At 58.4% G+C, this 133,557-nt stretch overlaps 11 protein-coding genes and 1 long non-coding RNA gene across 21 annotated transcripts; 7 read left to right on the forward strand and 5 right to left on the reverse strand.

The window, feature by feature from the left end:
* Positions 1-14,101: 14,101 nt before the first annotated feature.
* LOC102056054 (zinc finger protein 777-like) lies at positions 14,102-22,739 on the forward strand. 2 transcript variants are annotated; one of them, XM_055706831.1, is made up of 7 exons: positions 14,102-14,239; positions 14,516-14,797; positions 14,985-15,111; positions 16,175-16,363; positions 17,419-17,772; positions 18,517-18,630; positions 19,618-22,739. In XM_055706831.1, the coding sequence occupies exons 1-7, from the start codon at positions 14,216-14,218 to the stop codon at positions 20,718-20,720; spliced, it is 2,193 nt and encodes a 730-aa protein (XP_055562806.1). In that variant the 5' UTR covers positions 14,102-14,215; the 3' UTR covers positions 20,721-22,739. The 2 variants fall into 2 exon arrangements, with proteins under 2 accessions (XP_055562806.1, XP_055562807.1); XM_055706832.1 differs by lacking the exon at positions 14,516-14,797 and having other exon boundaries at positions 14,181-14,239.
* Positions 22,740-23,814: 1,075 nt separating this feature from the next.
* Positions 23,815-29,100, reverse strand: LOC129735829 (zinc finger protein 777-like). 3 transcript variants are annotated; one of them, XM_055706846.1, is made up of 5 exons: positions 28,965-29,100; positions 28,386-28,772; positions 27,013-27,139; positions 26,159-26,221; positions 23,815-25,308 (listed from the first exon to the last, which is right to left on the reverse strand). In XM_055706846.1, exons 1-5 carry the CDS (start codon positions 29,094-29,096, stop codon positions 24,251-24,253), a joined length of 1,767 nt encoding a protein of 588 aa, XP_055562821.1. In that variant the 5' UTR covers positions 29,097-29,100; the 3' UTR covers positions 23,815-24,250. The 3 variants fall into 3 exon arrangements, with proteins under 3 accessions (XP_055562821.1, XP_055562820.1, XP_055562819.1); XM_055706845.1 differs by having other exon boundaries at positions 23,815-25,305; positions 28,386-28,775; XM_055706844.1 differs by having other exon boundaries at positions 28,386-28,775.
* A 436-nt stretch (positions 29,101-29,536) lies between these two features.
* Positions 29,537-34,110, reverse strand: LOC102055997 (zinc finger protein 398-like). Its single transcript, XM_055706854.1, has 6 exons — positions 33,969-34,110; positions 33,202-33,328; positions 31,871-31,984; positions 31,449-31,568; positions 31,217-31,351; positions 29,537-30,691 (listed from the first exon to the last, which is right to left on the reverse strand). Exons 1-6 carry the CDS (start codon positions 34,056-34,058, stop codon positions 30,009-30,011), a joined length of 1,269 nt encoding a protein of 422 aa, XP_055562829.1. The 5' UTR covers positions 34,059-34,110; the 3' UTR covers positions 29,537-30,008.
* Positions 34,111-34,486: 376 nt separating this feature from the next.
* LOC102055831 (uncharacterized) lies at positions 34,487-52,941 on the forward strand. Its single transcript, XM_055706797.1, is given in 13 exon segments — positions 34,487-35,070; positions 35,582-35,708; positions 36,147-36,248; positions 36,449-36,547; positions 36,787-36,897; positions 39,028-39,647; positions 39,650-39,915; positions 45,462-46,018; positions 46,112-46,225; positions 47,220-47,315; positions 48,294-48,410; positions 48,587-48,703; positions 50,801-52,941. Coding segments are annotated over 13 exon segments (3,738 nt in total). The 5' UTR covers positions 34,487-34,704; the 3' UTR covers positions 51,847-52,941.
* Positions 52,942-53,742: 801 nt separating this feature from the next.
* On the forward strand, positions 53,743-59,179 carry LOC114016693 (uncharacterized). Of its 5 annotated transcripts, XR_008731683.1 has the most exons (5): positions 53,893-54,581; positions 54,662-55,261; positions 56,504-56,624; positions 58,287-58,388; positions 58,616-59,179. It is a non-coding gene; the product is annotated as an uncharacterized LOC114016693 (long non-coding RNA). The 5 variants fall into 5 exon arrangements; XR_008731686.1 differs by lacking the exon at positions 53,893-54,581 and adding an exon at positions 53,743-53,813 and having other exon boundaries at positions 56,504-58,388; XR_008731684.1 differs by lacking the exon at positions 53,893-54,581 and adding an exon at positions 53,743-53,813 and having other exon boundaries at positions 54,662-54,751; positions 56,504-58,388.
* Positions 59,180-67,101: 7,922 nt separating this feature from the next.
* On the forward strand, positions 67,102-107,073 carry LOC102055667 (uncharacterized). The gene is made up of 26 exons (XM_055706798.1): positions 67,102-67,365; positions 68,814-69,215; positions 69,312-69,438; positions 69,871-69,984; positions 70,614-70,724; positions 70,870-70,989; positions 71,116-71,843; positions 75,599-75,721; positions 78,842-79,356; positions 83,183-83,767; positions 84,438-84,713; positions 85,559-85,838; positions 86,615-86,761; positions 86,843-87,013; positions 87,674-87,800; positions 89,242-89,306; positions 89,573-89,687; positions 89,930-90,040; positions 92,245-93,163; positions 93,652-93,775; positions 98,943-99,299; positions 100,081-100,473; positions 101,705-101,831; positions 102,637-102,750; positions 103,755-104,009; positions 105,980-107,073. The coding sequence occupies exons 1-26, from the start codon at positions 67,138-67,140 to the stop codon at positions 107,071-107,073; spliced, it is 7,728 nt and encodes a 2,575-aa protein (XP_055562773.1). The 5' UTR covers positions 67,102-67,137.
* LOC102055095 (uncharacterized) lies at positions 74,686-80,997 on the reverse strand. Of its 3 annotated transcripts, none has more exons than XM_055706849.1 (4): positions 80,816-80,997; positions 78,516-78,914; positions 76,966-77,169; positions 74,686-76,374 (listed from the first exon to the last, which is right to left on the reverse strand). In XM_055706849.1, exons 2-4 carry the CDS (start codon positions 78,901-78,903, stop codon positions 75,347-75,349), a joined length of 1,620 nt encoding a protein of 539 aa, XP_055562824.1. In that variant the 5' UTR covers positions 78,904-78,914; positions 80,816-80,997; the 3' UTR covers positions 74,686-75,346. The 3 variants fall into 3 exon arrangements, with proteins under 3 accessions (XP_055562824.1, XP_055562823.1, XP_005442394.2); XM_055706848.1 differs by having other exon boundaries at positions 78,516-79,150; XM_005442337.4 differs by lacking the exon at positions 80,816-80,997 and having other exon boundaries at positions 78,516-80,412.
* Positions 82,669-85,978, reverse strand: LOC129735828 (tigger transposable element-derived protein 3-like). The gene is given in 7 exon segments (XM_055706833.1): positions 82,669-83,719; positions 83,722-84,127; positions 84,129-85,030; positions 85,167-85,194; positions 85,196-85,235; positions 85,237-85,288; positions 85,555-85,978. Coding segments are annotated over 7 exon segments (2,013 nt in total). The 5' UTR covers positions 85,589-85,978; the 3' UTR covers positions 82,669-83,168.
* LOC114016692 (zinc finger protein 783-like) lies at positions 86,249-89,256 on the forward strand. The gene is made up of 4 exons (XM_055706863.1): positions 86,249-86,386; positions 86,615-87,013; positions 87,674-87,800; positions 88,780-89,256. Exons 2-4 carry the CDS (start codon positions 86,939-86,941, stop codon positions 88,842-88,844), a joined length of 267 nt encoding a protein of 88 aa, XP_055562838.1. The 5' UTR covers positions 86,249-86,386; positions 86,615-86,938; the 3' UTR covers positions 88,845-89,256.
* On the reverse strand, positions 93,580-96,648 carry LOC129735831 (uncharacterized). The gene has a single exon (XM_055706855.1). The coding sequence runs from the start codon at positions 96,040-96,042 to the stop codon at positions 95,005-95,007; it is 1,038 nt and encodes a 345-aa protein (XP_055562830.1). The 5' UTR covers positions 96,043-96,648; the 3' UTR covers positions 93,580-95,004.
* A 4,551-nt stretch (positions 107,074-111,624) lies between the features above and the next one.
* Positions 111,625-116,939, forward strand: LOC102055504 (E3 ubiquitin-protein ligase TRIM7-like). Its single transcript, XM_055706852.1, has 7 exons — positions 111,625-112,073; positions 113,299-113,385; positions 113,767-113,997; positions 114,346-114,368; positions 114,680-114,795; positions 115,094-115,126; positions 116,243-116,939. Exons 1-7 carry the CDS (start codon positions 111,666-111,668, stop codon positions 116,752-116,754), a joined length of 1,410 nt encoding a protein of 469 aa, XP_055562827.1. The 5' UTR covers positions 111,625-111,665; the 3' UTR covers positions 116,755-116,939.
* Positions 116,940-118,416: 1,477 nt separating this feature from the next.
* On the forward strand, positions 118,417-133,431 carry CDC25A (cell division cycle 25A). The gene is made up of 16 exons (XM_005442336.4): positions 118,417-118,803; positions 120,911-120,996; positions 123,040-123,094; positions 124,042-124,077; positions 124,226-124,262; positions 124,647-124,748; positions 125,529-125,645; positions 126,201-126,335; positions 126,987-127,061; positions 127,734-127,886; positions 128,223-128,315; positions 128,725-128,787; positions 128,893-128,991; positions 129,694-129,824; positions 130,198-130,309; positions 131,687-133,431. Exons 1-16 carry the CDS (start codon positions 118,646-118,648, stop codon positions 131,825-131,827), a joined length of 1,593 nt encoding a protein of 530 aa, XP_005442393.1. The 5' UTR covers positions 118,417-118,645; the 3' UTR covers positions 131,828-133,431.
* The last annotated feature ends 126 nt before the right edge of the window (positions 133,432-133,557 follow it).

A 133,557-nucleotide genomic window follows, 5' to 3' on the forward strand; every position in this document is an offset into this window, starting at 1 on the left:
ATTATTGTCAGTGTTGTCACAGCCCCTGGCGGGTCCATCTGTGTGCTAACTGTGCTCACAATGGAGCAGCTGCTTGCTGGGCCCTGGCGGGGAGGAATCCCCGGGGTGTTCGCGCCCTCTGTGTTTTCTCGGGATTGACTGATGCAGCGTGAGGGGAGTGGAGCTCGTGGGGTGGCGTGTTTTGTCCACGCCTTTGTGGCCACGGCTCTCAAAGCAGGGGTTGCACTCGCGGCAGGATGAGGAATGGCCCCGGTGCCCCCTGCGGGCCAGACTCGGCCCCCGCCGCGGCAGGCCTGTCCCGGTGGGGGTCACAGGGCCGCCGCCATGGCCGGGCCCCGCAGGGGCGCCACAAAATGGCGCCGCCGGTGAGAGCGGCCAATCGCGCAGGCGGGTGGTGACACGTGGGGCGGTGTGGCGCAGGGGGTTCTGGGGCAGCCGTACGACTTCCGGGTCACGGGAGGGAAGGCCCCCTTCGGGCGGGACTCACCACCTGAAGTACGTGATCCGGATGTTTGCACACGTCCCTTCTGCCGCCGTTGCCGTGGTAACGCGGGAGCCACTTGCTGCTTCCGCTAGAAGCGGGGGGCGGGGCCCCATGCGGCTGCTGGGGCCGGGGCCAGGGCCGCTGCTCCGTTTCGGGCCTGGGAGCGCTCAGCCCTGCCGGACCGCTGGTACCGGCTGCGGGCCCCACCCGGGCAGAGGCAGGCCGCGGGCAGGCGCAGGGCCCGACGGCGGGTGTTACCCAGCACCGTAACCGGGGACACCCCCCCTCAGAGGCTCACCAGGCCACCCAGCTGTGGTGCTCAGCGGTGCTGGGCGCCTCCTCCCGTGGCAGGCCCCGGGCCAGGTGGGCACTCGCTGTTTGCAGGGGGGATTTGCAAATCGGCAGTGTGTTGCGTGCCCGTTCCTGTTCACGGATGGGGTTGCTCACAGGTGTCCTGCTTCCAGTGCGTACCCTCGGGCAGCACCACGGATGCTTCTCATGGACCCCACATGCTCCCCGGTGGGGCTCACCCGCTTTGGGGGCGGCGGTTTGAGCCAGTGGTTGCGATCTCCCACTGCCACAATTATCTTTGTCCTATTTGTGGCTAGTTTTTGTTGACATCAGTGGATTGCAACACCTTATCAGCCTGTCTCCTCCCGTGGCCAAAGCTCCTGCTTTCCTCCCTCAGGAGCATCTTTCTGCGTAGCTCAGATAATGGTGTTCCTGACACTGTCTTTGTTCCCTGCCCTTCCCAAGGCTGCCTCCCTTGAGCAGAAGTCCCATCGTTCTTCACTTTTAACAGCTTTAAAGAGTCACCTCGGCCTAAACCTTGGGCACAGATTTGTTTAACATACAGTTAAACACTACACTGGAGAATCAGAGTTTGGTGACTGGGGAGTTCAGATGACCCAGGGAGTGGTGCCTTGCTGGGAGTGGGTTGTGTGGGGCCGTGGCTGCAGCCGGTGCCCAGATTGCCCGTGGTCTCTCAGCCAGAGCCAAGAGTCAGTCCCAGGGTGATGGGCAGATCCAGTTCCCCAGCACAGGATGTGGTGGGGGCTTCCTTCATGTTGGAATCCATCGGGGCCACGCTGCCTCAGCCCAAAGGGGCTGATGAGCATGTTGGGAACGGTGAATGGCTGTGGTGTTGGGGTGACTGCTCTCAGCGCCCTGGGGGAGCCCTGTGCTGGGGAAACGTGGGGACTGGGTCTCTGTGAGCTGGTGGCTGCCACTGCCACTGACAGTGTGATGCAGAGCAGCTTCCTGCCCTGAGGCCAGGCAGGGACCTGGTGCGGGTCCTGGCCCCATCTCACCTGGGTGCTCAGGCAGTGATGCTGCTCTGTGGTGCAAGAGGCACTTGTGTCCAGGGGCTTGGGGGGTTTTCTCCCTCCACCTTCATTAAAAATGGAAGAAGTAAATGTGTAACAGTGCAGCGAAAGTGATTAGTGTGGAAAAGGGGAAACTAGCAGAAGCACAGGTGTAAATCCTGCTGTTCTTTGCGCACGTAACAGGAAGATGGGTGCAAACAGAAACACACAAAGGTGTCAACCTGACCTGTTTGCACTTCACCAACCCATTTCATACTCTTTACCTCCTCTTCCCTCTTGTTTTCCTGTCCTTCTTTCCCTTGGGCCATGGGGTGTGTGGGTGTGTCTCAACGTGCCGTCTAACCACTTTAAACTGGCATCTTGTCTTCTCCTTTTGCTGCCAAGCTCAAATTGCACCAGACTCCCAGAATTATGAGCTTGACTGAAAAGATACTAGTTCAAAAACTAAAAGCTTTTTTTGTTTCGTTTCTGTGCCATTTGGTTTTGAGCCATTGTGGTGCACTTCACTCATGTTTTTAGACATTCTACCATGGTTGTAAAGAGTAATTTTTTTAGTAAGGCTTCTGCACAGAGCAGGGAGTTGGACTTGATCCTTACAAGTCCACTCTGAGATCTTTTATGATTCCATGATCCCCTGCTTCTGCACCTTCCCCTAAACATCCCCTGATAAATTCCATGCGGTCTCCAAATGCCCTGTGCCCTGGTAGCCAGTAACCCCTGCCGGTACCATCTCAGCTGGGTGCCCCTGGCGGCAGCCATGTTCCCTTAGAGCGACTGGGTTCCTCCACCTGTCTTTGTTCCTCTGCCCCATTGTGATTGTGGAGATTAGCCTTTAACCACTCAACCTACCTGATGATATTTCTGGAATTCAGGAAATCTGGGTGATTAGGAGTACAATCGCCCAGCTGCAGCCGTAGACCTCTGTGTGACCCAAACCTCAAAGTAATAAATTCAAGTGAGTTCAGGAGAGATGAGCCCAGGGTCCCAGCCCTCCCCGGGGCTGCAGCGTGTGGATGAAGCACCCTTGGCACCAAGAAGGGCTTGATCGATAGGGTAGGCACAAGTGATGTAGGACAACATCCCAGATCAAGACATGCTGTCCTTGAGTTTAGGGAGTGGAGAGGTGATTGACAGGTGTCAGCACTCTGTGTATTTATCTGAATAAACAATGATACCCAAGGACTTTGCTGGCAGAAAATACAGCGCGGCAGGAGCAGGGCAGGGCCTGGAAGCTGGAGCAGGATGTGAAGCTTTGGTGGGTTTGCAGTGGGGGAGGAGCTGCCTGTGGGGGACATGTTCTGGGGCAGTGGTGGTTTCTCCATGTGTTGAAGCACCCAGCCTCAGGCTACAGACCCGCCTGTGGCCAGGCCCCAGCCGCTGCGCTTGCTTCTCCAGCAGGATGGAATATGTGGGTTGATGTTAGACTAGAACTTGGATCCGATGGATTGACTAATTGCTCTGGCGTTGGCCTGCAAATCTGAGCGCTGGTCCTCGACTACAAGGACCCAAGAATAATTCTGGAGATGACTGCCTGAGTAAATGCTCTAACATCTCCCAGTTTTTGATGAAAATGGTGCATGAGCAATAAAATCTCCTTTTCTGAGGCGACCAAACATGCTGTAGCCTCCTTTCTGTCTAAAAGGTGGTTGATTCTCCTGATAATCACAAGATCCATGGGTTCTTGCTACAAATAATCTTGGATCTAATCCAATGAGACCTCCAGGGTTTTTTCCGACTTACTTCCACAGTTCCACAGTGTTGTGCACTGAGGCTGTTGCTCATGTTTTCCAGCCAGTCTCTCGGCAGCCCTCTTTACACCCGCCTCTGTGTAACAACCGCATCTCTGTATCTCTTTGTTTTCCTTCGTAAAGACAAATGTCCTAAAGATACCCTATCTCCCATGCACGGTTCCTCCTCAATTCTCTTTTCCATGATGTTGTGTGAGTTGTTCTCTTAGTTTATCCTTTGTCTTTTCTTCCCCTTGCTTTGTGCAAGGTGGCACCCTTTGTTCTGCCTGTAGCATTCACATCCCAGCACCAGCAAGTGCAGAGTAGTTTTTTTGGGAGCTCAGGGCTCCCCAGCACCTGGAGCTCTTCCAAGACCCCAGTTGTTTGATGCCTGGGATTGCAGAGGCGATGAAGAAGTGGGTAGAGGCAGAGGAGGTGCCCCAGCACACCAGTTTTGGGGAGATGTTTCCTCCAACCCAACCTTCGGGGTAGCAGAGGTGGATCTGCCCCATCCCTTGCCCAGAAGTGGCAGCGTTGCCCGCTCCTGCCCGTCCCTCCAGCCCCGCCGAGGTCCCCCGCTCTCCCTGGCATCCTGTGGCAACAGCTTGCGCCAATCGACCGCAGTGGAGCAGCACTGACATCAGGGGCCAAGGTCCAGGCAGGCAAGCGTGCAGCAGCACCGAGACAGCCCAGCTGGGCGGCCGTGCCCCACGCAGCGCCATGAGGCTGTGGCTGCTCTGCATCTTGGCTGCTGCCGTGGCCCTCATGGCCGTGGCTGGAGCCGACCATGGTGACTTGAAGAAAGTGGCACGGGGGAGAGAGGTTGGTCGCATGCAGAGGGGGGTTAAAGCTGGGGAATAATGGGGCCAGGCGCAGGGGAGACCATGGGGAGGGGAAACCTCCCCTGGCACAGCGGGCATGGCATGAAGCAAAGCTTGCACCCCTGGCCCCGTCCCCAGGGACACCGGGTGCTCCGGCACCAGCACCCTGTGCCAAGCCCCTGCACAGGGGCCAGGGGAGCAGCTCTTGCAGCGCCCCCGTTCCCTGCGCTGCGCCAGCTGCCAGTGGGGCTGGGGACAAGCTCAGCGCACGGGGGTCCGGCCGAGCCCTTCACCCCTGAGGGTCACTGCCATGGTGGGGCTGCACTCTGCCTGTGGGCTGTGTGCTCTGCCAGCCACAGCATTGCACAACTGGCAAATATTTCATCATGGAGGTGGTGAGGGGCTGTGCAGGGGAGCAGGGAGGTGGCAGCAGGTGGTCTGGCGCTGCATGGGGGGACAGGGGCTGTGGCACAGGGTGGTGGCTCAAGGCACAGGTGGAAGGCAGGGGAAGGACGTTGTTTGCAAACACAGCCCAAATCACAGCTGCGGATTGTGTGTCCGAGCAGGGATGGACCAGGAGAAGCTGGGGGTGACCTGGGCACGGCAGCAATCCTGTCCCCATCCTGGAGCAGTGGCAAAGGGGGCTGGCCGACTATTTGCCCATCGGATCCTGCTCACTGGGGTGCTCCCTGCCTGCACCTCCCTGCCCACACTCCTACCACCCGGCCAGACCTGGGGGCACTTACGCAGCCGCCAAAGCAACCCTGGGCAGCAGCGGGCTTGGGCAGAACCGGTAACAGATCTTCCCTCCACAGGTGATGAGCAGCGGGCGCCGGCACCGGCCCCACCGACCCTGCTCAGGGTGCTTCTCCGTCCTGAGCGAGGTGAGCCACAGCCATGCCGCACCACCGAGGTGGCTGCCATGGGGGCCAGGGGAAGCAGCGTGTGGGAAGAGGAGGGAAATTGGTGCCACCACTTATCGGTGTCACCCTGACAATATCCGACGGCCCTGCAGCACCAGCCACTGCTGCAGCCACATCTCTCCCCGCAGGAGTCGCGGTCAGTGTCCTGGCGTGCCAGCGAGGATGATGAGGCTCAGCCAGGCAGGCGGGTGCGTACAGAGCTGGTGGTGGAAGGTGAAAGGTCCGGAGGTGCCGCAATGCACCAGGAAGTGCCAGCCCTGGGCCTGGAGCTGCCCGGGGGGTCACTGTACCCAGCCCTGCCCACGGCCAGCCCCTGGTCATGTCCCCCTGCCAGCACAGGCTGGCCTCAGGTGTCTCTCTCGCCTGGGGCTTGGGGTGATGCTGTGCCCACTCCCGCAGGTGAGAGCCAGGAGGGAGGACAAGGAACCAGCATGGCCTGCAAGACACCCTGGCAGCGTCCCACTGCTGCGGCAGGTAATGGCAAAGCCCCCCCAATCCAGTCTGCTGAAAGCAGCGAGACCCAGTGCTGGGGACCCCTGCCACAGCAGGGACCTCCCAGCAAACCCCACTGTGTCTTGCAGGCGGTGCTGAAGCCCTGGCTGGCGCGGCGAGGAGCGGTGCTGCTGGCTGGGCGCAGCCCCATACCAGGAGAGAGCCAGGGACCCAGCCGCCCCCAGGCTGTGCCATGGGGCACATCCACCCACTCCCAGCTCTGAGGCAGCCAGGGGGGCCTGTGCCCCCCCCTCGGGCACAAATGAGCCTGTGCCTCTGCAAGCTGAGCCCTGCTGACTGCCATGTGTGCCCCCAAAGTGCTTCGCGGAGTGGCCCCCCCTGCCCCCCTTTGCCAAGCCACCAAATAAAACTGGTGAGCCAGAGGGAGTGAGTGTGCCTGGGGGGGGACATGGTGGGTGACCCTCTAACAGGGCAGCCCCAGCGCTGAGGATGCTGCTTCCACAGCGGCCCAGCTCCCACACCACCAGGGTGGGGTGCCCACCCCAGGGGCACCTCTCGTCCCCAGGGATCCCCTCGTCAGTGTGGCCGGGACCCAGCCCGAGGTCGTGCCCCACTGGTGCCGGCACAAGTGGCTGCAGACACAGACACAGACGCACCCACACACGGCACAAGTGGCTGCAGACACAGACACAGACACACCCACACACGGTGCCCTGGGGACCCTCTCGGCAGGGGGACAGGGTGGCAGCAGGATGATCCCATCCTGTTCGGCCCCTGCTCACATCCCTCCTTCCCCCAGCTGGTGCTGCCTGCCCCAGCCCACGGAGGGACCTGCCCCAGCAAGCACTGCCCCTCGCCCCCAGCGCCTGCCCCAGCACCCCCAAAACCAGGGCCCCAACCCCTGCCTAATTAGCATAAATGAAGACAATAACCAGAAGCAAATGGGTGCAGCCACATGGCTCAATGGGCTACCAGGCAATGGCAGTAACTGGGACATCACAGGCGATCGGGCTGTAACCGGGGCGGGAGGATCTGCAGGGGGGCGTGCAGGGGCAGGGGAGCGCTGACCGTGCATCCTGTCTGTGTGTCCTGTCCCCATGTCCTGTCTGCATGTTCTGACCTGGCCGTGTGTCCTGTCCACGTGTCCTGTCCGTGTGTCCCTGGCACACAAGCTCAGCTTTGCTGCTGGCTGACTCTCTGGTGGGGAAGGTGGCAGCCACATCCCCCAGCTTGGGCAGAGACCCCGGGCACTGGGCTGCAGCAGCTGGCCAGGGAGGTCCTGGCTGGGGCAACTGGGGACAGCGGCTCCTGATGTCCCGTAGGAGCAGCCATGGGGCTGTTGACTCTGACCAGTCCCATCCCTATCCCTGTCCCCATCCCCGTCCCCACCACGGGCCAGGGGGCTCCCGCCAGCAGCCATGGGCTGCAGAGTGGTGGCAGTGGTGGTGGTGGTGGTGGGATGGTGACACACCACCAGCCCAAGAGCACACATGGGAAAGGTCACCACATCACTCAGCAGTGAGGGCTTGGCAGTGACATGCCAGCAGTGCTACGGACCCATGGTGGGCTTGGTGCCAGCACGGGGCCGGGGTGGGGGCAGCAGCTCTGCAGCACTTGCAGCCCCTCTCCTGCCTTCGCCCCTTGGGCACCCACTTCACAGCACAGTGGCGATGGGCTGCCTGAGCCAAGAAGCTGCCTGGTGCAGGAGGTGGAACACGTGTCATCCATCCGCTCCAGTGAGCACAGTGTGCCCGGGGTGGGAGCACAGCATGGGCAGGGTTGCTGCTGGTTGGGACCCCCATGGTTGCAGGCAGCAGCCTGCCCAGCCCACCCCCTGCCCACCTCCTGCCCTGTGCCTGGCGGAGCTGTGTGGCACTTCCTAGCCCTCCATGGCGCTCACTGGGGCCACCAGCCGCAGGAGCCATGGAGCAGGCAGCAGCAGTGTTACCATCACTGTTTGAACGCAGGGAGCGGGATGGGGAGACACCACAGACACCCACGGGGCCTGGGGGGCAGCGGGGGCAGAGCCCACAGCAGTGAGGGGGCAGGAGGGGTCTCCCTGGGGAAGTTGGGCTCTGCCTGGAGGCCAGGACTGGGGCTGGCCCCTCCACCATGGCCGCAAGGCGGCTTGGCCACCCCCCTCAGCCGGGGCCGGATCCTGCTGCAGGCAGCCCCTCCACCTGGGCTCAGGACAGCGCTGCAGGGATGCTGCGGTGTGACACTAGGGCTCAGCGGTGGCTGGGACCGGCCACGGTGGGGGGAAGGATCCAGCACCACTGGGCTGGGCTCGGTCATGGCACCACGTGGCCACAGCTGGGGCCGGCAGCGAGGGGGATCTGGTGGTGGAGGGCACAGGCAATGGGGATGATGGCGAAGCGGGTGCCAGCCCAGCCGGGGGGCTCGGGGCACCACCGAGCTGCCTGTAGCAGCCTGGCTTATCAGCAAAGCCAGGCAGGCTGAGGAGCAGCGGCCATGGCAGGGCGGCAGGGCCATGCACGCTCCGGCAGCAAGGTCTGCAGGAAGGCGATGGTGTCGGTGTGGGTGCGCTCCACCCCTCGCGCAGCCCCAGCAGCCAGGAGCAGCTCTGCAGTGCCCGGCACCGTCCCTGGTGGAGATGCCAGCGGCCGCAGGCCAGCACAGCCAGCCCTGGTGCCCGGCCCCGCTCCAGGCGGCTCCACATGCCCCACACCAGCTGCACACCGAGCCCAGGTCCCAGCACAGCTGCTCCAGCTCCTTTGCCAGGACAGTGCAGACCTGGCCAACCTCAGCCTGCAGGTCCTGGGCCTGACCGGGGGGCTCCCGCGGGGCTGGGGGCCTCAGCCCAGGGCAGCCCTTCTTGGGGGAGCTCGTCTAGCCACGGCCGCCAGGACACGTGCTGGAGCCCGGGGGGATGCAGCACCCGCCGGCCCTGCTGCAAGGCAGAGGGTGGGAGCTCACTCCATGCCCCGGTGTCATCAGCCCCCCACCACGTTGCAGCCCAGCCCCAGCCCCCCGGTACCTTCAGCAAAGGGCCTCTTGGTTGCCGCCCCAGGATGGGCAGGCAGCTGTGTGCTGCTGGCAGGGCCTGTGCCCCCAGCGTTTGGGTGTTGGTGGGGTTCCGGGGGGACACTGCTGGTGCTGTCACCCCTGGGAAGTGGCACAGACATGCCATGAGTGGGGGCAGCCCCCTGAAAACTCCCCAGCCTGCAGTGCTGCCCAGGGCCCAGCCTTGCGGGACAAGGGGCCGCCATGCCCACCGGGTCAGGGCAACACCAGGGCCTGGCTATGGCTCTGCTCTGCACCATGGGGCACATGGCACGTGTGGCCACAGGGTCACCCCTGCCTGGTGCCACAGCCCAGAGCCACCGGCACTGCGCTCCCAGGCAGGGCCATTCCCTCCACCCTGGGAAGTTCAGCCCCTTCTCTCACCCTGAGCATCTTTTCCCCCCACACTGACCCTGCAGCAGGAGAGGAGCTACAAGTGCCACCAAGCCCCTGCCAGCACCCCTCATGCCACCCACCTGCTGCAGAGGGGCTACAGCCTCCAGCGCCCAGCCCCCCAGCCCCCCGTGTGCCACCAGCAGGCACCGGCCAGGCCAGGCTGGGCTTGGGAGTGCCAATGTCCCACAGGCAGCCAAGCAGCCCTTGCAGGGGGCTCTGCCCCATGCTCCCAGCTGATGAGACCCCACAGTGTCACTCCGAGGCGTGATGGGCAGAGGGAGCCTTCAGCCCCCCTCGGGCAGCACAAGGGGGATCTGGCCCCACAGGGGTGCCCTGGCGGACTGGACTCCCCAAGGGTGCTCCCCCAAAGCCCAGACCCCCACAAGGATTTCCCCTCCACTGAAAATCAGACCTGCCCCCACTCCCCCTCCCCAGGATTCCCCAGGGACCAGACCCTGCAGGGATGCCGCCCAAATCCCAGACCTCACAGGGATGCCCATAAAAGCCCAGACCCCCCAGGGATGCCCCCATGGACTATATACCACAGGGATGCCCTGCCCCAAAGCCCAGAGCCCCCAGGGAAGCCCCTGCTCCCCAGGGGCAGCACTCCCCACGCAAGACTCGGGCTCAGCACTCCCAAGCACATCCTCGCACAACCCTGGACCTTGCAGGGGGGGTCTGAATTCCCAGCAATGAAACACGTGCCCCCCAGGGACAGCGTGTCAGGCTGTGAGAGGGGAGACACTCCCCCCCCCGCAGGACCGAGTCCCACCACAGCATCCTGCTGCGTGACCCCAGCCCCATCACTGTATTCCCCAGGGTTGCCCAGGATCCCCCAAGACCCCCCAGGACCCCCTGAGACCTCACCAGCCAGCAGTGTGGGGCTGTGGCAGAGCCCACTAGCCCAGCCCCAGCCCGCGGCGCTGCTGGTGAAGGAGATGCCGCCCAGGGAGCCAGCACGCCCAGCACCATCCCCAGCTTGTGGGCAGCAGTGAGCAGTGGCTGCCAGTGACTCAGGTCGCGAGGGGCCACAGAGGGCGGCCAGGCCTGGGAGGCACACTCAGGGTGAGAGCCAACAGGACCTGGAGCATCCCACCCCCACACCGGAGAAACCTCCGGAACAGGTCAGGAGCTGCAGGGAGTGCCGAGCACCATGTGCCCAGCACCCACCCTGGCTGGGCAGGATTGGCACCAGCACCAAGTCCTGCTGCCACCCCAGGGTGCAGAGGACATCCCTGGCACCTGCCCGCGAGGGACACAGGGGGGTACAGGAACCCCAGTGCCAGAGAGCGCAGGGTCCAGGCAGCTGCCTCTGCCAAGACTGGAGATTGGCACCCAGCCCTGTCATGCCATGCTGTGCCGTGCCATACTGTGCCATGCTATGCCTTGCTGCAAGGTCCCGTGCCATGTTGTGCCGTGCTGTGCCACACCATGCCATGTTGCATGGTCCACATCATGCTGTGCCATGCCATGCCATGCTGTGCCCTGGTGTGTGCACAGTACTGTGCCATGCTGTAGACTGAAGGCAGGTTAATTAATATTGATAACATACAGCTGTGGGCTGGCTTCAGGGGCGGTGGGTTGGCTGGTGTAGGTAAGGTGCAGCTGTGGCTGGTTCTATGAAGAGGTTGGGCAGTCAGTGAAGAGAGAGGAGAGAGAACATGTGTCCTGAATGAGGAGAGACTAGGAGAAGGCAGCAGAGGGACTGGCATGAAGAGTATGTTGGTATGAGATGGTAAAAGACCTTGTTGCAGCTTGATAGTTTGGAGAGTGCTGTGACACCATGGCATGTGCTCAATGCCGTGTCAGGCTATGCCTTGCTGTGCTGTGGTGTGTGCATAGTGCTGTGCTGTGCCTTGCCAGGCTGCATGGTGCAATGCCATGCTGTGCCAAGATGTGGGCATGATGCCGTGCTGTGCTGCACCTCTGAGTGAGCATCTCCCCGGCAGAGGCTTGTGGCCACCGGGCTCTCCCTAGGGGTGTGGGAGCTGCTCACTGGGGGGCCAGACCCCCTCACCACCAGCTCCTCCAGGCACTTCTCCAGGCTGTGGAGCGGGCAGCTCTCCACTGGCAGTCTCCGTTATAACTGCAAAAGCAAATTCCAGTCCCTGCCCCCAGAGCAGCCTGGCATCCCCAGATGTGGCTGGGGCCAGGGGGCCACCCAGATCTGCAATACTGGACACTCGCACCCCCTCACCCCTGTGCCAGGGTCCCCAGCCCTGTGGCTCACCTGCTGCACCCACCATCACTGGCTGTACCATGAGGCCCTGCCAGCCACTGGCTCTCAGCTGGGGCTGGGGTCTGCTGGGGGTGTCTTCCTGAGGGCGGGTGGGCTGCTCCCAGGGAGACTCTAGCTCTGCAGGGGCACCTGTGCCGGCATTAGAAGAGACCCCTGCTCAGGGCAGGGTGCTCCCAGGGTGCCAATGCCAGGACCCCCTGCCCAGCCCTTCCTGGGCACAGCCAGGGGGTGTGCCCCCCACCCACCATGGCTCAGCACTCAGCTCCCCTGACCCCCACACACCGCCAGGACGTACCCAGGTCCCTGATGGCAGTGCCGGGGCTGGCGGGGGCTGCAAGGCGGCTTTGCCTCCAGCATAGCCACGCCCCTGCCGTCACCCACGGCTGGCCACCAAGGCAGAGCCCCCCATGCCGGTGCCCAGCAGGGCAGGACCAGGCTCTCACCCACTTAGTACAGCCCTGGTGCTCACCGCCTGCATCCATCTGCTCAGACCCTGCTGCCGTGTCCCTGCTGCCGGCAGCACACGGCTCTGTGCTGGCCTTTGGGCCACCGAAGAGAAACTCGGGGATCTCCACCAGCCGCACCAGGGTGCCGAGGGCTGGGCTACCGGGGGGCCCTGTGGGACCGGGGAGGTGGATGCCAAGTGCTCCCTGGCTAGAGGAGTGGATCCCCGTGCTGCCCCTGCTCTGGCTGGGACAAGCACCAGGGCAGGGTCCTACCAAGGGAGGCCAGCAGCCAGCATGTCCCCTCTGTCATCTCCTGGTGCAGGTCCCACTGCCGTTTCTCCAGCAGCTCCCACTCCTCCATTGAGAACTGGACCGTCATGTCCTCGAACGTCACCGGTGCCTGCAGGGACATAACTGGGAGTTCCTGCCCACCTCCTGCCAGGGCAGGGGGCCGGAGATGAGCCACGTGTGTCTGTGGGGCATGGGGACGCGCTTGCTGGCTGCGGGGCAATGCTGTGGGGCTGGGGAGCAGAGCCAGGCAGGTGGGGGAAGGGGAGCAGGTGCCAGGGACAGGATGAAGGCACTCGTGTCCCCAGGAACGCCCAGAGCACCCCAGCCCCTCACAGAGTTGTGCCAGCTGGCAGCAGGACCCCTGGCCGGGCCCAAGGTGTGCGGGGACAGCAGGTGCAACCAGCTGCGCCAGGCGCCGGGCTGGCACATGGCTGGGTAAGGTGTGCTGCTGCACCCATCCTGCATGGGCAGGGGGGTGAAAGGTGTCCCGGCACGCTTCCCGGCACGCTTCCTGTCAGGTCCCTGCATGCTTCATGCTCTGTCAGGGAGGAGATGAGATAACCCACCCTGACATGCTGGTATTTGCAGCAGGAGTCGCTTTGTCCAGTCTTTCCCCCTGCCGGCACTGGATGGGCCGGGGTCCAACGTCACCACCACACGATGGTCATGACCAGCCCGGTGCCACCAAACGCATCCCGCTGACATCAGCCGTGCAGGGTTCTGCCAAGACAAGGCTGTGCTGAGTGGTGCCGGGGGAAGCGGGCCGCAGTGTCTGGCCCTGTCCTGCCACCAGCCCCTGTCCTGGGGGATGGGGACACCCCCTCCCCACGTCCTCCGAGCAGGAGGCGTGAGTGGCCATGGGCGAAGCCAGGCTTTGCCACCAATGCCCACAGCAGCTTGCCCCCGAGAGCGGCAGAACCGGGCTCAGCGCATGCACAGACTGTTCACATGGGGGTGCTTAATCCCCCCTCCCCGCCCAGGGAGGGCACCCCTGGGGGGTCGAGGCCCCTCTGGAGCTCCTTGTGTGTGTGTGGGGGGGACGCAGACCAGACCCCGAGCAGCTCCGGTGGATGCACCAGTCGGCACTTGCCCTGCGCCAAGCTGGGGGGGTGAGGACCAGCCCCCCGACCAGAGTGCCGTGCCCCCCCCAAGTCCGGGGCTTCCCCCCCTGCTTTGCTTGCCCAAGCCCACGGCCAGCCCGGCAGCACCCGTGTCTCGTGGGAGTATTTGGTCCCTGCTCCTGGGGGGGCCCGCTCCCGCCGTGCCCTCGGCCACCCGCAGGGACAGGGACCCCCCGGACGGGCAGCCACGGGCAGAACTGGCAGCGACCCCGCCCCACACTGCCGGCGGGACCCTCTCCCAAAACTGCCCCAGAGGTGCTCCCCATCCCGGGGCGCTCCCGCTCCTACCTGCCGAGGCGCGGCCATGGCTCGGCGGCGCGGGGCCGGTACCCGCTCCGGGCCGGGGGGCAGCGGCGGAGCAGTCCCGCTCCGGCTCCCCGCTCCCGGTTCCGGGCGGAACGCGGCTGGAGCTGCCGCCCGTCCCCCCGCGCGGCTCGGAGCGCGACCGCAGTCCCGCCCCGGTGCCCCCGCTCCGCCCCGCGGTGGGCAGTGCCGCTGCCGGTGCGGGGGTTCCCCCCACCCCCGGAGCAAAGCCCCCGGCCCGGTCCCGCGGGGCTGGGTGGCGCGAAGGGACCGGGGGGTTCCGCGGGGGGACAGCGGGGGGCGGCGGGGCTGGGCTCGGGGGCACCGGGAGGCCCGGTCGGTCGGTGGACTGCGAGGTCTGGGGCACCGAGGCACTGGGGAAGTTGACGGGGTCCGGTGGTCGGTGGCACCAGGGCACCGGGTGTCGGTGGCACCGGCGGATCCGTGGGAGTCTGGGGCGTCCGGCGGTCGGTGGCACCGGGGAACTGGGGCGGGGGACTGGGGCAGCCGACGGGGCGCGGGGGTCGGTGGCCCCGGCACAGCCGCTGGGGTCCGTGGCCCCGGCCCGCCGCGCCTCCTCCCGGCCGCCAGGGGGCGCCGCAGCGCGGGCGAGGCTCCGCCCCTGCAGGCGGTGCTGCTGCAGGGCGCGCGGGCAGGCCGCCATGTCCCGCCGGGATCCAGCGCAGGTTCGGGTCGCGCCGGGGGCCGGGGCCGGGGCTGTCTGCGCCCGGGGCCGCGGCGGGCCCTGGCCCGGGGGGGTGGCGGCGGGGGGGCTCCGGGGGCCCCCTAGGGGCGGGGGAGAGCGGGCCCGGGGGGCCAGCCGCGGCGATGGGAGGCGGGGGGCCGGGGGCCGGGGAAGGCCCTTGGGGGGCCGGGGGCGCCGCGGGCGCGTTCCCGGGCCGCGGCCGCGCTTGGGCCGGGTCGGGGCCTGCCCCTGCCGCGCTTGACCGCTGCCTCCCCAGGCCCCGCGCCCCCCCACGCAGAAGGCGCCGGCCATGGGCCCGCAGGCGGCCGCGGGGCAGGAGCTGCGGGAGCTGCGCAGCCGCACGGAGCGGGCCGAGCGGCGGCTGGTGGCCTGCGAGACCCTGCTGGGGGAGCTGGGTAGCAGCCTGGCGGCGCTGGGCGGCCTCCTGCCGCGCTGCGGGCAGCTCCAGCAGCGCCTGGACAACGTGGAGAACCTCCTGAAGAACAGGAACTTTTGGATCCTGCGGCTGCCCCCCAGCTCCCGGGGCGAGGTGCCCAAGGTAAGGGCGCCCGGCCGGCCTGCCCTCCCGGCGAGCACCCCCGAGCCCCAGGCTTGGCCAGGCCTGCCTTGCTCTGTACCTGCCCTGAGCTCCAGCAGCCAAAGACAAGCACTGGCATCCAGGCCCGTGGTTTCCCGTTATCTAGCTGCATCGTAAGTCACCAAGCACGTAATATTTGTGATTCTAGGTACCGCTCACATTCGATGATATTTCAGTTTACTTCAACGAGCAGGAGTGGGAGAGACTGGACCGCTGGCAGAAGGATCTGTACAAGGCTGTGATGCGGGGAAACTACGAGACGCTCATCTCCCTGGGTGAGGCACAGAGTTTGTGTCTCTGGATGAGCTCTTGTGGGTAGGCTGGATGCTTCCCATCGTGGCCCCGCTGATGGTCTGGTTTGGTGGGGCAGGACACCCATAGCTAGCAGAACCTCTCCCAGGCAGTCGGACCCATGCATTTTCCCTCCTTCCTGCTTGTAAGCAACGAACAATATCTGTAGTAAATAACGGGAGTGATAATAATACAAACTGTATTTATTGTTAAAAAAAAAATCCACGTTAGGTGCTGTTCCTAGTGAGCAGCAGTGAATCCTGAGTGAATTCCAGGGTCAGGGAAGCATCGTGATCTTCCAGCACAGTTCAGGAATTACCTGGGTGAAGTCTGATAACTGCACCTTGAACTAGTTCTTGTTATCTGTGTATTTAGCCCCCATACAAGGTCACAGGGATGTTTCCATCTGCCTTGGTTAAACAACTAGTCTAACTAACAGAACTAACCTAACTAAGAACTTACAAGCATGACCATACTCAGTCTTTCAAAGGACACCCAACACATTCTTGGATGATTTGGGCTGTAAGATGTTCCCCACCAGAAGCTGTTTCTTGGGCATGACTAGTAACGTGCTGCGCTGTGCAGCTGCTGAAGTTGAGGCTTCACTTTTCTCAATAACATTCTGTAGAAACAGAATAAACTTGTTCCTTTTGTCCATCTGACACAGACATTTCTACAGAGCAGAAAGTTTTCTGTCCCTACACCAGAATGACAGCTCCAAAGAATTGCTCTTCAGGTCACTGCTAAAGTTTAAATGGGAGGAAAATGTTACAGCCTTTCCCATTCCTGTAAGAATTTAGTTCATGCTCTGCTATTTAGATTTGGTCTGTGCTTGAGCCACAGCTGTGCTTGGTGGATCCTGCCACAGGGCCAAGAAAGAGGCACCACCTTTCTGGTTAGAGCGTGGGTAACATATTTGTGTCTGTCTGTGCTGCCTGCTAGCTCTGGGGTCAGGGGGAGAAGGGTCGCTTGAAGACGTGTAAGTTTGACAGAATGAAGGCGTAGCCAGTTCCTAATAAAGCATGCTGTCCTCTGCCTCATGAATAGACTATGCTGTGTCCAAGCCTGACATCCTCTGCCGGATCGAGAGGGATGAAGAGCTCTGCGTCAAAGATGGTCACACATCCCCACAGACACATAGTGGAGATGGTCAGGAGCCCCCAAAGACACCAGAAGAGATGGACCAGGTGGAAGAGGCTTTGGGAGAAGATGAAGTCCCCATGGAAGATGACACAGGTAAATTCTGTGGGTGCCAGGAGGAGGTGGCAGTTCCTGTCTCAGCTTTGTCAGGAGATGTCCCAGCCATGTCTTTGTTAGAAATGAATTCTGAGGGTCTGTTGACTGAATTGACTAAACCACCACACCACAGAGGAACGTATATGCTTGGACAGGTGAATCCTGTGGATAAAAACAGACAAAGCTTGTCAGGAGGGACTGGGATGGAGTGTGGAGTGGTGGGACAGACGACTTGTGATGCCTTTTAGTCCTGTGTCCATGCAGTTTGGCAGTCCTTCACCAGATTGCATGCATGAGCCCTAGGGCTTCCAGAGACACTCCTGCTTGCCTTGGTGAGAGGAGACATGGTGGGAAGTGAGGAACCTGGGAGCCTGCAGCGGGAGGAGGAGGCGGGAGCAGCTCTGCTACTGCTGGGGGGCAGAAGCGGTCGGGAGAGCCGTGGGGCATGCCGTGGGAGAGTTGGAAAAAATAATGTTAAGAGTGTAAAGGCTGGGCAAGAAGGTAGGAGATGCTGGAAGGGGACTGGCAGACCCCGACAGAGCCAGGAGAAAAAGAAATGTGTGGGCAGAGCTGTGATCAGGAGCTCTTTTCTGTAGGACTGAGGGGCTGGGGGTTGAAGGAGCCCCAGGAGAGGCTGGGTGAGCACTGGTGGAGGGGAGAAGGCAGGGCGGGCTCCGTCCTTTGGGGAATGTTACCCAGAAATAACACAAACCCCAGGTGCGTGTTCGGGAGCTTGTTTGTCAAGTGCTCCCGGTAAGAGAGGGAAGGGATGTTACATAGAGGCTGTCACTCACTTTTGAGATTTTAGTTCATGTTCTGTTACTTAGATCTTCTCTGTGCTTGAGCTACAGCTGTGCTCATGGGTGAATCCTGCTGCAGGGCCAACAGCACCACCTTTCTGGTTAGAGCGTGGGTAACGTATTTGTGTCTGTCTGTGCTGCCTGCTAGCTCTGGGGTCAGGGAGAGAAGGGTCGCTTGAAAATGTTTGAGAGTTTGACAGAATGAAGGCTTAGCCAGTTCCTAATAAAGCATACGGTCCTCTGCCCCGTGAGCAGACAACGCTGTGTCCAAGCCTGACGTCCTCTGCCAGATCAAGAGGGATGAAGAGCTCTGCGTCAAAGATGGTCAGACATCACCGCAGATGCATATTGGAGACGGTCAGAAGCCCCCACAGACACGTACTGGAGCTGGTCAGAAGTCCCTGCAGGCAACCATCCAGGATGGTCAGGAGAAGCCACAGACATGTATCAGAGGTGGTCAGAAGTCCCCACAGACGAGCATCCAAGATGGTCAGGAGAAGCCACAGACACATGCTGGAGACGGTCAGGAGCCTCCGCAGACACCAGAACAGATGGACCAGAAGGAAAAGGCTTTAGGACAAGATAAAGTCTCCATCAAAGCTCGCACAGGTAAGTTACATGGGTGCGAGGAGGACTTGCTTTCCCAGGCCATTCCTGTCCCAGCTCTCTCAGGAGCTCTCCTAGCAGTGTCCGTGGGAGAGGGCATGGCAGGTCACTGTGCTTAAGAGGAGCGTCACCAGGGAAAAGCAGAAGCCTTGGGGTGCATGGTCAAGGTGCTGTCAGGGAAAATGGAAGGAGTTCAAGGGCCTGAACACAAGGCAATATGGGAACACTACCTGTAGAGTTGACGGAGAGGGTTTAGGAGGGATGAGGTTGCTCTGCAATGGCAACAGCACCTTGGTGTCCTTCCACCCAGCCCTCCCTCTGCTTTTGGTACTTGCGTTTGGCTTTGCTCCAGCTCCTTTTAACGCCTCACATGCTTTCCATAGAATCCTAGAGTTGTTTGGGTTGGAAAAGACCTTTATGATCGAGTCCAACTGCTAACCCAGCACTGCCAAGCCCACCACTAAACCACATCCCTAAGCACCACGTCTGCATCTGTTTTAAGTACCCCCAGGGATGGTGACTCCACCATCTCCCTGGGCAGCCTGTTCCAGTGCTTGTCTACCCTTTCGGGGAAGAAATTTTTCCTAATACCCAGTCTAAACCTCCCCTGGTACAACATGTTGTGGCTTCTCAAGCCACAGCTCTCTCTGACTCCTACATGCCCCCGGTTTATCTCCAGTCAGCGTCATACCAAAGCAGGAAAATGTGAGCTCTCCACAGGTCTTTAACATTGTTCTCTGCAAACAGAACTCCCCATCCTGGTGATGAACATCATGTCCCTGAATGCACAGAAAGAGCAGCTGCACAGTGAAAATCAGCCCGAGACGGAGATGGAAGAGGACCCAGCTGAGTCCAACACCAGTAAGTAATGCTGTGCAGGAGAGGCACAGGCACCTGCAGGCAGGAGGCAGCTCCCAGCTCCCCAGTGTGCTTGAAATGGGGAGGGAGATGGGAGCGTTGGGCCTCTTTCTTATCACTGAGTAAGGGAGGGGGCTGGTGTCAGGCGTTTCAGCCCTATCATCCCTGCAGAAAGGAAAGCAGTCCAGTGAGGTTCCTTCTATCAGGAACTGGGGGAGAGCTGGTAGCAGTAGCGTGCTTTCTTCCTCCAGCTCTGCTGCGTTATGGCAGAGCTGGCCTTGAGCTCAGGGTGGCCTAATGCTTCCAGGGGCACAGTCCTCTTCTCCATGCCAGAAGCAGAGAGCAGGGAGTGTGGGAAGGGGGTGGCAGCTGTCTGCAGACACCCTCTGTTCTGGTCCTGAAGCTTTGCCAAGCTAACGCACCGAGCACTGTCCTCTTCCAGGGACTCTGAGCCTGTGTCTGGCACTGGTGTGCAAGTGGCACTGGTTCTGGGCATGGTGCGTGCCAGCTGAATGGTCTGGTGGCGGCAGGGGGTGGAGAGTTCCCCACAGCTCTCAGTGCTGCACAGCACTCAAGTGAGCCAGTTTGCCTGCAACATTTGGCATTTGCTGGCAGTCCCAAACTTGACAGAAGCGAAGAGCCTGAGGTACTGCAGGCAGTCGCTTTTCAGTGATCTTTTTTCCTGCTACACCTTGTGGCCGTCATTGGTGTCATCATTTTAGATGTGGATCCCTTTGTGCTGTTGGCACTGCAGCAGGCCACAGCCTGGCTCTTCTTGGGAGCAAGAGAACTGTCCCCTGAGACCATGCTGGGGTTGCTGAGGGCACGTGGGCAGAACACTGGTGGCATTTGCATCTTTCCAAACTGTGTTCTTAGATTTGTTGGTAGCTCCTTTATTGCTAAAAGCCTGCTTGGTGCTTTGCGGCTTAACCACAACCTGGGTTTGTCCTGGGAGCAGGAATGACTGATGCCCATGTTGTTCTGTTTCAGAGAAAGGCTTTTTAACGAAAAATGAAATGGCATGTGAAGGGGATGCTTCTGAAAACGCCAAGGTGAAGGAAGAGAAGCCTGAGGCATCTTCTCCCAGCCCAGAGGCCCAGAAGTGTCCCAAAGATGAGCAGACTAAGGCCAAGAGCAAGAAGAAGCCAAGCAGGTGCACAAGCAGCAGCCTGCTGATGGGCAGCTGTCGGCGTGGCTACGTGCGTGAGTGGTCGCACCCCTGCACTGAGTGCGGGAAGCGTTTCCGTCTGAAGATCAACCTCATCATCCACCAGCGGAACCACGCCAAAGAGGGGCCCTACGAATGCACCATGTGCGAGATCAGCTTCGCGGACAAGCGCCACCTGGACCTTCACCAGAGCATCCACATAAAAGACAGGGCCTTTGGGGCCAAGGTCTGGGGGAATGTCCACCCGGAGCTGAGGATCCGGCCGAGGGGGAAGTTCTGCGGGGCTTTCTTTGGAGGCACCCACAGCCTGGGCAATGGGACACACGCTAGGGGGCCCTGGCTGGGCCAGGCCAAGGCGGAGCTGGACAGAGGGAGCCTGTCCAGTGCATGTCTCCCCCGACAGCAGAGCCCTAAGTCTCACAGGAAGTCTGTGGTGAAATGCAATCTTTGCAAAAAGTTTTTCTCTTGCACCTTCAGCCTTCAGCGGCACCTGCAGACCCACTCGGTGGACAGGCCGTATTGCTGCGCCACTTGCAAGAAGGGCTTCACCCGTAGGACTCACCTCTCACGCCATGAGAAAATACACGACCGCCAGAGAGCCCTGGCTGCGCTCCAGCAGCCCACGGTGGCACAGCCCGCAACCGTGGTGCTAGCACCCCAGCAGCCCCAACCGCAAGCGGCGCCGAAGGTGTCTGCGAGCGGGCGCGTTCCTCGCTCACCAGCCCCGGCATCCGAGAAAAATGTTAGTCCTGCAGCCAAAGCAGTTCCAGCAAATGTGCTCCTGGTTGCTCCTGCAGAACTCAAGCTGCAGGACAAGAACTGCCACATCCCCAGCTTGGGTGGGAGACCCATCCGACCTGTGGTTAGGCAAGGAAGTAGGGCAGCAGTTTCAGGGGTGACAGAAATGACTAGAGGAAAGATCTGAACTGTCTCTGTCCCTGGAGAGAAACTGTGAGTGTTGATCTTGCACGTGGTGGGGCGCTGGAGTTCTGAACTGTCCACTGGATTTTAGGAGCTTTCCTGAACTGGAGGAGGAATCAAAAGGTTGGATACCACACCACAGTGAGCAAATTACAGAAGCCTCCAGTGATCCAAAATGCTTTACCATTCCACTGACTCTCGTGTCTGCTGGCTGATGCACAAAATCTTCCCAAGCTGACCTTCCTGGGAGATTAACAGGTACATCTCCTGCAGCCCAGTGAGAGGAACTGCAAACAGCAGCTGAGTTCACCCATTACTTGATGCTGCAGCTGACCCCTCATCTTCGGAAATAAAATTACACGGTGAAGATGATGGAGAGGAGGGAATCAAGCTGGTGAGCCAAGCTCCCGAAGAGCTCTTCGCTGACAAAGTTTCTTGGCCAAGACACCAGATGAAGACAGCGTGGCATCTCCAAGGCCCCATTGCATCCTGGCCATGCTTTTGTGTAATAACCTGCCCTGGTGAGGAACTCCTGCTAACTTCTTGATCAAGTTGGGAGTGCTTGAGCTTTGCACTGGAAGATCTGTAGAACAAATCAAACCACAATATTTTCTCTTGTGAGGGTGCTTGCGGGTGTTTCTGAGCTCCCAGCAGCACTCCTTCCTCCAACAAGACCAGCCTGCGAGAGCCAGAAACACCCTGTGAGAGTCAGTTCCTCAGGACCAGGCTGCACAGATGGAGTCACTTTAGAAATACTTCACGGGTAAGACTAGCCCTGCACTGCAGCAGCAGTCTGCGTGGATCCCTCCCTGGGGCTCAGGCATGCCGGCTGCTGCGTGCCGATGCTGGCTCTTGCACAGGAACAGCAGCTCTGCTTGGCCCCGCTGCGGAAGGAAGCCCCCACTCTCCAAACTGCAGGTCATCTCCTTTAGTCGTGTGCAGAATCCACCAAACCTAATCCTATGGAAGTAGTTCTGCTAGCTACCTCAAACATCTTGTGGTGTGAGACCTGCCCAGAGGCAGATGGGTACCTGGAACCTGGTAAGTGTCAAGAGCTGGGCCAGGTGTGGCTCCCGTGTTCCCCGAATCACTTGAACCATGCGTATCCATGGCCAGAGCCCTGCATGCGTCATGTGCACTGCTGGGAAGCACAGACTCTACAGAGAGAGGACACTGGTCCTGGTGGTGTCGCCGTGCAGACCAAATGGAGCAGTTGTTGGGACTCTTGAATTTAGTTTTCCAGTTGTGTTGTTTTGTTCTTTCCACTGATGTAATTATTTGATATCACTAAGTCTCTATCCCTCTCTGGGCAGGGAGCTTGGGAACAAGTTTGCTTATCGCATTTTTTATTCCTGGTCACTCACAAGGTCTGATGGGGCGCTGCTGCGGGTGGTGCACTTTGGGTACTGAGGAAATGCCTGTGCTGGGTCCTGGCTTAATCCTCGGCACTGAGCGAGCAGTGCCTGGCCACCTCCCTGCCCTGCGGGAGGGGCAGCAGTGTCATTGCTGCTCCTCCTTGGGGACATGAAGATCATGCCACTGCTCCTCTGGGCCAGTTTCTCACTCGATTTCTGTCCCCTGTGATTGTGGTGCAGAGCGTGTGGGCACTGTAGCGTTAGCCATGAGGGGGTGACTGGGGCAGACAGGTCAGCGCTGTCTCCCCAAAAGGATGGTACTGGTAGGGTACAGGGACGGTTGATGCCTTATGGTTGTGCAGCGATGGTGGCTCTGGCACGGCACAGCAGCGTGGGCTGTAGTGACCGAGCTGGTTTTCCCTGCCCCAGTAGGGTAGATCCCAGAGACCCCTAGTTGATCCCAGTGACGTGAGTTGGCTGGTGTGGCAGTAGTGCTGGTGGGCAGCACTCTAAGGGCAGTGTGGGGGGCGTGGAGGGGCCGGCCTCTCCCAGGCTGACTGCCCCAGCCGGGGCATCTCTCCCAAAGCTGTTGTAACTGGGACTGGCCTTTCCTGTGAAATCCCAGGCCCTGTTCTCAGGCTATGGAATCAATAAAGTATTTGTCTGTACATCTGCCTGTTCTGGAGAGGGGGCTGAGCTGGCCCTGTCGTGCGTTGCTGCTGCAGGAGTAACCTCGGTCAGCCTGGGCAGAGCGAGGCAAAGGGCATCTCTAGCCTGGGGGTGCCGTGGGGGTCACTGCTGGCAGCTCTGTTACCCCCTTCTGCTGGTCAGGACCCTGGGGAATGTCCCAAGGGTGAATGTGGGTAAGGTGTGGGACTGCCATCTGCCATTGCTGGGGGGCTCGGGGAGCCCCCACAGCAGGGCTGTGCCTGGGGCAGCTGGACCACAAGGCCCCATAGCCTCCCACAGAGCCTGGGCCTGTCGTCTGTGCTGCCTCCGCTCTGAGCAGCCCCTGAGCCGCTGCAGGGGGACGCTGGCACTTTGCCACCATCCTCATCCTCACTGGAGACCCCCAGCATGTCCCAGTCTTCTGCACTGGGGACAGCACCCTGGTGGATGCCCTGGGGCTGGGCAGAGGGGCAGGATGCTCCCACCAGCTCCCGCACCTGCTGGATGGTCCTGCCAGTGCCCAGCATGGCTGCCGAAGCCGCAGGGGTGCCCTCAGTGGATATGGCCACCACCACCCCAGCCTACCCCCACACGAGGGCCGAAGCAGGGGGCATGAGCACTGCTTGGGGACACCCCACAGGGACCACGGCTGGGAAGGTTGGGCTCTCCCCAGCTGGGAGGACAAGTGGCCAAAGGGACCATGGGAAGGCGGGTGATGGAGTGGTGCTGAGCGCCAGGGGCAGGGCTGTACACGGGAGGCAGCACTCTGTCCTGCCAGCGCTGCACCCTGAACACTGCTGGGGGGTCCCACGGTGTAGGGGTTGCACTCCAGCTCCTGGCTTGCGTTAACGGTGAGGACTCGGGGAGGGGGGGCACAGACGGTTGGGCTCCTTCCCCACACCCGAGAGCAAAGGGCCTCGCACCCTTTGGGAAGGTGGTAGGAAGCAGTGGGTGATGGCTCCAAGCCGGAGCTGCGCATGGGACTGCACCCACAGGAGAGGCTCCTTCGCAAGGCAGCGGTGGTGCGGCGCCAGCCCCCCTCGCCAACGCCCCTGAGCACAAGAGGAGACCATGTCAGCCCAGTCCTTTATCTGAGTCTCTTCCCGGCTCATCCGACGACCCTGGCTGTTGCCCAGCCACGACAGCCCCTACCTGGGCCACCGAACGCCCCCACGCCACCTCCACACCGGTAGTGTTTAAATAACCCTGAGTTCAACCGCTCCGTGGTACCTGACAGCTGCCCCTCAGCCAGACCTCCCTCCCGCAGGGCAGTGGCACAACCCGGCTCAGCTCCGGCTGCCGGACCCCCGGGCCAGTCCCTGCCCCCCCTGCCCACTCCCCTGCCGCACACCGCAGCAGCCTGCCCCCATCCTGCTCCTCTCAGGCCAGGCGGTGCAGAGCCCCACGGCGTTGCGGCCAGCCCCACGGCATGTGGCACCAGCTGCCTGGCGCTGCACCTCTGCGGAACAGCCTGGAGAAATGCTGCCCCTCCCCTTCTCGGGCCTGCACGCTACCGGTTATCTTGGGTCACAGCCTTGCAGGGGCTGGTCTCCAGCTCCCGGCCATGGCTCGGCAAGCTGATGGCAGGAGAGCTGGCCACAGCGTGGACCTTCTGGTGGTGGTTCAGAGACTGCCGGTGCCGGAAGCTCTTGGTGCAGCTGTTGCATTGGAAGGGCCGCTGCTGGGTGTGCCGGCGCTGGTGCTCCTCCAGTGACGCTTTCTGGGGAAAGCTCTCCGCGCACTCGATGCAGCGGTAAAGCCGCTCCCCGGCGGCGCTGGCCCGCGTAGGCCGGCCGGCCCACCCACCCCGCAGCTGCACCCCATGGATGCGCTGGTGCTTCTGGAGGTGGTGCTTCTGGATGAAGCCCTTGCCGCAGGCCGGGCAGCGGTAGGGACGCTCCCCGGTGTGGATACGGTAGTGCTTGTTGAGGTTGGACTTCTCGTTGAAGCTCTTCCCGCAGGCAGGGCACTGGAAAGGACGCTCGCCCGTGTGCAGGCGCTGGTGCCGCAGCAGCGCAGCGTGGTGAGCCAGGCTCTTCCCACAGGCTGTGCAGATGAAGGAGCCATTGCTCTTCCTCGCCTGGCTCTGCTGCCGCACCAGGAGGTTGCGCTTCAGCCGGACGCTCTTCCAGCCCAGCGGGAGGGCACGAGGTTCTTCCCCTGCGTCACAGGGACGATGCTGCTCTGAGCTGGGCTGCTCCGAGGCCACCTCTGCGGTGGTGTCTTCCCCCAGAGGCATTCCTTGGGGCAGCGCAAACAGCTGGTCAGTCCCCACACCAAGCACATGCTCTGTTGGGAAGGGCAAGCCTGGGGCCGGGTGAGCTTCCACTGGCACCACCACAGGCTTAAATTCCGGCTGGGCGGTCCCATCCTTGCAGAACTCGCCTAAGCCCTCTCCTGCCTTCTGCCCGTCCAAGCCAGCGTGGCTCTCCCAGGGCATCGGCTGCACCTGGCCCAGGGGAACCTCCTCTTCCAGTCTCACTGAGGGTGCCGGCGGCAGAGCCAGGATTTCAGATCCTTCCTCCAGGGGCTGCTGCTCTTCTGTCTTGATCACGACCTTCTCACCTGCTGAAAGACAGCAATTCGTTCCCAGCAGAGGAAGCTTGCCCGTGCCCGCACCCCCAGCGCAGGAGCGGAGGCTGAGCTTCCCCAGCAGCACACTGGCGAGACGAACCAGCAAACACACTACTAGAAATGGAGCAGGAAGGTTTTATCGAGAGCAAAGCAGGAAAGGGGCACGTGGGGTGGAGTGTTGGCACCTTTTGGGGGTTATCTGGGTATCTTGTTGGACCTTGGGGACATTTGATGGACTGACAACGCAATACGCATAAAGAAACCAAAACAGAGGAAATGTGAAGGCAAAGTTGAGGCTGCAGATTCCTCTGTCCAGGAATGGCAGAGTTTAGGTGGGTGAATCTGGGGAAAAGGATCAAAGCAAAACCTTCCAGGAGCAGGAGGAAGCATCTGCCTGCAGGCATACAGCCACAGAGCCACCCCCATGCTAAGCCTTGCCTCAAGTCTCCCTATTTTGGGCTCTTTCTGGCAAGGGGGCTCTTCTGGGCTTAAAGATTTGGTCTTAAAAGTTTTAAGGAGGCCCTAATCACATGGCTTAAATCCCAACAGCTTCCAACCCCGTGCAAGACTGGAGGCACTCCCTGTGTGGACGCGATGGGCTTGGCTGGTCCTGTCTCCAGTAGGAGTGGCAGGGGCAGTGCTGCAGACGCACAGGCTCCTGCCCCGCTGCTTTGTGGGCAGGCAGCAGCGGTGTGTGGGCAGCAGGAGAGCAGCACACCAGCACAGACCCTGCCAAGCCCAGGTGTGTCGTTAGTGGTCGTTCTCAGCCTTCACTGCCCTGACTCACGGCCACCGAGGTGCCCTGACACCGCTCCCTTCCCCAGCAGCCCGTGGGTTGTCGTACCTGAATCCTCCCCGTCCTCGGCTGGCTGCAGCAGTGCAGGTTTGGAGCTGGCATCCCCGGGTCCTGGGAAGGAAGAACTGGCAGTAGCAGCTGCTGATGTTTGGGACCAGCACCAGCTCTCCTCGATAAAGGACTGCTGCGGGACACCCAGAGGGGTTCTGGGGTCCCAGAGCAGTGGCTTGCTCAGGTGTCCCAGGACCGTCCCAGCAAGCAGGCTGGTGTTGGCCAAACCATGCAAATGATTTCAATTACCCCAAGAAGCAACTGTCAGCCACTTGGCCTTCAAAATTTCAGCCAAAAATAATTAGTGCTAAAATTTAGGCCTGTCTACAGCAAAGCCCTACAGGGTGGTATATGTATGGTCCACATCCTGGCAAAAAATGGCACACAAACACAGGCTGCAGAACACAGCATGGACACGTCTCCTGAAATCCCCACCACACGCTGTCCTGACCGCATGGGAAAGGTCTCCTCTGCTCCTGCAGACACTGTGCTGAGTCCCGGGACTCCAGTGGACACTGGCTCCTCTGGCAGTGCTCCTGCCCACGGGGGAAAAGCCTCACAGGGCAAGTCAGGAGTGACAGAGGGCCAAATCCTGGCAGTGTCCGAGTGCCCCGACTGAAAGCACCGTGATGTTGGTGAGACAAGGTGTTCTTCAGATGCACAGGGTGAGCATGAAGCACAGCTGTCACCCACAACCAAAGGGCACCAAACCTTAAAGGTGTAACGATTTCACCTCTCACTACCCGTTCTCCAATCGCCCAGACGACACCGCAGCCTACAAGCAGCCATAAGCTGGATTCAGCCCAAGGGACGCTAACGCATCTGACACGTGAGCCGAGACTGATCCTCACCCAGAGAGACCGCAGCCTCGTAATTCCCCTTCATCGCAACCCTGTAGAGCTCCTTCTGCTGGCTGTCCAAGCTCCCCCACTCCTGCTCCGGCAAAGTGGCTGCATCATCCTCACACGCTGCTGGCACCTGAAACCGCAGGAGGCACTGCCTTGGCGCTGCCCCACCACATCCATCCCCCAAGCTCCACCGCTCCCCCAGGAAAGCGGACTGGGGGGTAAGGCAGTGCGGGCCCAGCACTTCTGTGGAAGGAGTCGTGTCACAGCCTGAACACAGGGAACAATGTCAAGGCAGCCCAGTGAGGCTCAGCTGTGTCCCCCCACACAACCGGGACAGGGTCACGAGCACCTCTCGTTCCCTTGAGCCGCATGGGCAGCCTGGAACAGCTGGGTGAGCAGTAACCCCCTCAAAGTGGGAAGGCACCGCCCCACTGGTAGGTGACCAGTAGGACCCAACAAGGCTGAAAATGCTCAGGGGGGTCATGTTCTGCTCCCCCTCTTCAGCGGGGACAGGGAAGAGCAGGAGGTCCCCAGGTGCTGCCTTGGCTCTCGACGCGGAGCACTGGCAGGGCCGCATCCATGCTGCTGTGGGCAGCTCTCCACAAAACCCCATGCCACATCTCACTGGCCACATGGGTGCCCAGGGCACATCCCCGTTAGCTGGGGCTTGTCCCTGTTACCTGAGCCTTGTCCCTGTTACCCTGGGCACATGCCCATTAGCTGGGGTTTGTCCTCATTAGCTTGGGCACATTTCTGTTAGCTGGGGCTTGTCCCTGTTTGTCACCTTGGGCACATCCCTATTATCTGGGGCTCCTCCCCATCACCTTGGGCACATTCCTGTTAGCTGGGACTAGTCCCCATTAGCAGGGGCTTGTCCCTGTCACTGTGGGCATGTTACTGTTAGTGGGGGCTCATGCCTGCCACCACGGGCACATCCCTGTTACTGAAGGCTTACCTCTGTCACCCTTGGCTCATCCCTGTCTGCCTTGGCTCATCCTCGTCACCGTGGGCATGTCCCCATCACCCAGGCCTCGTTCCCATCACCCAGGCCTCGTCCCCATCACCCAGGGCTCGTCCCCATCACCATGGGCATGTCCCTGTCACCCGGGGCTCGTCCCCATCCCTGTGGGCACATCCCCGTGGGCTCATCCCTGTGGGCATGTCCCTGTCACCTGGGGCTTGTCTCCGTGGGCTCACCCCCATCCCCGTGGGCTCATCCCTGTGCCTGTGAGCACGTCCCCGTGGGCTCGTCCCCGTCCCCGTGGGCATGTCCCCGTGGGCATGTCCCCGTGGGCACGCCCCTGTCACCTGGGGCTTGTCCCCGTGGGCTCGTCCCTGCCGCCCGAGGGACGCCCCCGCGGGCTCGCCACTGTTACCTTGGGCTGGTGGCCGCCGGGGCCGGGGCCGGGGCCGGGGCCGGGGCGGGCCGCCCAGCCGCTGCGGTGCTGCAGCTGCCGCTCGACGTGCTCCAGGCGCCGCGCGTTGTCCCGCAGCAGCGCGGCCAGCGCCGCCCACTTGCGCTCCAGCCGCCCGCCGAAGTCCCGCACGGCCGCCTCCAGCCCCGACACCTTCTGCTCCGCCGTCTCCGCCCGCCCCTCCAGGCTGAGCAGCCGCAGCGCCTGCGACTCCACCTTCCGCTCCACCGCCTGCACGGCCGCCACCACCGTCCACAGCGAGATCTCGGCCGCGGCCGGCTTGGCCGCCTCGGGGCCGGGCGCGGGGGGCGGCGGCGGCTGCCAGGCCTCGGGCGCCCACTCGGGCTCCTGCTGCGGAGAGGAGACGGGCCGTGAGGGGCCGCCATACCGGCGGGCCGGGCCCCTCGCCGCGGCCCAGGGCCCGCCCGGGCCCGCCGCCCCCGCGGGCTGACGCCGGGGTGGGGACGGGCGAGGGACAGGGCCGGGACCGGCCGCCCGGAGCCGGGGGGCGGGGGGCGAGGGGGTGAGGGGAGCCGGTACCTGCGCGGGGCCCCAGCGGGCCATGGCCGCCCGCACCGCCGCCTCTGCCGCGCCACAGCGCCCCCTGCCGGCCCGCCCGCGGCGCCGCCACGCCACGCACCCCCCGCCCATCCCCACCCCGGCCCGGCCCATCGTGTCCCCATCCCGTCATCCCATTCCAATCCCATCCCATCGTGTCCCCATCCCGTCATCCCATTCCAATCCCATCCCATCGTGTCCCCATCCCGTCATCCCATTCCAATCCCATCCCATCGTGTCCCCATCCCCTCCCATCCTATCCCCGTCCCATCCCTGTCCCCACCCCATCCTATCCCATCCCATTCCGTCCGCATCCCACGCTATCCTCACCTCCATCCCATCCTCACCCCTGCCCTGACACTGCAGCTCCCACCTGCCACTATTCCAGCCCACAAGACCCCCACCACCAGCTGACCCACACACACCAGTGCTCCCCTGGCATCACTCCCCCATCACATCCCACCAGGAGGAACCCACCGGCATTCCCGGTACCCCACCCCAGCCAGGCACAGCAAGGCCCCCCCAGAGCCGAAGGAAGCCACATGGAGCCATGGGAGACATCCTGGTGACTACAGCATCTATTGGTGCCCTCCAGAAACAGAGTCCCACTCGCGCTGTCCCACCATCCCGGGGTCAAGGAACAAGGAACAACTGGCGCATGAAGGGTCTGCGTGGACAGGGCCAGGCACCATCCATCCCGGTGGTGGGCAGGAGCTGGGTGACGCTGCCGGTGCTCCAGCCTTCCTCGGTCAGCTCACACCCACAGCTGAAGGGAGTGAGGAGATGGCAGGAGCACAGCCCATCACCAGCACACCCGCTGGCCTCCCACCTGCGCTTTTGCTGTGCCTCCCGCCTCCACCTCAATGGGTGACGGGGAGCTGGTCCCTGCAGGGGCACGTTGCCACACGTGGACCCTCTGATGTGCTATGGAAGTCTTTTGGTTTGTGCCGGCGCCTGCTAGGGTCTGCCAGCAGCAGACAAAGTCAGCAGGCTGAGTGAGGCACCTGACACAGCAGGGCCAGAGGATCAGGCGGTGGTTAGCCTGTGCTGGCGCAGCACCAGGAAGCGCTGGCTGGAGTAGTTCTCCGCGCACAGGTTGCACGTGTACATCACCCCAGGCGACAGCGGGTACTGGTTGGGGTTGGGCACCTGCCACATGGTACTGCTCTGGGTGCAGGGCTGGGAGGCAGGGCCCACCGCCCGGCCGGGGCACTGCTCCCCCTCCAAGGGCTGGCAGAACCCCTTGGACGCCCAGAACCGCAGGTGACGTCGGATCTTCTTTTTGGACATGAAGTTGCAGCCGCAGTGGGTGCAGACGTAAGGCACGCTGTTCCTGTGGTTCCGCTGGTGGATGATCAGGTTGATCTTCAGCAGAAAGTTTTTCCTGCACACAGGGCAGGAGTAGGATTTCTCCCGGGTGGAATTTCGCTGGCAGGTTGCAGTCCGGCCCACGCAGGGGCTCTCTATGGGCTTTCTTGGGGAGGTGATGGTGCAGCTGGGATCTGCCTGTGGCATCGTTCTGCGGACATCTGGTATTGCCTCCTTAACCAGTTCATTGGGAACATCTGCCACCAGACCTTGGCCACCATTCCCTGAATCTTTTGTGTCCTCCTCTTCCAGACCCTTCGAGGGTGTTACAGGCACTGCCTGCTTCTCCGCAACAACCTCCTCCTGCGGTACCTCCATCGGGACCCCCACATTGGCATCAGCTGGAAATTTTTCAGAACCCAAGTATTACTTTTCCATGCAGTTCTGAGAAGGCATAAACAGCAAAGGGCTTTCCTCCCAACCCTCCCCTCGCCTCCCACAACCTCCCCAGCCAGCACACATCTTGGCCCTGCTCTCCTCTTCCAACTCCGCATCTTCACACCTGGACCGCGTAAAAGATGAGCACAGCTACAGCTCATCCCCACAGACACCGCAAGGGCAGTCTGAAGTGGCAAATGTCACCTAGGTAGGATCGAGGGCGTTTAACAGAAACATCGGGGGTCATCCTTCAAAGCAAATCAACTGGGTGGGCTGGCTGACACCACACCACGCCTCATCCTTTATGGCTTCGAGGCCAGCAACAGGATTTACTGTCAGAACCTTTTCTTGGCCTGAATTGTGTAAAAACCCTTCCTGAAAGTCCCAGAGTGAGCCCTGTGCAAACCTCCCGCCACTCTCTGAGCCAGCCGGTGTTCCTTGAGGCTGCCAGCCCTGCCAAGGAGGGATGCGGGGCTCTGCCCCAGTACCTGCTGCAGGAGGCGGCGCTGGAGACCAGCTCGGATTCACCTCTTCGTGACAACGTGTAGGGACCGGGCAGGAAGGTAACAGGGTTGGCTGGCTGAGATCTGCTGGGATAGCGGTGGCTTCGTGAGGGATGTGTGCTGTAAAGGCAAGAGGAGCGACGATGATGCTGGGTGAGAAACAGGCAGGCAGGGGGCCTAGGACCCCTCGCATATACCGGGTTCACCAGCCACTCACGGGCAATGCAGTCTGCCGTCATCGCCAGGCTCCTGCTTTCCTTCAGGTCCCTACAATTCTCCTCGCAAGACTCCTTTGTCACCTGCTCCAGCAGACTGTCATTGCTCAGGCAGCCCGGCTCTGCAGAGGAGAAGGGCACATGGCTTTACCAGCAGCCAGCTGGGAGCTCAGAGCAGGGAGTGCAGAGGCGGGGGTCCCCCCTCCTGGGCCCACCGGGCACCAGGATCTCTGCAGCACACCGCAGCTGCTGGGTCAGGGGAGCGTTGCCTATTTATGTGTCCCAGCACACATTCCCGGTGTCCTCTCTCAGCACACTGTCCACAGCGATCACAGGAGACACCTCAGTCCCTGTGGTTGGGGACAATCGTCCCGGCCAGCAGCCAGGTGCCAGGAGTCTGACATGAAGAAACAGCATCACACACCTGCGGCTGGCTCCGGGGACACGTCTGCTGCCTTCAGGTCTGACTCTGCTGGCACGCACAGCTCTTCTCCTCTTTCGAGCCGAAATAGGAGTTCAGGCTTGAACAGGGCACAGTCTGTTCAAGAGCAAGACAGACATCAGAGGCAAGGTGCGACAGCGTCTTTGTGGGTGCACCCACAGCCTGTCAACAGAGAGTCAGTCCTAGCCTGGAGAAACTTCATCTCTAACCGCGGCAGTAGCAGCGCTGGCACACAGGGAGTTATGGACGCGAAAAGGGACCGTCAGGCAGTGCTTCTAGGGGGAATATGAAAAGACCCCTCTAGCATGTCCCCCAGCAACAACGGCAAGAAAATCCATCCTTGCTCCATGCGGGGAAAATCCCTGCTACAGAGGCCCCCCTGTTCTCCCAGAAATTCACCTTGCAGACAGGAAAATACCCTGAAGCACGGGAAGAGAACTGTAAGGCTCCTGACCGAACATTAGCCTGAGTGCACCTCCCCACAGTCTGCCCCACTGCCTGTACTGGCTCCAACCACCACATACTGGTACTGCTGCTCCGCCCCAGCAGGCAGCACTGGCTGAGGGTGAAGGGCTGGCTCACCCCACTGCAACAAGCGGCACGGCCATGGGAAGGCAGGAGTGCCCTGCCCTGCCTTGGGACACACTCGCCCCTCACCTCCTTCCTCAGAGCTTTTGCTCTGCCTCCTCGGGCTGCGCTTGCAGGGATGTCCCACGGCAAGAGGGGACAGCCCTGGCTGGGAGTTCCAGGCCCCTGCTCCATCACCTGAGCACTGGAGAGAATTAATTACAAGCACAAGGCCCTGGCAGGCTAAGCGGGGTGTCACAGAATCATTTAGAATGGAAAAGACCTTTAAGATTGAGTCCAACTGGACCTTTTGGGAAGTCCATTCCCAGCTGTGAGGGCCATGCATTTGAAAATCCACCCAGAAGCACGCCAGCCACTGCCCCAGATCTGCTCCCCTGCCTAGCTGCCCCCCTGCACCGAGGGAGCACAGCCAGCCTCATGCCCCACGCTGGGACAAACACACGGCACATCTGCTGGGCCAACAGCAGGTCACACCAGGATCTAGACAGGTGTGGAAGAAGGAATTTCTGTGATGAGAACCCAGGGAGATCACTGTTCTCCAAGTGAAGGAGACACTGAGTGCTTACTACCCCCTCCTGTGACCACTGCCAGAGGGGACAGGGAATTCAGGGGGTCCTTTGAGGGCTGGAGAGCCTAGTGACATGCAGAGAGGCAGTAAAGTAACCCCAAGAGAGAGCTCTCTGGGCAGCGATGGCAGCTGCCAAACCAGCACAAACGGAGCCTACACAAGGACACCAGCATCTCGTAGTTGCCCTCCATCACAGTCCTGTACAGCTCCTTCTGCCCATCGTCCAGGCTCGCCCACTCCTGCTTGCTGAAGTGCACCGTGATGTCCTCGAAACTCACTGGCACCTGGGAATACAGGAGGGGCTGGGCTTTAGGAGGGGGCAGCTCCCACCCAAACAGCTCCCAGCCCCTCAATGGTCCCATAAGCGTGCCTCAGGCTCCCTCTCAGCCTCTTCAACCTCCCACCAGCTCCCTAAGTGAGCCCCCAGGTCCACTTCCAGCCCCCATCATACCCCCCCCAGCCCCCTATGTTGCCCCATAGCTCATCACTGGCCCCCAGCCACCCCTCAGCCCCACAATGGCCCCCTATGTGACGCCCCAGGCCTCTTTCCATCCCTGTAAGTGGGCCCCCACCTCAGCCCCACAAAAGCCTATGTGACCCCCCAGGTCCGCTTCCAGCCCCACTGCCCCACCCCCAGCCCCCTAAGTGCCCCCCCCACTCATTACCAGCCCACCCACCCCCCTCAGCCCCACAATACACCCCTACGTGACCCCTCCCAGGCCTGCTTCCAACCCCCTAAGTAGCCCCCATGGCCCATCACCAGCCCCTCCTCAGACGCACAGCAGCCCCCCCTAAGTGACCCGCCAGGCCCACTTCCAGCCCCCACCACCCGCCCCCAGCCCCCTAAGCGGCCCCAGGGCCACAGACCCCCCCCCCAAGCCCCACAGGGACCCCCATCCCACGCCTCCCTCGGTCCGGCCGTACCGCGGGGAGCGGCAGCTCCCAGGGGAGCGCGTCCCACACCGCCGCCTCCGCCCGCTCCGGCGCCCGGAGGTGGGCGTGCAGCTCCGCCATGGCCCGGCCGCGGCCACGCAGGGGCCAGCCCGTGCCCCCGGCCCGCCTTCCCTCCGAGCCGCACAGCGCCCCCTGCCGGCCGGGCGCCACTGCACACTGCCCTCCCTTGCCGGTACCTCTGCGGGGCGGGGGCTCCCGGCGCCGGGCTCCCCCGCCGGAAAACGCCTCTGCGGGGGGATTTCGGCGGATTGCCTCCCCGCTGGCTGTCCCCCTCAGATCAGCGATTTCTCGGTGACGGACAGCTGTCCATCACGGCAGCGGCGCGGTGCTGCGGGCCGCCGGCCGGCGGGGGCGCTGCGGCGAGCGGCCGCGGGAGCGTCACCCCCAGCAGGCAAAGCGCCGCGGAGAGGCGGAGCGGCGGCAGCGGCGTGCCACGGCCGGGGCGGTGGCGGGAGCGTGCCAGGAGCGGGCGGGGGGCGGGCCGGGAGGGAGCGGGGAGGACAAGGGCCGGGCCCGGGAGCCTGGGCAGGGGGTACCCGCGGCCCCACGCAGGTACTGGGGCCGGGTGCCGGGCGGGAGGAGCGGGCGGGCCCGTCCCGGGGCGCTGCTGACCCGCAGCCCCGAAGGCGCCCGGCGGCGGCAGGAGCCGCGCTGCAGCCCCGCGGGCCCCGGGCCCGGTGTCCGGCCGGCGGGCAGAGCCGCGGCGATGGAGCCCCCGCATCCGGCCGGCCTCTGCTTGCCCGCCGCGAACAGAGCCCCGCGGCCCGGCGGCTCCAGCATCTCGCTGTGGACGGTGGTGGCGGCCGTGCAGGCAGTGGAGCGGAGCGTGGACGCCCACGCCGCGCGGCTGCTCAGCTTGGAGCGCCGGACGGTGACCACCGAGAAGAAGTACTTCGACTGCGAGAAAACGGTGGTGGAGTTCGGGAGCCAGCTGGAAAGTAAGCTGGCCGTGCTGGGCACCCTCATCCAGGAGTACAGGCAGCTCCAGCAGCGCCTGGAGAACATGGAGAACCTCCTGAAGAACAAGAATTTTAGGATCCTGCAGCTGCCCCCCGGGGATGCGGTCCCCAAGGTAACAAACAGCTCGTTAGCGGCTCTGAGGGACCCATCGGCAGCCGCAGGCGCTTTGTCCCTCGGGGCGCAGCCCCTCGACATCTCCTGAACAGTTCGGTGGGCACCGCAGGAGCAGCCCACCTTCTCATCGCCCTCATCGCCCACCATGCCGAAGCGTTGGGGCAGCGGTCGCTCACCTCCCTGCTCACATACATGTTTAGATCCAGCAGTACCCCCCTGCAAAGGGAGAGGTGGTCGAGTTTTAAGGATTAACGGCAGGTCCCGTGTGATGGGTTCGGGCTCTGCGCACAGGGAGGCGGGAATATTGTGGAATTCAGTTTGTCCTCCCAAGAATTAGCAAACTTCTGTAAACAGAATATCTGAGCCGCTACTCCATGTCCTGAGGGTGCCCCAAGGCAGGAAATTTTTTTTCCCTTCTTGATGCCTGATGGCAGTAATAAATAGAAAGGAGGGTACCCTGGCTCCAGGTCCCAGACCCGGTGCCGAGTGTGTCACTGCTACGATTGCAGGGCCCGGTGGTGTTTGAAAGCACTGCCACTTGCTTCTCTGCACAGGACTGGGAGAACCTGGAGGAATGGCAGAGGGAGCTGTACAAAAACGTGCTGAGAGGGAAGAACGAATCCCTGATCTCTCTGGGTAAGTATCGCTGTTCTAGTCAGTTACCAGTGCTTCTGGATGAGCTCCCTTGGTGTCTTTCTCCCACACCTGGGAAGCAGATCTGTAGAGGGGTAGAGAAGCTGGTGCCTGTTGTTGGGGGCAGCGCAGAGCGCAGCAGGTGTCACATCCAGTCACACTGGCACTCGCGGGGACGTGGGCGCTGGCCGCAGTCACCTCCACGCCCCCCGCATTGCCTGGTGCCAGCACAGCCCCTTCCCTGGGGCTGGCGGGGCTTTCCCCACGGGGTAGGTTGGGAGCTGTCTGCTGGCGGGCCGTGGAGGGCTCGCCGCACTGCTGAGCGGTGTGTTGTCACCCATGGAGGCAATTTTGGGAGCGCAGCTGAGCATGTTCCTTCCCGTGGATGCAGCAGCCATTTTGATGTGGCATGGAAACCTTAATATTTGTGCCCCTAAACAGATTATGTAATCTCCAAACCTGACCTCCTGTCCCAGCTTCAGAGAGGAGAAGTGCCCTGCGAGGGGGACGAGGCAGCTTCACCAGAGATTCCAGCAGAACCAGGTGCAGGCAAGAGGCGAATTACAGCTTTATTCTCAATCGTAATGTTTGGGTGTTGGTATCACCAGACAGAGGATGTCACAAGGTGATAAGTTTTTATTTGCTGTGGGGGGAACTTCTCAGATGTCCGGAGGAGCAGGTTCAGGGGGAGTAAAAGGGTGTTAGAAAAAAACCATAATGGGTTTGATTTTTCTCATTAGCAGAGCCTCTGCTGTTTAAACTTGAGGAGAGCAGGCAGGACAGCAGAGAAGGAGCGCAGGAAAGCCTGAAGGGAGGAACGATGCCGGAGGAACCTGGAGCTGGTGAGCGTTGTTTGGAAAGGGTGTGTTTGGACTCAAGGGTAGGGAGGATGCTTTCCTGAAATGGAGGTTAAGGGGAAAACCACTGCTCTGCGTGGCAGAGTAACGCTCCCAGAAGTAGGAACAGGAGGTGCTGGAGCGATGCTTGTATGTGAAAGGGTGGCTGGGAGCAAACCTGGGCACAGTGAGGCAAGAGCCGAGCAGTGCTATGATAACCAGTAGTTTCCTCTCTACCTTACCAGACCACAGCATTCCAGAGCTGAGCTTTGTGGGCTCTGTGAAGCAAGAGGAAGAGCAGTGTGCAGAGGAGCAGGGAGCCATGGAGAATGCAGAGTTTACAGAGCTCAGTGTGGGTGAGTTGCGAGCAGTTGTGCAGCATGCTGTGCAGCTGGAGATGCAGGGAGTCCCCAATGTTCCTGCTGTGGGGCAGAGTACACCAAGACATGGGGACTGAGGACAGGCAGCTTGGGCAGTGCGGAAAGAGCAAGAGCTGTGCTGAGGTTAGGAAAGCAGGCAGAAAGTGTACGGACAGTTTTACTAGTAGGTAGATGTAGAAGTGCTAGGTAGATGAGACCCTGCATGTGAGGAGGCAGGCACTTGTGAGGTAAATCAAATGGAATACAGGAATCCTTAGGAATAGAAGTCAAGAAAATTCTCAAAGTCTTCTCCAGCGATGGTGGTGTTATGCCAGATTACCTGGGGAACTGAGTGAAGCTTTGCTCACTCAGTCTTGAAAGGAATACAGTAGTTAAGGCTGCGGTCCAGAGCAGAGCAGCGAGGTGGTGAGCTGCTGTGTTGGGAGAGACTGAACGCAGTAGGACTCCTCAGCCTAAGGAAGGCATGGCAGAGAGGGTGATGCAACACAGTGCTGCCTGGCTGAGCAGTGCACAGCAGGAACTGAAGGAACGAGCCTTCGCTCTTCCTTGCCCTCTGAGAACCAGAGAGCAGGGATTTGCTTAAACCAAGCAGGGCAAAGGCTGTTATCGTTATGTGTGCAAGCTGTAGAACCTACTGTCACAGGACACAGCAAAGCAGGCTTAGAAGAGGTTTGGGCCGATTCCCAGATGGAATGTTGCCTCTGGCTTCCATCCTGCAGCAAGAGGCTGTCCCCCATCCCCAGCAGGACCCTGGCTGGTGCAGAGCTTGCCTCTTCCCTGCGGCCCCTGGGCTTCTCAGCACCTGGCCTAGAATGCTCAGCTCCCTTGTGTGGGTCTTGTCTCATATCCTCTAGAGTATATCTGCTTTTCTCCTGGAATTTCTTCTGCTTGGTGGCTACATCCTCAGAAGAGGGAGCTGCGCTCCAGAGCAGTGCCTCAGTAGCTACCTAGGGCTAGGGAAGTCACCGGTCAGCTGGGGTGGCTCTGTTTTTCCCAATAATTGAGTAAACATGCCATTATTAACAGACTGTCCCCAGCTCACCAGTCACCTCTTTTCCCTCAGTCCTGGTTTCTGTTTGTTCTTCTTGTGTCACGTCAGAGGTGTCAGCGGGGCTTGCTCAGTTTTTGATGGCATTTGCCCTGCCGTGACTAAATCTTAGCTGCTTTTTCTCAGGCCCCTTGTGTCACGTTGTCATCTCTCCGCTGTCAGTCACTGCAAAGCGCTGGTGAACTGGGGAGCAATGCTTTCCAGACAGGAGGCTGATCCCTGCTTAGATTTTGCCCTCACACTGTCAACAGCGTTTAAAATGGTTGTGTTGGCAGTCTCCATCCTTGACCTTTGGTTGGTTTTCCACCTATGGGTCATATATGTACCCAGGTCAACTAAAATTGAATGTTCAGGCAGAAATGAGAGTCAAGAGAAGATCTGAGATAGGTTTAGCACGAATAGAGAACCCCAGGCACCTAGCTCAGAGATGAAAAGCAGCGAACCCTTGGAGAAAATGTATTTGTACTGCTTTAGGGAGGACTGCAGAGAAGGCTTCCTCGTTACATACATATCCTGAGCAGCAGCAGGCATGTATCTAGTCAAAACAGCCAGTGTTTGCATGTCCCCTTTCAAGAAAAGGGTTACGCAGGTGAGTCACCATGTCCTGGGAGTGGAGGGGAGGTGGATCTCGGGGAATGAGCTGGTGCTCTCTGAAGAGTGAGAAATACAGAGTCGTTGGTGTGGGGAGGGAGGCAGACGTGTTGATGAGAGAAGCAAAGGTCCATCCCTGGTCCATGGGGTCTTGGCACTTAGGGGAAGTAAGACGGCTGGGGATGATTTTGGAAACTGCCAGACTCTGTTGTCTTGGAAGGCAGCACTTCCCTCTGCCTCCTCCCTCACTTCTGCTTGCACTCTGGCCCACTGAAAGGGAAGCATTCCTGTGCTTTTCACTTGTATTCTCTCTTTTGGCCTTTCAGCTGGCTGTTGTTCTGTGAGCACAGCTGCCTTTCACACTCCCTGTGTGAGATGGGCCTTTCTGGTGGGGGAAGGAGTGGGAAGCATTTCGGAAACATCTTGCGTCTCATGTCAGTGAATGTCCCTTTTGTTGTTCTTGTCAGTTCCAGCAGATAACATGGTAACATTCCAAACAGAGCAGCTGGACTCTGAGGAACACCCCCAAAGCTCAGAGCCCCCTGCAATAAAGTCGGAGGACCTGCTTTTCCAAGGTCCCAGCAAGGCGCTGCCTCTTGATAGTCAGTGCAGGTCTCCTGTGCGGCAGGGAAGCCAGAGCGAGAGCAGGCTGGTACCGTCCACTCTGGGGAAAGAGGGTCCTGGCAAAAGCAACGCTGTCACCTTCTATGGACGTAGCTGTCCCAAGAAGAGACCTCACTCATGTACAGCGTGTGGGAAGGGCTTTTGTCTGAGGAAGATGGTGACGACTCACCAGGAGAGCCATGGCATGCAGTGCAGAAGTGCACACGCTGGAGAGGAGGGCTTCCTCCGTCAGCAGCGCCAGCGGACCCGTGCAGAAGACAGGACCCATGTGGCCAAGGAGAGATTCAAGCAGAACCAGAATGCAAAAGCCCACACCAGTGTCCCAGCCATGGACGAGGTGTACAGCAATCCCAGGCACATGAAAAGCATTGACGCCAACGGCAGCTGCAAGCCAAGTCAGAGGGACTGCCCACAGGGGAGGCCTTACAAGTGTGAAAAGTGTCAGGAATACTTCTCCCAAAAGAAAACTCTCTCATCGTCCACCGGCGCGTACACTTGGGCCGGAGCGGAAGGATCTTCTGGTGCTCATACTGTGGGAAGACCTTCACCCACCCCTCTGAGCTGCTCCAGCATCAGAGGGTCCACACAGGGGAGAGGCCGTACCAATGCAACGAGTGCCCAAAGCACCTCAACCAGAAGCAGCACCTCCTCCAGCATGAGAAGAACCACCTGCGCAAGAGGAACTGTGTGGTCACGCAGAGTGTGAGGAAGGCACCACTACCCAGCTGCTAGGTTGCACAGGCTCAGGCAGCCCCTTGAGGAGGTAGGAGAGGAGACAGTCTCCATTGCTCAGTATTAAAGGCTCTTTAACATTTTATCCTAAAGATCCAAGCAAAGTAGAATTAGGATCCACCTTGGCACCACTACCCTTTTCTTCGTTGTGGTGGTATGCCACAGTACCTCATAGTCCACCCCAAAAGCTCTCCAGAATAAAGTGTTTTGGGCCTCTCTGAGTTTTAGTCTGTCTGAACTGGTTCCAGCAAGGCTGAGGGTTTGGTTGGTTGGTTGGGGTTTTTTTTGAAACAATTCATCTGGAGTTTCCCAGGCTTCCCTGGACAAAGTTCTGCTCTGCTCCTTTTCGTGGGTGAGTTTGAGTTGCACGTTCACAAAAGGCTCCTGGCAACTAAACATGTGCACAGGGTGAGGCCTCCCTGATGGCTTGCACAGTTCCCCCCTTTGCCAAAGAGAGGCAGGCAGGCAGTTCCCAGCTCTCTCCATGCTTCAGCACAGGCCATATGGTTTTCACTGCTGCTTCTATTCTGGAAGTGAGCTGGAAAAGATAGATTCAGTTCCTTCTCTAGAGCTTGAAATTGGATTTAATTTGCAGGAAATTATGATGATAGGGCCACATACTGCTTGGAGACACTGGGACGCACTCTACTGGAGACTGTGGGCTTGCACTGCAGTGACCAAGGGGAGTTTGCTCTGTTGTCTGTCGCCTCTGAGCGTGCCCAAAGGTGGCATTGCCCAAACTGCTTCTCATACCTCTGCAATGCTCCCAGTGGAACTGAACAGGGAAGCCACCCGTAAGCCAGAGGTGGGGTACACCTGTATTCACATGCTGAAGTGAATGTTGGGATGACTTCCTGCTGACTGCCTATATGTTAACACTGCTTCTTTCCTTTGTATTTCATTATGGTCTTCATCTCCCTCTCCTCCTGGTAGCTTGAGGTGCAGATGTTTTTTGTTCTTGAGGATGAGCTTTCATCGTATCCCAAACCATTAAGAAATTCCCAGCATCTGACATGTGTTTAGTAAATTGCCCAAATGTGTAGTGCAGGTTCAGGGATGGCTTTAGAAACCCTTCTGTTGCTTCCTGGTCCCAGAGTGTCAGCCACCTGCACCCCCGCCTTGGCAGGCTTGTCCCCTCAGAGAGAGATGTTCTTCTGGCTCTAGCTGGCTGCTGTGGCAGGTGTTTTAGTCTGGAAACTCCTTTGGCCCAGGAGCGAGGTCTCTTTCCAGGTTGTTGTCACCTGCCCTGCCAGCGGAGCATAAGACACGAGCACTCCTGTGTTCACCTTGGCCCAGCTCTGGCCAAGCTCTGGGCTGTTTAAGTTAATTTGATTCTTGCCCAGAGCAGATCAGGGTGAGCCTGTGTGAACCTCTGGACCCACGCTGTGGGAGCTAGCACAGAGCCACGTGTGCCAAAGCATCTTTAGCCACTGCAGCTGTTTGCCTGGTGACTAACTGCCTGCCACCTTTTCTTGTCCTAGTGCTGCTGAGGTCTGTGATTTCACAGGTTCTGCTGTGTCTGAGTAGATCTGCGTGTGGTGAGCCCTTCCCTGTGCACCTATCCGTGTTTCTACACACATCCCCACCCCCCCACCCCCCCAGATAAGAAATCTGTGAGGACAGGGTTTTATCACTTCTTGGTGTTCAGTGGCCACTTGCTACCATAAAGCAGGCAACATGGACTGGTTTTTCTCCATTGTTTGACATGCTGAAGGAGGAGGGTCTCTTCGCAGGTAGCAGTGTGGGGCATTTGATACCCAGATGAGCAGTTTGGGTCTTGTCCAATAAGCAGGTAAAAGAATGAGTTCTCCAGTGGCTTTCTACTGACTCCAGATAAACTGCTTATTTCTGTTTTACACCTTTATTACTTAGACTGTGAGCCCTCAAGGCAGGGAACTGTTTCTATCTCTTTGTAAAATGCCAATTAAATTTGCAGCAGCAGATACTTGATTTTTCATAACAATAATGTTAAACTTGAGCAAATTAAAGCTGTAAAGTTCTAAATGTTTCTTTTTTAAAAAAATCATTTTACCCATTGGTAAGGGTGGTTTGTAGTATCATGCCTTACTGATGGAGAGACAGAAACCTGCCTTGAATCAGGAAAAAGAATGGAGTGTGTTTTCATTGTTTAATCCTTTTTTAATATTGCAGTGGAACCTGAGCATGAGAACTCTTTTCCGTATGCCTATCTGAGATCCAAACAGGGCCTGAATGGTAAGAGTATCCAAAACCAGGATGTAGATAAGCTTGCTTACACAATTCTCATCCCGCAGGCAGGTCACATCAGTCCTGCTGCTGGCAAAAAGTTTTCAGCAACTGCAGTGTTGCAGTTGTCATCTGTTTAGCCTGGTTGAGTCCAGGAAGAGTGGGATGTATTCTGGGATAAAGATGCTGCCACATAAAGCAGTGGAGGGGCGCTTGTCACAGATTCCCCTGTGACCAGAACATCCTGAATCTTAGGATCACTTTGGCAGCACTCTTAGATTATTCTACAGTTACAGGTGCCTTTTCTGGGCTGTTTCAGTCTCTTAGAAAAAGGCAATAATGGGAAACATCAGAGTCCTGCTATGTTGCCATCTCTCTTCCCTGTTGCACTATTGCTTTTATGTTCCAGTGCCGGCCTCCTACCACTTTGTTGTTATTAGATATATTAAACATTAGTTAAAATGAAGAAGCTACCTGACAGCTGATGTCATGCTCACATCTGAGAGGTGTCTCTGTATCTGCAACTGTAAAAGAATCAGTGTTTGGGTGGTGAAAACATGGGCACTCCAGATGTCCCATCTCTACAGCACTCTCCTGTTTTTGACTGGGAGATTTCATATGTTAACCACCATCTGAGCATCAGAAGCACTTGATGTGCTCCATGTTTCATAACTTCTTGATGCTGCCTTTGATAATACAGATGAAGCAGTATTTTGCACGGTGAGTCATAGTTGCCCTATTCTAGCCCAGCTCCTTTGTATTTCAGAGACAAATATGTACATTTATAACAAATCTCAGAGCTATTTTGAGATACATGGCTGCTTAAATAGCGAAAATTTGACAATCCAAGAAGAAGCATCAAGTGATACAGAAATGTGCTGCTTTTCCAAGACCAAGATAAAGAAGATAAAACATCCCTGTGCACAGATAGAGTAATGCTTACAGGGAAGAGCAGAAGTGTGGGAAGGTCAGAGAAGCTGTGGTGATGGGGAGGGAGGTAGTTTTTTGAGAGCACAGGTTCTACACCCACACTGAGATGCATTGTGGAGTCTGCACCCTCCATGAACAAACGCTGAGCTTTTATCATCCTTGAGTAGCATGCCTCAGTGTGCAACTTGTTCCTGATCTTCTGTTAGTTGGGCTGCTATAGCTTAGGCTGCAGTAGGGCAGCAGCCTCCACTGCAAAACCACATATCTAGGCTGAGATACTCTTCACAAAAGAAGACAAAGTCATGCACAGAAAGGGGGGGCGCAGACGATGATGACACACAACACCCAAACTGATCAAGGTACACCCAGGGCAGCAACATCTTACTGGATTCTCAGGTTCTGGCAAATGCAAACTATTTTGGTTAAGAGCAACTAGCAACTCAAGCTTTTGTTCATTCTACAAGTGCTGTTGTTAAAGCAACTCCATGTTTTTATTGCTTTATGACTTCAGATCTTTGTTAATAAAAGCTTCTCTGTGTATCTTACCCCATAGAAGTAGGAATTCTTTACGTCCTGTGGAACGCTGTTGCTTCTGTATTTGAGAGAGGTACACCGGCTCTCCTGCATCCAGCTCCTGACATAACTATTAAATGCAAGGCAAGAAGAAAACATGTAAGTACAGAGGAGCCTTGTCGTCCCCTGGAGAGGTTCTCACCACAGGCCTGTCCCCTGCCAAAGGGACCAACAGGTGTCACCTAACACTGTTTCTAGGTTTTTAAGCCTTTCTGTCCCTTCCTGGGCTGGACCTGACATAGGCACCATCCTGAGACCTACCTGTAGCAAGAATGTCAGCCACCGAGTTGCATGTCAGCCACAGAGGTGATGTACAAGCAAACTTGTACCTTTGCAGTTCTGATCACCTCTTACCCTAAGGGAGGTCCCGTTTTTCATAGCCGATTGCCAGGCAGTTCAGTGAACTTACCAGATCAGGAGGATAAGGTGAGGTGGTGATTCCAAGCAGAGCATGGGTCACATGGTGGCTGTCAGTCACAGAGGGAAGGCCTGGGAGTGTCACCCAACCTAACTGAAGGTGTCTCTGTGGGGACACCTGCAGTGGAGATCCCAGATGCTTCTGGAAGACTTGAATTTGCAGAGTTCTCCTGTGGTGGCTGTACCCAGTGCACAAGATTCAATAAAAACTTCCAACCACCTCAGCTTCACCTTCGTTTGTGCAAGATACCCAAGGCATGAGCTCCTCCTGATGCTTGTGCAGACCAGGAGAGCTGGGGGGCTGCTGCCATCACAGATGGGACCATTCAGAGGGCTGCCACCGCAAGGGGCTCCCCCTCAGCAAGTCACGCGTGCAGCTGCACAGGCAGCGTCCTGCAAACTGCAGCCCAGGGCCAAGCTGCGCCACACAGCTTTGCCACCACCCCACCAAAGGCCATGGTAGCACCTAGAGCCACACCAAGATGCACCACAGAGACCCTGCGCTGCATGCCAGCAGGGTGGGCCTGGGGCTCAGAGGGGATCCCGAGTCCCCACGGCTCTGAGGGGATCCTGATTCCTCGGGACTGTGAGAGGAGGCTGTGTCCTCATAACTTGAGGGAATCTTGTACCCTCATGGCTCTGAGAGGACAGAAAAGCCCCATGGCTCTGAGGGGATCCTGCACCCTCGCAAGTCAGTGGTAAAGCGATCCCTCACAGCCACGAGGGGACACCACAGCCTTCATGGCTCTGGAGGGGTCCTGAGCCCCTATAGCTCTGAGGAGACACTGGGCCCTCACAGCTGAGAGGACCCCCAGGCTTCATGGTTCTGAGGGTGCCCTATTCCTTCATTGCTCTGGGGGATCTTGAAGCTTTCACAGCTGTGAGGGGATTCCAATCCCTCCCAGCTCTGTGGGGACCCTGATCCCTTCCAGCTCTGAGGATTCTGTGTGGTCACAGCAGTGTAGGGAACTTACTCCTCACAGCTCTGAGAGGATCCCCAGTCCTTCATGCCTATGAGGGAGCCCCCAGTCCCTCACAGCTTTGAGGGGATCCTCAGTCCCCCACAGCTGTGAGGGGATCCTGGTCCCTCATGGCTCCAAGGGGTCCTTGGATCCCTCATGGCTCCAAGAGGATCCCGGTCCTCCACGGCTGTGAGGGGATCCTGGTCCCTCACAGCTCTGTAGAGAACTTATGCCTCACGATTCTGAGAGGATCCCTGATCCCTCATGCCTATGAGGGAGCCCCCAGACCCTCACAGCTCTGAGGGGATCCTCAGTCCCTCACGGCTGTGAGGGGATCCTGGTCCCTCATGGCTCCGAGGGACCCCACGGCTCCGAAGGGATCCTGGTCCCTCATGGCTCCGAGGGACCCCACGGCTCCGAAGGGATCCTGGTCCCTCATGGCTCCGAGGGGATCCTAGTCCCCCACGGCTCCGAGGAGACCCCAGATCCGCCCCGTCCCTTCGGCGGTGCGGTGCCGCCCGCGCCTCGGGCCCTCCCGCCGGGGGGCGCCGCAGTGCGCGGCGCAGGGCGGCGGCAGGGGGCGCTGCGCGGCGGCCGCGGAGCACGGCGGCGTCGCGCCGGTGTCGCGCCGGCGTCGGGCCGGCGGCAGAGGCCATGGCCGGTCCCCGTGTCGGGCGAGCGGAGGCGGTGGCGGCGCGGCTGCTCCGCCTGGAGGCCCGCCTGGCGCGGGCGGAGCGGCAGCTGCGGGCCGCGCTGGCCCTGCGCGGCCGGCTGCAGGCGCTGGAACGGCGGCTGGAGAGCGGCGGCGGCGGCGGGGCCAGCCGGGTGCCGGTGAGGCGCGGGGCGGCCGGCGGCGGGCGGGAGGCGGCGCGGCGCGGCGCGCCGCGGCTGCCGCTGAGCCTGGAGGACGTGTGGCTGCAGTTCAGCGAGCGTGAGTGGCGGGCGCTGCGCGGCTGGCAGCGGGCCCTGCACCGCGCCGTCATGAGGAGCAACTACCACATGCTGCTGTCCCTCGGTAAGGGCCCGGCGGGCGGCGAGGGCCGGCGGCGGGCGGCGGGACCCCCGGCGGCGGGACCCCCGGCTGCTGCTCACCCCCCGCCCCCCGCAGAGCTGGACGGCGCCGGCCGGGACGCGCAGGCCCAGGCGGAGGACGGGAGCCAGCCATACGCTCCGGGCAGCGAGGGCGGTGATGACAGCGCCGAGCCTGCAGAGACCTGCGCCGGTGAGTGGCCTCGGGGCGGCCGGGCAGCGCCGGGGTGGCCGCGCTCCCCTGGGCACTCGCTGTGTCGAGCCTGATCTTTCAGACGTGGCTGCTGGGCATCTCATCCCTACCAGCGCTACCAGCACATGGCGTCAAACTGCTTCTTCTACCTCTCCCAGATGCTGGGTCACCTTTGTCACACCAGCCATCCCCTTGCCGTTCGGCTGTGCCTGCTTCACCCGTCGAAGTGGGATGACGTTTGGTTTTCTAGCCTGAAGGCAGGCTGTCAAGAGGACTTTCTATTCCCTGTGCAGAAACGTGCACAATGTAGTTGGTTTTACACGTGTGAAGTGTGCCTCCAATTCATTGCTTGTGTGATGGAGGTGGAATGATAATGTGCAGAGCACAGAATCTCTGAACAGTTTGGGTTGAAGGGACCTTAAGGCCCACCCAGGCCCACCCCTGCCACAGGCAGGGACGCCTTCCACTAGCCCCGGTGGCTCCAAGCCCTGTCCAGCCTGGCCTCGAATACTTGTTTATCCTCATTTATTTCATAGACTTCCCCCTCGCCCCAATAATTTTCATTGATAATTCTCACGAGTGTTTTTCTGATGGGTTAGAAGTGGTGTGCATTTTACCAATGGTGACCGTAAAGGGAACGGCATAATTCTGGCAGAGCCAAAAAAGAAACAAAACTGGAGAACAAGAACTCGGGTGGCACTGTCCTCTCCCAGGGCCATATAGAATGTGTTTTCATTTGCTAATGGGTGCCACAACAAAATGGACGTTACACTTGCATGAAAAATTTGTGTGTTTCTGAGGCTCAAACAACAGATGAAGGTTTTGTGACAAATATTTTGGATCTGTTTAACAGACATTGGTCAGCAAGAACTAGAACTGAACTGAAGTTTTCTCTGTAATGTGAGCCAGGACAGAGCTGCTGTGGCTGGGGTGGGATGAGAATCGGAATTAATTTTTTGTATGGAATTGAAATAACATTGGTTCCTATTAACAGAAGATGGCCCAATCCATATTAAGCAAGAGGAGGAGTTGTGCGTTGCAGATCAGCGGGAGAGGGGAGCTGAAGAAGTTCCTGAAGAGCCCTGCCCGGGTGAGTAACTGCATACCTTGGAGGGAAAATAAAACAGGGATTAAATTCCAAGGTGCACTTTTTTTTTCTCCACCTCTTCTCATGTATTCCAAACCTTTCACAAAGAGCTCACAAGTTTTGAATAGACTTGCCACCAGTCCTGACCAGTAAGGGCTGGTATTTCGTCTTTCCCTTCTCACAGCAGTTTTGCAGTTTGCAGAGTATGTGGCTGGTTTTCATCCAAGCAATCCAGCGCAGAATAGGAAATGTTTCGTTCCCCGTTAAAGTCCTTCCCTTGAGTTGATAGCTCTATGCCGATTAAATATCTAGTGCAGTGGGCCATTAGTGACTTTTTGGGGCCGATGGGTTAACTTGGAGGAGGCAAAAATCAGTGGTAGAATGAGGTCTGTGGCTGGTGCCATCTCCCGTGTGGGGCTGTGATTGCATGAAGGCAGGACTCCGCGCTGTTCTGGCTCAGGGGGAATCGGGGACGCTGGCAGCTCCTTAGCTCCACGTCCCCTGCAGCCTTCTCTTGCAGGGCTGCAGTGCCTCTCCTGCCTGTCCAGAGGCTTCAGATTGCCTTTTCCCTCCTCGCCTCTTCTGTGTTTTTTCTGTGTACACGAGCGAGTGCACCAACTCCTTGGAAATTCTGTTGCTGTATGGGGAGGCTACGCAGCCCGGGGACCTGTTTCTTGCCTTCTCATTTGGTGGTACCTCTTTGTATTACAAAGAAACTATTCTGCTTTGGAGCTTGGCTGTCCTTACTCTTTACAAAGGGTTAGCAGCTCTACTGGTTGACTCCGCTGTTGTTTTACTCTGCTTCCTGCCTATGTAGGAAACTGGGATTTTTAGACTTTTCCATCAGGTTTCATTAAGAAACTGGGATTGTGGGAGCTTGACTTGCGGGTCAACAAAAACCAAAACAAAAGCCAGTTTCACCCTTGTGAAATCCTGAGCTTATGCAGTTGTGACACGCTCGTCTTGAATTTTCTCCTTTAGCCAAGCAAGCGTTTTGTGAGCCTGAAGCTTCAAGTCAGACCAAGAAAGGCAAAGAAGCATGTGCCAGGGAGCTGCCAGGTGCAGAGGGTGAGGACCTCCCAGGAGGCCCTGATGCAGGTGAGGATTCCCTGGTAAAAACTCCTACTGCAGGAGTTGCCCCTCAGGTGGCTTTTGATGTCCTTTCTTCCCTGCTTTTGTCAGCGCTTTTCTTACCTTTGTGAATTCCCAAATCTTCCGTGCTTTGCGTCTTTCCCCAGTGTTTCTCAGTTGTGTAAATTCTCCCCAATGAGCAGGATTTCAGACTTATGCAACTGACGTTTTATCATGGATTAAACAAGAGGAGGAGCCACGCTGCCCTGAACGACAAGACTTGGAGAAAGAAGAAGAAATCTCTACGGATCCAAGTGCAGGTCAGTAATGGATTTCAGCTGAGAATTCTGGGACACTAAATCTAATTTAGGGCATTTTTTTTAATACTATACTAAATGTCATGACCTTATGACATAAGCCATGAAAGAACTGGAACAAACCTCAGTCTGCTGGTTAGTATTTGTTCACAAAAATTTCAGGTTCTGTCAGCGGCAGAGACTTGTTCCTCTTTCAGCTGGCTTAAAACTGTCAGAGGCTCTGTCTGGGGTGTCTGTTTAAGGCAGGCACGGTGGTGTGCTCAGGCTTTATGGATCAAGTTTGTACTTCCAGCTGGCTTGGTGGTGTCTAAACCTGTTACTGATGAACATAGAGCACTGACTTTGCATTCCCAAGTGGGAGAGCTGTCCTGCAGCAAAAGAGAAGGCAGCTTTAATGCAAAATGATTTTAGGAAGTGTTGTTCGGAGATGTAGGTGCTAGCATTCATTCGGAGTTTTTCTGCAGAGCGCACTTGAAGTATGGATCATGCCTGACGTGGAGTTAGTAGAGATTCATCTTTGGATCAAGGCTTAGCCTCAGGCAATGGGTGTGCAAATTTGGATGGGGTTATTAATTAAATACAATTTCCTGGGCCATAACCTGGGGCCAGTCAGTATAGCTGTCACTTGGATAACTGAGGAGGGGGTGCAGAGGAATATTCTGTGTAGAAATCAGTTGGTAGCCTGGAATTCCTTCACGTCATGTAAGCTATTTAAACATCCATGGCGCGTGATGAAGTTACTATAGAGTAAATCAAGGGGTAAACTCTCAGTGTGCCAGTAACTGCATGGGAGCTACCAGCATCAAAGATTTTTGCCCCACTGAAAAAGGCCATCCAGAATATTGCCCTGGTGTAAGGCTGGATCAGCTCCCACCAACTCCTTGCTGAGGAAGACCTGTTGCAGCTGCTCTGAGGGCACTCCCAGGGTGGGCTTTCCAGCCGAGTAAGCCTGTTCCAGGCCTTCCAGTTTGTGCTTACATGTAATCTGGAGTTTCTGGGGTGAGAGGACGTGCTTAGACAATTACCGTAGAGCAGCTGGTGCCTTTTACAGCACTCAAATCATGCTTGAGTTTGGCCTGTGGTAACATGTTTGTGTGCTGATGTCCCAGTACGCAGCTGGAGAAATAATTGCTCAGGATGTTTATGTAGCGCAGTTAACTTTGGACTTGGCTGGTTGACACTGCTGAGAGACCTGTGGTCCTTCATGGTGCTCGGTGGAGTCTTTTTGTAGCAACCTGCAGATGTGGGAAGGATCACAGGCCTTAGGGTGCAGAAAAATCACGGTGTTAGAAAGCTGAAGAGCATTGGTGGAAATAATCTGGAAAATGGAACACTGGAGGTTGGTCACAGGAAAGAGTAATTACAGAAAGAGGGGATTTGCTGGTCAGCAGAACAGTTTTGTTCAATGGCACATCTAGAGCTGTGTCTAAGTGGCTCAGGTGCCAGATACCTTTTTAGGTTGTATTATCAGGAATTGTAAACTTTTTCCAAGGAAAGCAGGAGAGGCGTCTGGAGGAGAGGCAGTCTGACTGACAGCTCTCAGTCTGGGCGTGCCTCTGCATCCAGCCAGAGCTGCCTCCCTGTCTGGGGATCACTTGTAAGGTGTGAGCGCTGCCACTACGCAGCACTGCTCCGAGCAGTCTGAGCAAGGACACAGCCAGAGAGTGTCTCCCTGCAGAAGTCCAGCCTGCAGACACAAGGTACAAGAAAGGGGCATCCCCACTGAGCCACTGGGCTGGCTTCAGTGCCTCGGCTCGGACCCTTTGCTTCTCTAGGTGCTCACTGGATTGTCTGGAGAGCAGCTGAGAGCACTGAGGTGCGACGGTGTCAGCTCTGTCAGGGAACTAACCTCACACTTCAGACATCTGACCAAGAGGATGAAAATAAGACATTGCATTAATGATTTTTTAATGTAGATTTTTTTAAAAAGTTGCAAAAAGATCTTCTGTTTTCTTGGAGATTTCGTTTCCATGGAACAATGGTACTTTCTCCCCTCAGTATTAAAACCTCCCATCTTATTACTTCAGCATGGCTGTTGGCTTGGAGGGATACTCTTTAAGAGGCTTCCTTAACTGAAAGACTGAAATCTATCTGTTTCAGTGCACGATGAAAACACAAAGAGGGACCCTCCAGAAGATTGCCTTGAGAGCATGGTGTGTGATGCAGAGGTACCGAGAAGACCTGGAGAGAAGTTTTCCAAGGATCCTAGTCCTGGAGTGACATGGGACAGTCAGTGGAATTCAGAAATGATGGAAACAAACACCACCAGGAATGGCCTTGGGGGTGACACTCAGTACGACCAAGGGTTTGATGAGCGCTTAGATTTCTTTAGCACTCAGGAAAATAGTGTTGGAAAGAGACCATGCACGTACAACAAATGTGAGAGAAACTCCACCCAGCAGGATCATCTTCAGACTCCCCAGGGAGCCCGAGAAGGGGAGATATTTCCGGGCCATGCATGTGAGAAGAATCTCAACGAAAGGGTGTTCCATCCACTGCACCCACAGCCGTGTGCTCTGGGTGAGAAAGGAATCGGGCAGGGGGCCGCTCCTGCCTCCTGCGAGGGGCTGCCTGCAGGGCCGCAGCTGGTGGCCCGTACCGAGTGCGGACAAAACCCTGCGGGTGGCACCAGGCTTCGTGACTACAACAGCCTCAGCGGAGAGGAGCAGCCATCTGCAGAAAGCGAGGAGAACTTCCCCACAGAAAACGCATTAGCCAGCCCCTGCTGGGATCACGGGCAAGACAGGTCGGAGTCCTGCACCCGCTGCAGGCAGCACTTCATGCCCCGGGGCAGCCCCGCAGGCCAGCAGCAGAGCCAGGGCAGGGGCAAATCCTACATCTGCAGTGACTGTGGGAAAAGCTTCATTTGCCATTCGTGGCTTGTTAGGCACCAGATGACTCACACAGGAGAGAGGCCATACAAGTGCTCTGAGTGTGATAAAAGCTACAGGAGAAAGGATTACCTTCTAAACCACCAGCGCCGGCACTCAGGAGAGGGGCTCTTCCAGTGCCCCCTCTGCAGGAAAAGATTTGTGCTCAGGAGGAGTTTGATGAAACATCAGGAAACTCACATGCAAGAAACACACCTGACATTGGCCGGTTGGCCCTGCACAGAGATCAGGGGGTCTGTGATGCACTCCATATAGAAAATTCCGTTCAGCCGGGGGTTTCGCAGACCCCCTTGGCCATCAGCCTTGCAGGGCTGTGGCAGGATCCCCCAGCTCTGTGCTGGACTGTGGCGGGAGGAGGAGGCTGTTGAACGGCCATCCTGAGCCCCCTCCCAGGCAAAGGGAGAAGGTTGGTGGGGGGGATATTTTCCACAGATCACATTGAAATGGTGTGCAGAGCTGTTTCACAGCTTTCACTGGTGCCTGTAGCTGTTTGGGATGTGTTGGAGCCGTGTAGGAAGTCTGCGATGCTTGGAGTTACTGCGAGCCGTGAATCCATGCCAGAGAGAAATGACGGTGACACACAGAACAATTTGTAATGCTTCTGGCTGGAGACTAGCTGAAATGTTACCCCTCAGCTACTGAGAGGCCACAGTCCAGGGACAGGGCTGAAAACAAGTGAGTCAGTTACTAATTGTCCACCAAACAGTGCCAGGAGACACCTACTTGTGTGAAATGCTTTGAGAAAGGAAGCGTTGATCCTGTGGCTGTTTGAAAGAAGCCTCTTCAGGAAGTGGCAATGAGACAGAGGGGAGTAGAGCCTGAGAGGCAGCTTGGTCCCACAGTTAAATCACAGAGCTCTTAGGGCTCCTTTCTGCTGAACATTAAGAGAGAGTTCCTGAAGGCTGGATCCTCACCCTGGCGTTGTAAAATGACTGGGGAGCCTGGAATATGGTTTAAATTTTGCATAGCCTTAAAGTTGTGTTGTACTTACTTTGCCACGTTGTTACAGGTCTTCTGTGTTTGTTCAATTTTCCGAATCCTGTGAAAACAGAACGTTTAGATGCTTGTTAAACATTCTCCTTCAGAAACTTTATTTTTGCTCCTCTTTAATATCTCTTGAAGAGGAGAGTGCTGCTGGCAGTCTGATGTGTTGTGACATTGCAAGGGCACAATTAATTCCTTTAGTAGTAAGAGTCTGGATGTACCATCGGTCACCTTGGTTGTCGGTGGCATTGAGCCTTGTGGGAAACAAAGCGGCAGCAGTGGCAGTCAGGCAAGAGCCCGGTTTGATTCAGGGCTCCTACACTGTCAGACAGTTGTGACAAAATTGTTAAACGGCCTTTTTTAATGTGCATGTTTCTGCTAAAGTTTGTTCTGCATTCTTGTTGGCTGGAAATGTCATGTTTTTTAAAAATAAAATTGTTAGAGAAATGCTGTGGGTTGTTCTACAGGAGGAAGAGGAAAGACGAGCGGGGCTGACACAGGAGGAGGAGCTCTGGGCCTGCTGTCCCCCAGGGCCCCGTTTTCAGGACAGGTCTTGGCTTCAGATGTGGGAGTAACCGGCAGTGGAGAAGGGGAACGGCAGGATTCTCCCCGGCGGGAGCGGGGCGAGCCCCTGGGCTCAGCCTGCCCTCGAGGAGGGGGAGCTGCGGCCGCGACCCCCTCCCCGGGCCAGGGACGCGCAGAGCCAGCCCCGCGCTGCGGGACTGCGCAGCCCGCTTCCCGCCGCCGCTCCTCCGTGAGGGGCCCCGGGCCTGCCCCCCTCCTCCCCCCAGCGGGAACGTGGCTGAGCCGCTTCCCGGGATGCTCCCGGGCGTTTACCGGCGCCTCGCCGCCCCGCTCCCGGCCGGGCCCAGCCCGGGCCGCCGCCGCTCCGCCGTTGCTATGACAACGAGAAGAAGCGGGGTCGTAATCCCTGCGTCCCTTCCCGTGAGGTCACTCTCGTTTCCTCCAATCAGGGTTTTGTTTCTTTCTGTGCTGGCCAATGGGAATATATGCACCCGCCCGCCCCTCCTCGTAGGGGAAGCCACGCCGCAAGCGCTGGTGGTGATTGGCTGGCCGGGGCACAGCGCGCCATGGGTAGGGCAGGCGGCCAATGGCGAGGGGGCGGAAAGCGTTTGACAGCCGAGACCCCACGCGATTGGCCGGTGTCCCGGCTGAGGGGCGGGGCGCGGCGCCGCGGAGGAAGATGGCGGTCCGGCGGACGGGGTTTCTGAGGGGAGGTACGTGTCCTCCACCTCGGCACCGGCGGAGCTGGTAGGAGGGGAGCGGCTGTCCTGCGGGAGAGGCCTGTGCTCTGGTGGCTGCGCGGGCCCGTTCCGGCGGGGCCCGGCGGCGCGGGGGAGCTTGGTGCGTGCTTCCCGCAACGGGGCGGCTGCTCTCTGCGCCTCGGGGCGATGGGTGCCCCGCTTTCCAGTGCCTCTCCGCAGAGCCGGGACGCCGGCCCCGGAGGGAGCAACAGCCGCCTTAGCCTCGCCGGCGCGGGGAGCCGGGAGCGGGGGGGCCTGCAGCCGGACCGGCTGGAGGGGCTGCCATGGCACGGGGGTGCCTGGCTTCCTCCGCGCCTGGTACCAGAGCGGGCCGCGACCCGCACCGGCCCCCAGAGCCGTGCGGTGGGGCGGGGAGTTGCTGGCGGGCGGTGTCTGTTTCCAGGGCCGTGCCCCGTGGGCTCTGCGGAGCCCTTTACGCCCTGATGATTTCTGTCATCGTCCTTTTCTAACGGCGCCTCTGGGTGTGCGGTTTTCTCCTCTTTCAATGCGTCTGCCCGAGCAGCTCCTCTCGAGCTGACGTCCCCCAGACTCGCCTCCTCCAGCACGCAGCTGATACGGTGGGGAAGTCCTTGTCCAGACCCCGTGGATAAACCTGTCTTCATTTTTTGGACGTTATTTGGCCGTCACCCTTCTGTTCCTGCGTTCTGTATAACATGCTTTGTTGTGGAGCATGGGCAAATTCCTCACGGATACGCAAATTAATGAAGTGTATATATATGCGTACGTAGCAGAATTTACTTTAAATGCAAATTGCACAGTAATGGTCCATTAAGTTGATTTTAAACCTTTTTGCCTTTCAGGTTGTACACTGTCGCTTTGAAGCAGGGAAGCCACATGCTGCGGAAGCGGTCCTGGTTCCTTCTGTCCCTGCACAGCGGACATCAGCTGTGGTGAGCTCCGTGTCCCTGGCAGTGAAGTTTGGCACCATGTTTCACTTCTTTGTGACCTCAGCTCTTTCTGTTTTTCAAAACCATGGTTTTTCTTGAGAAGTTTAGTTCCATTTCAATCAACTGAAGTTTATTGGAAACTCTTTAAACCATCCTCCAGGCACGTTGGTTTTTGATTTGTTCCCGTTTCTTGTTTTACGATGGTTTATTGCTCAGCACTGAATTGTCAAAATGCCACCAGCGGGGCGTACAAGAGCAGTACTGTAACTTTCTATGGCTTCCATTTACAAAATAAACCTCTCTTGAAGCAGTGGATTCACAACATGGGCCAGGACATGGGAACGCCTTTCAAGCATCAGCGACTGTGTTCAAAGCATTTTGAGGACAGTTCTTTTGAAATTGACCCCTTAAAAATTAGAAAAAACAGATGTCTGTTGAAAGAAGCTGTTCCCAAAAAAATCATTTTGGGTGAAGACGGAAACTGGCTTGTTGGCACACCTCAGGGTTTCTGTGGTAGGATAAGTAATAAAACCCAAAACCGAATCTGGAATCCTGAGCACTTGAGGGTGCACTAAGATGTTTGCTATTGTATTTACTTGCCTTAAATTAAAGTAAGATTTACACATGAAGGACTTCAAGGAAGCAACAGTAGGTGAAACATGCTACCTGGCAGTAAAAAGTTGCCAGTGATGCAGCAGGTTTTGTTTTTCTCCCTGGTACTGCAGAGTGTGGAGGTGGCACTGGGAGGCTGGTAACTGGGGGGAAATGAAAGGCATCTTCGTGCTCTTTGGGCTTGAATTCTAATTTTGTGCCTAAATGTTAGGGAGAAAATCTGTGCTATTTGTTAGAAACGCAGCCCCACTTTGTGCTGTAAAATGGATTTGCTCCCTGCAGAGCTGCATTTGTACATGACAGCCCTCATGCTTGGAAAAATTATGTTTAGAGTCACTGAGATGATTTGTTGGTGGCGGAGTTTCCATAGCGTGGGTGTTTGGGGCTAAGACAAAAGTTTAACTGCTCAACCTTCTCCCTGGTGTATTTGGTTTGGATTGCGATCCCATCTAGTGACACATTAATGAAATTTTTGGCAGCAGATTTGTACAATTGAGTTTATACCTGATGCAAGCTTATACATGATGGAAACTGCAAACATCTGAACCAGTGAGCTGGGCATTAGATTGAAAGGCAAATTAAAACATGTTCAAAGGCAAGCATGTAGAAATGTGGTACTCTGTAGATATAAAGTACAGATACAAAGTATGTACACAGAATGTATATATACATTGCAAAATAACCACAGTATTAATCTCTTTGTAGGGCTTAGTTTTTTGTTTGTGTTAACTTTTATTATTAGGGAAGAACTCTTACAGCCAGATCTGACAGACTGTGGCACTGCCTCAGGGCTTATTTAAAATACACTCTGGAGTATTTTCTGTTTTTCAGTGAAAGGAAGAGCCAAATTCCTTGATGGGGCTAGGTATTGATGTGACCACAGATTTTTTTTTTTTACGACTAATTTTTGCCACAGTCATTATAGAATCATAATTTCAGTTGAGTCACATTATTAAGTAATTTTACTCATTCTGAGTTGCATGCAGAAATAACAGCAGAGGATTTGTGTATAAAGCCCTCAGTTGGTGTGCTGGTTGTACGTAAGGTTGGCTGGTGAGCGCTTGTTTAATACTGTGTGACGAAGAGGGCTTTCAAGGATGTACAGCTTGCTAATGGTGTCAACTATTGAACACCTTGTTTTAGGTGCCCGGGACATTTAATAATGGTGCAGTGTGTGAGGGGAAGGACTTGGAAGATTGGCAGAAACAACTTTACAAGAAGGTGATAAAGGAGAATTATGAATCTTTAACCACGCTGGGTAAAGGTTAGTTTTTCCTTTCTCGCTGAAGGCTCACAGATCTATGCAGTTTCTGGCCTGGCTCTTGTCTAACAGTCACTCCTCAAATCCCTTGATTCCTCCTGAATTAATATTTAGATGCTTCGGAATCTTTGTGAGATGATAAGCTCCACAGTCTTTTCTTTAAAGATTGAAGGACAGTGGCTTTTCTAATGCCTCCGCAACTGCTGCCTCCCTGCGCTCTGTTGTTGTCAGGTACTCAGTCTGTGTGTGTAGGTGATACCTTGTCTGCGTGATACGGGTAGAACAGTGGCGAGTGGAAGGCTCTGCTGCTGGTGATGCACGTGTTGACTAAAACAAGGAACAAAGGAGAGTGGAAGAGGTTAAGAGACATGAGGTCAGGAGCAGCAGTGGCATGTGGTATCCTGAGTCCTGTGGACTTGTTATAGTTGTTAGTATTTTCATCAGCCCCAAATCCCGATGTATGTTTGTTCTTGTGATTTGCTGAAGAGTGTTGAACTACTTTTGCTGCAGAAATAGTTAGATAACATGAATGATGACCGAGAAAATGAAGAAGTCTTACTGGTTAGTTTTAAGTGCTCAACTATACATTTGTTTGAAGTAGTTGTTTTTTAATTTGAAGATGTGAGCCCTCACTGGCTCCTCAGCATTCAGGTAATTCCCTGGATTAACAGAAGAAGAACTTGCTGTATTTAGGAGCTAGAAGTGCCTTTACTTGTCCTTTAGACTGCAGGAACACAAGTGCTGTGAACCCCTAGAGCCTGAGTTGTCACATACTCTAGTTTGCACTTGGTGCCACACTTCGGTTCCATTTAAGAAACACTGATTTAGCCTTACCTCATTCTGTTACTACTTTGCACTTGCAAATTTGAAATTACATAAAGTAATGAGACAATGTGATTCCACTTTCTTTTTTATTCTTTACATACCTTCTATTTTTTATAGCAGAAAAGCTAGAGTCTGCAGACAGCTGCTCTAAAGCTCTGATCTGTTAAAAAAGTATGTGCTGTGTGTTGCATGGGGAGGGATTAGTTGGGGGAAAATAAGTTCATGTATCAGAAAGACAGTTAGGACTGAATTTGGCACCAAACAGCTGAATTAGGTTTTAAGGGTGCAATCAGTTCAAGACTTTCCACTTTTGAACATCTAACTTTCAAAAATATTCCAGAAATTATATTCAAAAGTTGAAAAATTGGAAGACAAATGCTGCTCGCCTGCTTCCCAGCCACCCTCTGCAGATGCCAGAGCAACTGCATTTGCTGTTACGCTCTTGCTGGGTCTTTCCCTGGAGGACAAGGGAGATGTGCTTTTAGACAGTGGGTTGTGCAGGGATTTGCTAGAAAACAGCATCACTAAGTCTTTTCTTACAGTTTTAGGAACAACTGGAAAAATACTGCCTTTTGCTTTCTCAAAGAACAATATTTTTGATGTAAATTAACAAAAATGACTCATGTTACAGAAGAAAGGCACAAGTAAACTACAGGGCTCAGAAGCTTAGAGTGAAGAGGCTGACAAGCTGTCCTCAGGACGGGTCTTTGTGCAACGTATCCTTTGTCTGCATCAATACAATTAAAGTAGCTTAGGAAATGTCTTTGTAATAACAGGGGGGAAAAAAAAAAATCAGAGGACAATAATAACTGTCATCTCCGTGTTCTGTTCCTTGTGCAGACTATGCTGTTCCCAAAAGCAATATCCAGGTGAGAGGAACACTGCCTGTCAAGCATCAGCAGGATTTTGAGGAAAGGCAGATTACCACAAGTCTTGGTGCAGGTGCGTGGTGGCCTGAGACTTGTCAGAAATCAAACTGGTGACACATTCAAACTGCACAAGCTTGTAGGATTAGAGGGAGGGGGGATTCTAGTGCATCCCTGCTTTTTTACCCAAGACTTGTTTTCTTTGTACGGATGTGGTCATGGTGAATCAGGAATTGTTGTTCTTTGGAGATTTATGTTCTATCACATCAGTTAAAGGGAATGTTTGGAATCTTTTTGTTCCAGGCTGCGGCAGTCCTGTGATCAGATCCGAGTTGCAGAGTCACGCGAAGAGTGCAGAAAATGCAGAACTGCAGGGATCATTCTCAGGAGGAACCTGAAACCAGAGTTGCCAAATTTTGGACAAGGGGGTAACAGGCAAGAGTCATCATAATTCAGCAACAGGTCAGGCAAATCCAATGGGAAGCAGAAGAGGCAACAGCTCTCTTGAGGAAGAACCTAATGAATTCAAAGAGATCCTCTTTTATCAGCAGACCTATGCAGGAGAGAGACTGTATCTGTGTACAGAATGTCAGAAATTTTTAATTTTTTTTTTAATTTTTAAATTGAAGATTGGACTTCTAAAATACAAACAAATTCACACTAAACATCATCGGGTATCATCTTATATATGCGCAGACTGCGGTAAAAACTTTGGTCACCACACAGTCTTGATTCGCCACCAGAGAACTCACACAGGGAGAGCGGCCTTACAAGTGTACAGAATGTGAAAAAAAGTTTTATGGAAAAACCGAGACTCACTAATCACTTGCAAACTCATAACATATACATGTAATCAGTGTGCCAGAAGCTTTCCTGGGGTAGATTTTTTTTTTTTTTCCATTTGGTTATCAAAAAATCCCTCCATCCAGAGATGATGGTTGATAGTCATATATTGATTGTAGGGGAAGCTTTAGGATAAGGGTTTTACTAAACTGAATCAAGTTCAAGCATAAAAGCTTGTTGGTGCCAGGCTAATGGTCATCGATTGGGACCTGATTTTAATTAGCAGCTAGATGATTATTAATATCTGGGAGGAGGAGTTGTGTCGAGCAGTGTTGATGGTACCAAAAACACTGTTAAAAAAAAGTCTTCTGGTGCACCAAACAGCATGTGCTGGAGAATGTATTAATGCAGGAAAATGCTCAAAGCTTTTTGAGTATGGGAAGACTGAGAAAATGTTGCCATCGGAACAGGATGGTCCACAGAGCTGTAAGCAGGAAATGGCGCTTTTAAAAGCTTAGGTTAAGGTGAGTGGTTGGGTTTGAGTTAAAAACAGTAACAACAAAAAAATTAGTTCAGCAGTTTCAGTCATAGGACAGCAGCAGTGGCAGTGAAAGCACTGTCATGTGGAAATAACGACCAGAATCAGTTGCTTCAAACATCTGTTTACTGGGGGCAAGATGCCAATTTAATTTCTGAGATTCTGGAAAAGAGCATGGATATATTCTTAATGTAAGGGCAAAGTACAGGTAACATCGCTCTGTAAACTGAAAAGAAAGCAGTGGCTTCGGCTATGGGGATGAGTTCAGCAGGCAGGAGGGGGTCCTGCGGAGACAGTGTTTGTCAGTCACATATTCTCTACGCAGGCTGGGGATATTTAGCATTTTTGCTTATTCCAGTTGAATGCAAAGAGTCAAAAAGTTGTGTTGCCTCCAGTTCAAGCACTTGCTTCGCAGTGAACCCGTGAGTGATGTCCTCAGCTTCCCATGAGGAGCAGTAGAGCAAGAGACAGCTGGTGCTGTGATGCAATTCACTAAGTTCTGAAGGGGACTGGGGGGATACACTTGGGACCAAAGGATCCCTGCCCATCCCAAGTACAGGAGTAATGTCCAGAAAGTTTTTACCACTGGCTTCTCATTATTTCCTTCTTATAATTGCCCTGGGACAGCTTTTCTTTTATTCTTCATAGAATCCCCGATTGGTGTGGTTTGGAAGGGCCCTTAAAGACCGCCCAGTCCCACCCCTGCCACGCGCAGGGCCCCCTTCCCCCAGCCCCGGTGGCTCCCAGCCCCGTCCAGCCTGGCCTTGGGCACTGCCAGGGCTGGGGCACCCACAGCTGCTCTGGGCAGCCCGTGCCGGCGCCTCGCCGCCCTCACAGGGAAGGATTTCTCCCTCAGCTCTGATCTCCATCTGCCCTCTCTCAGCGCAAAGCCGTTCCCCCTTGTCCTGGCGCTGCAGGCCCTTGGGAAAAGCCCCTCCCCAGCTTCCTCGCCGGCCCCTTTGGGTGCTGGAAGGTGCTCCAGGGTCTCCAGGAGCCTTCCCTTCTCCAGGCTCAACAGCCCCAGCGCTCCCAGCCCGGCTGCGCAGCAGAGGGGCTCCAGCCCTCTGGCCATCTCCGTGGCCTCCTCTGGCCCCGCTCCAACAGGTCCGTGCCCTCCTTATGCTGGGGGCCCCGGAGCTGGAGGCGGCGCTGCAGGGGGGTCTCAGCAGAGCGGGGCAGAGGGGCAGAGCCCCCTCCCTCGCCCCGCCGGCCACGCTGCTGGGGATGCAGCCCAGGGCACGGGGGGGTTTTCTGGGCTGCGAGCGCACGTGGCCGGGTCACATCCAGCTTCTCGCCCACCAGCATCCCCAGTCCCTCTCCTCAGGGCTGCTCCCAACCCATTCTCTGCCCAGCCTGAATTGAACTTTATAAGGTTTGCAGGGGCCCACCTCTCCAGCCTGCCCAGGTCCCTCTGGGTGGCATCCCTTCCCTCCAGCATGTCAGCTGCACCACACATCCTGCTGCTGTTGGCAAACTTGCTGAGGGCGGCTTGGTCCCAGCGTCTGTGTCGCCAACAGAGTTGTTAAACAGTGCTGGTCCCAGTACGAACCCCTGAGGAATGCCACTTGTCACTGGTCTCCACCCAGACATTGAGCCATTGACCACAGCTCTTTGAGTGCGATCATCAGCCAATTCCTTACCCACCAAGTGCTCCGTCTCTCAGATCCATGTCTCTCCAGAGACAAGGATGTCGTGTGGGACAGTGTCAAATGCTTTGCACAAGTCCAGGCAGGTGACGTCAGTCGCTCTTCCCTCCTCCACCAACACTGTAACCCCACTGTAGAAGGCCACCGAATTTGCCAGGCACAGCTTGCCCTGAGTGACACCGTGCCGGCTGTCACCCGTCACCTTGGTTTCTATGTGCCTTAGCATAGTTTCTCCCATGCAGCTTAAAGCCTTAGTGGTCCCAAGTGCGCTGTGTGCTCCTGAGGGAAGGCCCTTTGGAGCGAGGAGATTCTTTGTAGAAAAATCCTGTAAAACTCTGTCCTCCCAAGCCTCGTTCCTTTGCACAGCAGCAGCACGGCCGGGCTGGTGGGGCTGGGGGCAGTCACATGCCAGCAGCTGTAGGTTCAGGAGTGGCTGAAAGTGAGTCTGGGGTGAAAGGCCTCATGCAGGAGGCTCTGCCTCCTTCCTCACTTGCAAGCACAGGAGCATCCAACCAGCCAGACAGTTACTTAAATCTGATGCAGCGTGGTCCCCCTTGTCACTGCACTTAAATAACCGTCGCAGTGGATATACTGCTTAAATTGAAAAAACCCCACAAGAGCAGCAGCATAAGGTAAGCTTCGGAAAGCGCAGGGAGCTAAAACCGATTCCAGCCCAAAGCTCAGCCTAAGGGAGAGCAGGACAAACCTGCCTGAGATGGGGTGAAACCCGGGGAATCCTGCAGTGCGGCATCGGCCAGGTGCCCGGGCAGCTGTGGAGGGAACCAGGCAGCAAGGCTGTGGAAACTTGCCGTTCCTTGCCCGAGCCTTGTCCCAGGAGAGCACATCGGAATCATGAAATTCTCCTGATTCCTCTCTGAGAAATTGTCTTGTTTCTCCTGCAGCAGGGAGAGTAAGAGCTTTTCGCAGACCATGTCATTTAGTAAGGAACTTAAGCTGAGACTCCAGGCACTTTCCATGAGAGGTAATGTTCATGCATTGGGAAATACAAGTGGCTGCATAAATTGCGGGTCATGCAGTCAGGGGACAAAAACCTGGATCTTTAGCAAGACAGGTTTTCTTTCAAGAGTGTTTCCAATGCATTTGTTTATTTATTGATGTTTGAAAAGCTTTACGTCATGTTTAATCTGCAAATGTAAAGCTCGCCCTGCCATGTACCACCTTGTCAGGAGCAGTGGGGTCAGAAACATGTCTGAGAATAAAACATTTTTAATTTTAAGAGCCCCTACGTTCTCTAAACAGTAGCGGCAAGGTCAGGCTGTAGCATGTGGGGCTTTCCTGCCCCTTCTGGTTTAGTTGCCCTTTATGGGTTGCTGTCTGAAGTGTCCTCTCCCATTGTGTTCTCCTCGCTTTGCAAACTGAGAGCTCTGGCATTTCCTGATTAATGTTGATAAAAGATTATTTCTTTTTAAGTTTCTCTGCGCCTGTCCCTCTCGCCCCTTGCCCCTTCAGATGAAGGGTCTCACCACGTGTGTTCGGTCAGTGCCTCGTGGGCTGTGGCCACTGTCATGATGCAAATAAACACAAAACTACAGAAACTTGAGGTCTTGTACCAGCGCTTTCTGGGAAGAGGTGGTCTTCACTTCTCGATGTGGCTTTTTTAGTAAAAGCAACTGGAAAAAGAGCCCCTTTCCCAGAAAGCTCCATCTGCTTTTGTGGGAGTTAGACCTTATCATGTTTGTTGTGCATAATTTCTATTCTATCCTCACCCCATCCCGAGTGGATCTGGGCTGTGCCCATGTGTTACACACCCCAGGCGCTTCCTGTTGTCCCAGTTTAGAGGTAGAACTGGAGATGGTTTCAGAGGGAGACGTCAAGTGAAACAGGCAAGCAGCAGGTTTAAAGACACGGGGAGGCAGCGGTTCTTCACGCAATGCTTCCTCACGCTGGTGGCACCCGCGCAGCAAGGTGCTGCAGGTGCAGGGTCCTGAATCAGCCGGATAAATTCCCAGAAGGAAAAGAAAATGATAGAAACTTTTAAAATACAGAGATGCCACTTCTGGCTGAGGATGTCCCCGAGCTGCAGAGTGATGGAGGGACTTCAGCACCCTCGGAAGGGTCTTACACCCTCCTTAGGCGATGCCTTAGCTGCTCCTGGGGCAGGTCCGAGCTCAGCTGGATCTTGGATCCGACCTGCTGCTCTTGTGGAGTTGTGTCCTCGAGGGACCTTTCAGGAGGGGCGCTGGGGTGAGGACACGGGGGGCAGCAGTGTGGGGGGCTGTGTGGGTGCAGCATCCCCCTTGAGGGAGCCCTGGGTGCATGGCCACAAGCGGGCAGCTCCTGAGGCATCAGCCCCCAAATGGGCAAAACCCACCCAGCCCTGGAGATGCTCAGGATGCTCCGGCATGGGACATGGTTTCACAGCCTGGGGGTCCTGCACAGCCCACAGCCCCCCCAGAGCCCCAGCAGGAGAGCGGACGTCCTCCCGGGCCGGGGGGCAGCTCCGTCCATTCCTCTGTCTTAGCCTGCTGGATCCCATGGGATGCTCCTGAGGGGGTAAAGCCACTGCATTGGATCATGCTTTTAATTCCCCACTGCCACAAAGAGTAGGGTCTTTCGCAAATGCTGTCCTGGCGGATCAAACTTCCCCCAGGAGGACTTGACGTTCCCAGGGAAATATTGCCTGGGTGGGAAAACACATTTGAAAATCTGAGGGATAAACCCAGGAAACCCTGCCTGAGCTGACACCCGCTGAATCCATGGCTGGGAAAAAGAAATGCCCAGGTCCCAGCAGGGATTTTATGTTTCTTCCCAGTGTCCCCAGCATGGGAACTCCTGGTCCACTCCAGCAGCGGCCGAGCACCAGCTCAACGCCAGCTCCAGGATTCTCCATCCCGGGTGAGCCATCGTGGGCAGCACCGCCCGCTGCTGCCTGGCTCTTAATTTCACAGGGCACAGGAGCAGCCATAACCCCAAATCTCACCATAGCCCTGCCCACGGAGAGGTCCTGGGGAGGGGTGGCTGACATGAGGGGCTCGCTGCTGGGTCTGTGGCCTTGCCTGGCGGGTGTCCATAAACATGGCAGAGGAATCGTGGAGGAGACGTGAGGGAAACCCCGGTGCAGTGGGATGTGTGTGGCCATTTGTGTTGTTTGCAGAACCACCGGGGACAAACCCGCCAGGCACCGGGGGGATGCCAGCAGCCCCCAGGGAGCAGCAGCAGTGACACAGAGGGTCCCTCCCTCCACTCCCCATCACAGATGGGCTCGGTTTCGTACCCTGGTCTCTGCGTGACACTGAAGCTGAGCAGCCTGGAGCAGGTTTTATGGGGACGCAGGTTTGGGTGGGTTTGGTTTTATTCTGCTGCATACGGCCCACGGGCCTTGGCCTGGCAGCCGCTTGGTGACTGACACCGCTGCTGGCAACGGTGACCTCGTGGGTCCCTGTTGTCTCCCATACGTCGAGGTGTCAGTTTTGCATTCGTTCATCACTGGCTCCCGATGAGCCGTGAGCTGTGCCCTGGAGCTGTTCAGGAGGTGGCAGGGCAGCTGGTCCCCATCCCCAACTGGCAGGGACAGCCGTGCCCTTCGCCGGGAGCTGCCTCCTTCCCACCCAGAGCTGCTGGGTGTGAGGGGATGGTGGGCAGCCACAAAACCCAGTAAACTGCCATTATTTGCTGGTTTCCCAAAGGAACAGGGTCTCTGTGGCTGTGCTGTGTCTGCCTGCTGGTCCCCACCACCAAGCGCTGGCCCCTGGAGCCCTCCCGGTCCTGGCGGCTGTGCCAGAGGTGCTGCATGCTGAGGTCCCAGGGGGGTTTGCAGGTGGACCCTGGCACCAGGGTGGAGGGAGCAGCACCAGGCAGGTGCCTGAGTTGATTTTAATTTTTGTTTATTCTGCCAAAGACCATGGTTTCCCACCCCCTCCCCTTAATTGCACAGAGGGTACCAGCTGCCATGAAGCTGCTTTCAGAGGTTCCCCTTGGGGTCCCCATGGGCCACCACTTGCGGCCCAACAGCTCACACCTTGGACTGTGCTCCCAGGGGACCCCTGGGACCCTCCCTCCTGCCCAGGGCAGCAGTGGGTGCCCCCTGCCCCAGCTCGGGCTCAGGGCTGGGAGGGTGGCAGCTGCAGGGTGCTGGGCACTGGGCTGTGGGGGTTCCGGGGGGCCTCAGGTGCCCCGGCCTCGGGCCCGGTGCTGGAGGGGACGAGGGAGCAACCCCATCCCATCGTCAATTGAAATGGCTGCCCAGGCTCCCATGATGCCTGCTCAGCCCGTTAACCCTTCTTGTCCCACCACCCTCTCCGCCCGGGGCCCTGGTCCGTGTGTGGCAGAGGGGACCCCCGCCATGGCCCCCTGTCCCTGGGACCCTGGTGCCCCGGGGTGCCCTAGGAGCTTTTCCCAGCAGGTTTCTGTGAAGGCAGGGCCGTGACGCTTTTCCCTGCTCTGGCACCAGCCCTGGCCCCTGGCGCTGTCAGACCGAAGGGTCCCCAGATTGGGGTGAGTGCGTGGGGGGTCCCCAAACCCAGTACATCCCCACGCATGGGTGTCCTGCCTGCCTCTGGCCGGGGTGGGGGTCCTGGTGTGGGTGGCTGGGTGCTCCTCTCCCCACACCGGGCATTCACCCTGTGGCCCCGGCTCGTGGCACTCCGGTGTCACCAGCTGTGTGCTGGAGGGAGCAGGGGGGTCCCAGCAGCACAGCCCAAGGAGTGGGGGGGCACAGACACCCCCTGCCCCCACCGCAAACTGCCACCTGTGGGGCCAGGACCCTGGGGTAGCCCAGGAGGCTTTGGGTGCAGAGCACCCACTGGGCTCAGTGTTGGTGCTGGTGCTGGTGCTGGTGCTGGGGCTGGGCTGGGGCTTGGTGCTGATACTGGTGGTGATGCTGGTGCCAGTGTTGACGGCAGTGTCAGTGCCAACACTGGTGCTGATGCCAGTGCCAGGGTTTGGTGCTGGTGCTGATACCAGTGCTGACACTAGTGCCAGTGCTGATACTGATGCTGATATTGGTGCTGGAGCTTGGTGCTGATGCTGGTGCCAGTGCTGATACTGATGCCCATGCCGATGCCCACACTGGTGCCAATCATGATGCTGGTGCTGGAGCTTGGTACAGGTGTTGGTGCCTGGTACCAATGCCTGTGCCAACACCAGTGCCAATGCTTGTACTTGTATTGGGGCTTGGTGCCAATGCTGGTGCTTGGTACTTGTGACAATGCTGGTGCTGGAGCTGATACTGATGCCCATGCTGACACCAGTGCTGATGCTCACACTGCTGTGGGGGCTTGGTAGTGGTACTGGTGCCTGGTACTGGCACTGATGCTGGTCCTGGGGCGGATACTGGTACCCATGCTGACACCAGTGCCGTGCCAGTGCCTGTGTCTGTGCTCATGATAATGCTGGTGCTGGTGCTGGTGGTGGTGCTTGTGTTGCTAGTGGTGCCAGTGGCAGTGCTGGCCTGGTACTGGTGCCGATGCTGGTGCTGGAGCTGATATTGGTGCCTGTGCTGACACCAGTGCCAGTGCTCATCCTGGTGGTGGGGCTTGGTACCAGTGCTGGTGTCTGGTACTGGTGCTGGAGCCAGAACGGATACTGATGCCCGTGCTGCTGACACTGGTGCCAATGCCTGTGTCCGTGCTGGTGCTTGTGTCAATACTGATACTGGTGGCGGAGCCAATGCTGGTGGCTGGGTGGCCAGGGCTGCCGGTGCTGGTGCCGGGGGCAGTACCAGTGTCAGTGGCGGGGCCGGTGGCAGGGCGGCCAGGGCTGCCGGTGGCGGTGCCGGTGGCAGTGCCGGTGGCGGTGGCGGTGGAGGGCGGCCGGGGCTGCCGGTGCCGGTAGGCGGCAGTGCTCCGCGCTCGGCGCCGCTCCCCCCCGCCCGCTGCCGCGAAGCCCGGCGGAGGCGGATGCAATTCCCCGGCTGCCCCTTGCTCCTCGGCGGGGCGGCGGGGCCCGGCCCGCAGCGCGCAGGCACCGACAGCGGCCCCGGCCCCGGTACCGGCCCCGGCCCCGGCGCGGCGGCGGGCGGCAGCGCGGCCCCGCTCCGCTCCGCGCTCTCCCCGCCGCGGCCCGGCCCCAGCCGCCGGGGCCCGGCCCAGCACCGCGGGGCCATGGCCGAGTGGGCGCCCGCCCAGGTAAGAGCGGCCCGGCCCGGCCCGGCCCGGCCCGGCCCGGGGGCACCGGCACCGCCGCCGGAGCCGCCCCGCCCGCCCCGCCGGCCGCTCCCCGCCGCCGGGCCCCCTCCCCCCCGGGCCCCCCGGCACCCCCAGCCCGCCCAGCCCCAGCCCCGGGCTGCCCCCGGGGACCTGCCCCGGCATTCCCGGGATGCGCCGGTGCCCCGGGATGTGGCCGGACACCTTTGCCCTGGGATGGCCCCGGGATGCCCCGGTGCCCCCGGGATGTGGCCGGACACCTCTGCCCTGGAATGGCCCCGGGATCCCCGGGATGCTCTGGGCAGCTCTGCCCCGGGATGCCCCGATGCCCACGGGATGTGGCCAGGCACCTCTGCCCCGGGATGGCCCCGGGATCCCCGGGATGCCCCGATAACCCCGGGATGCTCCATGCAGGCTCCAGCCCCAGGATGCTCCGTGCAGGCTCCAGCCTCGGGATGCCCCGGTGTCCACGGGATATGGCTGGGCACCTCTGGCTCAGGATGTCCCCGTGATCCCTGGGGTGCCCCAGGATGTGGCTGGGCACATCTGCCCTGGGATGCCTGTTGTGGCCCCAGGATGTCCCCAGGCACCTCTGCCCTGGGATGCCCCAGTGCCCCGGAATGCTCCGTGCAGGCTGTAGGCCTGGGGTGCCCTAGGCAGCTCTGACCCAGGATGCCTGTGTGTCCCCAGGATGTCGCTGGGCACCCCTGGTCCAGGCTGCCCGTGCCCCCAGCTGCTCCCTGCCCACCCAGCCCCATCCACCTCCTGGGGGCTCCTGCCAGAGCAGGCCCAGGGCAGCCCCTGCAGTGGGTGGGGGTGTGGGGTGCCAGGGGTGGGGCTGCTGCCCTACAGGTCTGGCAGCTGCACACAGCATGGTGACCTGCCCGATGCTGGCCAGCGTCCATGGGGACAGTGATCAACACTGACCCCACAGCTGCCATGGCTGCGCTGCAGTCCCTCCCCAGCCTGCCAGCTGAGTGGGACGCATCCAGCCCAGTGGCACTGGTGAGCCTTCCTCATCTGCCCCTCACCATCCCCTCAGGCCTGCTGCATCTATCTGCCCTGTCCCCTTCTGGGGCTCAGACCCAGCCCTGGCAGCTCCTGTCTTGCTTGGGCAGCGCCAGCCACTCCAGGGGCCAGATCTTGCCCGGCTGAGTTGTTAGTGGGGGATGACATGGTGGCAGGTCCCGAGTGGTGCCCTTCCTGCAGCCCGGGCAGGCAGGGCAAGGGCAGTGCTGCTGGCTTTGGGTAGGTGGGTGACAGTGGGCATCGCGCGCAGACATCCCTGAAGCAGTGCTGCTGGTGGGCGGTGGTGGTTGAAAGCTACCAGTCTGGGGGGGAGCGGTGCCTGCCATGGGGCTGAGGCTCCAGGCATGACCCAGGGGGGTGACCAAGGGCCCCCTTCCACCTGTGCCCTCCCCACGGCCCAGGTGCAGGAATGGAATGTGGAGGCTCCCCATCTGATGCCACTGCAACCCCCACTGCTGCCGGAGCGGGCGCATGTGCGGGAGGCACAGCTCCACTCCGCTGAGGCCTCGCTCTGGACCGTGGTGGCCACGGTGCAGGCAATGGAGAGGAAGATCGACCTCCTCGCCACCCGCCTGCTCAGCCTGGAGGGTCGGTCCGGCACAGCTGAGAAGAAGCTCCTGGACTGCGAGAAGACGGCCATGGAGTTCGGGAACCAGCTGGAGAGCAAGTGGGCCGTGCTGGGCACCCTCATCCAGGAGTACGGGCTGCTCCAGCGGCGCTTGGAGAATGTGGAGAACCTCCTGAAGAACAGGAACTTCTGGGTGCTGCGGCTGCCCCCCGGCCCCCGGGGTGAGGTGCCCAAGGTAACAGCTCCAGGGGGACACTGCAGGCCAGGTGGGGGGACCCTCGGCCCCCTGGGGAGTGGATGTCACTGAGCTGCCGGGGGCTTGTCCCTGCAGGTGCCGGTGACATTTGTTGACATTGCTGTCTACTTCTCGGCGGAGGAGTGGAAGAATTTGGAGGAGTGGCAGAAGGAGCTGTACAATAACCTGGTGAAGGAGAACTACGAGTCTCTGCTCTCCCTGGGTAAATGTCCCTTTCTGCCCCTTTCCTGGCAGGCTGGGGTGATGCCTGCGCCTCCTTGGGAGTCCTGGATGTGTGTGACCTGGTCCCCTGCAAGCATTGGTGGTTGCACTCGCCATGACCGCGGAGCCTCCTGTCACAGAGGGAAACAGGGACATGTGGGGACGGGGCCATGTGCTGTGCCATGCCATGCTGGTGCTGCTATCTGGGACAGCCCGTGCCGCCTGGCTCCTCGTCTCCCAAAACCCAGGGTCGGAGCATCTGTACTGCACAGGTTTTGGGCATGGGGGTCCTGCTTTGGGCATGGGGGTCCTGCCTAATGCAGGCAGGTTCTCTGGCAGGAGGGATGCTAGGGCCTGGCAGCCCCATGTGTCCCTGGCACGGGGGGTGGGTGCAGCCCCACACCGGTGCCAGTTGCGCTGTCTCCCCATGCAGATGGTGCCCTCTCCAGAAGTGAGGCGCAGCCCCGCAGTGAGCGTGGGGAGGGACCCTGCGTCCCTGAGCAGAGGGAGCTGGAGCAGCGGGAGCTGCCGCCGGACACCTGCACAGGTGAGGCACCGGCCAGGAGAGGGGGCAGTGCCGGGTCTCCCCTCCTCGCTGCCCCCCACCTCATGTTTCCCCCACCACACTGCTTGCCCTGGGGATGTCCCTCGTCCTTCTCCGGTGGTCCCCACACCCCAGGGCCCGGTTTTCAAGCTGTGGCCAGACTCTGCTCCCTGCTGCATGACTGGGGACCACTGAGAGTAACCCTGGAAAATCCCATGACTGATGTGCCTGGGGCATTGGGCGTTCATTGCTGTGTGATCCATGTGTCCCCCACTGCCACCACATCGTGTCAGAGCCCAGGGGTTGTGTCACAGTCACCCATCCCCATCAGCTGTGCCGTTGTCACCCATTCATCCCCATGGGCTGTTCCATGGTCACCTGTTCCCAAGGGCTGTCCCATGGTCACGTCTCCCCAAGGACTGTGCCACGGCCACCCATCCCTCCCCAAGGGCTGTCCCGTGGTCACCTCTCCCCACGGCACCCCTGGGGGTGTCTGTTGCCCCATAACTGCTTTGGGACAGGGATGTCCCACACGGCTGGAGCCTGGGGGTCCTGCACTCTGAAGTGCGTTGGCTGTGGGTCGCACTGGGCGGCCACATCCTGGCACCAGCCAAGTGTTTCCTTGTGAACAGAGTCGATGATCTCCACCTCCGACATCCTGTCGCGCATCAAGCAGGAGGTGGCCTTCGTGGGGGAGCAGCAGTTCACAGAGGAGCGGGGGATGCCGCCAGACCCCTGTGCAGGTGAGCCCGGGGCGGTGCTGCACACACACCAGCTGCTCAGCACTAGCAGCAGCTGCTGCCTTCTGGAGCCATTGCCTCCCACAGCCTGCCCAGCACAGGATGCAGCCCCGCTCAGCTGAGTCCCTGTCCCCATCCTTCCTCGCAGGCGCAGACACCCTGATCACGGCACACGACTTCTTGTCATGGATCAAGCAGGAGGAAGAGCCCTGCGTCCGCGAGCCCTGGGAGCTGCCAGAGAGGGAGATGCTGACAGGTCCGGGTCCTGGTGAGTGATGCTGAGCCCAGCCCCATGGGGCTGGGAAAGGGAGCACCCACCCGGGCTGGGCTGTCGCTCAGGGACAGCCCCAGTGTCCCCAGCAGGCACTGACCAGAGCCTTTCCCTCCCCTGCAGCCAGTGAGGGGCTGCTGGTGAAGACGGAGGAGCGGTGCCCCCACACCGAGCCCCCCGAGGAGGTGGGCTTGCCAGGCAGCTCCGGGGAGCTGCTTTTCCCCGGTGCCAGCTTCGGGAACCCTGAAGGACAAGCAGCAGTGACAACGGCGGCAGTGGTGGCTCTGCCGGCACAGCACAGACTGGGCAAAGCTCCAGGCTCAGAGCCGGGGCCAGGGGCCGAAGCGGTGGGGGTCCCCACCGCGACGCCAGGAGCCATTGAGGAGCGGCCGCATGGCTGTGCCGAGTGCGGGAAGAGCTTCAGCGGGAAGAAGAGCCTGCGGATTCACCAGCGGAGCCACGCGGCCGAGCGCCCGTACCCCTGCGCCGAGTGCGGCAAGAGCTTCAACTGCCACTCGGGGCTGGTGCGGCACCAGATGATCCACCGTGGTGAGCGGCCCTACAAGTGCACCGAGTGCGGCAAGTGCTACAGCCGCAAGGAGCACCTGCAGAACCACCAGCGGCTGCACACGGGTGAGCGGCCCTTCGCCTGCGCCGCATGCGGCAAGAGCTTCATCCGCAAGCAGAACCTGCTCAAGCACCAGCGCATCCACACCGGCGAGCGGCCGTACCAGTGCCCGGCCTGTGGCCGCAGCTTCCGCTACAAGGAGTCCCTCAAGGACCACCAGCGGGTCCACGGGGCTGAGGCAGGCCCCCCCCCGCTGCCGCCTCCTGGCATCATGCCCCCCGGGGACTAGGGGCCGCCCACCCTGTGGACTGACACCCCCCGGGACGGGGCAGCCGCTGGCCATGCAGCTGCCTACCAAATACAGGTGCCCGGCCGGGACGGGGGGCACGTGGGGAGCCCGGGGGGGCCATGCACCCGCAGACCCAGGTCCGGCCCTTATCATGAACGGACATGCTTTGGCCCCCACTGCCCCCGCCACCAGACAATCTCGCTGCATGGGCCGGGAAGCAGCCCCCCGCCGTGTCCCCCTGCCGCCAGCCCCCCCGCCTGCCGCTCTGCTCCTCGGCCCCCGCTGCTTATTTTTACTGCCCTCGCCGTCCCGCTCTGTACAGTGCTTGGGGTGTAGTTTTGTATGGACGACGCGATATGGAATAAAGTCATGTTGGGCTGCAGTGCCTTTGCCCCCCGCCCTGGGGACTGTCCCCTGGCCCGGGCCCTGCGGCCATGCTCCTGCTCCCCGGGACCCGCGAGCTTGGGGCTGGGGAAGGAGGGGACAATTGCAGCACAGCGTGGGGTACGGGGCAGGGGTATGGGGTACAGGGCAGGGGGACGGGGTACAGGGCAGGGGGATCAGTGGCACCATGGGGTGCTAGGCTGCCAGGTGCTCCTGTGTCACCAGCTGTGGCACCCCTGTGCTGGTGGGGTGGCACAGAGAACCCCCCAGAGCCAGGGGGGGTGGCTGCACCCATGGGTGAAACCCTGCAGGGAGAGGGGGGAGCAGGCAGTGATGCTGCAGGGTGGGTGGGTGCCTGGGTGCACACGTGTGTGCACACACCAGCCATGGGTGTGCAAGGGCTGCCAGAGGCCGCCGTGCTCCCGGGGCCGTGCGGGTCCTGGGGCCTCCCAGACGACTGCAGCCCCTGATCCACAGGGTCCTGTCCCCCAGCGAACCCTTTCTAGCATCGCTGATTCCCAGCGTTTCCCATTTTCCCCCACTTTCCCCCGGCAGGCTGTGGCCAAGCCCTCCCCGGGGCACCGGCCCAGCGCCCCAGCCCCTGCGCTCCCACACCCCCTGGCGCATCATTTCGGTGACTGACCCAACGCGGTGGCTGCGGTGCGGGCAGCGCGCCCGCTCCCACTGTAGCCCCCTGACCCCCCCGCTGCTGTCCACCGGCACCAAACCGGCCCCGGCTCCCCCGCCGATCTGGGCGTATCGGTTGTTTCACCCGTTTTCTTTACAGCCGGGTAAGCTGTGCCCCTTCCCCAGGCACGCTGGGACCCCAAGCTGGGTGTCACTGTCCGTCCCCACCCGAGGGAGATGGTCCCCACCAGAGCCGAGGAATCCAGCGAGGGGCTGCGGCGGTGAGTCCCTGTGTGCTGCAGGGGGTGGGGGGCATCGGCCCAGGGTGGCCTGGTCGGCTGTGCTCCCCACCTAGGGTGGGCTGCAGCAGGAGGAGGCGGCAGGAGCTCCTTGGGGACACTGCACGCTGCGGGGGGGACCCTGCACACCGCTGGGGGGGGACTTTGCACACTGCTGGCAGGGGGAGACCCCGCCTGCTGCTGGGGGGGGAAACTCTGCAAGCTGCTGGGGACCCTACAGGCTGCTGGGGGGAGACACCACACACTGCCAGGGAGCTGGGGACACTGCATGCTGCCCAAGGGGCCTTGCACCCTGCCTGGCACCCTGCACCCTGCCCGGGGGCCCTGCACAGTCCTGGGGACCCTGCACGTTCCCTAGGAATCATGCACATTCCCTGGGGACACTGCATATTCCCTAGGGACCCCGCACACAGCCTGGGACCTTGCACACTCCCTGGGGACCCTGCATGCTGCCTGCCCCAAGGGGGTCTTGCATGATGTCAGGGACCCTGCACGCTGCTTGGGGACCCCATACACTCCTGGGGACCCTGCACAGTCCCGGGGGCCCTGCACAGTCCTGGGGACCCTGCATGCTACTTGAGGACCCTGCACACTCCTGGGGACCCTGTGCATTCCTGGGGACTGCGTGCTGCTTGGGACCTTGCACACTCCCTGGTGACACTGCAGGCTGCCCAAGGGGGTCTTGCACGGTGTCGGGACCCTACACACTCCTGGGGACCCTGCACACTGCCACCAAGCTGTGCATGCTGTCACCCCACCCCAGAGCCACACAGGCAGCCGAGGCCTCGGTTCAGAGTCTGGACAGCCAGCCCGAGGCTGCAGGTCCTATTCCCCCCAGCCCTGATCTGGGGCTCCCCCAAAGGAGCAGGGTGAACTGGGTGTCACCAAGCCTGGGGTCATTTTGCCCCATATGCCAGCAGCCAGCCCATGCAGGCTGTGTAGCAGGGGGCTGCTGGCACGCTCCCCCTGGCCAGCTCAGGGCAGCCCAGAAGCAGGACAGGCCAGCATGGCAGCATGCCGGCAGCACCGGGGATTTGAGCAGGGAGGAACCGCGAGCAGGCGATGAATTAGCAGCATGACACAGCAGCAGAGCAGCGGTGGCACAAGTAAGCAGGGACCCGAGTAGCAAAGGAGACCGGAACTTCCATGAGGCTACGTGGGGAGCTGGGAGGGGACAGGGGACACAACACGTGCTGTGGGGAGGCAGAGCAGGGGAGTAGGGGTCTCCCCACAGGCAGCAGCTGTTCACATGGCCCCTCATCTGGGGAAGCAGGCAGCTGCCTGTCTGTGGGGTGAACCCGGGAAGAGGATGGGGGGAGCACACAGCCCCCCCGGCCCGGCAATGGGCTGCCTTGGCAAGGGCAGGATTAATCCTCAGGTGCCCGATATGGGCAGCTCGCCATCCCTGCGGCTCCGCACAGCTCCTGGCCAAGAGCAGGTGGCATGGGAAGGTTCCTGAGGGACAGCAGGTCCTGCTCGCCCAGGACCCTCCTCACCAAACCACTGCAGCACTGAGTTCACACACAGAGACGTCTTTTCTGTTTTTTGGGGATTTTTTTTAAACAGAAGTTTATGGTTATATGCAAATTAGGTCATTAAATGATTTGCATAAAATGTTCGCACATCAGCGACTAAGTGTTCCTAACTCCCCACCCCCCGAAGGTAGTAATCCTACTCACTAGCGCTGTCACACGGCCCCACTGACACCACGCACGCACACGCCTCCTCACTGTGTGCCAGCGCCCCGCTTGCTCACACGCACCCGGCCAGCCACGCTCGTGGGCCCTGCCCCAGGCTGCCCACAGCAGCAGAGGCGCGGCCACGGGTGCAGGCAGGCCTCCTGGGCACCTGCACGACTTACACACGTGTGTATCGCCACCTCCCTCCCCAGGCATGTGCCCAGCGCGCTCCCAGCGCCAGCCACTCGTGCCCCTTTGTACCTTCCCCATGCTCGTGGGGGCCTGGCCGTGCCGGGGGGCAGGTGCCAACCTTGCCGGCGGCCGCATGCTTGTGCATGCCTCCCACAACCCAGGCGGCTCCCACGCACACCCCCGCACGCCACTCCCCCACGTGCACGCCCCTCTGTCCGTGGCCAGGCACGCACGGTGTGGCCGGAGCCCTGCGTGCAGGCGCCGGGAGGGCCGCAGGCACACCATGTCCTTCGTGGGACAGCGTCCCTGCCCGTCCCTAGCTGTTGGTGAGGAAGAGCCGTCTGTGTCTGGAGGCAGAGCCGCGCGGCCGGCCCCGACGCCGGCCCCGGCCCCGGTTGCCGAAGGGGCTTCGGCTGGGCACGGCGGTCTCTCCCCAGCTGGCGCTTCCGGCCTGCGGCTCGGGGAAGCCGGGCTCGGCTTTGGGCTGCTCAAGGAGCGGGCTGGGGTCTGGCCGGGGCTCGGCCGGTGGCGCCTGGCTCTGCCGGGCGCTGGCCCTCTCCTGACGCAGGTAGCGCAGCTCGTCGCGGATGTCCGTCAGGACGCCCAGCAGGCGGAACTGGAGCTCGCGGTCACGGGCCCTCTCCTCGCGCTGGGTGGCCCGCTCCTCCTGCCACATGGCCAGCTCCTGATGGTACAGCTGGTCCCACTGCTCCTCCAGGTCGAGCAGGTGATGGATGTTAGTCCTCCAGCTCTCCTGGCGGTCCTCCCGCAGGCGGGAGCAGCCCAGGCCGCGGGGCGGGCCAGGGGCAGCTGGGGCGTCCCCTGGGGGAGAGGCGGAGGAGGGCAGCGACTCCTCGGTCAGGGCGCCGTGCAGCGGGGAGCGGGCCGGGGGCTCCTCCTCTGCAGTTGGCTTCTCCCAGGTGGGCCCCATCAGTACCCTAGGCAAAGCGCCCATATCCGGGCCGGGGCCCCCCGCCTGCTCCTCGGGGTGCGAGGAGTCGAGCCCGCGGCCCAGGGGGGGAAGGTCGGACACCCCTTCGTGGCCCCAGTCCGAGTGAGCGTCCACAGGGTTGAGAGGGTCCTCAGGCAGGGAGGTAACGGAGCCCTGGGAGCTGCACCTGCGGATCAGCATGGCCTGGCGGGACAGTTTCATGTCTTCCTCCGCAGTCATGGGGGCTTCAGGCCCGGGCTGCATCCCTACGGCCCCGCCGTGGCCCCTCTCCACCTCCCGGCCTTCCCGTTCCTCCTCCTCTGACATGGAGGCGTAGGAGACGAGGGACTCGTTTCGCAGGGACGGGGAAATGGCTGACACGTCTGGAGTCCGCAGCTCTGGTCCCGACTCGGCTGGAACAGAAGAGAAGCCCTCAGGTGAGCCCCAGCCACCGCTCTGTCCCCCTGCCCCTCCCCAACACATGGACTGCCCCCGTCATGCACGTCCCTGATGGACACAGCAGGCCAACGTGCCCCAGCCGTGCAGCCCTCGCCCCTGCCTGCCTCGCACACCCCCTGTCCCACCACAACGAGCTCCCCAGGTCCCCACTAACACAGGGATGGCCATGGCCTTTGCCTTCCCTGGGATCTGCCGCCTTCTCCTGCCACTGAACAACCCTCAGTGGTTACGGAACTGTGCTCCAGGTTCCCGTTATGCATCCACAGCCCTTCGGGACTCACAGGCCAGGAGATAATCACACAGACTGGGCAGGCACAGGGAAGTGTCTCCTGTCGGGGTGTCCCCCGCAGCGCCACCCCCAGTGCCATGCCGAGAGCGGCATCCAGCCCCACCAGAAGCACTCTGCCACACCAGGACCAGGTTCACGGTGCAAACCACCACCACAACCTTTTACCATCTGCCACGCTCCCAGGGGGTCTCCAGCCAGACCCCGCGCCCTCCCTCCACTGCCTGAAGCCCTGCCGCAGCCTGTCCCACAGCCTCACCCGAACTGCTCTGCCCTTCTCCTCGGCTGTACTCGCAGATGATGGAGGGGTCAGGGCTCTGCACTGCCAGCCGGGGCACAGCAGAGCCCTCCACATCTGGCAGGGATGAGGGCTGCCCGTTGGTGTCGATGTAGATGCTGGGGTGGCTGACGCCAGGCTGCAGGTGCATGAAGGACTGCTTGGTCGCACCGGGGAAGAACAGATCTGTGGGACAGAGAGAATCCAGCCTCAGCCACTGCGATGACGGCACTGGCAGTTCACATGTCCCCGCAGAAGGGCAGATAGGGCTCCCAAGGAGAAGGGTCCCACGGGAACCTGCAGAGGACATGATTGCACCAAGGCACAGATGCTCCTCCTGGGAGGCCCAACCGCTCACCCTCATCTCCCCCAGGACCATCCTGAACTTGCCCAGCCCTGTGAGGGTCAACATCCTGTAACGTCCCACAGGACTTCTTCCTTCAGCCCAGAGATCTTCTGCTCTGCAGCAAGGCGGGTGTCTGGTTCAGAGACACCCATGCCGCCCACCCATCTCCAGTGAAACCTGACAGGCCACGCTGAAATCAAAGACCAGGGGAAGAAGCAGGAACAACTAACCCTGGCATCCCCTAGGAACGCAAAGAAGTCACACATATTCCTTTTGCGCAAATGAAAGGCCAGGGTGGGTACATGCCTCCTGGGCAGCAACAAAGCCCAGCTGGGGTGTACCTGTGGGCCCAGCTCAGTGCTACCACAAGACCAATGTTGGGTCTTCCACCAACATCCTCTCCCCTCAAGCAACTCTCGGGCATTTGAACTAAAGGCATTAGCCAAGAGCAGGACCAGCGACAGGGCTCCGTGCTCAGCGGTAGGCCAAGACACAGGTTTGCTGTGCAAGCAACAGAGGAGTCAAAGGCACAGCCCCATCAAGAAGGCATAGCCCACCCAGGGACCCTCTGGCACCCCTGGCCACACACAGCACCAAGCTGCGAGACGCTGCAGGAGGTTGCTGTGACTTTGCTCCGAAGCAGCTGCTCCTGCTCCTGCTCCCGCTCCCTCTGGCCTCAGCTACCCATGGGGGGATGCCAACCCTGAAAAGAACAGGGGAAGTAAAATCCCATCCCATCTTTTAACAGCTGCCTTTAGACAGTATCCAGCAAGGCCAGGCACTGTATCAAATTAAAGAGGAAAAACAAAACCAGAGAAGACCTGATCCGACAAAGTCTGAGGTGTTCCTGTTGACCCCAGGTTATTTCCACAGTGGATTTTTAATTCCAATGCATGCTGTTTCCAACCCTGGTGGTTAGCTACCCAGACACAATGGGACCACAGCCCTGCTGGATGCTGTAATCCCGGCACAAACCACATACGACACGAAACCCGAAAACTTCCTTCCACGATCCATGCCGCGCTGGCTAGCACAGAACACAAACACTCGACAGACCCTGGAGCTCGGGAGGACCACGGCCTGGTGATGTTACGAGGCTGGACATCACTCAGAGAGCGCAGATAGGGCACAGCATGGGACTCCACTACTCCAACTCTTTTCTCCCCAGAGAACTACCACAACTGACCTGGGTCCAAGATGATTTCAGGCTCTGAGTCGTGGCTGGCCTGTAAGAAGGTGGAAGCCACCATCTTCTCCAGGGGCGTCAGGCGTGGCTTGTGGAGCGGCCCACCGGCACGGTTCATGGGCAGGTGCTTCTTGGAAGTGATCTTCTTCTTGACGTCCAGCCGCAGGTCACGCCACTTGTGCTTGAGGTCGTCGATGGAGCGTTCGGTGTAGCCCAGGAAGTTGACGCGGCTTTGGATTTGGGTCCAGAGCTGCTTCCGCCGCACGGGGTGAGCCCGCAGGGCTTCAGACCCATACAGGGCGCTGAAATGCCGGACCACATTCCAGACCAACGTCTCAGTCTCGTCATTGGAGAAGTTGGCCTTCCTCTTCCGGCCAGATGCTGGCATCGCCTGCGAGGCTGCGGCAGAGGTGGAAGGGGCACAATTGAACCTCGGTCCCCACTCCTCTCTGTCAGCTCCTGGGGGGAACATGGGGCTGCGGGAGCCCGAGGGAGCCGCAGAGGAGGGAGCCGAAGCAAGAGCCCCCGAGGCATCCATGGCAGGGGAGGCTTGGGCCGGGGAGGATCTAAAGAGCCGCTTCGGCACACCACGCGGCACGGGGGCACCTCATCCCCTCGCCCCAGCTCGAGAGCACCTGGGAGGGGAGAAAAGGAAAGGGCAGCGGTGGGTGGCGGCAGCACGGGGTGATGGCAAGGGCCCCTGGTCCTCTCCAACCACAGGCACCCAGGGGTCCCCAGCCAGCTACCACCAGGGCCACGGAGAGGGTCAGGGTCATGGTGCGCACATTGGGACCATGACAGAGGCCACAGTGAGGGCCACGGCACACACCACAGGGCCATGGTGAGTGCCTCCACCATGGCATGTGACCTGGGGCTGTGGCCGGTGTCTCAGGGCCACACAGAGGGTGCTGAGGAGCACCTCAGGGCCAGGCTGAGGGCGATGGGGAGCGCCTCAAGGCTGCAGTGAGGGCTTCATGGCCATGTTGACAGTGATGGGGACTGCCTCTGGTTGCACAGCAAGTGCCTCCAGGACAAGGCCTTGGCAAGCACCCCAGGACCACGACAGGAGCCACGGCAACAACTTCAGAGCCATGGCCATCGCTTCTGGGCTACAGCAAGCACCACAATGAGGGCTTGGGCTATGGCCAGCACCTTAGGCCCACAGCAGGACCTCAGTGATGGCAAGCACCTCAGCACCATGGTGTGGACTACCGACATGGTAAAAGCACTAGAGCCACCGCATGAAGCCTCAGGGGCATGGTGGAGGCCTTGGCCACAGTGAGTACTTCAGGTTCCCAGCATGGGCCTCAGGGCCATGGCACAGACCTTGGCCATCGGACAGGTCTAGGCGCCACAAGCAAAGGCCTTGGCCATGGTGAGCATCTCAAGGCCATGCTGAAGACCTTGGCCAAGATGCAGACTTTAGCAAGTGTCTTGGCCACAGTGAGAACCTCAAGACCCCAGCGAGCACCTCAGATTTTTAGTGAGGACCCTGGGGTCACGGAGAAGCCCTTGGCCATTGCAAGCCCCTCAAGGCCACGGCAAAGACATTACAGAAGGCCTTGGCCACGGTGAACACCTCAAGCTCCAGTTAGGGCTCTTAGTGCCATGGCAAAGATCACAGCTGTGGCGAGCGCTTCAAAACCACGGTGAAAGCCTTGGCCATGGTGACCAACTCCAACTCTCACGAGGGCCTTGGGCCCTTAGCAAAGCCCTTGGCCATGGCAAATGTCTCCAGCTCCCAGCGTGGGCTGTGGGGCCACGGCAAAGACCGGGGACTGGGCGAACACCTCCAGCTGCCGCCGGGTGCATCAAGACCCTGGCAAAGATGCTGCAAGTCCCGGGCCCGCAGCGAAACCCCCTCAGGGCCCCGTCATGGCCCCGCCAAGGCCCTCGCCCACGGCACAGGCCGCGGCCCCGCCGACCCCCTCAGCCCCTCAGCCCCATGGCAAAGCCTTCAGCACCTCCGGGCCCTGCCGAGCCCCTCCGGCGGCCCCCTCAGCGCCCCGGCCGGACGCCTCAGCGCCCCAGCCGGTTGCCCCCCGCCGCAGCGGCTTCTGCCCCCTCCGAGGCGGGGGAGCCCCGGGGCGGGGGGGGGCGACCGGTTCCCGGCTGCACCCCCGGGGCCGGGCCGGGGCCTGCGGCAGGCGGCTTTTGTTCGCGCTTCCGCCGGGCACCGGGGACAAAGGGGCCGGGGCCGGGGCCTGCCGGGGGGGGGGGCCGGGGGCAAGCACCGGCCCCGGCCGCAGCCCTTCCCTCCCCGCCCCCAACACCCCCCAGGGCAGGGCGGCGGCGCCTACCTGTGCCGGGACGGGCGTGCGAAGGGGGGGGGGGGGGGGGGAGCGGGGGCTGGCGGCGGAGGGGCCGGACGCGGAGGGGGGCTCAGCTCCGGCGGCGGCGGCGGGTAATGGCTCCCGCCTCGGCGGAACTCGCCTTCATTTCCTCCGCCTCCGAGCGGCGCGGCGCGGCGCGGCGCGGGCCCTGCGCGCCCGCCCTTGGTCGCCCCCTGGCGGCACCGCCGCGCCCCGGGCTCCGCGGGGGCGGCGCCGGGCACCGGGCACCCCCCGCCCCGCCGCGCCGCGGGGACACGCGGGCACCTCCGTGGCTGCGCATCCCCCTGGGCACTGTCCTGCGCGCCCCGGCCCTGCAGCCCCTCCCGCCCAGGTGCTGCGCGCACCCACCCCCACGATCGCGCATCCCCGTGGGGATTCCCCCGTGCAGCCGGTCTCGGGTGCCCCCTCCCGTGCAGCCCGTTGCCCCCACCCGCGGCACGCACCTTCCCCGCACCTCCGGCAGAGCCCCGTGCAACCCCGGGACCGGGCACCTCCGTGGGCACCCTCGCAGGCACCCCGCCGGGCTGCTGCGTGAGCCTCCGGGATTGCATACCCGATGGACACGTCCCGCTGCATCCCGTGCCCTATCGCTGCACACCCAGGGGTGCTTGTTGTACTTCCCAGCATCCCGGTGCCCCCCCGCTTTGCATCCTGTGCTCATGCATGCCAACGGGTGCTGTTCTGTGCACCCCTAGGTGCCACCTTCCCTCTGGCAGGCATCCGGGTGTCCCCTGCACCCTGGAGGGCCCCTGGCAGCCCCTGCACCCAGATGGACATGTCCCGGTGCACCCTGCCCCTGCACCCCTAAGGGTGCTCATTGCACTCTGTCCCATGCACCCTGAAGGTGCTCAGTACCTCCTGCACCTCTGTGCGTGCTCCTTGCACCCTTTGCCCTGTGCACCCCGTGCACCCTCACCCCATGCACCCCCCCAGGCAAACTCACCAAGCACCCCCCGAGGCCCTGGGGTGCACCCTGTCCCATGCAACGGGTGCCCCTTGCACCCCTGCCCCCTCCACCCCAACTGGCACCCTTGCACGCACCACTCACCGCGTCCCAATGGTCCCCTGCCCTGGTTGCCCCCATGAGCCCCCCCGCCCTGGGTACCCCGGTGAGCACCTCTTGTGCGTCCAACAAGCAGCTCCTGCCCAACCCCCCCCCCCCCCCCCCCCCCCGCTCCCACTGGGCCCATTCCGCTGGGTTCTGGCCAGGGTTCCCTCTGCAGGGCTGGCTGTAAGGGCTGGGTGCAGAGCACCCCTGGGTGCCACAGTGCTGTAGGGACACACCTGTCCCCGCTGTGGGGTACGGCCCTCCAGCTGCCCCTGGTGCACACAGGGGTGTCCTCCTGGTGTCCCATCCCACCTCAGGGACCCCAGGGCAGGAGCAGTCACCATGCCGGGGACAGGGTAACCAGTGGGTGCCTGTTAGGGTGTGCAGCCCAGGGTACACATGGGGGGCTGTGCAGGAGACCCTCAGGGAGCACATGGGTGCCAGCCACACCGCACGGGACACCCTGGCATGCACTCCAGGGCTCCTAATTAACAGCCATGATGGGGCTGTCACCCCGGTCCCTGCTGCCTGTGGCCCTGGTACCCAGGGGACACACAGCACTGGTTGGGGTGCTGCAGGGTCCCAGGGGTGGCTGCGGTGCCACCGGGCCAGGGTGTCTGCATTCCCAGGCCAGGGTTAGGGAGGGAAAGGACAGGTCTGGGGTGTCCCTGCTGCTCCTGGTGGCCCCAGGGAAGTGTGGGGGCTCTGCCCGGCTCACAGCAGGGCTGGATGTGACTTTAAAATATTTACAAACACCACCCATGTGCGCTTTGCTGAATTCCACCTTTTAATGCCTGTTGCAAACCTCCGGGCACCACGTCGTGACAGCAGCTGTTGGCACCCAGTCCCCCCAAACCCCTGTGGGAAGGAGCCACTGTCCCTGGTATGGGGACACCCCACCATCACCCCAGGACCCGCCCCCAGCAAACACAGCCACCCCACTCAGGGCAAATTCCCCCCGGGGGCAGCTCCACCAGACGGCTTCTGCTTGCTGCAGAAGCCACCCCCAGGAGGTTTTGGCAGTAGTTTTTGGGCTGCCACCACCAGCCCCCAGCACCACACCAGTGGGTGACATCCAGAGCAGTGGCTCCACAGCTGTCAGGCATGGTGCTCCCTGCTGGACACCCCCTTTGCCCCTGAGCCACACAGACCCACAGCAAACCCCACGGCACAACTCAGCTGGCACTGCTGCAGGAGACGGCGGCCAGGCCAGTCTGGTGATGGCCCAGATGAGCACCAGCCCCCATCCCTGGCATGTGCTGGCCACTCCGCTCACTGCTTGGGAGGGGCATCCCCAAGGAGGGCTCGCCTGGTGCCGGCCGACACCATGTGCACCACGTCCTCCAGCTCATAGAAGGCCTGGAAGAGGTCCGGCGAGGTGGCCTGGCACTCCAGGTACCGCCGCAGTGTGGCCAGGCTCCCCCAGACCTCCTGCTCCGAGGGACAGGGCTGCACCACTGCCAGCTCTCCTGCGTCCTCGCCCTCCGCTGTCCCCTCATCCCTGTCTACCTCTGCCAGTTCCCCATCACACTCCAGCTCCTCGTCCAGCAGCGCGCGGCGCTCCAGCTGCTCCTGGCTGAGTGGGCTGGGTGCCGGGGCCAGGGCCAGAGCCTCAGCACCAGCATCGGGGCTGAAGCCAGCAGCACGGAAGCAGCCAGCGATGAGCTCTGGGTGCACGTCGCCCCAGGCTTGTGCCAGCATGTGCAGGACATCCAGGAGGGTTGGCTGCCCCATGCTGCGCTCCACCAGCTGCCACCGCAGCAACCGGCGCCTGTAGTGGCCCTTGAGGTCGCCGGCAATGCCGCGGTCCAGCGGCTGGGCATAGTGGTGGCCGATGGGATGAAGACCATCCTGACATTGGAAAGCTGGAGGTAAGGGTGCGCCTCATGCTTGGTGAGGAGGAGGAGGACACTCTTCCCCTGCCGCTGCATCCCCTCGTTGAACTCCCGCAGCCACTCAGCGAAGAGGGGGGCAGTCATGCCGGCCAGGCTGCCAGCGCGGTAGCTCCAGGGCATCTGTGCCAGGTTGACACCCTGCAGGCAGCGTGGCTGGGGGCTCTCCCCCACTGCCCGCAGCAGGACCTTCTCCGAGCCGTTGGCATTGGCGCAGAGGAGGAGCGTCAGCTGGTCGCCGGCACTCTCACCCTTGCCAGGAGGGCTGACTGGGAAGAGGACCCCCGTCTCCCCACAGGCATAGATCTCGGAGGGCGCGTAGCTGCGGAGGAGGCTGGGGCAGCACCACACCGGCCCAGTGCTCAGCCGTGGGCTGCTCTGCGTCCCCCTTCTCCACCGGTGGCTTCTTGAAGGCGAGGTTGTGGCGTGCCCCGAAGCGAGCCAGCCAGCCACCGCTGGGCTCCGGGTCAGGCCGGCCAAGCGCCTCGGCAAGGTGTTTGGCCTTGAGCTGGAGGAGTGGGCGGCTGATGGGCAGGTCGGTGGCACGGGCGCCCTCCACCCAGCGCAGCAGGGCAGCCTCCAGGGCCGTGTCCTTCCCCTCCCGCTTGCGTTTGCGCTCAGGGTCACCGTTGCAGTGCCACTCATTCAGGATCCGCTCCTTGTTCTTGATGATGCGGCAGATCTGGGGCTGTGACACCCCGAAGCGCTTGGCCAGCTCGCTCTGTGATACCTTGGGGCCCTCCAGCATCTCCAGCACCCGCACCTTCTCTGTCAGCGAGAGCTCCTTCCGCTCCTTCCGGGGCGCTGCCGTGCCCCCCTCTGCCGTCCCTGGGGAGCGGCCGGCACAGGGGGCTGGCCGGCAGGGGCTGCCCGTGGCCCCCAGCCCCACCGGCTCGGCGAAACGTCTCCCGCAGCGGCTGCAGGCGTAGGGACGCTGCCCGCCATGTGCCAGCCGGTGCCGCACCAGGTCCGGCTTCTGCCCAAAGCCGCGTCCGCACTCGGCGCACTCGAGCAGCAGCTCCTCGGGTCGGCAGCGGCGACTCTCGAAGGCAGCGGGTGGCGAGAGGAACCCCCCGTTACTGGCACTGGGACTCGGCTCCGGCTCGAGGAGGCTGCAGTAGCTGCAGCCCCGCTCCCGCAGCGGGGCAGGGAAGTCACCGGGGCTGGCACGGCGTGACGGGGGAGAGGTGGGTGGTGGGGACACCCCCTCCTCGCTCTTCACCTCCTTCCCCAGCCAGTCCCCTGCAGAGACAGGAAGGTGTTGGGGAGCGCCCCCCGCCCTGGGAATCCCACCGGATCAAGCCCTCTGGCTCAACAGTGCTCAGCCCATCACCCGAGCCCTGTCCCCGGTCCCACTGGGCCCTGTGCCCCCGCTCACCCTGGGAGGGGCCGGTGGGTGCCGAAGGCGGCCCGGGGGCCCCGGTGCTCCCCGTAGCGCCCTGCCCACCTCCTCACCTCGCTCCACCTCGGCCAGGATGTCGGGCTTGGTGATGGCATAACCTGTCACAGAGACAAGAGGAGGGACAGCTGGTGATGCCGCCGGTGACCACGGCCAGTCACCACAGGCCTGTACTAGCATCCCCCCCGCCACCGCTCGCCCTGTGGGGGATGGGACAGCCGGTTGGTGTGGTCCCACGGTGACCCCGGCGCCGCCCACGGCAACCTGCTCCCGCCACCCACCGGGCCGGTGCCACTGGCCTCGCTAACAGCCGGGCCGTGACCAGCAGCACCGGGGCTGGTAGCGGGCAGCACCCCGCGTGCCTCACCCAGGGCGACGGGATGCTCGCGGTCCTCCTTCATGGCACCCGGCACCAGCCTGGTCCTCGGGGGAGACGCGCGCTGCTCCTGGTGCTGCTCCCGGCCAGGCCTCACCCTGCGGGAGGGATGGCGGCGGCTGAGCGCTGAGCCGCACCGGGATGATGGCGCACGGCCGGCGGCCAGCGACCTCGCGGCGCGGGCAGGGGGGCCGGGTCGCCGGCGGGGGAGCCTGCGGGGGCGCCTGCGGAGGGGTGTGAGACGCACCGGAGCCGCCGAGCCCCGCCGGGCCCCGGTACCGGAGCCACCGAGCCCCGCCGGGCCGCGGTGGCGGTGCCGTACCCGGGCCGGGCCCTGTCCCCTCCCGCCGGCCGAGCCCACCGCCGCCCCAGCCCCGCCGCCCCCGCCCCGCGCGGCCCCCGCTACCGGCGGCGGGAGCGCGCGTCCCGGCACGTCCCGCCCCCCGCTCCGCTCTGCCCACCTATTGGGCCGCCGCCAGCGGGCGCGGCGCGGATTGGTGGCGCTAACCGCCCAATCACCGCGGGGCCGGAGGCTGCGGCGGCGGCTGCCCCTGCTCGGCGCCTCCCTGCTCGTTGGCGCTGCGCGCTCCGCCCGCCGCCAGGTGTCGCTGCGGCGGCCGCACGTCGCCGCCGCCGCTCCCAGCGTCCGCTGCGTTCTCGGCATGGCCGCTCTGCCCCGCCGCTGCTGAGGAGGCGCCGGGCCCGCGCGCCGCCCGCCGCCCGCTCCGCTCCGCCGCCCCCCCCCCCCCTCCCCCCGCCGCCGCCGCCGCCGCCGCCGCCCGCCGCGCCCCGCACGGCCATGGCCGACTGGGCCCCCGCTCAGGTAAGCGCCGCCGCCGCCCCCACCCCCGCTCCCCCGCCCGCCCCGCCGCCCCCCGGCCTGTCCCCCGTCTCCCGTTCCCCGGCGGCGGCCCGGCCCGAGGGCGCTCGGCGGCGGTGCGGGCCCGTCCCCTCCCCCATGGAGCCCCGTTCGCCCCGCGGCCGGCCGGCGGCGGGCCGGGGACCGCCTCGCTCGGGCGGTGGAGCCCACGGCCTGTGCGTGTCCCCGCAGGACCTGGAGTGGGACATGGAGCCGCAGGAGCTGGCTCTGGAGCAGCCCCTGCCCGCCGCCGAGCAGGGCCCCGCCGCGGAGAGCGAGCTGCCGGCCGCCGAGATCTCTCTGACTCTGGTCACCGAGATCCAGGCCGTGGACAGGAAGGTGGATGCCCAGCTGCCCAGCTGATGAACCTGGAGGGGAGGATGAGGATGGCAGAAACCAAGTTGATCGGCCTGTGAGAAGACGGCGGTGGAGTTCGGGAACCAGCTGGAGAGCAAGTGGACTGCGCTGGGTACCCTCATCCAGGAGTATGGGCAGCTGCAGAAGAGACTGGAGAACATGGAAAACCTGCTAAAGAACAGGAACTTCTGGATCCTGCGGCTGCCCCCGGGGGCGAAGGGAGAGGTCCCCAAGGTAACGGTGTCCTCTGCTCCATTTTCCAAACGGGCTCTTTCCGCATGCACTCAGGCACTCACAGCCTGGTTCCAGGGCAGCTGTGGTGCTGAGCAGGGCCCAGCTTCCCCACAGCAGTGTATTTCCTTTGGTGCTTGGCAAGAAGCACCAGCACGGGGTTCCTTTGTATTAATTACACACTGCTCGTTATAGACACACAATGCTTCCCAAAACACATTGACTGCTCTGTGCAGGGTTGCAAACTCCTTGGTGTGGCTGGAGCTGTGTTTTGAGTCATGCAGTACCACGTGGCTCAGTCCCACTGCCTGGTGGCTTTGGTAACGTCCCCAGTGCCTGTTTGGAGGCACTTGGTGGCAGAACCATGTCAAAAATGAAGTGGGGAAAAGAGTCTGTGTTGTGCACAGGGCGTCACCTGCAGCATGAGGAGTCTGAGCAGAGGGCGAGGGGCAGGCAAGTGATGAGGGAAAACCCCATCATGGTTCTTTGCACACAGGGGGTGAAGCCAGGCCCAGGGGGCCAAACGAGGTATGTGGAAGGAGCGGGCGTTGCTACCTGGGACTGTCCTGCCCAGTGCTTGAGGAGTTTTGAATGAGAAAACATCCCTGGTGCTTTCTGTGACAGGAGGCAAAACGTCTGAGCGTATGATGCTTTTAATTGCAGGTTCCTGTGGCATTCAACGATGCTTCGTTTAACTTCTCTGAGGAGGAGTGGAAGAGCTTGAACGAGTGGCAGAAGGAGCTTTACAGGCATATCATGAAAGGCAACTACGACGCCGTCATCTCGATGGGTAAAGACGGGCTGGGTTTGTCCTGAGCCTCCTGATGCACCAGGTTTTCCTGGGGCCTGGTGGATGGAAGCACAGCTGTGCCTGGCAAGGTCGTGGGAGGATGAATGGTGTGCTGGGCCAGGAACGTGTTATGCTGGCCATCACCAGCAGCCCTGGCAGTTCCTTCAGCCCTCACCGGTTCAGTTTAGCGGTGGATGGAGGTCATGAGCCTCACCGCAGTGACCGTGTTTCCCTGACGGTCTCTGTGGCTGGTAGCAGCCAAGCAGAGCACCTGGGTTGTGAGGAGGAGGGGAAGCCAGAGGACCCTCAAGCCAAGTAGAGGTGAGGAAGAGGGAAGTTTCTTTGTCACGCAAAGGTCCACAGATCCACTGCGCTGGGTGCATCAGCCTGCTGGCCACATAGGGCAGCAGAGGGGTGCCCCTGCCTCTGAGGTTCCTTCCAGCCCTTTCTGTGGGTGATCGGTCCTTCAGCTGCAGAGCCTTTCGTAAGGGAGGAGAGCGAGGTTTGTCAGCTGCCAGCCTTGGTGCTCTGTCTGACCCAGCCTCATCTTAGGGAATGCTTCTCGCACAAGCTGTTGTGGTATCTGCTACTGTAGTGCCAGGGTAGAGCTGGGGAGAGGCAGGGGGCAAAGGCAAGCTCTGCCTTCTGCTGTCCCCTCCAGCAGCTGAGGGCAGCGAGTTCACAGCTAAACCAACGCACTCTGCTCACCCCTTCCAGTCCCAGCTGCGGGGATTCCCTCTGGGGGACATGGTGCCTTCACAAGCACCTATGTGTGTTCTGAGAAATCACTTTGCCTTGGCTGGGCGTCCGCGTGTGGTGGGTGGGAGCACAGGCACAACCCCTGGTAGACAGACATCCCCTCCCTGTGCTGAGGCCGCTGGCAGGCAGGCTCAACTCGCCACCCTGCCATCCCACTCTGGCCAATCCAGGCTTTTTTGTCCTTTTTTTCTCTCTGTTTCTTCTTTTATTTTTTGAACAGAGGTCTTCTGTGGTCCCTGTGTGCAAGGTAAAAAGGTGAAGGGTAAATACTGGCCTGTTTTTTAAAACAGTCCTGCATCCTGCTCTAGAGGTGCAGGAATGTAGCAGTCCTGCTGAAGGGGATCTGTGGATCTGAGCCTGGAGCTTAGAAAAATGTATCTGTGCTTCGTCTGAAAGTTTCCTTTGAGTAATGAGGCTTAGGAGTTTGACCCTCGCATAAGGCAAATGGATCCACCAGAGCAGCAGTGGAAATTAACACCCAGAGGACTCATGCTTGTTTGGAAATGAAGTTTTCCGCTCTCCACCCTAGGAGAGATTGTGATTGTCCCCTTTCCCCCACCAAAATCCGCGAGCAGCCTGTGACTCGGACGAGTAGGATGAAGCGGTCCTGGCTGGAGGGAACCGCATGGGGAGGGCACTTCCCCTGCTGCCGCTGGCTGACAGCTCTGGTGCTGTTCCTGAGCTGAAGTCCCCCATTGTAATGGATCCGCGGACCTTAGCAGAGAGGAGAAGAAAGGAAGCCTGGAGGTAAGCACAGATGCATTTTCTTATTCTCCTCCTCACGCTGCAGGCTGGGAGGTGCTCCTCACCTGAGCAGAGTGTGCTCCTGCAGTCCGCTCATGTTCCCAGGGCCCAGACAAGGTGAGCGGTGCAGATGTGTGAGAGCATCTTCTTAAGCCTCTCTTTCCATTACCCCGTCATCCCAGCAGCGAAGGAAGGTTGGTGGGCGAAGGTCTGAGAGTCTCTCTCCTGCGAGGGCAAAGGAAACATTCTGATTTTCTTTTTATGTACAGATGCTGCCATCTCAAAGCCCGACCTCCCTGTCACGGATTGAGCAAGGAGAGGATCCCAACGTGGAGGATCCAGATGACTCTGAGGGAGGAGAAACCCCTACAGACCCCAGCACTGGTGAGCCATAACATCCCTGGGACTCGGTGGGGAGGTGGAAAGCAGACATGTGGCTGCCACCACCTGCCTGCACTCGTCCACTTGCCTCTGTGGTGAGTTTTGCCAGCTCCAGCCTTGGGCACCGGGGTGACTTTGCTTTCCCAGCTGGCTCTTGCCCGATGCGGCCATCTCTCCTGAAATCCCCTGTAAAGCAGCTGGGAGCCCTCAGTGTAAACTTCTGTCACTCTTTCTCTTGTGTACAGAGTTTTCCTTTCCTGGTCCGGATGACAACTCATGGAGTAAATATGAAGAGACTCTGGCTGAAAGCCACGAGGGCTCTGAAGAAGAGGAAAGCATGGAGGTCCCTAGTACATGTGAGTTAGATGTGCAGAGCTTCACCGAGCGTTGCGCAGAGCTGGAACTAGAGGCGGGCTCGGGCTTCTGGCACTGGCTGGGGATTGCCCGGGGCGAGATCCTGCCTTCGCAGTGGTCTCAGTCAGGCTTGCCTCGAGGGCCAGCGTGGGAGCTGGACAGCAGCTGAGGCAGATGGATAGTGCGTGAGCAGAAGCAGCTGTGGTACACAAGCAGCAAGCTGTAAAAGCAGCTGTGGACTGGCTAGGGGATGCAGATCACCTGTACAGTGTCACATCACTTGGCAAGGTAGCGTGTTTGGTCAGCCTTGAAGTGGAGATGAGCAGGACCATGCGTAGTGTAGGCAAGCTTTGATGGCATTAGCAACAAAGTTTTTAAAAGTCTTCCACCAGTATGTAAAGTGATGCTTTTCCTAGCTTTCTCTGTCAGCCAAATGTGAGGCTTCTCGTGGTGCAACAAAAGATGTGTCCTTGTCAGTGCCCTGTTGCTCCAGGTCCCCGCTCTGAAGCGTGGGGACACATGAGCTGCTTTGCGAAGCGACCCGTGCTAGGATGTGCTTTAGGCTTCCCAGCCTCGTTTTCAGAAGCAACTCAACCATCCTGGGTGATGCTTTTCCAGAACTTCAGCCTGATGCAAACGAAGCGGCCTGTTTTCAAGCCGTGTGTTAAGATGTCTGGCAGAGTGACAAGTAGATGAAGAGGCCTGTGCTAGGGAGTGCCTAGTGGCCTTCTCTGGGCATGCAAATGCTTGGCAGAGCTTTACCTTCTCATTCTCTGCAGAAACCTGTGGTTTTTCAGCCCTCTCTTCCACATTCCCAGATCCTCTGGGCTCTTTCCATCCTCCCTTTGCCAGGGTCCTTGGCGGTTGCTCTCGGTTACTGTCTATACTGTGGGAGCTCTTTCAGCCCCAGGCACTGTACAAGGCCAGGGGGAAAAGAGGTTTTATTCCCCTTCCTTCAGTTTTTTTAAACTTTATCCTAAACTACGTGTTCTTAAAGACTTGTTCTGCTTCACCTCCTGCTGAGAAACCCACTTTTTTCCCTTTGTCTAGCTATATATAGAGGTCTCATCATTGTACTGTGAGCTTTCCCAGGAAGTCTTTATCAGTGATCTGGACGAGGGGATCGAGTGCACCCTCAGTAAGTTTGCAGACAACACCAAGCTGGGGGGGAGTGTTGATCTGCTTGAGGGTAGGAAGGCTCCACAGAGGGGATCTGGGCAGGCAGGGCCTATGGGCTGATGGCAGATGTTTGAGGGTCAACAAGGCTTTTGAGGCATGACAGCGCCATGCAACGCTACAGGCTCGGGGCAGCATGGCTGGAAAGCTGCCCACTGGGGAAGGGCCTGGGGGAGGCTGGTCAGCAATGGCTAAACACGAGCCAGCAGTGTGGCCAAGGAAGCCAGCAGCGCCCTGGATGGTGTCAGACACGGCGTGGCCAGCAGGGCCGGGGCAGTGCCCGTCCCCCTGCGCTGGGCACTGGGGGGGGCGCCCCTCGGATGCTGGGCTCAGTTTGGGCCCCTCAGCACCAGCCAGACCCTGAGGGGCTGGAGTGTGTCCAGAGCTGGGCAGGGGGCTGAGGAAGCATCTAGAGAACAAGGAGAAGGGTCTAGAGAACTTACAAGGAGCGGCTGAGGGTGTTTAGCCTGGAGAAAAGGAGGCTCAGGGGAGACCTTCTCAGTCTCTACAACCACCTGACAAGGGGGTTGGAGCGAGGGAGGGGTCGGTTTCTTCTCCCAGGTAACAAGTGACAGGACAAGAGGAAGCAGCCTCAAGTTGCACCAGGGGAGGTTTAGATTGGGGGCTGGGAAAAATCTCTTGCCCACAAGGGTTGCCAAGTGCTGGAACAGGCTGCCCAGGGAGGTGGTGGAGTCGCCATCCCTGGAGGGATTTAAAATACTTGTAGATGCGGTGCTCAGGGATATGGTTTAGTGGTGGGCTTGGCAGTGCTGGGCTAACAGTTGTACTCCACAATCTTGAAGGTTTTTTCCAACTTAAACAGTTTATGATTTGAAGTCAAAATACTTTGGCCTTCTTTGTATTCCCGTACTGCTTAGGTAGCTCCCAGACGGGAGTTGCAACCCCGTAGTGTCAGGTACTGTCCCGAGTGTGCAAAGCAGAGACCACCTCTGCCCCAAGGGAATGGCGCTCTGAATGACGAGGCAGTTCTTATCTCAGAGAAATGACATGAATGTCTCTGCCCTGCCAGATGAACAGCAGTGTGATGAGGAAGGTTCCGAAAGCCTTGAGCTTCCTAGCTCGTTGACAGGGAAGTGGGAGGAGGTTTTCTCAAGCCCAGAGGAAGAGCTCAAGCCCAGCAGCAAGAGCCGGAGTGGATCGACCCCGCAGCAGAGAGCCACAACAGGCAACGGGCTGAGGCGCTCTGCTCGCCGCGGGAGAGACTTGGCCAAGAAGGACGCTCCTGAGGACATGGCTGCAGTAGAGGGGCCGTACATCTGCTGTGAGTGTGGGGAGAGCTTCCTGGACAAGGAGCTCTTTGCCACCCATCAGAAAGCGCATGCCAGTGAGGAAGCCTGCACTTCCCTGGAGCATGGAGAAAGCTTCAGGCAGAAATCCAAAACAGCCACTACGAAAGCCCAAGGGCCCTCCCGCTCCAAGCCGTCCAAGCGCCCTGATGGGGAGAAGAGCTCTGGGTTCAAGTACGGCTTTGTCAGGCACCAGGTGAACAACATGGTGGAGAGACCGTACACCTGCTCCCAATGCAAGGAGAGCTTCAGCCTGGAAGTGAGCCTTATCTTGCATCAGAAGCTCCACACAGGGAAGGGTGACGGGCCGTTGACGTGCACCTACTGTGGGAAGGACTTCCGAGACCTCTCCAAAGCCATCCGCCATCAGCGCATCCACACTGGGGAGAGGCCGTACCAGTGCACTGAGTGCGGGAAGAGCTTCATCCGGCGGGACCACCTGCTCAAGCACTGGCGGGTCCACACCGGAGAGACCCCCTACCAGTGTCCCGTCTGCGGGAAGCACTTCCGCTACAAAGAATCTCTGAATTGCCACCAGAAAATCCACTCCCGCAACCCCCGGCCCATGGAGGATACGCAGCACAACCTGGAGTCGACAACTCAAACCAGCCATTTCTGCGTGAAAAAAGAAACTAAGCAGTAGTGCTGTGGTGGGAGGCCAGGTCAGAAGGGCGTGCGGTTACGATAGCGGTCTAGCAGGTGGACGTGCAGCATGATGGGAGGTGAACTTGTATCGCAGCTATTCCATGTGGTCATGCTACAAAGCCCGCTTTGTTGAAGCATCAAAGGAATTCCTCTTAAAACTCTGACTGGACAGCCTAGGCACCTCTTCAACCCCGCGGGGTGACGTGGGGCTTCCATAGCGGCGTAGGCCTTGTACTCATTGTCCCCTACGCAGGTTTGGATTTTGCCTGTAGAGAATAATCCCGAGCGATTCGCTGGGGTCTGTATTTAGCAGGTGTTTCCCCACCTATCTTTGTGCATATTCAAGAGTGACGAGCTTCGCTTTCTTTTTTCCACTCGTTTCACCGCAAGGCTGGAAGCGTGAGGGAGGGAGGGAGGGAAGGAAGGTGCCATTCCCAGGCAGCTGGCCGCCTGCTCCCGTTGCATTGCCGTACCTCGAACGGCAGCCCCATGCTACGAGGCCAAGGCTGGAATGAAGGGAAGAGAGGCAAGGCAGAGACGTGGTCAGGGACACGACGCAGGATTTTTCGAAGGCGGAAAAGCAGAGAGGAGAGAGCGGCGAAGAGCAAGGTGAGAAAAAGTAGATGCAGGAGGAAAGGATGAGCAGGAGAAGGGGCTGAGGACATTGGAGCAGGAGGAGTCGGGAAGGGCAGCGTGTGGAGGCACAGTCGAGGACCTCACCCGGGGAGGACACGTCTCTGTTCTTTTGAAGGATATTACTGGCACCAATCAGGCTGTAGCTTCCCTCTGGCCCGAGGGAACAGTGCTGCTGGTCTGTCACACAAACTCCTGTCAATGAAGGCGATTTTATTATATTTTTTAACTGGGTTTGGTCTCACACTCAGGTAAGTCAGATGAGTGAAAGCAACTTCTCCTAACCCCTGTAAAGAGCTGTTTGGGTTTTAGTTATTCTAGAAGTAGTATATTATTATTATTATTATTACTAATTATTATTATTATTATTATTATTATTATTATTATACTACAAGGAAGCTTGTGGCACTATATTTCACAATTGATCTAAAACACTTAAATGTATGAGATAACTGACCGGAGTTTTTCAGCGTCTGTGTAAATATTGGTTGACTTCTCGGAGCTAATTGGTGTTGTTCCTGAGGTGGCTGTAAGTGGTGTCCCTTTCGCAGTGTATTGTCAGCTGCTGGTTTGTGATCGTGTTTTGTAATAACTTTTGTAAAGTCCGTCAATACAGTGTTTCCATTCTGAAGCCCGTGTCGGGTGAGTGATCGCAGCCCCGCTCCCCTCGCCAGCCGCTGTGTTTCGTCCTTGCTTGCCCCTCTCCTGCGCTGACGCCTGAGCCCCCTTGCCTGGCACCTGGCTGTTATTTATTAGCTTTTTCCAGGTAACTTGCAGAGCTGATGAACCGCATGAGCCAAGCCGAGCATCTGGGGAGGCAGGTCCGGCAAACAAGCCTGCTCGGTGCGGATCTGGGGCTGCTGGGGCCGGCGTCTGGCATTCGGGGTTCTTGTTTTTAAGCTTTTTCTCTCCTGCCGCTATGGCTGGAAGCAGACTTTGGTTTTATGTGAGGATACTGTCACTACTCCGGGAGCTGGCCTGCGCCACGCACAAATAGGGCTGCAGCGATGGCTGAGGAGTCGCCGGCCACAGCCAGGCTCTGCTGTGAGGCAGAGCCAGGAGAAGCACCAGCGTGTGCGGCTGTGGCGCTGCCCCAGGCCTCGGAGCTGGGATGTTGTGGACTGGCCCTCCGGCACTGACAGCAGCCGGAGGAGCCCCGGCGTGCTCTGCTGAGGCTCTGGCTGCTGGCGCTGCGGGTTCATCTCTCACCAGACAGGCCTGGCCCGGCAGTGCCGCATGGCATCCTGGCACAGCTGGAGGGACCTTGGCTCACTCGTGCCCGCTGCCCACCAGCGGGGCCGCCAAGCCAGACGCGCTGCCTTTGCATCGCTGCTTCCTCGCTCGCACATACCCAAGCTGTTTGTACCGGGGCTGCCAATAAACTGTTCCTGCCAGGCTGGCCACGCCGGGCACTGCGCCCTTTTGTCTTGCTGCGCCATGGGCTTGTGCGTCCTGGGGCACGTGGTGCGGTGCCGGGGCTGAGCTGCGTGGCCCCGGGGCTGGCAGGGGCGGCGGGTGCCCTGCAGTGTCCTGGGAGGGTCCTGCTCTTCCCCGGCAGCACGTCGCTGAGCTGCGCCCCTTCTGCCTTCACCCCTCCTTGTGCTGCGGGGTCCCCTCTCTCCTGGGGTATTTGCGGAGGGGACACCAGCATAGCCCCAGGCCCCCCTGCCCAGACGGTGGGTCTGGCTGGCCTGCCACCAGCATCCTGGGTTGCTCCCAGACCTCAGCTGTCCCCATGTCCCCTCTTCCACCTTCCCCCCGCCCCAGTGACTGGCTCTGCACGGTGGTGGCCACAGCTGGTGGAAGCTCCTGTTTATTCCCCCATTCCCATCCTGGAGCAGGGATGGGGCAGCCCCCTGGCTACCGCTCCCCTTTTGCTGCAAGGAGCTGCTGGTTGGGGCCACACAAGGTGCTGGGGGGGGGGAGACCATGGCCCCTCCAGGGGCTTTGCCCCCTGCCCAGCGTCTCCCAGGCCCTTCCCTGAGCCCAGTGCAGGGGCACAGTCCCCGCTCCCAGCTCTGCCCGTGGTGTAGCCTGGTATTCCCGGGGGCAGCCACTGGAGCCCCCCTAGAGCTGTGGAGAGGCCCACGGAGCTGTTGTGGCTTTGTGATGGGTTGTGGGGGTGGGCAGGGCCCCCGTGGGGCCTGTCCGTGGGTCAGAGCCAGCGCAGGGACGTGGCACTCGCGGCCCAAAGGTTCCCTGGCTTCGCCATCGCCACCAAGGTGAGGCCAGAGGGTGCCCATGGAGCCAGAGCGAGTGATCAGCACTGAAGCCTGCGCCGTGTTTTCTGGGGCAACCAGGTGGGATAGGGCTGCCCCATGCTGGGGGGCTGTGGGGATGGAGGTGCTGGGGAGGAAGAGGAGGGAAGGGGGAGGCTCAAGGCAGGGGACACAGCGTCGCGCTGGCTCTGCCAGCGGGAGTGCAGGGCGGCAGCACGGCTCCTGGCATGCAGAGATACCGTAAATACACACGTATGTAATTCTGTGTGCGTATATACGTGTGTACACGTGTGGCCTGCAGCGCTGGTCGCGGGCACATGGCACTTGCACAACCGCAGCACCACTGACTGTGTCCTGATCCCCTGGCGGCTGATGATGATGAACCCACCCCTGGGGTAAATGTCCACGTCCCCATGGGCACAGCGGGTGTCCCTCCACAGCTGGGCTCAAGCGCTCGCTCACCCCAGTCACTGCCCCGCAATCCCAGTCTCCCCAGTTGCACTGGGACACACAAGCCCTGGGCAGTGGACCCCAATCCCAGAGCTGCTCCCAGTGTCCCCTTTGATGGGTGTCACTCCTGGCCGAGGGTGGTCCTGGGACAGCATGGGGGGTGGGTGGACGGGGGTCCCCATCTGCCATCGTGCTGGTGCCCCCCCTGGGTGGAGGTGGGCACTGTCCCCCCCCTCCCCAGTGCAGGCACTGGTGGGCACCCATGCGCCTCCCCCCAGCATCACTGCCTCATCCTGGTCCCCCTTGTCCCCTCCCTTCTTCCACAAACCAAAGGGTTTCCGGCCCATCCCTGTGTTTGGTGTCACCGACTTCCCCGCATTGTCACCCCATGCTGGGGGTCCTCGAGATCAGGAGTGGGAGCACGGCTACGTGCTGGGGGGCTGCTGCTGCACACGGGGCCTGGTGGGCTGGGCATGGGCACGCGGCTGTGCTGGGGCCAGAGGGGACATGGTGGGATGGGGACAGGATGGATGGGATGGGACACGGTGTGGAGGGATGGATCAGGTGGGACAGGATGGGATGTGACAAAACCGGACAGGGCACAACAGGATGGAAGGTGACTGGGATGGAATGGGAATGGGATTGGGATGGGAACGGGATGGGGGTGGGATGGGGATGAGGATGGGATGGGGATTGGGGTGGGATGGGATGAGTCAGAATAGGGGCAGGAGAAGACAGGACAGGATGGACCAGGAGGGGACAGGAGGGATGTGACAGTGCCAGGACAGGAGGGGCCGGGGCAGGGCCAGGAGGGACGTGCCAGGGCAGGAGGGGACAGGGACGCCCAGGACGGGATGGGGCAGCACAGGAGGGGACAGGGCCAGGCCGTGCCGCGGAGCCCCGACAGCCCGGGAGCGCGCGGCCGCGGGGGGGGCGGGGAGGGCGGTTTCCATGGCGCCGCCGCCTCCGGCCGCCATTTCACGGGCCCGCGGGGCGCGAGGCCGCAGTGCCGGGGGTCGCGCTCGGACCGGGCCGCCAGGGGGCGCCCCCCGCCACGCCCCCGGCCATGGCGGCTCCCGACGGGGCGGGCCGCCCCCCGCCCCCTTCCGCCCTGTCCCCCGTGCCCCCCTCGGTGCTCCCCCTGGTGCCCCCCAGCCTCGCCCCGCTCCCCGCGGCGCCCCTGGCCCCTCCGTGCCGCGCCGACCTCCCACCAGTTCCCTCCAGTCTCTCCCACTCTCCCCAGTCAGCGCCGACCCCGGGACCCCCCGGTGCCCCGCGTTACCCCCAGTCACCCCCCATCCCCAGTTCCCTCAGGGCCTTCCCAGCTACACCCCACCCCCTCCCCAGTTTCCCCACCACCCCCACCAGTCACCCCAGTCCTTCCCCAGTCCCCCCCCACTCCGCCTGTCAGCCCAATCACCCCGGGAACGGCCCCCTGTTATGCGCAGCCCCTCCCCAGTCCCTCCAGTGTCTTCCCAATCCGCCCAGTTACTCCCAGGCCCCCCCCAGGTCTCCCAGCCTCTCCAGTTCCCCCCGTGTCTCCCCAGCTGCCTCAAGCCCCTCCCAGTTCCCCCCAGTCACCCACAGCCCCTCTCCAGTCCTCCCTGTCACCCCAGTTACCCCTGGGGCTGCCCCAGTTCCTCCCAGCACCTCCTCAGTTGCCCCTTGTCATCCCAGTTCCTCTCTAGTTGACCCCAGTCTCCCCCCAGTTGCTCCCAGTCCTTCCTCGGTTCCCCCAGACCCTCCAGTTTCCCCCAGTCTCCCCTCAAGCCCCTCCCCAGTTCCCAGTTGCTCAACCCCTGCTCAACCCTTCCTCTGCCCCACTAGTTGCCCCAGTCCCTCTCCAGTCACCCTGAGTCTCTCCCCAGTCGCCCCCAGTCCTTTCCCAGTTCCTCCAGTTCCCTCAAACCTTCCTCCATCTCCCCTAGTTCCGCCTAGCGTCCCCCTAGTTTCCCCAAGTCCCTCACCAGTTCCCTGAGCCCCACCAGTCACCCCAGTCCTTCCCTACTTCCCCCAGTTCCTCACCCCTCGCTCAACCCTTCCCCTGCCCCCCGTTCCTCCCCAGTTTCCCCAGTTTTTCAGCCCCCGCTCGACCCTTCCCCCGCCCCCCCGCCCGCCCAGTGCCCCCCAGTACCCACCGCTCCTGCCCAGTTCCCCACAGCCGCTTCCCAGTTCCCTCCAGGCCCCCCAGTTCCTCGCCCCCCACTCATCCCTTCCCCCGCCCCCCCGGTCCTCCCGCCGCCCCGCGCCGCGCGGGGCGCCCCCGGGCCCGATCCCGCCCCCCCCGCCCCCCCCCCGCACCGCCCCCCGCGCCGCGGGGCCGGTGGCGGTGCCGGGCGGTGCCGGCGGGGGGGCCCCGACGGTGCGCGGCGGCGGCGGCGCGGTGATGCCGTCGGCGCGGCAGGGGGCGCTGTAGCGCGGGCGGCCTCCCCGCTCCGCCCCGCCCGGCGCGGCCCCCGGCGCGGCCCCGCGCGGCGGCGGCGGCCCGCCCGCCCCCTGCCGGCTCGGCGGGGCAGCGGCGGGGCCGGAGCGCCCAGCGCGGAGCGGCGGAGCCGGGACCCGGAGCCGCGCTCGGTCTCTCGCCGCCGCCCCCCCGCCTCCCCCGCCTCCCCCGGCCGGGCCGGGCCGGGCCGCCCGCCCCGCCCCGCCGCGCCGCCCCGCCGCGCCCCCGCCCCGCCGCCGCCCCGCCGCGCCGCGCCGCCCCGGGCCCAGCCCGATGCCCGGCGGCGGGCGGAGGTGAAGGAGCGAGCGGGCGCTGGATCCTCCCGGCCGCGGCCCCCGGGGCCCCGGGCAGGGAACAAAGGGCCATGGCCGAGGGGGCTCCCGCTCAGGTAAGGGCGCCCACCGCACCCCGCCCGCCCTCCCGCCTGCCCGCCCGCCGCGGGTCGCGGCCCGGCCCGGCGCCCCTGGGCCGCACGTCGGGGCGGGCCGCGCCGTCGGGGCCGCGGCGGGAGGCGGCGGGAGGCGGCGGGGCGGGCGGGCGGCGGGGGGCTGTCAGCGCTCGGGGCCGCGGCCGCCCCCCCGGGGGCACGCGCAGGGACGGGCAGGGCCGCCGGCGGGGCAGGCAGCCCCGGGGGGGCGGCGCGCCCGGGGCCGGGCCGGGCTAGGGCCTCCGCGGCCGGCGGCAGCCGAGCTGCCGTCGGGGGGCCGGGCCTGCCCGTCCCGCCGCCCCCCCCTCAAACCGCAGCCCTGCGGGCCGCCCCCCCCCTCCCCCGGTGACAGACCGGCCGCCCCCCGGTGACAGGCCGCTCCCCCCCACCTCCACGTCCCCGCCCGGTCCCCATGGCGACGGGGCGCCCTTGCCCTGACAGCGCCCGCCAGCCGCCTCCCCCCCCACAGTGTCCCCTCGCCGTGCCCATGGCAACTGGGCTCGGCTGTCCGCTGTGTGTGTGCGGGTGTGTCCCCCCCCCCCCCGGGTCACCTCCCGGCCCCGCGGTGTCGGGGCCCCCCCGCCCGTCCCGCGGGACCCACCCGGGGCTGCCATAAGCGGCTTAGCAGGGACACGGGGCAGCGCCGGGCTCTGCAGCGGCCGCCCCCCCCGCCGGGGTCCCCGTGCCTTGGGGGTGCCCGTGTGTCCCCCCCCGCCGTGACCCCGCACCCCTGTGCCCGCAGGCGCCGGAGCCAGTGCTGCCGCCGCGCTGCCCCTCACCCCTGCGGCCACTGGCCGGCCCCGAGCGCACCTCGGAGCGGGAGACGCAGACGGCTGAGTTGTCCTTGACGGTGGTGGCGGCTGTGCAGGCGGTGGAGAGGAAGGTGGACTCCCACTCCACCCGCCTGCTGGACCTGGAAGGTCGGACGGGGATGGCGGAGAAGAAGCTGATCGATTGCGAGAAGACGGCAGTGGAGCTGGGGAACCAGCTGGAGAGCAAGTGCGCGGCACTGGGCACCCTCATCCAGGAGTACGGGCTGCTCCAGCGGCGCCTGGAGAACATGGAGAACCTCCTCAAGAACAGGAACTTCTGGATCCTGCGGCTGCCCCCTGGCAGGAAGGGGGAAGTCCCCAAGGTAATGGTGTCCCGGGGTGCGGGAGCCCCGCTCTGCACCCTAAACACTCCCAAAGCACTCACGGAGGGCAGGACAGGGGGAGACGCAGTGGGAAGCCCTGGCGCAGGCGAGTGGCTCGCCGTGGGGACCTGGAGGCGCTGCCCCTCGCAGCTTCTGGGTGTGTCCCCCCTGGGCACCCGAGGGGAACATCCCCCCATCCTCAGGCCGGAGGTTTCAGTCCTGCTTCACCCCCCTGTGCACCCCGGGACAGATTTACCTTTTTGTTTTTTTTTAACCGCCGCTCCAGAGAAACGCTGCGGATGTGGTGCTCTGCTTTTTACCATCATTTCTTTTACCGCCGTGGTGCTGCGGTGGGGGTCTGCTGGGCCAGGGAAGGAGCAGTGGGGGCTGCTGCTGCAGGGAGGGGGAACCTCTGGGGTTCAAGGGAAGATGGACGGGCTCCCTGCACTTGGCTGAGCTTCAGAAGGAGCCCACCATCAGTATTCAGTTCCTACTTGCATTTCACGACCCTCTCTCTAAAAGAAAGTGCAGGTGCGAGATGTGGCAAAGTGAGCGTCACTGGAGAGAGTAGAGTGGGTCTGGAAAAGGGGGGTTCTGACCCCGACACCCCCTTAGTGCGGTCGGGGAGCAGAAGCTGAGTGCTGCATTTCCCTCTGAAGAGCTCCATTCAAACGCAGCACAGCTTGCACATCCTGAATTTATCCTCAAAAATTATTACTCGGCCAACAGGCTTGAAAGTGGCAGCCTGCTCCTGGCCGATTTGCACACAATAACTAATGATAACTGGGAGCCCTTCAGGCCTGGGTAGTTTTCCCTCGAGTTCTGGGGTAATTGAATCTGGGGTTTTACGTCAGCTCATCAATAGACATGAGGTCCAGCCCTAGCGCCCGATTTTTATCTCCGTTATGTTCCCTCCAGGCGGGCGCAAGCCCGGTCACCTCTGCAGAGCCATCCCTGCCGGTGCAGGGACCAGGGGGAGGAGATCGGCATCGTTTGGGGAAATCACAGTCTGGGTTCATCACTGAGAACCGGCCATTTGGCCAAGACCTTTAATCTTGGAGAAATACCTGTCCAGGAGCTGTTCTAAATACAAAACCCACCTTGATGATGGCTGCGGAGTAGCTGAAGCCTGGCTGTGTCCAAGTGGGAGTGAGCTTCCGCCACCGCTGGCCGGCGATAATGCACTGGGGAGCGAGGTGGCTACTTGAACCTGTGCTGCTTGTGGTTGCAGGTGCCGGTGACGTTTGACGATGTGTCCGTCTATTTCAACAACAAGGAATGGGAGAAGCTGGAGGAGTGGCAGAAGGAGCTGTACAAGAACGTGATGAAGGGGAACTATGAGTCACTGATCTCCCTGGGTAAATACGGGGTGTCCTTGCCCTGGCGAAGGCAGGCTCTCCTGGCTGCCTGCAGGCTTGGGCACCTCCTGATTCCTCCTTGGAGATCCCCTTGAGACCCAAATGTCCCATTTTAAAAGGAGACTTAAAACCACAGGAGGTTGTTGCTCACCTGGGTAGGGGCATGCCTGCGTCAATGCCCGGGTTTGTTCCCAGCTGGGGGCACGGTGCTGTCCTGGCTGCAGGGGGGCTGCCCACAGGCAGGTGGGCTGGAGACCTCCCGGGGCCCCTTCCAGCCAGGGTTACTCGGTTGAAAAGCAACCCCTTCCCCGGGGCTGCTGGGAGGGCTTCCCTTCATCCTCTGGCTCTGCAGCGGGTACCAGCCCACGCACCCCTTGTAGAGGAAACTTTTGCAAGAGGGAAAAATTGTCTGATGCTACCCGAGCTGTGCGCCTTTGGGGCATTTCATACCAAAACTGCAGGAGAAATGGCACTGCTGGGACCAGAGGTGAAATGCTTTTGGCTTCAGGAGAGCCAGGAATTTGCCTGAGAAGTTCTAAAACCTTGCCAGAAAAACACACAGCTTGGGTTTCTTCTAGAAGGTAGTTCCTCTGTGTGAGGCACCCAGCTCCTGCCTCCATGAATCCCTTCTGCCCACCCTGGGAGCCCAGCCTGCTGGCAGCACCGGGCTTTTCTGCCTGCAGACCCTCTGGATGTTCCTGAGTGTCTTCACGTGTCCCACCCCTGGGCACTGGGGAGAGGTGGAAGCCGGTATTAGGATTCCTTGTGCGGTAATCCCTCGCTCCATCCCTCTGTCTCTCAACAGACTATGCAATTTCCAAACCTGGTGTTTTGTCTCAGATTGAGCAAGGAGAGGAATCGCGGGTCAGGAACGAGCAGGACTTGGAGGAGAGTGAGATCATTACCGATGCCACCGCAGGTGAGACAGCAGCTTAGCACAAGGGGAGCCGTAGGTTGCGTCCAGAGGAGCTGCTCACCCTGAGGCTAAAGCAAGTGATGCTGAGAGCTGTGTCTGGGGAGGTTCTTGGGAGGAGCCTTCCACACGAGCGGGGAACGTTTGGCTGGTCAGAGACTTGATGTCCAGCTGCAGCTCAACATATAAACCAGGGCAAGTGGAGCCTGGAGTGTTGGGCACTAGGAGCCATCGGCAAGGGAAGCATCTGCAACCAGAGTGGGTCCTCGGGGAGCTGGTGTGCTTGGCAAGAAAGGAGAATCCGGGTCCCATTGGGAAAAGCCATCCACCCAAAAAATCTTCTCCATCGTCTCTGGTTGTGCGGATGGTGCCTGGGTTTATCCTTGGAGCATCCTCCCAGGGCAGGACAGCCGGCTCCCATCCTGTGCACTGGGACTCAGGGTGCTGAGGTGTTTCTCCATGGGCAAGGCTGGGCTGGGAGTGGGGCACTGAGGACCCCGCATCCCGGAGCAACTCCTGCTCTCAGATAAGGGGGGTCGCTAAGGGGATAAGGGGGTCTTCTAGAAGAGATGCTGTCAGCTCCACTGCTGGTCTCTGGCCCTGAGCTGTGGGCATGGGGTCCGCCCCCCGCCTGTGCTTTTGGTCACAAGGATCTTTTAAGTTGAGGATCTTGAGGCCAACGGGAAGAGAAAAATAATCTGCCCGCAGGGAGCTGCCAGCCAGGGGATGTGGGGTGGCCGATGGGTGCTGAACTACCGGCGCTGAGTCCCCAGGCCAGGTGCAGCAAGTCCCCTGTGCTATGGGGGATCCCAGGAGAGAGGCAGGAGTGTGGCAGGGGCGGCTGAAGGGCAGGGGCTGAAGGGAGGGAGGAACTGGCCGAGCGAACAAAACCCCTCTGTGGGATCAGCAGCCAGAGCGGGGCTGCGGGGAGCCGGCAGGGATTGCTGTGAGCGCTTCCTTCATCCTGGCTCCCAGGAATGATGGTGGGTGGGAATCTGTCTTTGCTGCAGCTGGTATAAGGGTTGTGATCAAAACGGAGGAGCTCCTTCCTGAGGACAGCCCTGAGAACCCGGAGCTGCATGGGATGTCAGGGCAGTCGGAGGGGAGCTTCCAGAGTCCGGACGAGGAGGCAGCCTGCGAGAGCCCCTACGGCTCCGTCTCCCCGCCGAGGGACCTCCCAGGGACCAGCCTGGGTGACTCGTCTGAGTATGTAGCTGACTTCAATGAGATCCAGAGAGTCATCGTTCACCACGGGAGCTGCACAGGTGAGATGCACGGCATGTGGCGTGTTGGGGGGACAGGAGGCCCAGGAGGGGCTGTGGTGGATCCAGGCAAAAGTGGGCAATGGGTTGGACGAAAAAGAAGGGCTAAATGCCCCCAGAACCAGCACCAGAAGGGAAGTTTCTGGCTGTGGCAACCTCACAAGCAGCTGCAGTCAGAGCTGGGGCTGGGAGGAGGAGGCAGCACGTGTGTGGTGGACACCAGAGCGTGGTCTCTGCGGGCACCTGACTGCTCCAGAGTGGAGTGAGCAGTGACACAGTCCTGGGTGGGTGGGAAAAGGCCTTGTTACACGTGGAGACTGGGGGAGGATGTGTCTCGGGCAGCATTTTGTGAGAGCCCCAGTGAGCGCCTGCTGCCAAAATCCCGCTGTTGCAGAGGGCAGGATGTCAGTTGAGGACTCCTGCCCTGGTGTTAGCCATGCAGAGGAATGGTGTAAGCCACTCAGGCACTTACACACTGGAGACTGCTGGAGGAGTGTGCGCAGTCCTGCACGCTGACCAGTGTGGGCGTCTGCGGGCAGGTCTGGAGGATGGGAAGGAGGGTGGCCAGAGGTCTGTGGCGTGCGAGCTGCCAGGAAGAAAGGGGAAAAGTGAGGTTCTTTAGTGGAGAGATGAGAAGATGGCACCGGGTGCTTCATGAGTGGGAGGCTGCCAGTTGGGTGGCAGGTATGGGACAGGCCCTACGGATGTGCTCAGAGGGCACAGGCGGGAAGGCAGGGAGACGGGCTGTTGGCCTCCTTGGGTTCCCTGCCTTCTGATGGCTTTGCGATGGCGTAACACTAACTGAGAAGGATAGAGCTGGGCTCTTGAGGTCTTCCCCAACTCCGACTCATAGATTCTGTGGTCTCCTCACAGTTTTCTAAAGGAAACCAGCCAAGCCACCGGCGGGGCTGGAGCCGATGCTCATCCAAGAGCCAGCACCTCTGCTGATGTGTGGGGCCGCGGCTGGCAGGGCTGAGCAGGAGCAGCAGCGATGCTCCCACTGAGTGCAGGTGCTGGCAGCCAGCGCTCGAGCGGCGATAGCCCATGTGTCTGCATAAGGGAAGCTCCTTGCTGTGGAGGTGCAGAGGAGGACTGGGAACGTGGGGTTTCCCCACTGAACCCTCCATCGGAGGGGAGAGGGTTGTGGCTGTGATCCATCCCGTTCCAGTCAGCTGCCTCTTCTTGGGAAAGTGTGGCTGCTCTTCCTAGAAAAGTACATAGGCCTGGCTCAAAGTCCAGCGTGGGGTGACGTGTGAGGGATCCACCATGGGCCTTACCTCGGGGCACGGTGGCTGCGCGTCCTGCTGCGCGCGTTCCCAGTAGGGCCGGTCTCACCAAACACACACACCAGGTCACCCCCGGCATCTGCAACACAAGGAGGGGCCTGAGGTGCGGCCACCCATCCCACCGCTGTTTGCCTCTGGGAGGGAGGGGGGTCTCTCCCCGTGCCCCGCTGCTGCGAGGCTGGAGGAAGGGGACAGTACCAGGCTGGGCGCACTGTCTCGGGAGCGGAGCTGGGGGCCGGCAGCCCTGTGTTGTGCTTCCATCAAGCAGTGCCGGCGGTGGGGCGCGTTGTTGTAGGCCAGCCCAAGGGCAGCAGATGGAGCTGCTCCAAAATCATTTGGCTGCTGGAGTCCTCGCAAACCGATGGCACTTTTATCCTTCTCCGTCTCGTAGCATGGTGAAATTACAAAACCTTTTGGCAGGCAGGTCTCGCCACCCCCTCGGAAGGAGCCTGTCCAGGAGGCGGTTTGTCCGTCCTCCCTGCTGGGCAGCGCACAGGCTGGCCTCGCTGCTGCGGGAGGATGTGGCCCATGCCGGGGCACAGGGCTCCGGACTGCAGCTGGCTGGTCAGGCATAGTGCGCACAGCTGCAGAAGCCCATGCAAATGTTTCTGTGTCGACCCCCAGGTGTGTAAAAGACTGCCTCGTCCCACCCGGTGACCCTAATGCTGTTCCGGTTTTCCCCCTCAGAGGATGGGATCGTGATCAAGACAGAGGAGGAGGAGGAGGACGACGACCCTGACACCCTGGAGCCGTGCACCATGTTCTCGGGCAGGACCGAGCCACCAGCGTTTCCCAGCCACGAGGCCGGGCTGGGCTGTGAGGCGCAGTGCAGCTCCAAAACGCAGCCCAGGAGCCTGGCAGCTGCCCGCGTGGGGAAGCCCCCCGCCTGCGAGAGGGACTCCGGGGAGATGAAGCCGGCCATCGCCCAGCAGCGGAACCGGACGAGGGAGAGACCCTACATCTGCCCCGAGTGTGGGAAGAGCTTCATGCTCAAGATCAACTTCATGATCCACCAGCGCAACCACCTCAAGGAAGGGCCCTATGAGTGCCACGACTGCGACCTTAGCTTCCGCAACAAGCAGCAGTTCCTGCTGCACCAGCGCAGCCACACGCGCCGGGGCGTGGGGGTCCCCCGGCGCCCTGAGCATGGCCTCAAGCCCCAGGCGCGGCCCCCACCTCCAGGGAAGCCCTACAAGTGCTCCGAGTGTGAGAGCAGCTTCAGCCACAAGTCGAGCCTCAGCAAACACCAGATCACCCACGTCGGGGAGCGGCCCTTCACCTGTGGTGAGTGCCGGAGGAGCTTCCGCTTGCAGATCAGCCTCATCATGCACCAGAGGATCCACGCCGGCAAGAGCGAGATGGCCTTCCTCTGCCCCCAGTGTGGGAAGAACTTCACCCGGCCCTCCCACCTCCTGCGGCACCAGCGGACTCACACCGGCGAGCGGCCCTACCAGTGCAGCCAGTGCGAGAAGACCTTCAGCGAGAAGTCCAAGCTCACCAACCATTACCGCATCCACACCCGGGAGCGCCCGCACGCCTGCGCCGTCTGTGGGAAGGGTTTCATCCGCAAGCACCATCTCCTGGAGCACCAGCGCATCCACACGGGCGAGCGGCCCTACCACTGCACCGAGTGCGGCAAGAACTTCACCCAGAAGCATCACCTCCTGGAGCACCAGCGGGCGCACACCGGCGAGCGGCCCTACCCCTGTACCGAGTGCACCAAGTGCTTCCGCTACAAGCAGTCCCTCAAGTACCACCTGAGGACGCACATGGGAGAGTGAGGGGCTGCGAACGGCTTCCCCTCCCTCCCCTCCCTCCATCCCTCCTCATCCTCCTCCACCTCCTTCTCCTCCACTCATCTCTCCCACCCTCCCTCCATCTCTCCCCACCCCCCCGGCTCAGGGCATGGACATCAAGGAAGCTTTGTGTGGTAGCGCTGCTGGTCTGGTGGAGACAGCTAGGCTGTTTGGAAATAAATTAATTAATTAAAGCAAGCAACGCGCGGCAAAATTAAAAGATTATATATATATAAAATTAACAGAAGCAGCTGATTTAGGGGGAATCTTCACCATCAGAAAAAAAGCAAACAAACCAACAACAAAAGAAACCTGTACAGGGTGTTTTGCCGGAGTAGGACTCTTAACTGCTTTTTAAATCTACTGTTTGGTTTTTTTAATAAATGTGGAGGAACTTCTTATTTGATAAGCAAACTTAGGATCGCCAAGATATTTTTTTTAAATTTTTTTTTTTAAATGCTCTGTAGGCTGATACTGGCACAGTCACTTTTGTCCAGGAGCTCTGCAGAGGCGCTGCCTCGTCCCAGCTTTCCGGGCTGGACGTGACAGCCGCTCAGCAGTGCGTGGCGACAAGGAGCTCCCAGCCAGGGGGAGGTGAGTAATAAATAGATCCAGATGATGAGGAAATTCTCCATGTGTCTAGATTTGAAGTGCTGATAGGTGCTTGCCCGGCTCTTGGGGCTGTGATGCACTCCTGAATTATACAATAGAATAAAATACTAGTTGCAGTAAAAGAACCTTTTTCTGGTAGGACCCCATCAGCAAGGCTCCTCCAAACATTCATTTCTAGCGCTTTAATCCTTCCACAGTGGCAGACGCCTCTCCGGTGAGCGGCGACCCTGGGCAGCTGGCCCTGCCGCCACCATGAGAGCTGCACCGAAGGCATCACCAGCCACCACGGGACGCAGGAGCGGTTTGTAGATGTGGGTCTTGCCGTGGGGTGCTATGGGGTCACAATGTACCTGTGCACAAGACCTTGACGTGTTTAACTGCTCTTCTGCTCTTTGAAACATGCTGCGGCGTGCAGGTTGCCCTCGTCCTTGCCGGTGGCGTTGACTGCGCGCTCCTCAGCAGCAGGAGCAGGGGGATTCCTGCCCCAGATGGAGGAGCAGGTCCCAGGCTGGCTCCGAGAAGAGCCCCAGCCAGCTCAGGGCTGCCTGCAGGAGACCTCCTGGCTCCCAGGCACTCGCTGCCAGGGCCACTTGCCACACGGCTGTGGCTATAGTCACGGTGGGTGGGACGCGGGTGAGTCTCCTCGCTGTTGGTTTGAGCTCCTAGCTCCAGCGGCTTGGTTCTCCATGGTCTCGTTGTCCTCGTCACAGCTCCTGTAGCTGGGCTGTGGCTGGGTGAGCGGCACCCAGAGGGCCGTGGCCGAAGCAGTGACACCAGCTCCCTGGTGCCCACCGGGCTCCTGGTGGGTGGGTGCCGTGGGGAAGGTGGTGTCAGATCTCATGTTGAACAGTGGCATCAATAAACAGAGCGATGATGGGATAAGTTGTTGGGACCTGTTAATGCCTTTGCAGAACCAAAGGTCTCGCTCCAGAACCTTCCGTGCGTATGAACCTCTCCTAAATTTGTAATTTACAGCCTCTTCTGTGCTAGAACGTGCCCAAGGGCAGCAGAGGTGCCAAGAGCTGCCAGCTGGTCACCACCGTGGAGGGGAGCATTTCAGGGATGCCAGAGCAGGCTCCGGCTGAGGTTACTGTGTTCCCGCTGCCGGGTGGTGCCCGAAGCGCCCTGCGGCAGGTTGGGGTTTCAGGTCACAGTACTGTCCCAGGTGTGTTAAACATGCTGTGATGGGGCTGATGTCCCTGGAGGGAGGTGCTGGAGCCCAGCTGGCTGCCCTGTGCCCCTTGGCAGCCTCCCTGCATCCCCCTCCTCAGAACTGAATGCAGTTAGGGGGAGTAAAGAAATTAAAAACAGAACTGACTCTGGTTCTCAGCAGCTGATGGTCATCATGCTGGCAGTGCCACGGACCCAGCACTGTCCTTTTTTCTTCCTAAAAATGGATGGATTCAGCTTTTTTCTTTTTGGCAAAGCAGGCACTTAGGTGCCCATACAAGCCCCTCTGCGGTGCTGGGACCTGCCTGGGGAGCCCCGGGGACAGGCAGCCCCCTCCTCACCACAGCATGGCCGGGCTGGCAGTGCCCGTGCTCTGCTCGGCGTCACTGGGCCTCACACAGCAGCTGCTCTCTGGTCGTGCTGCTCCTCACCTGCTGTGCACGCACGTAGTGGCGTTGTGGACACTGCCAGGATTTAACAACATCCAGGTGACCTTCAGCGGTGAGAATGTCAACAGGCCATCTGCAGCCACACCTCCCACGCTGGGGAGGATGACAGCCATCACAGGTGCTGAGCTCGGGGTGGCAGTGGCACCAAAAAAACCACAGAGGTAGCAGTGCTGCAGGGCACAGATTTGGTGGTGGCACATGCTGCGAGCAGCCTTGCTGCCCTCTGAGTTGTCTGCGGGTTATCAGCACCCTCCACTTAATTGCAGGCAGGTTTGTTTGGGGTGTGCTGGGTGCTGCACGGTCCTCGGCTAAACCACTGCTCAGCTGTCGGGGTTAATGGCACTGGCCCGCAGGACCGACTGCGAGTGCTCATGTCCCTGGCTCAGTCACTCTTATCTGGCCCTCCCTGGCCCAGGGTGCTGGGGGGCTGGATGCAGCTCAGGGGCTCTGACTGAGCGGGGAAACCGGGCTGTCACCCCAGAACACTACAGTGACGGTGGACCAGGGCTGAAAGCATCGTGCCAGTGCCTCCACAGTGGCTGGGACGGAGTTCGGGGACCTGCCATGGCAGGAAAGCAGGCAGCAGGGTGGCAGGGGCTTATGGCAGGGCACTAACCACCTGGGGAGCGGGGTTCTTTGCCTGCCTTACTGCCTGGCTGCCATCAACGTGCCAGTGGTGCGCAGTGTCCCCAGAAATGCCAGGGTGGCTCCTTGGGCCCAGGCTGGCAGCACACCAGGGTGGCAGCTGAACATGGGAGGGGGCTGATTCTGGGCACCCAGCACCTGCAGGTGCTGCAGCACAGAGGGGACATGCCCCCACAGTCTGCAGGAGACGAGGGGGTTCGAGGGGCTCCCGAAGACCCTCTTCTCATCACTAAGCATCACCACTACCCCCCGGGTGCTTTGGGGCTGGGGTGAGAGTACAGGAGGGATGTGGAGAGCCAGCAGCAGCCGTGGGGCGCAGGATGGAAGCTGGATGCCCGGTGCCAGGGCAGCCCCTCAGTTTGGTGGGATCTCCCTGTTGCAGGGGGCTGGCAGCGGGCAGTGGGCCTGGGAAGTGGCTCGAGGACCCGATGACACTCGGCTCCTGTGTGTCACAGCTGCCGCGCTGACCCAATCCCTTCAACTGCATTAACCACCAGCCCCGCGGCCAGGAAGCAGCTCCGAGGCCCAGGGAAGGAGCTCAGAGCTCCCACCCACCTGCCATGGCCCGAGCTGGGGCAAAGCTGCCCAGCGCTCCTGGCATGTGTATGTTGTACATATGTTGTAAATGATTCAATTGATTTAAGTGGCCAGAGCAGCCGAGGTGGCTGGCAGCAGTGTGCTGCAGCATGCCGGCTCACAGCCCAGGCAGACTACAACTGTGCTGGGGAACAGACATGTGCACAGCGCATTGGTACACAGGCACACACGTTCTTGCACACACAAATATGCAGACTCATACCCACCCACGTGTCAACACACAAGCACAGATACATGTACACACAGATCTGCATGTGCATACATATATATGTACATCCATGTGCAGACAGATGCATACACATACATACATGCATGCACATGCCAATGCAAAGGCACACAAGTATGCACACACACTCGCACCCCAACACACATGGCTACACATATGCACATGCATGCACACATATATGCACAAAGATATGCACTGACATACATGTGCCAACACACATATTCACACACATACACATACGCACATGTAGATGCATGCATGCAAATACACATATACACGTATGCCAACATATACACACAAGCACACACCAATGTAAAGGCCCATATGCATACACACATTCACTCGCAAGTAGACTTGCACACATGCATGCACATGACTCCACACATATATTCACATGCCAACATATATGCACAGCTATGCACATAGAAGTGCACAGGCACACCTATACACACACCCCATATGCATAGATACGCATGCACACATACGTCCATGTGGACAGATATGCATGCACAGACAGACATGCACAGACATGTGAACATATGCATGCACACACATCCGCAGATAGACATGCACAGGCATCCATGTACAAAGACTCACATACACACTCCCCCACGTGCACAGACACGCATGCACACACCAGCACACGGGCATGCATATAGATCCCTCTGCACAGACACGCATGCACACTCCCCCATGTGCACACACACACACACGCACGCACACATCCGCACACACACGCGTCCCCCATGTGCACAGACGCGCCCACCCCACGCACGGGCACACGCCCCGCCCCCGCCCGCAGCTCCGCCCCCGCCCCGCTCCGCCCCCCGGCGGCCGCCCGGCGCCCCGCGCCTTTTCCGGGAAGCGCTGGCTGGGGCATGGCGCGGGCAGTGCTGGCGCTGGGCGAGGCGCTGCAGGCCGAGGCTACCTGCCCTGTGTGCCTGGAGCTCTTCTCCCAGCCCCTCGTCACCGAGTGCGGCCACAGTTTCTGCGGGCCCTGCCTGGCGGCCGTGCTGGGGTCGCCGCCGCGTCCCGCCGCCTGCCCGCAGTGCCGCGCCCCCGTGGCGCCGGGCTCGCTGCGGCCCAACCGCGCGCTGCGCGCAGTGGCCGAGCTGGCCGAGGCGCTGGGGGACGAGGCGCGGCGGCCCCGCTGCCCGGCGCACGGCGAGACCCTGGGGCTCTTCTGCGAGAGCTGCCGCACCCCGCTGTGCTCCCTGTGCCGGGAGGGCTCCCCGCACCGCCACCACCGCGCCCGCCCCGCCGAGGAGGCCGCCCCGCTGCTCCGGGTAGGGGGGAGCCCCCGGGGGACGGGGGTCCCGGGGCAGGGGCCGGTCCCTTCCCTGGTACGGGCTGGGGTCCCTCCCGGAGAGGGGCAGCGGGCCTTTCCCCAGACAGGGCGTGGGGTGCCCCTGAACAAGGGGCTGGGGTCCTCCCCAATGAGAGGCTGGTCCCTTCCCCTGTATGGGCCGGGGCTGAGTCCCTTCCCTGGTATGGGTGGAGGGTCCCTCCCAGACAGGGGCTGAAGTCTCTTCCCTGGTATGGGCTGGGGTCCCTTCAGGGCACACAGGTCAGGGTCACCTCTGGGCATGGGCTGGGGGGCCTTCCAGGCACATTTCAGGGTCCTCTCTGTACACAGGCAGGGGTCCCTTCACTGGCAGAGATCTGGGGACCCCTCCAGCACAGGTTGGGGTCCCCTCTGAGCACAGGCAGGGGTACCCCACAGTTTATGGACTGGGGTCCGCTCAGAGCACAGGTTAGGGTCCTTTCCCAGCCATGGATTTTGGTCCTCATCCAGCTGCTGGCTGGGAGTCCCCATCTGGCTGTAGTTGGGGGTCCCTGTCACCACAGGTGAGGGTCCTCTATCCCTGCCACCCAGCTGGGGCTGCTGGTGCTCCCGTGGCTCCTGCTGTCCATCACCTCCCCGCAGCCCATGCAGGAGCACAGGTCCCTCTTACTGCTCACCCCTTTGTGGCCCCACAAGGTCCCTAACGCCACGTATGTCCCCAGCCAGGAACAGGGACATGGTCTCCCCACTGTGTGTGGGCTGGTGTCCCCCCCCAGCAGCAGCTTGCTCTGCCACAGGGCAGGGCTCAGAAGAGCCCAAGTTTTTTTATTTAACACTCCAGCAAATTTATGGAGTGCGTCTCAGACACAGTGCTGCTGTCACTGCAAACCTCTTCCCACAGATCCCACTTCCGATACCGAAAGTTGTTTTTCCTAATTAAAAAAAACCAAACCAAAACAACAACAAAAACAAACAAACCACAAACTTCAGGGTTTCCTCATGAAGCTGTTCTAGAAATATTTCTGGCCAAAACAGCTGCGCATGGGGATCTCCCTAGCCTGTAACATGTGCTGCGAGAGGTGGGTGCTGTCTCCAACAGTGCTGAGCTGCACACCCACCCTGCGGTGAGCCTGCAGAGCGGTGGTGTCCCCCACAGGGGCTGTTCAGTGACATCTCCTGCAGATGTCACCCCAAAATCATCAAATACGTTCCCTCCCCCCCTCCAGGAGACGCTCCAGACTAACCTGGTTTTTCTACAAAAAGAGAAAGAAGAATTTAAACCCAAAGGAGAAGAGAAAATTTGTGACCTGCTGGTATGTGTTTCTGTGTCTGTCTGCATGCCGTGCCCCCCCTGCCTGCTTACCCACCCGTCTTCAGGGGCGCACCCCATCTTTCCCCATCTATATTTATCTCCTTTTCCATAACAACACTATTTTCTCTCCCCTTCTCTATCCATCCTATATATCATTTTTCCATCCTGCTCTCCTTCAGACTCTGCTGTCGCCTTGGGTCCATCAACATCCAGACTTGACACCCCCCTCCCCCTTCCACTCTTCCAGCTTTTCCTCTCCAAAACCCCTTCCCCTTCTCCCCATGATCCTTGCCCGGCTCTGCGCAGTGCTGGGTCCCCGTGCCTGCGTGGAGGCAGCCAGAGGATGGGATGGCTCAGGGGTCTCCGTGCTGGTGCCTTGCAGGAGAAGGTGGCCTCGGAGCGGCAGAAGCTGAGAGGCACCTTTGAGCAGCTGCAGCAGTTCCTGCGGGAGCAGGAGGATGTCCTGCTGGCCCAGCTCGATGGGGTGCATGGGGACCTCACCAAGAAGCGCCACGAATACGTTTCCAGTGTTTTGGAGAGGAAATCGCTGCTGGACACGCTGATTGCAGAGATAGAGAAGAAACGTGACCAGCCAATGGTTGAGTTCCTTATGGTGAGGCTGCATCACCCACCTGGGTGCTGTGACCCCCCTGGCGAGGCTGGGGACACCCACCCAGGACCCTCTGCATCCCAGTGCCCGTGCAGCCCAGTGCCTGGGAGCAGACAGGCTGTGACACCACGGTGCGTGGTGTGGCTGGTGTGAGTCTGGGCCTGCCGCGTGAGCTGAGGGAAGGCGAGGATTTGGGGGAGTGAGTCACTGAAGTGTCCCCAGGAGAGTGGTGTGACTCCCCTGGTCCCCGTCACTCTGCTTCATGCAGCAGGGGAGTGACTGTAACTCACTGCCCTGGGGACCGTGGTTCTTGGCAGTGCCAGAGCTGACCTGGTGTTTTCTCTCTTTCAGGATGTTGGCAAAACCCTGAGCAGGTATGAAACAGGCTCAGTGTCGCTCTCCTCCTGCCCGGCTCTTGGGCAGAGGTTTGGAAATACTGCAGGTGGCTGAGCAGCAGCAGCTGGGAGGGAGGTGGCTTTGCCCTGCTTGGTATTTGGGGTTTAATGTGATGTTACCTGGAACCAGCAGTCATTGCACCCCTGTTAAGACGAGGTTCCCGTGCTAATAGCTGGGATGCAGCCCCCCTGAAATCTGTTGCTGTAGGGTGTTTTCCCCGTTTCCCTCCTGGCCCATTGTGCTTGTTGACTGCTGGGGTCAGAGCTCCTCTGTGTTGTTTCCCACTCAGCTGTGAGGCAGCAAAGGCCCCGATGCCGGAGCTGGTTTCCCCAGGGCTGGAGAGGACTGTTAAGAACCTCTTTGAGATGAGCCAGCTGGTCATGGGTGTGGTGGCCCAATTCAAAGGTAAAGCAAAGAAGCGTTGTGATGCTTGCTGTGTAGCCGGTGTCAGGGCTGCTCTCCATGCTGTGCTTCCCTTGGGCTCGGGTGCAGCGGGAGGTCCTTGCTGCCTGGTGCCTCTACCTGGGCTTTGGGAGCAACACAGGCCTGCTCCGGACAGGGCCTGTCTCCAAGATGGGATTTGCTGGAGCATGGGGTTGTGGGAGCTGGGCAGCGAGCTCTGCATCAGGCTTGCTGTCCTGATAGGGAGCAGGAAAGGTTCCTCAAGGGGAGAGACTCATGCATCTTCCTTTCCTTCCTCTAGTGAACCTGCTGAGCACGATGGACAGAGAAAGGGGTAAGTTTCTGGAGCCAATAGGCACAAACGAGGGAGAAAAGCTTTCCAGAATGAGTTTCCTTACATCCTCGGCACAGAGATGGGCTCATACCAGAACATCTGAATCCAGGGTCTGTCTAAAACTTGGCCCTCTGTTTTGACTTGGCCTGCTGTAAAAACCTGTCCCCATGCCAGGCAGCACCCAGCAATGCTGTCCTCTTAACACCAAATGAGGGCTGGGACAGCACGAGGCCCTCAGCTTCCTTGTCCCTGGAGACTTTATTCTTATGCTGTGATGTGTAAGGCTGTGACTAGTTAAGCAGAGGGGCTGTTTGCATTTTGAGAAGGCTTTTAGGCATGGATTGGCAATGCTTTTGCAGGTGCTTGGGGGCCACATGGTCCCCACAGCACTGCAGGCACCGTTTGTGCTGAGGCCGGTCTCAGCCCTCTCAGTTTTTGGGATGAAGGACCCGAGGCACAGGATAGGTGTGCCTCAGGTTCCCCTGCGCTGTGGTCCCTGCTGTGAGCTGGGGCCTCGGAGGAGCGGGTTTAGCAGAGGACCTGGGGTGGTGGCACTGCGCAGGGTGGCACCTCTGCGGCCTTGTGGGATGGCCGCGGGATGGCAGCAGAACACCCCTCATGAACAGGCAGCTCTGGCTCTGCAGTGAGATTGCCTGGTTACTCGGTGGAGCAGGGTTAGGAACTTATTTTCCCTTTGGTGAGCAGTTGTTCCCCTTGTCACTGGAGCAGGGACTGGCCTGCCACCACTGCTGCCTTGCAGGCAATGCTCCTCACACCCACGGGGATATGTTGCTCCTCCACACCCAGTCTGGCTGCAGCCCCATCACACTTAGAGCCAGCAATATCCAGCAGACTTGGAAGCAAGTTTAGCAGAGTCCTTCATGGCTGTCCCCTGTGCATGGGGACGCAGCCTGGCTTACTCTTGCTTCAGGGAGTGTTCCTTTGCCCATGGGTCCTGTGTCCCATGCTGCCCGAGGGGGCTGTGGGTGCTGCAGGCATGAGTGAGTGCCTGTTGTGCTCACAGGACATGTCCCGGTCCCGCAGAAGAGGGGGGAGAGGTGCTGGTTCGTTCCTCAACAGGCAATGGACTGACATTTCTCTCTTGTCGTGCATTAGTGGAGGTGACACTGGACCCAGAGACGGCAAGCCCGTACCTCGCTCTCTCAAAGGACTGCAGAACCGTGCGGCTGGGAGATAGACATCAAAACCTCCCCAACAACCCCAAGAGATTCACAGGCAGCCCTAGCGTGCTGGGCTCCCAGGGATTCACGTCTGGGAGGCATTACTGGGAGCTAGAGGTAGGGGATGGGGACAGCTGGGCTGCAGGGGTGGCAGTGGAGTCTGTGCGGAGGAAGGACTCACTCACCATGGCCATGGGGAAGATCTGGGCCCTGCGGCGGGACTGGGATCGCCAGTACACGGCACTCCACATGCCCCCTTCCCCGCTGGCACTGATGGAAGAAGCCCGGAGAATCAGGGTCCACCTGGACTATGAAGAGGGCCAAGTGATCTTCTACAATGCAGAGAACATGGTGGAGATCTTGCAGTTCAAGGCCTCCTTCACTGAGAAGGTCTTCCCGTATTTTTGGCTCTGGTCACAAGAAACCTATATCCAGCTGTGTTCCTGATAGGGTCAGATGTCTCCCGGTCCCCTGCCTGTTCCCTTGGCGAGCTGAGCAGGCAAGAGGCGTGGGAATGACATAGCATTGCATTGCAAACTTGCTGCAGCTCTGCCTGGCCTGGATCCCCTCTGCACGTTGCTGCATCTCCTCCTGCCAAGTCCTTTGGAGCATTAAAGATGTATTGTCCTGCCTGGGGGTGTCTGAATGCTCTTATCCTGGCCAGATCCCGCAGTGATGGTGTCCTGCTTGTCCCTGTGGCCACTGAGGACACATACAAATAAGCAGGAGAGAGGCAGGGAAGATGCTTTGATTGCCTATGTCAGTCTTTGGCAGTGCTGCATGGCTTGCTTTGGCTTGGTGTGGAGTGCTGCATCATAGGCAGTGTGGGGATGCAGCCATCCCACACCCAGGAACTCAGGGTGGAGTCAGGGAGCTGCTTATGGTGGTGTTAACTGCTTTGGCCTAAAACTGTAAAAACTTGATTGAAAGAAAAATATTCAGGGCCGACTGGATAGCTGGGTGAGGGCATAGCCTGAGGCTCTCCAAGCTGGAAGAGTGGCAGGGACAGGGGTGTGATGAGGATTTGTGAGATCCTGGGTTGTCAGAGGGGGACCAAATGCCAAGTTGTTTAATTTAGGAACCAGGAGCATTATGTGAATTTGGTGGGTGGCAGGGCCCAGGCAGAGGGACATGGGTCATGTCCTGGAGGTGTGGGATCCCCTGATGTGTCTGCATCAGGCTGGGAAAACTGAACCCAACAGGATCAAGCCCTGCAGCTGGAGACTGTGGCCTCTGAAACCATCACAGGGAGATCCGGCAGAGCACATCTGTCAGGGACTTGGCTTTGACAGCAGAGATCTGCCAACCCACGCTGCATGTCCCGAGCATCCCATTTCTCCAGCTGTAAAATAGGACCATGTCTTTTGGAGCTGGGACCACTCTTCCTACACTTGCAGAGTCCACAAACAGCCAGGCCTGAGGGATGACCCACACAAGGAGTCTCCTCCTTTTCACAGCACATCCATCCTCCTCTGTGACCGTGGGCAGAGGACAGGGCAGGGAAGAGGTAAGGCAGGGCAAAGAGTCCTTTGAAAAGCTGGGTGCCTTTTTTAAGGCAAATAGCAGCACCTGGGTATATATCACAGTCTCCTGAAGGTAGAGGACAGGTGCAAGATTGTTTGGAGCAGCCTGAGTGTGCTTGCTTTTGGTACCTCACATGCCTATGCGAGCATGTGGTGCATGTTCGTCTCTCAATTCCCATTGCAATTTCACAAGTGCCATCACTCCAGTGTCAGTGCTGCAGGGATGTAAGCTGGCTCTCCTTCGTGCTACCAAATGTCTCACCAAAGCAGCTGATGCCGCTCACAAGCGCCTCACTTGAGGAGAAATTATGCGGAAAAGCTTCCTCCGCTCATGGAGGCCCTTTTCCCCCCTCATCTTTCCCAGTTACAGCCGCTTCCCCTCAGGCCTGGGGGCGGGAGGAGATGTGGCGCCAAAGCTGGATCTCTCCTCAGGCGCGGTGGACTATATTTCCCAGCAGGCAACGCGGGACACCGGCTCCCGCGTTGCCTGCTGGGAAATATAGTCCACCCTTTGCCAGACATTCGCGCTGCTTGAGCCCGCCCCTCCCCCGGCTGGCTTTCCCATTGGCTCGGAGTGACGTCAATCAACAGTTGGAGGCGGGTAGGGGGGCACTCACCGTCGGTTTACTGGTCAAAACGATCGCTGTAGGTGGGACGATTTGAGTAAAAACACCTGCGCCCGTCACGCAGAGGGAGGGTTTTGATTGGTTGAGAGAAGGTTTGGCGCCAGCTTCGGAGCGGGCGACGGGTAGCGGCGGGGGTCAAAGCGGTGTGGGCCGCGCTGACAGGAGGACGGGCAGGTTCAGCTCGGCGCTATGGATCCTGCACCGGGCGGTTCTTACCGCCGCCGTCGCCGCCGCCTGCTTCTCTCGCCGGTCTCCGTCACTTCACCCGCCGTGGTCAAGTCTCTCTTTCCCACCGATCTCTTGCCGGTCTTAGATCGCCGCCTCACCGTGGAGCAGCTGGCACAAGGGTCAGTCAAAGCAGGGGGGGCTCTGCTGCTGTGCGCTCTCCCCGGGGCTCCCCCCTTCCTCTTGACTGAGGGCTTCTACCATGCCCCCTCCATTAAAAAAAACAACCAAACAACAACTCCCAAGGTCCGAGAGCCTATTCCCCTGCTTCTTCCTTTCTTGACTCGAAGGGTGGCCAGAGGGAGCCCCACTTCCCCCGCGCCATACCAGGCTTCCGGAGCCTTTTCTCCCCGACCCCGGCCCCGAAGCGAGGCTGGGGGCGGCTCTTCTGCCCCCATTCCAAAAAAACCCAAGGCCTTGGGTTCCATCCCTGCGGTGTGGCCTTGTGGAACTTTTCTCCTTACACCCCCCCCCCCCCCCCCCCCCCCCCCAAAGAAAAAGCACCCCCCACCCCCGCCCGGTGTTCTGCTACCCCTGCTGCCCCCTCCCTTAGCTGCAAGGCCTCGAGGAGCTTTTCTCCTTCCCTGCCCCCAGACCCCAGAACAAGGCCTCGGGGACTGCATCTACCACCACCCCCAGCAAAAAAAGTGAGGCCTCGTGGATATCTTCTCGCCACCCCTGCCAAACCGAGGCCTTGAGGATCTCTTCACCTCCTCCCTCCAGAAGTGAGGCCTTGACGACCTCATCCTGCATTCTCTCCTTCCAACCCCTCCCCCCTTAAAATTAAGGCCTCGATGACCTTTTCTCCTAACCCTCCCCCCAAAAAAGCAAAGCCTCGAGGAGCTGTTTCCCCCCCACCCCTGCAAGATGAGACCTCGAGGTGTTCATGCCATGCCCTGCCCCCCCACTCCCCCCTTGCAGACCCGAGACCTCTCCATGGGTGGCCTCCCTCAGCCCCCGCCTCCCGGTGCCCCCACCGCTGCAGAGCTCTTTTCCCCCTCCTGCTTGGGGCCTTCCTCTCTAAATAGCCCCTTCTCCCAAGGGAGCCCTGAGATTTGGCCTTCCCCCCTGCCTGCATGTAGCCATGGCTCCTGCGCTGCGGGCTATCTTCCCCCTGCCCTGTCCCACCACGTGCCACCATCATCTTCCCCTAGTTCTGCTCTGGACAGCCACCTCGCTCCTGAGCCCTTCCCTGCGCCTGACCCCAGGGTTGGGTGTTTTTCCCTCTCCCGCAGATTAATGCGGGTACTTCCTGCCTAGCTGCATCAGCTAAGCTCAGTTTTTGCTCCTCACTGCCACCTTTTGCCTGTCTCCTGTGACCGGACTTCTTTCAGCCTGTTGCACACCCTCTCCTGGTTCCTGCGCGCCCCCCCCCCCCCCCCCCTTCACTGTTTCACACATGGGAAGTGCTGCGGTCTGTGGGCTCTGCCACTCCTTTCTCCTTTAATCTCATTACTCCTACAGTAGCCTCTTTAGTGTCTCTTGTATGGCTCCTGTTTTGACCTGGTCCACTCTGGGCTCAATGGCTCTCCTAGTATTTGTTTTTTGTTTGCTGCTTTTATATTATTGTCATTTCTGTAATCATTTGCTTTCTTTATGAGCCTTCCCTCCTTCAGATTCCTGAAATTCCTGTACAGGTTTTGTACCAGTCCATTATTCTGTCCTTTGAGTTTGTAGCCCTAGCTTGTGCCCTGGTGCATTTTTTAAGCCATGTGATGGAGGAGCCACACTCAAGTAGCCTTTCCCTTATTTAGGGTAATACAGAGTGAGGCTACGTATGATAGGCATGTCTGTCTGTATTGAAGCTGCTGTGACCCCTGCCCACACATCAAATGAGTGTGTCTGACTGGAAAGGCAACCAGGACAATTACCATCTTAAATGACACTCTCCTTGGCTCTGTTTTGGAAGCCTGACTTATAATATTAACAGCACTGCATGTGCTGTTTTAAAAACGCAAACCAAACCCTGAAGCTTAAGTCCCTGTAGGTGTTAGATCTGAGCCTTTTTGTAAGGGTGGCAATGTGGTGATGGCATTGTCCCCATACTGAACAGCCCACAGAGCTCAAGAGGCTGTGGTCTGATTGCCAAGCTGGAATCCTTTCACTTGGCCAATGATAAAGGTTTTGGGTTATGATTATCTGTGCTGTATATCTTCATTCAGGTGCAGCTATATTGTGTATTTCTTGCTTCAACGAGCATTTAAAACAAATACCTAACTTCCTTTACAGTAAGCATGAAAATGCTGAGCAAGATCTGGGAAACAAGAATACCAATGGTCTACAAAGAACAGCATCATCAGAATCAGCAGATTCAGGTACAGTTTTCTCAATTAACAAGTAAGAAATTAAAAGCATTGTATCTTTAGATGACTTTCATTGCAAGCAGCTTCCAGGGTTTGGATAGTTTGCAATCTGTGCAGCCAGTTTTCATTTCTACACTTTTGAAAAGAGGGAGGCAGGCAAACCATCACTCAGCAAGCTTCTGCAGTTCATGGTTTGGGTTGTGGGAGGGTTTCTTTTGCTTTAATTGTCTTGGAATATGTTAGCAGTAGAGCCAACGTGGAGGAAAAACTGGTTCTGCGCCGCCTGCCCACCCCCCCACCCCCCCCCTCAGGGGAACTCAACAGAGACGACTTTTTCCTTTTTTTCTTAGCTTTCTTTTTATGACTTAATACGCTATGTGGTTGCTGACCTGTCATGCTTTGTACTCCAGCATGATGTTTATCACTGCCGTTTTCTGATTGCCTTGATGTTCTGCTCTGTACATGGTAGTAGGTCAACACCTTATCATGAGTGTATCAGCCCTTCTTGCCGTGGAGATGGCTGAGGATGAAGGCTGCTAAAGATAGCCCAAGATAGACTTCACCAGTGAATTGGATTCCCACCATTCTGTAGTCTGTGGTGTCTTGCAGGTATTGGCCTGTGAGTGTTTATAGTTGCGCACTGGGGCTGTGATCTGGAAAATGGGGAGATAGCCTTTCATCCTTCATTGTTAGGATCCATTGCATATCTGCGTTCAGCTCTGAATAAGACCAATTTGAGTTTCTGCCCTTTGGAGGGTGATAACTTTGATGAAAGCAAGTCGTCACCCTCTGTTTTCTCTCTTTGAACCCAAACTGCGTGAACCTGCTCTGCATGCCTGCTTGAATCGAGGCCACTGAGCAGGGTTTGTCTTGTGGTTTGGGGTTTGGTTTTTTTTGTAGCTTTTTGTTAACATGAGCTGATTCTTTATCTGAAACCTGGGGAGTTGCATCTTAATACTGATCCTTGCCTAGAAGTATTTTTTTTTTTCTTCAGATGAGATGCTTTATCAATGAAAATGGAATAGGTTGTTGCTGTATACCTTGTAGAACCAGGGAAGTTTCTGATAACTCATTAGTCCAGCCCAGTGATGGAAATCAGTGTCTCCATCTGAATTCACACACTAGTCTGACTGTGTGGTACTTCCAGCCTTCAAAGGAGCTTTATAAACTGCTAAAATACGAGTATAGCTCACAAACCACAGAGTGGGATAGAATAACCAAGCTTGCTAAATCTTCGCTTTCTTTTTGGCTTTTTTCTTTTTCTGTCTCCAAACCAGGTCTTAAGTGCTCAGAAAACACTCATAATTAAGGTCTTTGCTGTGCTGAGACCACTACCTGTCAATGTTTGTCACATAAGTTCTTTGTACTTGTTTGTTTAGATCCCAGTCACTGAGGTAGCAACAAGTCTTCCCATGATGGTATGGAGAGTATTCTGGTAACCGTTGTCCTGTTGCTAGGGCTTGTGAATACTTCCATAATACAAAAGTGCCTCGGGGAATCTGTGTTTTAAATAAGCTTCATATTTGACAGTACTTAAATGTGATGTAGCTATAATGTTTCTCTCAGTTTGTGCTTATGAAGTGCATCAGGTGCACTAGCGCGCATTAAGAAGGGCCTTTTGACTGCTTGTTATGGAATGAACCCAAAATTTCTTCCTGTGAAGGGGCGTAACTAAAAACATGGCTTAAAAACCCCTAAAGGACTAAGTTGTTTATTAAGATGCGTGTGTGAGAGAATAAGCCAAGAAGAGTATTCCAGGAAATGTGGCAGGACTCTGTTCTATATGACATTCTAGGCAGGGCTAGGGGTACTGGTTTTAATTACTCCTGTATTTCCCCAAGCACTGACACTTGGCTGTTCTATGGCCAAAGCCAATGGTATGGAATATCTGTAACTGTTACTTCTACACTGAAGTGAGGCTGCAGGCAGGGCTTTATACATTAGTTTTCTGTCTGAGCTCAGGGCCTTTCTGGGGAAATCTGTAGCAGTGTCTGACGCTTCGTGTTTCCTAGATATTACTCAGTAGAAAATGCTGTGTCTGTGTCTCCTCTCCAGGTTGTGCTTTGGATTCGCCCGGTCCTGCAGCCTTGAATGATATTACGGAGGAAACGTATGTAACCCTATGCTAAGCCTGACCTGTGGCATTTCATGTTGCACCATTAACAGATGTAGCTTAATGAGAGGCTTGATGTGGCTTTCCCCTTGCTGGCCTGTGTGCAGTGGGCTCTTCTCTCTTAAACCTCTAGAAGTGTGTGCTGTAGTGTTCTGCAGCTTGAGATGCTAGGCTGTCTGTCTTGCGTCCCAGAGTACTTACTTAACCAGCCTTGGGTGTGAGTTAAGTGTGTTGTACCAACCAGGCTGTTAGAGCATGACATTGGCACCTTACCAGGAGTCTGAGGCTGCATCAAATTGCATGTACGTTGCAGTTTTCACCCAATGTTTAAACTATAATTTATGCTTCTACATGCCTTAAATGATAGCAAGCAGTTGCTCTGAGCTTTGAATTTGCCACTCTCAATTATATATATTTTTTTTCCTAATCTTCTGTCTTCAGGGAAGGGGGACAAGTGCCCTTGGTCCCTGGTTTACTGAGCTTTTTTTCCTTCAACTCAGCTTCTTGTCTAAACAAGCCTGGAAAGAGTTTAAGGAAAGGAGGGGCAGAAAGAGTCTAGCTAGAGTTTCAGAGTCTGGGATGGGATAAGCTGGCTATAAATAGCTTTTGAGAAAGGCAAAGTGTCATCAAGAAGCATGTTGGCTTCTGCTTAGCACAGGGGTCCTCAAACTTTTTAAACAGGGGCAGCGCGTGGATGAAGTGGCAGGAAGTCATCTGTGGCTGCTTGGTTTCCACCACCACCACCCCACCCCACCCCCCCCCCTGATGGGGTAGGGGGGTTCTGTAAATACCGGGGGCCGGATTGGGGACCCTGGGGGGCCGTATCCGGCTCGCAGGCTGTAGTTTGAGGACCTCTGGCTTGGCATAACAGTGACTTAAATACAAGGTTGATTTTCAGTGTACTACGTTTTGGTGCTAACCTGGGACATCTCACTTGCTTTTAGGTTTGAGAAAGCTATTAATGAATCCAGCAGGCTGAAGTAAGTGTACATCTATTTTAACTTGTTTGGCAGTGACCTTTGTAGCTTATGGGCTTTTATTGGGAAGGGGGGGAAAGTAAGTTCTACTGATGTTGCTGTCTTTTTGAAACAAAATGTTGAAATAAATCTTGGTTATTTTTTATTGTAGCATCCGGATGCCTTTCAGAAGAATACATTCACTGCCGGTAAGTGAGGGTGGTACTGGTATTGTATGTTAAAGGATTCAGCATGTTAAGTGTTTTAGATAGATGCGTTCCATAACTTGTTAATTTGCTGGTTTCAAGAATAACTGATGTGGTACTCAATGAAAACTGTCAGAATTGCAGCTTGTAAACTCAAAATCTCATTTAGGGTAGCATGAAGTTTCAGCAATGTGGGTCTGTCACTAATGCAGTTGAAGCACTTTGGTACCCGTACTGAGATGTCACTATAAAAGGCTGCTGCATGTAGTTTGCACAAATTTGTAGTCGGAGACCTTACGGTCTTCATTAAAACCTATTTTGCTTAAAATGTTGAGCAAAGACTATATTGCACAATACTGAGCTGGCACGTCTGTATGAATGTTGTAGCAAAGCCTCCTGGGATCCAGTCCTGCTCTGAAGAGAAACCTTTTTGATTCTCTGGACAGTGATGCTTTTCAACTATTGGAACAAGATGAAAATAAGGAGAATGTAAGTGTTGCTTTCTTTCTGTCGTCTGCGATGCTCCGGTGTAAGAGGCCAGTACCCAGGCAGCTGAATTAGCACACCCTTTCAACAGAGGATGTGGTGGGAAAGGCTTCTGTTATTCTTTGCCAGGCTGCAGGTCAGACATAGCAGTTTTGCGTAGCTTATCTTAGGGGAACTTGCAGTGAAGTGCCACAGCACTGATGATAGCAACTGCAAACTGATTATAGGTTAATAAAAATTTAGAAGGCTTTGTGCAACTCTGCCTTTGCACTGCTGAACCTAACTCCTTTTAGATTGAGCAAGGGAAAATGTATTCATGCCATTAGCTTTAGCTAGCTGCGAGGGGTGCCTGCAGAAAGCTGTTCAGAGAGACCACCTCGTCTCTTCTTCCTGCTGCTGGCACGGGGAGCCCTGGCTCCTCAGGGCACAAATGCTGCTGGAAATCCCATCGGTAGGGCTGCCACAGGTCTCTACAGAAGAGCAGGTGTCAGTAGACAGCATTTGCTGCCTTTAATAATTACTTCTTTTGCAGAGCAGTTGTCTGACAAAAGAAATAGAAAAGCCTTAAGCCTATAGGGGATACCAAGAAGATAAAAGCTTGATTGTGTCCTCTTGATAAATTTGAAAACATTTGGCATCAGACTATTCCTGTTGGCAGCAGAAAACTTAAATCCAGAAGGTCAGGTAGTTTTAAAAAAAAACCCTAAAAAGATAAAACAATCCTAGCAACTTACACAGTTTGTAACTTTGGTAAAATGATTGCTTTATTCCTTTTTAATTCAGGAATTGTTCGAGTTTAAGAAGCCAACCAAACCAGCTTCTTGTTGTTATGTGCATGTCCATTCCCCTGATGGAAAAGCTGTTCCTGGACCAAGGCAGAATTCATCTGCAGCTCAGATAGTAAGTACTGCGGTGTTTACAACTAATTCTCAACTCATCTTCTGCATACCTGCTGTCTGGGAGGAAGAAAAATTGCATCAACTGTTAGTCACCACTGTTTATGTGCCACATAGAAAACATGAAAGATCAATTGATACAGAGCTGAGGTTATGTTGCAGTAAGTCAAGGGGGTGTGGGCATTGATGTGGAATAAAGAAATTTATTGATAGTGAAAACAATTACAGAGTAGATACTTATATTGAGGTAGATGCATTCGAAACAGTGAAGAATGTGTAGGTGCAATTGTATCTTATGTCCAGATATGACATCCAGGAAGAAAAATATTACCTTTTTCATATTCTGTTGCTTGGAAAAAGCAACTGAAAAAACACGATGGGACCTTGCACAGAAACAGAGCTGGGGGGCTGATTCTCATCTCCACTCCTTCAGTCAGGTAGTCTTTCATCCTGCTGAGTACTCTTGATCTGTAGTGTGGAGGCACGGCATCACCTCTGTGGTTACAGCATCCCGCAGCAAAGGGAAGGGATGTTATTAAAACTAACTGTCTTGTCTCAGTTTCCCATGGGCACAATACCTGCGGGTGAACAGGAGACCTACCAGCCAGCTTTCCTGCAGCAGTCTTCTCTGACTTCCTCTGAAAGTGAAGATGACGATGGATTCCTAGAGCTGTTAGATGTGCAAGACTTGAAGGTATGTACAAAGAAAATAAGATAAACACTTCAAAATCAGCTCTAATATTAAGTCTGCCAACAATATCTGTCGGTAATGCACATATGTTCTAGCAGAAGTCAGTGTGGTAAGTCAAACTGCAAAAAGCAAGGTACTAGGGAATCCTAGAAGATGAGTTATCATCATCTTTTTCAGCTTTTACATTTCAGTGTCTCTATCTTACATGTGCTTGTTCCTGGTGCCGACAGTGGGATTTATGTGGTGCATGTTAAAGAATTGCTGCTGTTCCTATTGGCAGATGGGAACTGCATTACTGGAGAGAATTATTTGAGCAGTGGGCATTTTTCTTTAGATACTTGCTGAGAGAGCTAGAGGCAATATTTGCTTTTGAGGTGCTTAAATAAAGATTGTTTCTAACTGCATTTGAAATGCTTAAAGCTTTGGAGCAAGACCATTGTTAATCAATCAATGAAATGATGTAGCTTACCTTCTCTGACATGTCTCAACTCGGTTCCATTATTTCATTGGGTATTGGACTAGTAGTTGAGTTAAACTCATAAAACTGCTCTGACAGCTGAACTCAACTGGAATACTGGCCCACGCTGTGCAGAAGCTGTATTTACAGTCTCTGCCTGTGGTAAAATTGATGAGAATCAACTTTCTTTTTCTCAGAATGATGAGGAGATGCCTTCTGATGTGGCGAGCCTCTGGACTGCACCGCTGGTCATGAGTGGGACAGACAATTGGGTGAGTGTTCTGTGAGAGCACACAGGACAGAGACAGGGACTTTGTTCTAACAGCCGTTTTCACTGCTGGGACAAATGATCATGCTGTTTCTGATCCTGTGTCCCTAATAAGAACAACAAATCAAGATATGGCATAAACCTCTTTCAGTATTCTGTTATCTTAAAAGTGTGTTTACCTGAAATACTGTCAGTGTGGAACAATGCTCACTGTATGCATGTCTGGGCATCAACTTTCTTTTTACAAAACCATAACTTCAAGAAGATTTTGATTTCCCTTATCAGACACTTGTTGACATATCTTGAACACATTCTGCACAGATTTACCTGGAATGCCTGTAGTTCGATCTGATAATAGACTGCAAAGGGAGTTTAGACTCCAGCAAAAAGCTCTTATTCTGCTGATAGATTGTCTGCTAATTGGTATAAAGCACTCTGCTAAAACTTCATATTGCTTATGGTGCTCCAAGCTCACCCGGGTCTATACAGCAAGAAACAAGTGTTACTGGAAATGTAGGTCCTGAATTTAGATGACCCTATTAACATTCTGCTGTCACTGTGCAGTGGTGGTGTCTGATCTAAGGCAAAATTTGTAATAGTCTAAAAGTCTAAGGCTTGCTTAGTTTCTAAGCTAAATCTTTGCTAGACAACCCTTAGCTTCTCTCCTTCCTCACAGCTGAAACGATGCCGGTTGTTTGGCTCTTCATCTCTCCATAATGGTGGAGGAAGAAACACCCAGAAGAGGATGGAAAGATCCCAGGAAGAGAATTCTCCAGGGAAAAGCAAGAAGAGGAAAAGCTTGCCTGAAACACCTTCTGAGGACTCAACGGTTGGTGGCTTGGCATCCAATTTTGTAATGGAGAAATGATTGGGAGAGGATCTAGTATAGGTGTCTAGTTTAAGAAGGGTAGTGAGAGCGCTTTTTTCAGGTGAATTGCTGGCCTAGCAAAACTGCGTTCTCGGCATAGCGCAGGAGACTTAGGGAAGCTGGTGCAGTAGTTGCATACTCCTGACCCTGAATTATGCCTTAATCTGAAGGGGAAGCTGGGGAGTTGTAGTTCAGGGCTTCAGCATAAACTCTGAGTTTTCTGTTACGTTATGGGGGGGAAAAAAGATCTTTCAGCTGTCAGTGCTCAGCATTGGCCTCTAACCTGTGTTCCTCTAGAGTCTGAAAATGGTAAAGGTGGAATCCTCCACAGCAGAGATCGAAAACATTTTGGATGATGACCAGAGAGACCTTATTGGTGACTTCTCAAAGGTAATCCAAATGATTTAATGCTAAAGTATTAACTACAGTGTTTTAATGACCTTTCTTGGTAGATATATCTCAAACCAGCCCAAATAAGGCATTTTTCCTTCTTATCTGTACATAAATTACCAGGAAAGGCTGAGGCTGAGAAGGGTGCTCTTTTTTTGGTTTATTTTAGACACAAAGCGATTCATTTGTGGTTATTCAAAAAGATTTACAAAATCCCTTCAGCATAGGAGGCAAAATTGAAATTCTGTCCCTGAATTTTAGAATTGTTGGTTTTAGCTCTTGAGCTTTGCTGAAGAGATTCTTGTCAACAAAGTCTCTGTGCTACAAAACTAACTGCTGGACACTGTGCTGTTGCCTCTACGTGACTCATATTTGGAATTTCCTCAACTAAATGCTGTCTGTTTTAAAGGGCTATTTATTCCACACTGTCGATGGGAAACATCAAGATTTAAAATACATCGACTCGGAAATGGTATGTGCTCCAGGGACAGTAAGAAAAACTCTACTGGGAGCAGGGAGGGAGCTGTGCAAAACCATCCTGCAACAACTGAACTCTTTTGGTGGGTTGTTTTTTCAGATTGTGTCTGTGCTGACTGGGAAGTTTGCAAGCTTCATCAAGGAATGTGTGATAATTGATTGTAGATACCCCTATGAGTATGAAGGAGGACACATCAAGGTATGTTGACCCTGTAAGAGCAACGTAGATTGTCTGAAGTTGCAAACTGGGGTCACTTGGTACCACTGGCAAGTATCCAAGGCCATGTGGATATGTTACACCTGAGATGCCCAAGAGCCCCCTGGGGTCTGCAGTCCTGTTACACCTATGTGCTGCATGAATCTTGGGACACTGAGCTCACACCTGGTTCATAAAGTGATTCTTCCTTCAAAGGAGGGAATGTTCTGCTTTTCTTAATCAGAGGAGGTGGCCTGTGTGGCAATTGGGAAGATGGTTCCAGAGGTGAATGTAAGACACTTGGTATGCAGCATCCCGATATCTAGGGAAGCTAGAATTAGAATATTAAACTTCATTTAAACCACAGACTTCAAAGAACAAAAGTTGGTGCAAACCCTAACTGATCTTGGTTTGCTGCTGGAGCAAGCTGGCCAGCCCTCTTGAATGCAATGAGATGGGAAGGGAAACCCAACAAGCCACAATCTACAGCTGTGGAAAAGGCAACCTGAAACAGGTCCAGGTCACCCAGAGTCAGTGTCAAGACTGTAATGTTCTGGGTTTGCAGCTGTGTTCCTGCTGGCTGGAGGGGCTTGCCGGTGCTCCTCTGGGAAACTAAGGCAAGGGGACGGCTTGCAAGGAAGTAGAATGGGTTTGTACCTGTTGTCTGCTCACTGCGTGTGCTGGGGCATGCCTCTGCCTTTACAGGGTGCTGTCAACCTGCATATGGAAGAGGATGTGGAAGACTACTTGCTTAAGAAGCCAATCCAGCCATCTGAGAACAAACGAGTGATAGTAGTGTTCCACTGCGAGTTTTCTTCAGAGCGAGGTCCTCGAATGTGAGTTATTCCGTACTCCCCTAGATAAGGACTTACTGCTGAGCCAGCTGAGAGCAAAGCTTTCAGGGTGGCACCGATTACTGTGACGGCATGCTACTTAATGCGCGGTTTATCATGAGTAGAAGTTGGTTGTCACCTCTGGCAGGGTTGTGACAGCCCACGATGTGAATGGCCACGTTAAAGTTGGGCTGGCACACTGGAATATGTGGCGATGGAAAAGAAAAACCAGCTAGCCACAGTTTTGGGGCCAGTGTGGCCTGTCAGCCTGTTCCTTACTTCTTCCCATTTCTCAGATCACAGTTTTGGGCGACAGCTGTTTTCATGTATTATTTATTGAACACAAGATGTAGTGCAGGGTTTTTTCCTGCTGCAGGTGCCGGTTTGTGAGAGAGCGGGACAGGCTGGCTAACGAATACCCCAACCTCCATTACCCAGAGCTGTATGTCCTGAAGGGGGGTTACAAGGAGTTCTTCTTAAGGTGCCGTGTAAGTAACGTTCTCTGAAACTCATCTCTTTCACACTCGCAGGAGAAGAAATGATAGATAAATAATACCCATGTATTCGTAGTTGATCCTTCTCTTTGGAGTAGGGTGGTGTTGCTGGGGTAGCTTTTCCTGCTCCGTTCCACAGTGGTCTGTACAGAGAGAGCAGGGGAAGCTTGGCAGTGAGGCTGAGCCTGTTCTATACCTCAGAGCTGTCTGGCTGCCATAGCTGAAAGGTTTTTCCACTTGTCTCAAGAGTAAAATATAAAACTGGTTTCTGCCCTTTTCTAACAACTAGGAGTTCAAAATGTCATTTGTAGAAGGAATTTCTTAAGAGTGCTTGGCCTGCAAGGGCTAGGAGAGAAGACATGCTTGACAGAAATGGCCGTATAAAGAATGGAACCCTGAAGTCTCATACTATACTAAAATAGCAAAATCAAAGAACTTGAGGTTTGAGTTTTCAGCCTCTAATTGAGGAAAGGGAACTAAAAAATGCCCAGCAGCTCTCCTGCCAGCACTAAGGATGGCGTTTCTTGTATTGCTTGGCTTCTGCCGCTCTGGCACTTCAGCAGCTGTACTCTTTTCTTCAGCTAGTTTGTCCTGCTCTTCTGACACAAGCTAGACTGTGGCCTGACTGTCACTTTAGCGATTTAGATTTAGTCTAAATCTTAAGAGCGTCTCTTAGACTACCTTCCTGTTGTGTGAGCTGATGCATTTCCAGAGAGGTGTGAGATATTTGGCCTTTCTGGGGCTGCCTGCGTGGGGCTGAGTGCTCTTTCCCAGGGGTAGTTTGAGTCTTCCAGCGTTTGGGCTGCTGTGGGGGATGCCGGTGCTTATGGCAGTGAGTGCTGTCCTGTTTTTTTGGCTCTCCCTGCGATCTGCTGGCTCTCCTGTGATGGTGGGCGCCTGGATTTTGTTTCGGCCCAGTGGGTGTCTTCTCCCGAGGTGGAAGGAGCCAGGGCCTCAAGGTGGCAGCATGGAACGGCTGACGGCAGCCTCGAGTGCTCTGGTCTGTGAGCCAGGGGCTGGCCGGTTCCCAGATAAATTCTTCAAATCTGTGCTATTCCAAGGTGAATACTAGACAGATGTTGTTTGTCTGTTGATGTCTGCCAGGAAATTTGGGGCAAGAGCTCTGTACACAGGGGTTAAGTCTTTTGTTGAGCAGCTATTGCTTCTGGAGTAGCTGTAACCTTGAACATTGCTTGGCTTCCCGCGTAGAGCTGGGGGGGTCCGTTTCTGTTTATTCTGGCGGTAGTTGTTTGAATGGTTGGTACCAGGCTCTGTTGGTGAGTCTCAATGAGATCATCACTCCTGTCACACACTGAAGTGAAACCAACTTCTCTTTTTTTTTTTTTTTTTTTTTCTTCACCCCCCCCCCAGAGTTTCTGCGAGCCGCAGAGCTATCGCCCCATGCACCATGAGGACTTTAAAGAAGACTTGAAAAGGTTCCGCACCAAAAGCCGAACCTGGGCTGGTGAGAAGAGCAAAAGGGAACTGTACAGTCGCCTGAAGAAACTCTAAGGGCTGAAGTGCAAAAGCAAAGACTGCCTGTCGTAGCAGGGGGAGGCTGCAGCGGGAGGGAGATGTGCCTGTTCCTTGATTGTGGTTATGGGGTACCAGTTCTCTCCTTGTCTGTTTTATTGGGAACACCATGGGACTTGTGGCTGCAGGCTTGATCTGAACAACCTGGACGCTGGCTGGGACCTGACTCTTCTGAATATTGTGACACTGCTTGGTGGAAATGGCTTCTTGTGTTCTGTGACCTTCACAGATGGCCCAACAGCCTGCCCGGGGCGGGGGGAGAGGCTGATACGCGGTGTCACCGGTTCAGGGTATTTTAGTGCCTGTTGGTTGTTTTTGGTTTTTTTTTTTTAATGCTTTATTTTATTTAAATACAGTCAAATGAAGCTAATACTGCTGCAGTTGCATCATCTGATTTGTACTTAAACCTTGTTTCTGCTAAGGGGCAGCCTGCTGTTGGGGTGTGTGTGGGTGTGTGTTAATTATTTTTCTCAGCTGCAGCTTTGATTCTGTGTTTTTGTAGCATAATGTGTTGTGGTGAAGTAAAATGGGAAATAGTTCATTACAGCTGGGTGTTCCCACCTTGCTGAACTCCTGTGTTCCGCTGTGGGAAGCCTCTTGAAGACAGTTCAAGGGGAAAATGCTTATTGTACGTAAATATCACATTCACCTTGTTTACTTAATCTAGATTGCTTTATTTCATAGTAGTTTGAATTTAGCTGCTGCTTTAGTTCTAGAGGAGTTTTGAAGTAGGGAGAACTTCTGGTAACTGAGGGTAACACAGAAATAGGCTGTCTTGGGTGATCCTAGAAGTACCAGGCTGCAAAGCTGTTACCAGGATTCTCAACAGCTGCTTCCTCCGAGGCTGTGTGTTACTAGCATGAATTACGTCCAGAAAGAGCCCGGCTGTAAGGAATCACGCTAACGATCCTGAGAGGCTGCTCTGAACCTGCCTTTGCTGCTGTGAGTTTGATTTTTTGGCCACTTCTCTAGCAGCAGAAGCACCTTCTGCCAGGAAAGGCAGGAAATTAAGTCTTGAAGTAAAAGGAACTTCCTCAGCTAGCATTGAACCTGATGGCTGAGCCCGACAAATTGCCCACCTAAAGCAGAATGTGTGGCTCCATGGCACAGCAGTACCAGTCCTAAAACTGCTTTGCTGCTGCAGCCTTTGGTGTCCCCTAAGACCCAGCTATTGAACCTCACAGTAGCCCTGGGATGTCAGGGAAAGGCCAGCTGCTTGCTGCAGCAATGCTGTGGTGATCGCTGTAGCTCATCTTGCTCACAAACTTCTTGGTGAAACTGGTGCTCCTGAGGCTGGGCACGCAGCCTGGGAACAGCCGTGTGTCCTGGAAGCTCTCAGCTCTTTAGCAGAAATCCATGCTTTGCACAGCTGGGCTTGCTCTGTGCAAGCTAGTCTTGCGTGCCACTGTATCTGTGTCAAAAAAAATACTGAAATGGAGGTGCCTTATGTGGAATTTTAACTTGATTTTTTTAAAACTTTCTTAAAACATGCTGTTAATCCTCTTTGGAAACTGAAAGGATAAACTTTGAACATTAACTTTCTCATCTGAAAAAAAATTTATAATAAATCAGATCTTGCTGGCTTTCCTCAAAGCTGAATACCTTGAATGGGAAGGTGGTGACATGCTGAATTGCAGCCTGGCCGGGGCTGGAAGAGCCCCCTGGAGCCCCCCCAGCCCACCCCCCTGCTGAAGCAGCTCTCCCAGGGC

The sequence above is a fragment of the Falco cherrug genome, chromosome 4, assembly GCF_023634085.1.
Source record: "Falco cherrug isolate bFalChe1 chromosome 4, bFalChe1.pri, whole genome shotgun sequence".
NCBI classification, from domain to species: domain Eukaryota; kingdom Metazoa; phylum Chordata; class Aves; order Falconiformes; family Falconidae; genus Falco; species Falco cherrug.

What these genes read in the sequence shown, in the direction of transcription:
- LOC102055667 (XM_055706798.1), top strand. Translation starts at nt 67,138, where the DNA reads ATGCAATTCCCCGGCTGCCCCTTGCTCCTCGGCGGGGCGGCGGGGCCC. An exon ending in CCGAGTGGGCGCCCGCCCAG is followed by an intron (nt 67,366 to 68,813) that starts GTAAGAGCGGCC and finishes CCCACGGCCCAG; the next exon opens with GTGCAGGAATGGAATGTGGA. An exon ending in TCACCACGGGAGCTGCACAG is followed by an intron (nt 104,010 to 105,979) that starts GTGAGATGCACG and finishes TTTCCCCCTCAG; the next exon opens with AGGATGGGATCGTGATCAAG.
- LOC102055997 (XM_055706854.1), bottom strand. Translation starts at nt 34,058, where the DNA reads ATGGCGGAGCTGCACGCCCACCTCCGGGCGCCGGAGCGGGCGGAGGCG. An exon ending in CGAGATGCTGGTGTCCTTGT is followed by an intron (nt 31,985 to 33,201) that starts GTAGGCTCCGTT and finishes GCTCTTGAACAG; the next exon opens with ACTGTGCCCTGTTCAAGCCT. An exon ending in GACGGCAGACTGCATTGCCC is followed by an intron (nt 31,352 to 31,448) that starts GTGAGTGGCTGG and finishes TTGCCTTTACAG; the next exon opens with CACACATCCCTCACGAAGCC.
- LOC102055095 (XM_055706848.1), bottom strand. Translation starts at nt 79,053, where the DNA reads ATGGATGCCTCGGGGGCTCTTGCTTCGGCTCCCTCCTCTGCGGCTCCC. An exon ending in TGAAATCATCTTGGACCCAG is followed by an intron (nt 77,170 to 78,515) that starts GTCAGTTGTGGT and finishes TCTGTCCCACAG; the next exon opens with ATCTGTTCTTCCCCGGTGCG. An exon ending in AGAAGGGCAGAGCAGTTCGG is followed by an intron (nt 76,375 to 76,965) that starts GTGAGGCTGTGG and finishes CTTCTGTTCCAG; the next exon opens with CCGAGTCGGGACCAGAGCTG.
- LOC114016692 (XM_055706863.1), top strand. Translation starts at nt 86,939, where the DNA reads ATGGAAAACCTGCTAAAGAACAGGAACTTCTGGATCCTGCGGCTGCCC. An exon ending in CGAAGGGAGAGGTCCCCAAG is followed by an intron (nt 87,014 to 87,673) that starts GTAACGGTGTCC and finishes TTTTAATTGCAG; the next exon opens with GTTCCTGTGGCATTCAACGA. An exon ending in CGACGCCGTCATCTCGATGG is followed by an intron (nt 87,801 to 88,779) that starts GTAAAGACGGGC and finishes TTTTTTGAACAG; the next exon opens with AGGTCTTCTGTGGTCCCTGT.
- CDC25A (XM_005442336.4), top strand. Translation starts at nt 118,646, where the DNA reads ATGGATCCTGCACCGGGCGGTTCTTACCGCCGCCGTCGCCGCCGCCTG. An exon ending in GTGGAGCAGCTGGCACAAGG is followed by an intron (nt 118,804 to 120,910) that starts GTCAGTCAAAGC and finishes CTTCCTTTACAG; the next exon opens with TAAGCATGAAAATGCTGAGC. An exon ending in ATGAAGGAGGACACATCAAG is followed by an intron (nt 128,992 to 129,693) that starts GTATGTTGACCC and finishes CTGCCTTTACAG; the next exon opens with GGTGCTGTCAACCTGCATAT.
- LOC129735829 (XM_055706844.1), bottom strand. Translation starts at nt 29,096, where the DNA reads ATGGGCCGGGCCGGGGTGGGGATGGGCGGGGGGTGCGTGGCGTGGCGG. An exon ending in CCGGCGGCCACCAGCCCAAG is followed by an intron (nt 27,140 to 28,385) that starts GTAACAGTGGCG and finishes CTGCGGTTTCAG; the next exon opens with GTGCCAGCAGCGTGTGAGGA. An exon ending in CGAGGACGGGGAGGATTCAG is followed by an intron (nt 25,309 to 26,158) that starts GTACGACAACCC and finishes GCTGTCTTTCAG; the next exon opens with CAGGTGAGAAGGTCGTGATC.
- LOC102056054 (XM_055706831.1), top strand. Translation starts at nt 14,216, where the DNA reads ATGTCCCGCCGGGATCCAGCGCAG. An exon ending in CCCGGGGCGAGGTGCCCAAG is followed by an intron (nt 14,798 to 14,984) that starts GTAAGGGCGCCC and finishes TTGTGATTCTAG; the next exon opens with GTACCGCTCACATTCGATGA. An exon ending in CCCAGCTGAGTCCAACACCA is followed by an intron (nt 18,631 to 19,617) that starts GTAAGTAATGCT and finishes GTTCTGTTTCAG; the next exon opens with AGAAAGGCTTTTTAACGAAA.
- LOC129735831 (XM_055706855.1), bottom strand. Translation starts at nt 96,042, where the DNA reads ATGGGCACCCTCTGGCCTCACCTTGGTGGCGATGGCGAAGCCAGGGAA.
- LOC102055504 (XM_055706852.1), top strand. Translation starts at nt 111,666, where the DNA reads ATGGCGCGGGCAGTGCTGGCGCTGGGCGAGGCGCTGCAGGCCGAGGCT. An exon ending in AGAAAATTTGTGACCTGCTG is followed by an intron (nt 113,386 to 113,766) that starts GTATGTGTTTCT and finishes GGTGCCTTGCAG; the next exon opens with GAGAAGGTGGCCTCGGAGCG. An exon ending in CAATGGTTGAGTTCCTTATG is followed by an intron (nt 113,998 to 114,345) that starts GTGAGGCTGCAT and finishes TCTCTCTTTCAG; the next exon opens with GATGTTGGCAAAACCCTGAG.